General features: G+C 41.1%; 3 protein-coding genes across 4 annotated transcripts; all 3 read right to left on the reverse strand.

The window, feature by feature from the left end:
- Positions 1-13,995: 13,995 nt before the first annotated feature.
- Positions 13,996-15,174, reverse strand: LOC308103047 (E3 ubiquitin-protein ligase TRIM35-like; the record flags this gene model as incomplete). The annotated part of the gene is made up of 1 exon (XM_080452897.1): positions 13,996-15,174. The coding sequence occupies one exon, from the start codon at positions 15,172-15,174 to the stop codon at positions 13,996-13,998; it is 1,179 nt and encodes a 392-aa protein (XP_080309023.1).
- Positions 15,175-27,109: 11,935 nt separating this feature from the next.
- LOC308103701 (CSC1-like protein 1) lies at positions 27,110-71,265 on the reverse strand. 2 transcript variants are annotated; one of them, XM_080453825.1, is made up of 23 exons: positions 71,156-71,265; positions 64,376-64,544; positions 61,470-61,552; positions 59,226-59,304; positions 57,642-57,679; positions 56,696-56,838; positions 53,781-53,832; positions 53,068-53,176; positions 52,350-52,420; positions 51,541-51,621; positions 50,572-50,695; positions 48,627-48,760; positions 46,648-46,806; positions 45,127-45,280; positions 44,544-44,650; positions 44,136-44,222; positions 43,839-43,910; positions 42,965-43,127; positions 42,231-42,336; positions 29,776-29,943; positions 28,842-28,957; positions 28,205-28,246; positions 27,110-27,344 (listed from the first exon to the last, which is right to left on the reverse strand). In XM_080453825.1, the coding sequence occupies exons 2-23, from the start codon at positions 64,535-64,537 to the stop codon at positions 27,201-27,203; spliced, it is 2,394 nt and encodes a 797-aa protein (XP_080309951.1). In that variant the 5' UTR covers positions 64,538-64,544; positions 71,156-71,265; the 3' UTR covers positions 27,110-27,200. The 2 variants fall into 2 exon arrangements, with proteins under 2 accessions (XP_080309951.1, XP_080309950.1); XM_080453824.1 differs by having other exon boundaries at positions 64,376-64,539; positions 71,150-71,265.
- Positions 32,425-40,080, reverse strand: LOC308103882 (uncharacterized protein; the record flags this gene model as incomplete). The annotated part of the gene is made up of 2 exons (XM_080454091.1): positions 32,425-33,813; positions 38,707-40,080. 2 exons carry the CDS (start codon positions 40,078-40,080, stop codon positions 32,425-32,427), a joined length of 2,763 nt encoding a protein of 920 aa, XP_080310217.1.
- Positions 71,266-100,983: the final 29,718 nt, after the last annotated feature.

A 100,983-nucleotide genomic window follows, 5' to 3' on the forward strand; every position in this document is an offset into this window, starting at 1 on the left:
CCGTCCAACGCCGTGAGTAGTCTCCGTTGACTGTAGGAGACCACTCGCACATATGAAGAGCGGAAAAGCACTCCTATTTAGTCCCCACTATACTAATGTCTCGCCCTGCCTAACGCAGCAACCTGGCCCTAAGCCTCCTGTCTATCTTCACTGCCGGCAGCCCTACACAGCATGCGAGCAGCACCCACCCCCCGCAGTGAGTGCAAGCAAAGTTGCTCAGCAGGCTTCGCCTTGAACTTGGACTGAGCTCCGCTCTCCAACACAACCTGTCTCTTCTGAGTCCACACTTTTATAGTCCCCCATCACCCTCAACACAATCATGTCCAGCCGTGATTAATCAGCGTCTGTCAGTCACAATCAGGTGCGTGCCATCAGCCTGTGATTGACACGCGTCATTGTGAACGTCACTCATAGTGCAGGTTCACTACACTCTTCCCCCCCTTAAATGTGACTCGTCCCTGAGTCACCAAAACTCGTAGTCACTGGCCCACCCAGGTAACCTTCTTTGCCGTCCTTGACGAGAGGATGAAAACACACTGCTGTCCCCTCGAGCCTCCCCCGACAACTGGGCTGGGGGTCACTGCATTCTCGTGCGATGTTGATCCCCTACTCCGCCTTTCCCCTTCTCGGGCAGGATGGCCGCTAGTTCCTGGAGTCACCGGCTCTGACTCTGCTGGTGGCTGGTCCCCCACCGGGGCTCCTCCCGTCTGTCTCTCTCTTTCCACCACCGTCCGACTGGGGGCTGCTGCCCTTTCTGGCTGATGGACGTCTGCCCCTGCCGACCTTGCCGTAGAACTCGAGGTTCGCCAACGGGTCCAGCCAGCACCACCCGACACCCCAGGTTGTGTAGGCACAGTCTGCTGCCTCGGTGCACCCTCCTGGTCATTTCTCTCTGGTAAGGGGGAAGGACAGGGTTTGAGTCGGTTGAAATGCAAAACCACTTCGGGTCCTCCCTCAACTAACACAAGCCTATATAACACTTCGGTCACTCTCTCTAGGACCCAATAGATACACACGGAGATAGACGGGAACGCCCAGGAACGCCCATTCGATTTTGTCCCGGGGGAAAACAGAACGATCTGCCTCATAGAGTTACATCATACACGATCGTTTGGATAACTTTCAGAGCTATTTTATGGACGATAGAAACATTGTCAGCTAAGAAAAATCCATCAGAAGGACAGCTGGAACACAATCGTCCACTCGCCCTCGGAAAAGTTGACTTATTATTAAGATATATGTGACTAAAAAGACCAAACATTGACAATCTATGACACCCCATCCGCACTGCCAGCGATGCGACGCGACGCGAGCGGGCGATGAAATGTCATTAAAATACATGTTTTTCAATGAGACCGTCCTGACCTACCGCGAGCGACAACGAACCGTGCAGCGACGTCGTCCACCCCTCCTAATTTCGCTCGCAGGGTCTCTATTTGAGCGAGGTTTCGCGGCTGTGCCCCGCCCCCAAACACTTTTTATTGTTTTTTATTTATTGATTAAATACTTTATTAACAGATTTGTAAACAGTACAGAGGTAGGATTTTACAATGGTTGTTAAAAGGATAACACAAAAAACCCGAACTTGTTTACATTGTGGACCTGGTTGAGATCTGCTCTGCACACTGCTTTGTCATAGAGTGAAAAAAAAATAGTGCTTTGTGCCTGTTCGATATACATCTATAGGCTATTATTTTTTATTGTCAGACGTTTTATAAAGAGTGGAGGAACTTATTATAGTGGACGGACAACACATCAGCTACTGCACATCACTTTGTTCTTCATATTTGAGGATTGTTCTAAACACAGTAGGCTAGGCCTATAGTGAGACCCTCATTACTTCATATTTTATTTATAGCCTATAAAGTTCAAGCGACCACCATCAAACAGTAGGCTACAGTGGGTGAAAAAAGTTCCGCTATTCAGTGGTGGAAGAAGTAGTCAGATATCATATTTTACTTAAGTAAAAGTAGCAAATAATGTGAAGAAATAGGCTACTCTGTTACAACAAGAAAAAGTACAAAAGTATTGGCATCAAAATATACTTAAAGTAGCCTACCTAAAGTAAAAGTACTAAAATGTTTGAAAATAGGTAGCAGATCTACAAGCTCACAAGGCATGGTGATGCATTGTGAGCTTGTAGATCGGCTATGTTTTATAATTTAATAATGTATATCTGCAAAGTAACTAACTAAAGTTTTCAAATTATTGTGTAGTGGAGTAAAAGTTGGAATATTTGCCTCTGAGATGTAGAAGTAAAAGTATTGAAATTTGGAAATACATTACAATTTGTAAAGTAAAAAATAACTCAAAATTGTATTTAAGTACAGTACTACAGTACTTGAGTACATGTACCAGTTACTTTCCAGTACCACCACAGCCGCTATTTATTTATGTATTGCTTCTTCGGGAATTGTCCTGAAAATGTGGGATCTATACGCTACAGAACATGTTTCCTAGCTGTAGAATACAACTCTCGTAGACGTATTTATGATTCTGACGTTTTCAATCTACGAGAGTTGTAGGGTTCACCCCCCATGGACACAGGGACTTTCAGCACTATACCCCGTAGACACTCCAAACCAAGGGCGTACCGTCATAGAGGCCAATGGGGCCATGGCCCGGTCTGGAAAACTTCTCCCCTATTTTTTTATATATATTTTAAAAAATCGTCTTTTTTTTCCTCTACCGGCGCAGTAGCTCCGCAGCCTCCGCCCACCCCACCGTTCCCATTGTCAAGCGGCCCCAGCCAGACATATTATTGAAATGAAGGGTCGCTATGCTGTGTCCCTCGACTCCCTCGTCCTGTGTGCACTAGTCACTGCATGCACTGAATACCAGTGGTGGAAAAAGTACTCACATTTTTTACTTAAACAAAAGTATCAATTCTGCGATGTAAAAATACTCTGTTACAAGTAAAAGTAAGGTATTCAAAATGTACTTGAGTAAAAGTAGAAAAGTTTTGGTATCAAAATGTATTTAAAGTACCAAAAGTAAAAGTAGGCTACTCATTATGCAGAAGGTCCCATTTCACAAGTTTTCAAATGTGAAAAAAAAGTTTTCTAACCCTTGATACTTTTACTTAAAGGGATATTTCACTTTCAAAAAAACTTTTGGTCATTTTATCATGTACTCAGGCCTTTGTGAACCCCCAGACAGTTTTTAAGTTGCTTGATTCATTATTTAGATATTTGATATTCATTTTATCAGACACGCCCCCTTCCTATACAAACCCATTGTAACTTCAAACTTCATTTTAACCATGTTAGATTCATTAAAAACACCCGTCCTTGGTTCTGGTAACTCATCAGGCCCTCCTAATGCGTGAGGGGGCCGTGTTTTTTCAATTACTTTTTTCATTTTTTTTAAATATTTTTTTTGGAAAATGAAAAAAAATTAAATACAATAAAGAATGCAAATAAAATAAATGAAAAAAGTAATCTGAAAAACACGGCCCCCTCACGCATTAGGAGGGCAGGGTGAGTCACCAGAACCAAGGACGGGTGTTTTTGATGAATCTAACATGGTTAAAATGGAGTTTGAAGTTACAATGGGTTTGTATAGGAAGGGGGCGTGTCTGATAAAATTAATATCAAATATCTAAATAATAAATCAAGCAACTTAAAAACTATCTGGGGGGTTCACAAAGCCCTGAGTAGATGATAAAATGACCAAAAGTTATTTTGAAACTATAATAATAATAATAAATATAGCTGCAAGCAGCGATAAGCGGGGCCAGGGAATATAGAGAGAGAGAGAGAGAGAGAGAGAGAGAGAGAGAGAGAGAGAGAGAGAGAGAGAGAGAGAGAGAGAGAGAGAGAGAGAGAGAGCAGGTGTGATTATGGATTGAGAGGGAATGACAGCAGGTGAGGTGGGTAGATCCAATCCATGGGAATAGGCCAGGTGGACTGTTGCTGTTGCTCACTTTCTAAAAGAACATAATTATGAGAAAGAAAGAGAGAGAGAGAGAGAGAGAGAGAGAGAGAGAGAGAGAGGAGAGAGAGAGAGAGAGAGAGAGAGAGAGAGAGAGAGAGAGAGAGACGGAATAGATTGAAGAGAGAGAGAGAGAGAGAGACGGAATAGATTGAAGAGAGAGAGAGATAAACGGAATAGATTGAAGAGAAAGAGAGAGAGAGAGAGAAACGGAATAGATTGAAGAGAAAGAGAGAGAGAGAAACGGAATAGATTGAAGAGAAAGAGAGAGAGAGAGAGAAACGGAATAGATTGAAGAGAAAGAGAGAGAGAGAGAGAATCAGAATAGATTGAAGAGAGAGAGAGAGAGAGAGAGAGAGAGAGAGAGAGAGAGAGAGAGAGAGAGAGAGAAACGGAATAGATTGAAAAGAAAGAGAGAGAGAGACTTGGAAACGGAATAGATTGAAGAGAGAGAGAGACATGGAAACGGAATAGATTGAAGAGAGAGAGAGCGAGAGAGACATGGAAACGGAATAGATTGAAGAGAGAGAGAGAGAGACATGGAAACATATTAGACTGAAGAGAGAGAGAGATGGAAGCAGAACGGATTGAATGGACATCTCAACCTATTGCCATTAACAGGAATCGAACCCTCAACCTTCGGATTGACAGGCTGCAACACTACCTATAGTGCTATAGCTTTGTACAGATTGAGGTTGTCTGTTGAAGATAAAAGTGAACCAGTGAAAGCAGCCGACCTACAAGCTCAGAAACACGTTGCTATCTGAAAAGTTGTGAGATTGTAGATCGGAGAGAGAGAAATGGAAACGGAATAGATTGAAGAGATAAGGATAATTCCTTTAACAGGTCCGTTCATGAAAGTCCTTGCGGTCTTTTTTCCAATGAGGGCCTGTCAGCAATTAGGGGTTAAGAGTCTTGCTCAGGGACAATTCCATTTGCTGGCCTGGCCTGGAATCGTACCTGGGGCAACTAGGGCCTCTGGCTCCCTAGGCTGGCTCACTAACCACTCAGCTATGGCCGCCGCTCAAGAGAGAGAGAGAGAGAGAGAGAGACATGGAAACGGAATAGATTGAAGAGGGAGACATGGAAACAGAATAGATTGAAGAGAGAGAGAGAGATAGAGACATGGAAAAGGAATAGATTGAAGAGAGAGAGACATGGAAACATAATAGATTGAAGAGAGAGAAAGATGGAAGCAGAATGGATTGATTGGACATCTCAACCTATTGCCATTAACAGGAATCGAACCCTCAACCTTCGGATTGACAGGCTGCAACACTACCTATAGTGCTATAGCTTTGACCAGGCTGAGGTTGTCTGTTGAAGATAAATCTGAACCAGTGAAAGCAGCCGATCTACAAGCTCAGAAACACGTTGCTATCTGAAAAGTTTTGAGATTGTAGATCGTCTATTTTCAGAATGAAGTATGTCATACATTGCAAAAACAGACCTTCTCAGATAAGCATTTCATGTTATCTTTATCAATTGCATATGTATTCATTAATACAGTCTTGTTGTTTGCAATGCACTTTAAATGAAGTCTCCACCAAGTGAGGCTTGAACCGGCAACCTTGATGTTGTGAAACATTCACTTAAGCGGGAAGCCATTGGACCAACAGACCTGATACAGTGAAAACGGAGGCCAGACAGATGATACCATTTCACGCAAATAACTGAAAAATCCTGTGTTTAAGTGTTTTTCAAACTGCTCAAAATTGCGGACAATCTAAGGGCGGAGAGAGAGACATGGAAACGGAATAGATTGAAGAGAGAGAGACATGGAAACAATAGATTGAAGAGAGAGAAGGATGGAAGCAGAATGGATTGATTGGACGTGTCAACCTATTGCCATTACCAGGAATCGAACCCTCAAACTTCGGATTGACGGGCTGCAACATTACCTATAGTGTTATAGCTTTGTCCAGGCTGAGGTCGTCTGTTGAAGATAAAAGTGAACCAGTGAAAGCAGCCGATCTACAAGCTCAGAAACACGTTGCTATCTGAAAAGTTTTGAGATTGTAGATCGGCTATTTTTAGAATGAAGTATGTCATACATTACAAAAACATACCCTCTCAAATAAGTATTTCAGGTTATGTTTAACAATTGCACATGTATTCATTGACACAATCATGTTGTGTGCAATGCAACTTTAATGAAGTCCGCATCAAGTGAGGCTTGAACTGGCAAACTTCAGGTTGTGAGGCACACGTTTAAGGGAGAAGCCATTGGACCAACAGACAAGAACCTGTGAAAAAGGAGATCACACAGATGATACAGTTTCACGCAAATAGCTGAAAAATCCTGGGTTTAAGTGTTTTTCAAACTGCTCAAAATTGCGGACAATCTAAGGGCGGAGCTTACTGGTCAACGTGATACATGTGTTCCTCATGAGTCAAGGCACATGTGTAAGCAGGTTTAATGGCTGTCGGCCAAACGAGGCATGACTTTTGCCTGTTTAAAGTTTGCACTTTCAAAAAATCGCTATAGCGCCCCCCTTTGACCAATTGGAGTAAGATTGGTTTCAGTAATATTTGGAATGACCCTCAACATTAACGCAAAGTTTCAAAGAAATGTGAGTCTGCATGTATGTGTTAGGGGCAGATGAATAATTGTCATAAAACTGCAATATTCATTGGCTCATTAAAGCTTAATTTTTTCACTTATGGAAAATCTTTTGCACAGGTTTGTCGGCATAGGTCCAAAGTTCATGTGTAAAACGTTTCGTGCAGATTACTCAAAAATCCCAGGAGGAGATAGGTTTGAACTGTTTTTCATATAATTCAAAATGGTGGGAGATCTAAAGGTCAGAGGTCAAAAGTCAGAGGGTGAAAGTTGTTCAGCATGAAGAGACGCATATGTGTATCCAAGTTTCATGGCTGTAGGTCAAACAGGGCATGAGTTGTACCTGTTCAAAGTTGGCATTTTGCTATAGCGCCACCTTTTGACGAAAGATTGTGAGAATTATTTCTTGATAGTTTTTCATGACCATCTACCATATGGCCAAGTTTCGTAAAAAGCGACAGCACGGTTCAGCCAGAACTGCGAAAAGTGGCAGAAACGGAATACTGCCAATCTTAAAACAGGTCCAGAGCTGAGCTCTGGCCCCGTAATAACGGTGAGCTCAGTAGAATAAAACTCTCCAATTGGAGACCCGACCTAATAATAATAGTGATGTATGCATTTCAATGTCTAAGCACAGATTTGAAAAAAAATATTTGAGAACCAAGGACTTTGTCCTGCTGTCAGTCTGTACGAGACATATGACACTGTCCCGGTTCACTGGCCTAGCGGTCCGGGCACCTAGGCTCAATGTAGCCTGACAGCGTGTCTCGGTTTGAGTCCCATTCCCAACGACCTTTGCTGCGTGTCTCTCCCCATCTCTCTCTCCCTCTTTCCTGTCCATCTTCACTGAAAAAGCCAAAAACAAATGTAAAACTGATCGACCAAAGATTAACTTTGCACGTACGCACTCTCTCTCACTCTCTACAGGTATTGCATGAGAGCATACACAACGGGCTACAGCCTGTAGCCCGTTATGTATGCTCTCACGCAATGCCTGTAGCTACAGCAACAACAACAACACATTCATGCTCAGACACAGTACATCTAGACGAACAGACACTCATACCTCCAGGCTCATTTTATAACACCTCAACGAGTCACCTTTGATAAAAACACATAAACAAGTGGTTCATTACACTAAATTGTCTGTCATTATTAACTTTGGTTTTCTCCTCACAGAGTTGATTATTGCATGGAATACTTGTCCTCTGTGAAGGTAAACTAAGGGGATAAACACTCATTTCAAAGGTATGATGATGGCTTCTTTCTTGTCACATCGTGTGTGAATGTTTAGGCTATTCTTTCAGTATGACTTTTGGGGCTGTTATTGACATGCATTACTAAGACCTTTATTTGACAAGAAATGCAAAGTTAATAAATATAACATCACACAGAGGCTCTGGCTCTTGGCAGTGGTGGATCCCGAACAGGCCTAGTGGGCCCTAAGGATCAGGGGGGGACTTCTAGATCAATGGGCCGACTGTTCCAGAGCCCGACCCTTAATTAAATTAAACCTAAAAGATTTGTTTCTCCCGTGAAAACCGATCAACATGGAAATATGCATTATATATTTGTTACATTGTCTGTTTAGTCAAAAGAAAACCACCTAGGTGGAAAAAGCGGCACTCCAAAATAAAGATTGCAAGACAGTGGCTCAGATGTGGTTTCTCATTTTATTGAGATGTGAACGCTAACGCGTTTCGGCCACAGCCTTCCTCAAAGCAGATTAGATAAAATGTAATCTAATCTGCTCTGAGGAACGCGTTAGCGTTCACATCTCAATAAAATGAGAAACCACATCTGAGCCACTGTCTTACAATCTTTATTTTGGAGTGCCGCTTTTTCCACTTAGGTGGTTTTCTTTTGACTTATATACATAGCTGAGCACCCACTGCCTAAACTAAAAAGGCATCCAGAGGAAGCGCACCGGTTTTCCATTCTTATTATCTGTTTAGTATTCTTTAATTGTGACTGTCTGCTAGTTAATTGTTTTATTGGCTTAAGTATTTTGCCGACAGAGTTACCGTTTTTATTCAGGGTGCTTGGGGCTGGGGCTGATCGGTCTCAGATCTGAGCTCTTGATTAGATGTCTTTATTATCCACAAGGGAAAATCGTTTTGCTCGGGTCAATGCATATACATTCAAGACAAGACAATACATAAATATACACCACAATTAAAACACCAGCAAATTACTTCAATTCTATAAAATGTAACCTAATACTAAATTTAAAAGGGTCTTTAGAAGAAAGCAATGTCCTCTCCACACTTGTGGAACGCCCATAATGATTTCATGTGTGTGTGAATGTATGTATCCATGGAAGGTATTAGCACACAGAGTCCAGCTCATCCAGGCACCTGCCTTTGTGTGTTTGTGTGTGCGTGATTCATGGGGGGGTCCAGTTCCACCAGGTGAGGTGGATCAGGTATTGGGGGGGTTTGTGTTTATTAAGGAGCCTAATGGCAGCCTAATGGACCGCCGTCTTGCAGCGGTTTGGCTACTGAGGTCCCAGATGGAAGTAGGCAACAAGTGTGTGAAACAAGTAGGAAACAAGTGTGTGAAGGAAGCTTCTTTCATCTGGTGGAGTCAGGTTATGAAATAATGGCTATAGCTAAAATCTAAAATGACACACATGCGTTCCCGGATTGAATGGGTAAAGAAGTGTGGACAGGTTTCCAAGACCATTGGTATTCCCTGTGAAGGTGTGACAGTGAGGGACAGGGACGTGCAGAGAATGTTAGAGGGGCAGGGGCTGAGGTTTCCAAAAGGGCACTTTTGGTGAAAATACAGAAAATAGCCGATCTCCAAGCTCACAACGTGTCGCGCTGCGACGCGTTGTTAGCTTTGAGATTGGCTATTTTCGGTGCGTGATGCCGCACTCAACTAAAGCTTTCAAGATTCAAGCCAATACTGGAGATGCAATTCTTTCAACATAAAATGCTTGCATTCAAGTTCAGGAGAGTTTGGAAAAGGCAATTCTCTTGAACGCTGCATTCAGGTACGGCAGGGCTACTCAACTTAAGATGGCTCAGGGGCCACTCAGCAAAATACCAAAAGTCCAAGGGGCCGCAAGCTAAAAATGAGGGTCCTATTTTGGATTTTTCGATTTTGTAACACACACTACACATTGTTATTGTTATAAGAAAATGTACATTTTGACATCATATTCTTTTCACTGTACCTGTTCATTTTGTGTGTATGTCCAGTGCATGGCATCAGTTCAGCAAAAGCTAAGGTATGGCAAGGTTAGGGTTGCCAACTCCCAGAGATTGAAATAAGGGACACCTATCCTAAAAAAATTGGGGGTCAAACCCCCCAAAAAACCCGAAATGCATAGAAAACTATGCATTATACCTGTAACAATTGACGCACCTGTATGTATGTCTGTTTGTTTTTTAAAAAAAATCTAGCAACCCATATATTTGAACGGAAATTTATATTTTTATCCTGTGCTTAAAACAAATAAAAAAAACTTCTTTTTTTTTCTTTCTTTTTTTCAGATGGGTAAAAGGGCAGGGGCTCAAGCCCCCTTTGATAACTATGTGTGCACGTGCCTGGTGAGGGAGCCAAACAGGACAACTTCAAACTTGCCTTCATTCAGCTGTATAAAGGTGTGTGCCATCACTGCCATGCAACACTTGGTGTCCTCAAGGCAGGTCATGAGCCTGACTGCAGTGCAGAGACAGGACTGTCTGTATGGTTTCAGGGGAGATAAAGCTGTAACTCGTATCTTATCATCCAATCAATCATCAGGTATTTGTTTTGACTGTATTGGCATTGCGTGAGAGCATACACAACCTTCAACAACTGCTTTCATGCACAGACACAGTATTGTACATCTAAACAAACAGACACTCATACCTCCAGGCTAATTTCATAACACCTCAATGAGTCCCCTTTGATAGAAACATACATTACGCTAAATTGTACGTCATCGTTCACTTTGTCAACCCACAGAGTTGAAAGGCCTTTATTGCATGGCATACTTGTCCTCTCTGAAGGTAAACTAAGGTGATAAACACCCACTTCAAATCTTGTGTGAATGTTTTTTTGTTTTTTTTGGTTTAGGGTATTCCTTCAGTATGACTTTTGGGGCTGGTATTGCCATGCATTACTAAGCACTTTGACTGTGTGACAAGAAATGCAGAGGCTCTGGCCCAGCAGTGTACAGTAAACACAAAATATAACTATCAATACATTCAGAAAGATTGATTGAATACGATTGAATACTTTATCTAGATGGAAACAGTACATAACAACATGACATGCTGTATAACAACACAGCAAGGCAGAAATGCCTTTATTGGGCCATAGAGTTCACCAGTCTAACAGCCTCCGGGTAGAAGCTGCATCTAAGCCTAACTGTTCTAGCTTTGATGAACAGCAGCCTCTTACCCGAGGGGAGGGGGCGGGGTGAGTGGTGTCCTTCTGGGCGGTTTCACCACAGCGCCAGCAGCAGAGCAGTTCTCATACCAGGTGGTGATGGAGAATGTGAGAGTTCTCTCCACCACACACCTGTAGAAAGCCTCCAGCACTGAGGTATTGAGGCCAGGCTACCTCAGTCTCCTCAGGAAATAAAGGCACGTAATTGTGTCTAATCTGTATGGTATATAACTTATTCAATCTGTATGGTAGAGTATTACAATATAACTTATACAATCTGTATGGTAGAGTATGTTAATACAATATAATTTATATAATCTGTATGGCCTTTTGAAGTGACACACCTATTTATAGGATTTTATTTCGTCATGCGTCCCTCTAGCCAATCGAAGGCATTGGTGTCAACATATTGACACGTGTCACGTGGAGCTTGACCAATGTTAGCTTGGCTAGGGGCCATGCTAACACACGGAGGGACGAAGCGAAAGCATACTCTCCACCTCCGGCGGAGACAATAATAATAATAAATATAGCTGAAAGCAGCGATAACACGGGCCAGGTTTTGCAGAGAGAAAAAAGAAAAAAGAAACTATAAGTAATTTGCAGAATAAGCTATAGAAGCATAGAACACTCAACTTGAGAGAAAAAAAGGCAGGCAGGCAGGCAGGCAGGCAGGAAGTTGTCTGTTGAAGATCATACATTTTTGCCTTCTGTCATGAACCAAGCCCCTGGCTGAAACTGGTGAAAGTAGCTGATCTACAAGCTCAGAAACACGTTGCTATCTGAAAAGTTGTGAGATTGTAGATCGGCTATTTTCACAATGAAGTACGTCATACATTGAAAAAACATACTCTCAAATAAGCATTTCATGTTATCTTTACCGTTTGCACATGTATTCATTGATACAATCATGTTTTTTGCAATTCAACTTAAATGAGTCTGCATCAAGTGAGACTTGAACCGGCAACCTTGCGGTCGTGAGACACTCACTTAAGGGAGAAGCCATTGGACCAACAGACAAAAACCTGTGAAAAAGGAGATCACACAGATGATACAGTTTCACGCAAATAGCTGAAAAATCCTGGGTTTAAGTGTTTTTCAAACTGCTCAAAATTGCGGAGAATCTAAGGGCGGAGCTTACTGGTCAACGTGATACATGTGTTCCTCATGAGTCAAGGCACATGTGTAAGCAGGTTTAATGGCTGTCGGCCAAACGAGGCACGACTTTTGCCTGTTTAAAGTTTGCATTTAAAAAAAATCGCTATAGCGCCCCCAATTGACCAATTGGAGTAAGATTGGTTTCAGTGATATTTGGAATGACCCTCAACATTACCGCAAAGTTTCAAAGAAATGTAAGTCTGCATGTATGTGTTAGGGGCAGATGAATAATTGTCATAAAACTGCAATATTCATTGGCTCATTAAGTGAAGGTGGGGGCCGCCAGTTGCCCATGTATGAGTTCGGGGTTCAGTCGCTGCCACTGCTTTTGTCACGGGGAAATTGTCTGGTGCAGCAGAGACTCTGTGTTCCTCCTGTGTTTACAATAGAGCACCGAAGTCTGACGTCACTGCCGCTAGAGGGCGCTGTCCCCCTGGGTCGTGGCTTTATTTTTTTGTGTTGATATCCCCATAGGGCAGTGGTTTTCAACATTTTTCCTGCCGAGGACCCCTAAATTGATATGCATTTGGCCGCGGACCCCCATCTGATTTTTTTTTGTGCCAGGGACCCACAGAAGCAAATATTTGAGTAAAAAAAAATAGCAGATCTACAAGCTCATAGCGCTATGAGCTTGTAGATCTGCTATTTTTGAATAGCCAAAGCAAAGTGGTTAAAATTATTGTGACGCTATATGTTAACCAATTTTGCTCGGGACCCCCTGGTACCCACCTAAGGACCACTGGTGGTCCCTGGACCATTGGTTGAGAACCACTGCCATAGGGTTTATAGCATAAAAACCGTGTTCCAAACGTAAACACACCACCCCGGCATTTCTGTCAGGGGGGGGGGGGGGGGGGTGGCTCTGCATCGTTTATGATATTCATTCATATTTGATACGGCCTGTTTCTGGCGAAAATGGAATTAATTCTGCCTTAAAAGTCTTTAGAACTACTACTTCCGGGTCTGAAATCACTGTCCCTACAGCAGCCTACAACCTACATGGGAAATGTAGTCTTTGGGTCTTTTGACTCGTTTCTAGCGTTTGTCAGTGGTGTCCACGCGGAGTAGGACGGCGTGTGGGCAGTAATTCTTTCACGCGCGAGGTACAGCGTGCACGTTCTACGGCACCAAACAGGTTTCCTAATTTAAGGTAAAATAAAATGTGCGCGGTGTGCGCGTGACGTCATTAACACATTGAGTGCCAGGGTCTTTTTAAAACAGGGTACAGTCGGTGCCTGGATTTTTAACCATTTTTGAACCCTTTTCAAGTAGTCAAAAAATATTTTCAGTGATCACCGTCCTCAAGGTGACCCCCTCATTACACACAGAGAGGTCTCGTACAATCGGGGGAACATTAGGTAATCCGTTCCATAGTTGCAGCCAGTTGAAAATAGTCGAAAATAGTCAAAAATACATATTTTAGAAAAAAAGTACACAAGAGCCGAGATACAGGCTTTTGAAGTCATAAGTTAACCAGGAAGTGGATTGGAGTCTAAATCTTCAAAAAATGATATCTCCTGGTGCTGGGAAGAATTTTTTTTTTAATTTTTTTTCTTTTTCTATTATATATTTTTTCACCCTGAAACGGTCATAACCGTTTTTGGCACACAACGCATGGCTTCTCAAAAACGGTCCGGACCGTTTTTGGCACTCAATGTGTTAAAGTAATACTAGGTAACGTTTTCAACAAAACTAAAGTTAAATTGTATATCTTTTGTGAGTGGCAAAAGTTTCACAACACCCACTCCATGAATTTCACCCCCGGAAGCCTTTTATTTATATATTTTCTATTGAACGTGGACGGGGGGGACTTTCCCGGGAAATGGACGTTCCTGGCCAACGTCATGACGTCGTGGCCAACGTCCTGGCCGACGTCATGACGTCGGCCAGGAACTACCGCAACGGTTTCCTGTTTGGCCAGGAACTACCGCGCTAATAACAAAAAGGAACCTCACGCTTCACCCTGATGAGGACTCTGCTGCGTATTTACCTTCATCTAACCATATACTCCAGTGTTGACCCCCTCCGTCTCCCTTCCTCTGGTAAGACTCTGCTAACACACCCAGTACCCAGTCTGCATTGTCTCCAACCTCAACATCCCAGCTGTGAGTCCCTGAGTTAAAGCCCTCAGAACCCAGGACAAGGCCAACTTCGTCAAACCTCTCTGGGTTGTCAGGAAGCTGCTGTTTCTCTCCACGTCTCACACTGGTCAAATCATCAGACAGGATGTACACTGGATGGGCGGTGTTGGGGTCCAGAATGACAGGAGTGTAGGAGACAATGTCCTTCATCTTGTTCCAGACTCTGAAGGTCAGGTTGCTCAGGTGTTTGGTCACGTCTATCAGTGCTCCTGAGACCAGCTGTGGGTCCTGCAGTGTGAACTGGACTCTTTCCATTGTGGTCTTGTAGTTCTGCAGGAATGAGATGTGTTCAGCTCTCAGTTCCTCCTCTATGGCTCTGATGTTGTTTGAAAGGGTTAATATGTCTCTGTTCAGACCCTCAATCTTCTCCTTCATCATCTGACTCTTCTGCTGCTCTTCATCCCTCAGTGCAGTGATGCTGGCCTCCTCTTCCTCTTGTAGAAAACGATGAATATTCTTAAACTGTTCCTTCATCTGCTTTTCTGTGTTCTGGGCCTGGGCCTTAATGTGTTTTGCTGTTTGGTCACAGTTTGTTTTGACTTCATTAAAGACCTTCAGTTTCTCCTGTAAAGTCTTCAGTAATTTCTGGACTTCCTCCTTGTGATCCAGAGCAGCTTCATCGATGGGTCTGAAACTGTGGTTGGTGTGTTTTTTAGAATCTCGACACACAACACACACTGGCTGTTGACATTCCAGACAGAACAGTTTGAGTTTCTCAGCATGCAGACTGCAGAGATTCTTAGAGCCTGTTGAAGCTCTCTGTCTCTCCTGTATGAAGGCCTCACACACGTTCTTCAGAGCCAGGTTACGGGGTGGATCCATTGAATGTCTCTTCTTACAAACTGGACATTCCTTTATTATCTTCTCTCTCCACCATTCCTGCAGACAAGCATTACAGAAGCTGTGGCTACATAGAAGAAGAACAGGATCTTTAAAGATGTCACGACACACAGGACAGGAATAATCCTCTTCTGGAAGAGACAACGTGGAAGCCATTTAGTCTCTGAGTGAAGCTACAAACACTCTGCTTAATACAAGAAGTCAGTCAGTAGTGGTAACTCTCTCTCCTCTAGAATGTTCCCTGAAGTTTACTTTCACTGTGAATCGTGGTTGTTGTTAAAGTCCATTCAGCTGACAGAGTCAGCAGCAGGTTCCAGTGGTCTGGGTCAGTATTCCCTCCTGTAGCTGTAGAAACACAGTCTGTCCTCCTCACTCGAAGTTGTGTTTGATCTGAAGGTGATTCTTAATGCCCGTCTCTGTGTGTGTGTGTGTGTGTGTGTGTGTGTGTGTGTGTGTGTGTGTGTGTGAGCATGTTCCGGAGCGGAGTAAGATTAACAACCTCTCGGTTTCCTGTTTTATGTCAGATGAGTCTCACAAGGGGCAGAGCCTTGACAACACCATAAAATAGTTGCAAAGTTCAATTATATTCACCCTTTCATCCACTGAGGGCGGAGGCAGCAATGCAAGTCACCTGCTGCTGCATGCCCGCTCAGCGTGTCTTGTTCAAGGACATTTCTATACGCAGTGTCAGGTAGAGAGCTTTTTAGAGGATATCAAGACATCACAGGAAGACAGGAGAGAGACATGTCATGTGACACGTCTTAAAGAGAGTTTGGAAGTCAACAGACAAAAAAAAGTGCTTTTAAGGATTTGTCCTATCAGTTACACTCCTATTGGTAAATGTTTACCCTGGGAGTTAAATAACACTACAGATTTAGCTGTGAAGGTGTGAAATATGGCAAAACTTTAGGTATGAAGTCAGCAGGGAAGGCCACCAATAAAATGTCAGGGAACAACCACGTAAATATGTTAATGTTGGTGAAGCATCTATCAGAAAGATACCCTGATGAAAGACCTGATCACCAAAGTCCAACCGGTGTGATAGCTGATAAGTAAAATATAGGCCTCCACGAGTACATGCTTTAACTCGTATTATAAGTGATCTCATACAGGGAGATTATGACCTCTGTTCCACTAGCTAATGATTAAATCAAGTTTCATCATGGTGACTTCTCACATACAATAAACTCATTACAGCACCAAACCACAACTGCTGTCGAGTCATTGCCACTGTACCAGTGCCCCAGCGCTTTGACGCCATAATGTACTATTATAAAGATATAAAAGATGTCCAAAAGATGCCAATTACTTTTATATATTTTTAACCCTAACCTCTGATCTGTAGGTAGTTGCACATCGGTGTTCCAACCACTGGACGAGTTCACAACGTATGGTGCTGAGACATGTTGTGAACTTGTAGATTTGCTCATTTCAGTGCATGACACTGGCGTGCATATGTATGAATCAGGTAATTGCAATCCCATCCTGTATATACCCAACCTATAAATGCCTAATCTGATTATTTTCCTAGCTGTAAACCTAACTCTAGAATTATGTTTTAACTATAAAACAAGAGGTGGCATGTTGTGGTAGGGATACAGAAATGTATTGACAGCAGCAGGTTTGAGTTTGAGTGAATGTTTGGGAACTTTTTAGCTTGAAATCCAAAAGAGAATGTGATGTCTCCCCGGGACCCAAACTAGTGAAAATAACAGATCTACAAGCTCACAACGCGTTGTGAGCTTTCTTTCATTCATTTATGAAATTCTCTAGAATAAATAATAATTTGCATTTAAATTATGAAATGAGAATTTTTGGGGGAATTGTTTGAAAATATTTTTGAAATAATTCAAAACATAATGTGGGGAACAATAATAAAAAGCATATTTAATGTATTAGCGACCCATCAAAATGAATCCGCGACCCACAAATGGGTCCTGACCCACTGTTTGGATAACAGTGGTCTAAAGTGTGTGAAAGAAAATGAGAGCTTCCCCACAGAATACAGGTTGTGTTTATCCAGCAGGTGTTTCAACATGAGGTACAACAGACCTGGTATATGTAGTTCCATAGACTGTATAAAAGAGATGGACAAAGCCAGACCGCTGGTTTCTACAGACCTAAAATGAAGCCGATCGTTCAGGAATTTGAAATCCGCCATCTCTAATATAAGCCCAAAAGCACGTCGGTAACAGGAACCGGAAAACAACCCCCAAAGAATGCTATTGGTTGGGTAGCTTGTCAATTAAGAGCGGGGGCGGGGAATGAATGCTATTTGTTGTGTAGCTTGTCAATCAAATCATCCCGACCCTCCTAGAGAATAGCATACTTTATCGTAAATTTTTAAATAAATGGGACCATAATTTAGCAAAACGCATATCCTGATGATTGAAAGGAGACTTAAAAATAGCGACTGGAAGCATATAGAATTTATGACCATTTTTATTAAGGTAAGAAAATCTAGTCTAAAGTTTGTCAAAAAAACATCCGCTTGCGTTAAAATAAATGCTTTCTGACACCGGCAGGGGTAAAACACATAAAACAGTGCCAAACAGGCCATTCGTATGAACTGCCTCACTTCCGTATTGGCCTCATTGTAAATATGCCAGGCTGGCCCCTTGGTATGTACACACCAGGCAGCAAGCATCCGTTTTTCAAATTGAGGCCATATAGGAAGTGACAGTTCATATGAATGGCCACTAGTTTAGCCGTTTCGCCCATGATTCCCCCCTGCTGGCCGCAGAAGCAATAACTCTCTATTCAAGCGAATGGGTTTTTGGCCGGACTTTACACTTGATTTTATTTCCTTAATAAAAAAACAAAAACAGCAACACAAACAGCAGTAATCCTGGTCTCTATACTGCCTCCCACTAGTCAGCCGGGGCGCCTGATGGAGGGGAAAGGATCTGGTTGGAATAACGTGTTTCTTCCACCTGCGACGTCTAACCAGGGAACCTCCCCCTGTCAGGTGATAAGAAGTGGCTTGCTAGCTCTCATGCATTCATTGAAGGAGGCATGAGCTCGGCACTAGGCTCTCCCTGGGCTGGCAGAGGGAGTGTAGCGCTCATGATTACTTAGACAATTGGTACTGGGTGAAAAAATGGGTTACAAAAATCGTGGGATAAAAAAAACTGGGGAAAAACCCCAGCTATTTTTGCCGAAAGTTCTCCCCAGAATAGGCATGCTGGGGTTCAAGTGGTTAAAGATGAATGTATTGATATTCAGAGGATTAAACACAATTCACTTAGAGTATTTTACCTCAAACCTTTTAGATACTGACTGTAGGAGCCAATTGCCATTGTTTTATTTTGGAGTAAATTCATGTTTAAGATTAAGAAAGTTTGTGCTAAAAGGGTAAAAAAGCTTTTGCTGGTAATCTCATTACATTTGATTGTGCTTCATAAGTGTCAGGTGTGTCTACAAAGGTCTAGCTGACCTGACCTGTTAATCTATCTGATGTTTGATTAGGGCCTAGTCTAGTTTGATGCACCTGTGTATAGCTGTGATGATGTCAAACAGTCTTTTAGTTCAGTCAGACACTGAAGAAAGCAACATAGTTTTTTGACCGTACATTTGACCCTGTAACCTTTTTTGTGTTTTCTAAGTAAACCTTTTTTAAAGAAACTTTACTTTGTCTTGTCGTTCGCGTACAAATACTTTTTTGTGTTTTCATGAGGTCTACTCCACCAAGTGGTACATTTTTAGAATAATTAGACGGAGTGCCACTACAAGAGGCTTTAGCAGTTGCTAATGCTTCTGAATGTTCATTAACACCATGTAACCACTACTGTAGGTCAGAGATAATTAGTGAAGTGTAACATATCGTCACTGTTGGACTCTTATTTCCATATTTAATTTATTTTCGTAAATTAATGTCCTATTTGATCACACTACAGCATCAATAGAAGATCCTCAAGCACTAAACTCGGCGCGAAGCAATGCGTTTTGAGCTTGTAGATCTGCTACTTTAGCTATTTTCGAATTTGAATCCTGAAAAAGTAAGTTTTGGACATATGAGGTTTCCACCAACAGAGACGATGAGGAAAGAGTGCCAGCCGCTAAAAACCAGGAAGTACTGAAGTTGTTTCCCCACAATGTCAGGAAATAATGTGACCCTTCATTAGGGCAGTGATCCTATATAATTAATCCAGTACCTGGCCTGTAGACCTGTTCGCAATTTGGTGTTGGGGGAATTTCTCACTTGAATTGAGTCAGTGGGTCCCTAGACATGAATAATCACAGAGGTGCTTGTCCGCCATAGTGCCACGAATGGCGCAATGGCCAAATCAAATATGGCCGCCATCGGCTATGATGAAAATCCAACTTTTTTGTTTTTGAGTGTATAAACACATGTAATAGCTCCATTCCGACTAATTGGGGTGTGTGGAATTTATTTCTGATATCGTCATGACCGTTTGGGGTGATTTTGACCTAGAAAGGTCATGGTCAAGGTCATTTTGCTATTCCGAAGACCTTGGCCATAACCTGGCCATTGTTTGGAGTAAAAACAGTAATTCTGACATTTAGAATTCATTTCTGATATTGTTTTGACCATTAAGGATCTTGTCATTGAAATATCAATGTCATTATTCAATAACCTGATTACAATTTATTTCTTTACTGTCACTTTTTGTTTAATCATTGGTTTTATTTATAACAAAAGACATGCACATGAGAAATATAACTATAAATATAAACACTCCCTTTAACTTTTATTTTAATTGAGTGTTGAAATTAGCAAATAAGACTATGTAGCAATAAAAGTGATATACAAACAACACATACAACACAAAATAATTTCTCTCAAAGTGCACCATATGTGTGCTGAGTGATTTTGATCATGTTAGTATCATGGTCAGTATCATGTCAGTTTCATGGTCAGTATCATGTAAGTTCAAAGAAAAAATAACGTACATCCTCCGTCTCTTGGTGCTGAGCCAAACTGTAAGAACAGAATCATGAAAACAAAGCGGGGGCTCGCAACTTTCTTTTGAATGCTCCAGTTTTTTTTATTTGCGACAAACAGCTGATATCTGCTGTTGCCAAATGCAGATATCGGCTGTTTGTTTGTTCATCAGTTTCATGGTCAGCATCATGTTAGTTTCATGGTCAGTAGTATCATGGTCAGTATCATGTTAGTGTCATGTTAGTATCATGGTCAGTATCATGTTAGTATCATGTTAGTATCATGGTCAGCATCATGTTAGTTTCATGGTCAGTAGTATCATGGTCAGTATCATGTTAGTGTCATGTTAGTATCATGGTCAGTATCATTATGTTAGTATCCTGGTCAGTATCCAGGTCAGTATCCTGGTCAGTATCATGGTCATTATCATGGTCAGTATTATGGTCATTATCATGTCAGTATCGTGTTAGTCATGGCATGGCATGGCACGGCATGTGGCATGGCAATGCATGGCATGTGGCATGGCATGTGGTGTGCCATGGCATGGCATGTGGTATGGTGTGGCATTGCATGGCATGTGGTATGGTGTGGCATTGCATGGCATGTGGTATGGTGTGGCATGGCATGGCATGTGGCATGGCATGTGAAATAACATGGCAAGTGGCATGGCATGCCCTGGCATGTGTCTTGTTAGTATCATGTCAGTATCATGTTTGTATAATGTGAGTATCATGGTCAGTATCATGTTAGTATCAGTATTAGTGGTCAGTACTTAGTATCATGTTAGTATCATGTTAGTGTCATGTCATAACATCTCAGCTTTATATAGCACTTTTACTATTCAAAGTCACTTCATGACTTTGAATACGTAGAGAAACTAATTTACAAAAGATGTGCACTAATAATAAATATTCTAAATGGTTACTTGGAACAGTTAACTGTGGTGGACATTTACAAGTTGATTTTGGGCAGGTACGATAGCTTTACTCCTTATACTATTTTTAGTTGCCATCATAGACATAATGCTTTACATGTGAATGCTCCCCCCTTATATTTGTTCTATGTTGGATCAGAACCCTAGTCCCTACCAGACCCTCTCAAGTGACTTCCTGACGCTCACGGTTATTATGCCTTATGCTCAGACTGTCAGTGCTTCATCTGCTTGGAATGAGCTCCAGACAGGGGCGTGCTGGGACCAAAATTCAGCTCTGGGATTTTTCGAACCGGCCCACACTTTTGTCAACGGGGGGGGGGGGGGGGGGGGGGTTTGTCAACGGAGGGGGGGGGGCTCGTTTTAACCCAGCAACCCTATGTAAATTACGCCACTGCTGAAAAATGTCCCAGCCCAACAGTAACGTAACTAATAATTGGGCCACGCGGAAATTACCGTAATAATCCTAAAACAGGAGCAATTTTGTTTTTTTGCTGCTGCTGCTCCAGAGAAGAGATCTTAACAAGCGTCGGAAAAGCATGGTTGTTTCCAGATATATTCTTCTGAAGTTTTAAACAGAGATACAGAGTTTTATACACAGTGTGCCTTCCGTCCAGGGTTCATCAACATGTCCGTTCACGGACAAACGTCCGTGGTAAGACATGTCTATGTCCGTGGCACATTCTTTATTTAAAAAAAAACTAAACAAATTATAGCCCATATATTTTCTTCATTATAATGTAAAAATGTGGTTGAATAACTTTGGTGACTCGTAAAGTAACATGCTCATTAACATGTTGCAGGAGATCAGGGGTCATCACGTGACGGACATTTTTAATCAATATTAGATTTTTTTCACGGACACACAAAATAATTTGTGAATAATTTTACAGGAAACCCAAATGACTAGCGCTAAATGTAAACTAATGGACTCGTAATGTGCCATAGTGTCTATGACAGTGTGCTACACATTTTGAAACTATTAGACTAGTGTGTGTGTGTGTGTGTGTGTGTGTGTGTGTGTATATTTTCTGAAAAAAATAAAAACAATCTACAAGCTCACAACGAAACACATTTGTCGTGAGTGAGTGCTAATTCAAGAAGGTTAGAACAGAAGGGCCCCCTTTGTGCCCCAACAGTTTCAGTAGGCATGAGATCTTTCACTTCCTTAGTTTATGTATTTTTCTCAGTTCTCTGTCTGCTGGAAATGTCTTGTCAAATGACTTGTGGTTTGTCCGCAAGTGTCTTTCCAACTTCTCTTTCTTCACCATCACGTGCAGTTCTTGCTAATGAGACAAATACTTACAATAGAATAATGATGAGACAGCTCTATCCAGTTCCATGTATGGTACACAAATACATGTGGCTGAGATTTCAGTTCCTTTTTCTCAGTTCTCTGCAGGGACGTGCTGGGAGGGCGCGTTTTAACCCAGCAACCCTATGTAAATTACGCCACTGCTGAAAAACGTCCCAGCCCAACAGTAGCGTAACTAATAATTGGGCCGCGCGACGCGGAAATTACCGTAATAATCCTAAAACGGGAGCAAAAAAAATGTTTTGCGGCCGCGCGGTAAATGGCGCGGCCGTTCTGGAATTTTCCCGAATTTCCCAGTGGCCAGCACGTCCCTGGCTCCAGAAGTCCTTAAAATCAGTCCACCTCCTTTTTTGGAAAGAACATGCCCTGCCATGCCCTGCAACATGCCATGCAATGCCATACCCCTTGCCATGCCATGATACTGACATGATACTGACCATGATACAACTGACCATGCTACTGACATGATTGATACTGACACTGACCATGATACTACTGACCATGCTACTGACATGATACTGACCATGATACTACTGACCATTATAATAACATGATACTGACATGATACTCACCATGATACTGACCATGATACTGATCATGATACTGACCATGATACTGATATGATAGCCTACTGACCATAATACTGACCATGATACTGACATGATACCGACCATGATACTGACATGATACTAACATGATACTGACCATGATACTAACTAACTAACACAATCACTCAGAATCACTCAGCACACATATGTTGCACTTTGAGTGAAGTTGTTATGGTTTTACTTTTACTCACTTTTATTCCTACAGTCTTATTTGTTAATTCCAAGACCCAATTAAAAATTAAAGGGGGATGTTTATAATTGTTATATTTCTCATATACATGTATTTTGTTATAAATGAAACCAATGATAATGAAAAATAAATAAATAAATCGTAATCGGGTTATTAAATTATGACATTGATATTGATATTTCAATGACAAGATGATCCTTAATGGTCAAAACAATATCAGAAATGAATTCTAAATGTCAGAATTAGTTGGATTAGACTTATTGCACCTGCTTTTACTCCGAACAATGGCCAGGTTATGGTCTTCGGAGTAGCAAAATGACCTTGACCATGACCTTTCAAGGTCAAAATCACCCAAAATGGTCATAACAATATCAGAAATGAATTCCACACATCCCAATTAGTCGGAATGGAGGTATTACATGTGTTTATACACTCAAAAACAAAAAAGTTGGATTCTCATCATAGCCGATGGCGGCCATATTTGATTTGGCCATGGCGCCATTCGTGGCACTATGGCGGACAAGCACCTCTGTGATTATTCATGTCTAGGGACCCACTGACTCAATTCAAGTGAGAAATTCCCCCAACACCAAATTGCGAACAGGTCTACAGGCCAGGTACTGGATTAAATACAACAACTCCCTCTTTCCCCCTGTCAGCTGTTAGATGTGCTGTTTAACCATTTTAAGATCGGGAACGCATCTGTGTCATTTTAAGATTTCTTTGGCTATACAAAAATAGCAGATCTACAAGCTCATAGCGCGGTGCTATGAGCTTGTAGATCTGCTATTTATTTATTTTTAATCGTGAAAATGTGTGCAAATCTTTAGTTTGAATATATATATACTTTTTTTTTATTTATTTTTTTATCTTTGCTTCTGGGGATTTTACAAATGTCTTCTAAATCCGGTTTTAGACTTAAACAGTTTTTTTTTCTTAAAGTTTTTTTTGTATTTTTTTTTTAACTTGTGTTGCTATATTATCAATGGTTTTCAAACTTGTCAAGGACCCCCAAAATAATATGTATTTGACCGCGGACCCCCTCCCATCTAAAAAATATTTTGTTCCAGGGACCCCCAGAAGCAAAGATTTGAGTTTAAAATGTATATAAAAGATTTGCACAAATGTTCCAGGATTTTTCAAAAAATAGCAGATCTACAAGCTCATAGATCTGCTATTTTGGAATAGCCAAATAAATCTTAAAATGACACACATGCGTTCCCTTCCCGGCCTTAAAGGGTTAATAGCTTAGCACTTCATTAGCCTTATTTGACAAACGTGCTAATCGCTATAGGCCCTTAAAAACACCCTTTCACGGCTACAGGTTTTTCAGGGGAAAAGGACAGAGCAGGATACACAGTAAAACCCAGTGTTAATGTATCAGTTTCTAACTCTTGACAGGGTCCAAATGGAACCAAATGGACCCCCCATCTGTACACTGTCACAGTTCATAGAAGACCACGGCTCATACCAGTGTCAGCCTGAATTAGAATGAACTCTTCAGTTCAGAAGTGTGTGTGTTCTTCTATTTCACTGCTTAATAATAGAGAACCAGAGGAACCTTTAAGAGAACCTTTTGCAGGACAACAGCATCCCCTACAGACACACACGGAGACGTGCATTACTTCAACACATTTTTTAAATCCATTTACTGTAGGTCAATATTTATTAACACTGAAAATTGTGCCGTCATTACATTAACAACATGTTCATCAATGACAGAAATGTTGGTGCCTTCAAAATGTGTAACAGCTTTTGTAAAGCAATATCAGTTCATAGCAAAGTGAAAATGATTCAACGTCAACTTTTCTCAAATAATTTGGTTGCCTTGTTAAATAATAACTCTCCAAGGTGCAAAACATTATTTAAAAGTACAGTAGAATGTAACCTTTTATCTTTATTTAAATGAATTTACATTCCTTAAAGCTGCAATGTGGAACTTATTCTAATGAATAAAATCACATTTTAACCCGTCTGTATTGTAGCGTATGTCAAAGTTAGATTGGAGCTCTGAACTGCCTGTTGCCTGTACTACTGACAAATTAAATGGAGATACAGTAATAGGTTTCTGCACGACAGCAACATAAATTACAGATTGCAGCTTTAATAATTAACTTTCCTTCCTTTAAACCAGAGCAACGCGTCTTAAAGTAATAATAAGCAAACCAGTGGCTAGACTGTAAACAAATAAAATGTCACCGAGTCTATAGGTATAAAATTCCCACAAATATTGAGATAACAGTTTGTCCAACATGTTTCAACAGGAAGCTCTTGATAACAAACACCAGACAGTTCTCTGTCCGTACGAAACACATAGGATGTGAGGTACAAACAAAGGCACAATGGAGACGTTTAAAAACCCAGGTGATAAACTACACTACCAACATATTACAAACACACACAGTCAGGCAGCATGTTATGTTTTCTATCTACACAGTACAATCCTCCCTGTTCATTTATCCATGTGAAGAAGAGTGTACAAATGTCCATTTGGTTGCATTTGTACAAGTGAAAGGGGGTGTAAGTGATATTTATTTGTACAAATAAGTGTTAAATAGCTCTATATTCCCCTTGCAATCATTGCTATACAGTGTTTGTTCAGTAACAGGATAAAGTGTAACTGGAAGTGATGTGGGGGGGGAAAAAAGAGTCGAACATTTGTATCCCGACCTGAAAATGTATTTCCTGTTTACTAGAGAGCTTGAGAGACACTAGAGACCCCCAGTACCGAACAAACACCAATGAACTAACAGGAGGGGACCAAGTATAGACCCCTGGGGAACCCCGTAGGTAATTTAAGTGTTTAACTGAACAGTGAGGATTGTACTGTGAACCACTATGGCATCTATAGTGGCTTGATTGGTTTGGTCATTGTTGTATGATTGGCTACACAGCGAGTTCATGATCACCATGGATGTTGGCTGTGTGTTCAGGCTGTGTGTTCAGGCTGTGTGTTCAGGCTGTGTGTTCAGGCTGTGTGTTCAGGCTGTGTGTTCAGGCTGTGTGTTCAGGCTGTGTGTTCAGGCTGTGTGTTCAGGCTGTGTGTTCAGGCATGGTATTACAGTCACTGTATGGAGAGTGTGTTCTTATGCTTGTTTTCAAAGGGCACTTTGTGGCTTAACATTCTTTCTTTGGTAAAATTCTTGTCCTCGTGGAGTGTGTGTGTACAGAACTGTGCTTTACAGCAGTGATTCTCAAACATGTTCATATCTAAATGTTTTGTGCCAGCGACGCCCATAAGAAGGGGTCTTATAGGACCCTCCTCGAAAATGTAATGCTGAATCTCAAGGGATTATTCCTACTAAAGAATTTAATTCAAGAGAAGATAATGTGTCGTTATAAATTGTCGAAATTATTCCCCGTTTTCCCACAATATTTTGAATGTAGCCGAAGTACATAAAGGGTTAAAAAACTGTTCCTCATTTTGCTGGGGACCCCCACCAAGGAACCCCCTGGGGGGGTCCGTGGACCCCACTTTGAGAACCACTGCTTTACAGCAGTCCATCTGGAGTGTTAATTTAACACTGAAGAGTGTAAAAAAGGACCCATAAGGGTGATAAACTAACACTCAGCGCTTTGTGGTGTAAAACTTTTGACATATTTGTCCTTCATGGGTTTCTCCACCAATGGCATCTTAAAGAGATGCTTGTTTACAGTTCAGTAACCATGATCCATAACTCAGATGGAATTAACGTCAATTCCTCTTCTTGTTTGCTCTCTTTGCTGTAGAGAGAGAACGCAGTGTTTGACACAGGAACTCACTTTAACCGCCTGTTTCCTCACAGTGTGTTGTTGTTGTTTTTGCAGCTCCAGGCTTTTTTTGGAAGCGAGTCCACTCTCCTCTCTAGCGCCACCTGGAGTTCCCAACGAGGAAGAGAGCGGTGGGGACTGAAGTCAACTCAAAACGCTGACCGTCTGGTCAAATCTGACTTCCAACGCCCTGAAAGATGCTTTAACCACTTTACACCCTGGTGTCCATATTTTGGGCATTATAGGCGAAAACTTTCAAAACATAACTTTTTTTTTCTTTCTCAAAATATAAAAAAATGTATTACGAATTTTGAAAACAGCAAAACGTTGCAGATCTACGAGATGTAGCAGATCTTGTAGACGGGCTATTTTAGCATAAAATAGGGCTAAAGTGGTTAAGGTTAGGAAGAGTCCAAGTCAGCACGCAGGGGTGTGCTCCAACCCCTCTACCTGCCTGGGGGGTGGTGGGGGGGCATGTAGATTCAGGGTTCCAGGGGGTCCTCATCGTCCACAGGACTGGAGCCGTTGGTGGGACTGTTGTGTGTGGAGCCGTAGAACTGTGGAGACCTCTTTGGGTCACCACCGCTGGATGATGACTCAGCTTGCAGAACTTTGGGCAGGTACACCTGTAGACACACCATCTGATCATTATACTACAGCCTTGACAGATACAACTGTCTGGACGATATAAACTCCTCACAAAAAGTTCGGAAACCTAACTTTGGTCCATTATTTCTCCCCTTCCGATCAGTGGCCATTTTCTCCGAATTGTCTCTATATGCTTTCAACTATGCGACCCTGGACTCTGATACATTATAACTCTATGAGAGAATGGCCGCCGATCGGATTAAAATGCAACATACGTGGCCATGGGGTCAGCATTTTATATTTGAAATCTGAACGTTTATGTAGATGTACGGAGAAATGGAGAAAGTGCCAAAACCAGGTTGAAGCTCCGCCATGACTGTCATGATATGACAGTCATGTTTCAGGGCTAAGTGTGTGTATGTTCCAAGCAGTAACACTGCCCCCATGGAAAGATGCCACGTTTGTCCCTTCAGGATAAGGCCTGTGCAACAGGGCGAGTGAAGCTGGTGTTCCTTTACCCAGCAGTGGCAGCATTATTTGGTGTCATTGGACTCTCCAGAATCAGACCTAAAAACATGTTATTTGGTCGGGCTTTAAATTGTGTTCAATGTGACCAAATGGTTGTTGGCAGTTGGAGTGAGAGCAGGGAAATGGAGGTGAGAGACAATGAACACCACCAGACTGATAGAACTACCAACGAGGCTCAACTGGCTTTGAATGGACTGCTGTACTCTAAATGTTAAGAAGACCGGTGAAAAGAACGTTATTACTACTGTACATTACTACTGTACATTACTACTGTACATTACTACTGTACATTACTACTGTACATTACTACTGTACTCTGAATGTGAAGCAGAAGACCAGCCAAAAGAACGTTATTACAACAACAGCTTACCAGGTGGCTGTCTGCAAGTCCATCATTATCCTCCTCCTTCACCTGTAACACAGCATGAGATGAGGAAACAACAGTGTTGATTTCGTCGACTAAAACTATGACGGAAAAATGTTGGTCAAATACCTTTTTTCACTGACGAAAACTAAACAAAAGCTGAAGAAAAACTAAGCTATGATGACTAAAACTAAGACTAAATTATGTTGACAATTTCGTCAACAAATAGAAACTAGACTAAAATGTTAGTGAGGGATCTAGTGGAGAAGAGATCCAGTAGAACTAAAAGACAAGTCATTTTATGTTTGGTTGCGCTCGGGTGTTGCACTCTGAAAAAAGCAGATCTACAAACTCACAACGCGTGAGCTTGTAGATCTGCTATTTTCAGCATGCAACCAAGTGTAAAATCAGCCATTTTGACGCCATCAAGGCACCGCCAAAATACATTTTAGTCGACTAAATCAACAGTAGAATTAGTCAACTAAAACTAGACACAAACAAAAACATTTCAGATGACTAAAATATTACTGAAACTACATTTTATTTTATTTATTTTTGCTGTCAAAATCAGCACTGGGAAACAGCACATATACACATGCACGCATGCACGCGCGCACACACACACACACACACACACACTCACCACATAAGTGAGTGGACTGAGGTACTTGAAGTGTCCAAACAAGGTGTAGCTGAGACCGATGAAGACTGTGATACACAACACCACCAAGGTGAAGAGAGACGTCACAGCCATGAAGCCTGAGAGGTCACACACACACACACACACACACACACACACACACACACACACACACACACACACACACACACACACACACACACACACACACACACACACACACACACACACACACACACACACACACACACACACACACACACACACACACTAGAGGGATTAGAAATACACATCAACATATTGTGTGCAAGGCTATTCATATGCAAGGCATAGCTGGCGGTACCAGGACTCAGGACTCAAACCCAGAACCTTGCGGTCCAAAAGGCGAGTCCGAGCTACCCGGACACTAAACAGTGGGCGGCAGTGGCTCAGGGGTAGAGTGGCCAGTAGAGCGGCCGGATGGAAGCCGTGAGGTTTCCAGTTCGATCCCGGGCTCCTCCAGAGTTAGTGTGGAAGTGTCCTTGAGCAAGACGCTGAATCCCTAATTGCTCCCGATGAGCAGGTTGGTGCCTTGCATGGTTTCCTCCTCCATCGGTGTGTGAATGTAATGCACAATGTGAAGCGCCTTGGATGAAAGCGCTATATAAATGCACCATTTACTAAACGGTCTAATGACGGCATGTCTTCCCTGTGGAACTCTGACATCATGTTGATGATGTCATATATGATGACGTGAGTCTTGCCCATATATAGACGGACAGTGGATCTGAGATTATGAAGTGCAAAACATTTGAAATATATTCCCATATAAATGTACACTGATCCAAACGACAGTTTGCGTCATTAACCACAGACACAACTCTTTTGTGTGTGCGTGTGTGTGTGTGTGTGTGTGTGTGTGTGTGTGTGTGTGTGTGTGTGTGTGTGTGTGTCTCACCTGTCCGGAGCACAGAGAAGAAGTAGAGCCAGATGAGACAGATGATGGGCGCGGCCAGGGCTTGATTGACAGCTCCCAGGTGGACCTGGCGGTCCAGGCGAGCCGGCAGGTAGGCGAAGTACAGGTTGTGTTTATCCACCAGGTGTTTCAACATGAGATATAACAGACCTACACACACACACAGTACAGGTTGTGTTTATCCACCAGGTGTTTCAACATGAGATATAACAGACCTACACACACACACACACACACACACACACACACACACACACACACAGTACAGGTTGTGTTTATCCACCAGGTGTTTCAGCATGAGGTATGTATTATGTACACACCAGGCGGCAAGCATCGTTTTATTTTTAATTGAAGCCATATACAGTAGGAAGTGACAGTTCATATGAATGGCCCCTAGTTTAGCTACAGTATTTCTACTGTATATTATAGTAGGGTATGTTTCTAGGGCTTCTAATGGTTCTACCGAGTGAAGACCCGCCCTCGCTGAGGTTGCAGCCAATAGCAGTTGTTTTCTGTTTTTTTTTCCGGAACCGGTAATTCAAAGATGGCTGATTTGAATTCACCAAAAAAGTGTCTTCAAAACTGTCTGTAGAAACCAATGATGCTCGCTTTGTCCATATTCTTTAACAGTCTATAGTCATAACATATACAGTAGACTTGTTATTTGTTGCAGCTGAACTCAAATCACACAAAATGTGTGGCAGTTTATTTTAATTAATCATAATTCCTTCACATACATTTGTCTTTACAGATCTATATTACTGTAGAACTCATTCATTGTGCAGAATTATTATGTAGAGTGACAGGATATGTCCAAAGTCAATAAATGAAACTAATTCATTTAAACCATTTGTCATTCATCCAAACTCACAAAGGTATTCTATCATTTATGAGGAAGGTGTGTAGGAATAGATTAGAATATAGGATAATACCTTTATAATAAAATACATGCTAATCTTCCTTAATGCTCTCATTATTATGATACACTGCAAAACAAAAACAAAAAAAACTTAAATGTTGAAATATGTGTAATTCACCATGTAGGAAATTATCTTTTCAAATACTAACTAATTACCCACCAGTGTCACTCAAATATGTCATGCCAACACACCCTGCAGTAAGACTGGACTAGAATCACATGCAGTTATGAATCAATGAAAATCTACTACTGTAGCTCACTGTAAAAATAACCATGACTTCAGAATTTTTTTTCTATATTCAGACTTTAATTATGAATGCAGTCACATTAAACATCATAAACACTGTCTCCATATCATTGAGCGACTATACAATATACATTGACAGTTCACTCAAGTTATTTATTTATTCTTTACATTATTTTCTACTGCAGGAAATCAGTACTGTATGTTAATCAGTCATTTTCTTAAGTAGGATTGAAATTTTTAACCACATGTTTGTGTTATTGTTATTTGTAAAATACATGAAAAGAATAGAAAACAAAGTACAGTTTTGGTACATTAGTCTGATACATCATAGTAAGCCTGACCTCGATTAGTTGAATAGTCGACTAATCGATCGAGGGAGTCTGATTCGACTGCCAATCTCTCAGTCAAATCCAATCAAAAGAAATGCATGATTCGACTACCAGTCGACTATAGGCAACATTTGGCCAATCAGATTTGACCATAAACTGAACAGTAGGGGTGATGGTATTGCTAAAGGTCATGCCCTGGCACACATTTAGCTGTACATGAATGAATGTACAGTATGTCTGGTTGTCATGCAACCTGTTAATTATCTTTAATACAGTTTTCAGAAACTGTCAAAGGACTAGATCGCTTGAAGTCCATGTTGGCTTGAAACCCCAAATTGCCACTTTGCAGCTATATTTATAATTATTTTGATAATTTAATGTACACTCTGAACCTCAAATATAATAATAACCATCACTAACTAACAATCATTAACATTACAATTATACACATTACATAACTTTTAGCATTACTATTATTATTGATAATTGACAGTTGATAATAGAAGCATTTATAATTATAATGATTATTCTTTTTAAATATATTTTGTGGGGCTTTTTGGCCTTTAGTTATAGTCACAGTAGAGACAGATAGGAAACAGGGAGAGAGAGATGGGGAGAGACATGCAGCAAAGATCATCGGGATTGGGACTCGAACCCGCGATGTGCTGTCAGGCTACATTGGAGCCTAGGTGCCCGGACCGCTAAGCCAGCGATCCGGGCCATAATTATTGATTATTAAGTAAAAACAGTAGATGTTATTCATAATAACTTAATCATCCCATCATTATGAACATTTTGATGACATCACAGATCAGAGTGTTACTTTAGACACTTGAGTTGATTGTCATCCATAGACCACAACACTATTATATCATCTCTGTCGGGTAGAAACCTCATACTGTACGTCCAAAAGTATTACTTTTTAGGATTCAAATTAAAAAGTATCAAAAGTAGCTTGAAACGCGTCGCGATCTGCTACTTTTGATGTGTTTTTTTAACGCTGTATGATCAAGTAGAGCGTTAATTTACAAAAAAACACAAAGGGTTAAATATAAGAGGTTTCTGCCCGACAGCAACGATATAGATACTATACTACTAGTGATGTTCACCATCAAACAACAACATCATCATGATGTCTAACTATCCACAGTTACTCTGATCTTCCCTGGTAACATCTTCAGAGTATGACTAGTGCTAATGTATGGAAACAGTGTGTCAGTGAAAGTGTGTGTGAAGGTGTGTATGTGTGTGTTAGTATCAGGATCAGAGAATGACAACTTTCCTTCATTCCAGTCCAGCTGGACTCTGATCCTCTGAGGATTCTGCTTCAATGAGAGATCAGTGAATGACCCTGATGAGGAGCGTGCTGCGTATTTACCTTCCTCTAACCATATTCTCCAGCGTTGACCCCCTCCGTCTCCCTTCCTCTGGTGAGACTCTGCTAACACACCCACTACCCAGAGTGTATTGTCTCCAACCTCAACATCCCAGCTGTGAGTCCCTGAGTTAAAGCCCTCAGAACCCAGGACAAAGCCATAGTGGTCAAACCTCTCTGGGTTGTCAGGAAGCTGCTGTCCCTCTCCCCATCTCACACCGGTCAGATCATCAGACAGGACGTAATCTGGATAGGCAGTGTTGGGGTCCAGAATGACAGGAGTGTAGGAGACAATGTCTTTCATCTTGTTCCAGACTCTGAAGGTCAGGTTGCCCAGGTGTTTGGTCACGTCTATCAGTGGTCCCGAGACCGGCTGTGGGTCCTGCAGTGTGAACTGGACTCTTTCCATTGTGGTCTTGTAGTTGTGCAGGAATAAGATGTGTTCAGCTCTCAGCTCCTCCTCTATGGCTCTGATGTTGTTTGAAAGGGTTAATATGTCTCTGTTCAGACCCTCAATCTTCTTCTTCATCATCTGACTCTTCTGCTGCTCTTCATCCCTCAGTGCAGTGATGCTGGCCTCCTCTTCCTCTTGTAGAAAACGATGAATCTTCTTAAACTGTTCCTTCATCTGCTTTTCTGTGTTCTGGGCCTGGACCTTAATGTGTTTTGCTGTTTGGTCACAGTTTGTTTTGACTTCATTAAAGACCTTCAGTTTCTCCTGTAGAGGCTTCAGTGATTTCTGGACTTCCTCCTTGTGATCCAGAGCAGCTTCATCGATGGGTCTGAAACTGTGGTTGGTGTGTTTTTTAGAATCTCGACACACAAGACACACTGGCTGTTGACATTCCAGACAGAACAGTTTGAGTTTCTCAGCATGCAGACTGCAGAGCTCCTCAGACCCTGATGAAGCTCTCTGTTTCTCCTGTATGAAGGCCTCACACACGTTCTTCAGAGCCAGGTTACGGGGTGGATCCATTGAATGTCTCTTCTTACAAACTGGACATTCCTTTATTATCTTCTCTCTCCACCATTCCTGCAGACAAGCTTTACAGAAGCTGTGGCTACATAGAAGAAGAACAGGATCTTTAAAGATGTCATGACACACAGGACAGGAATAATCCTCTTCTGGAAGAGACGACGTGGAAGCCATTTAGTCTCTAAGTGAAGCTACAAACACTCTGCTTAATACAAGAAGTCAGTCAGTAGTGGTAACTCTCTCTCTCCTCTAGAATGTTCCCTGAAGTTTACTTTCACTGTGAATCGTGGTTGTTGTTAAAGTCCATTCAGCTGACAGAGTCAGCAGCAGGTTCCAGTAGTCTGGGTCAGTATTCCCTCCTGTAGCTGTAGAAACACAGTCTGTCCTCCTCACTCGAAGTTGTGTTTGATCTGAAGGTGATTCTTAATGCCGTTTCTCCGTGTGTGTGTGTGTGTGTGTGTGAGCATGTTCCGAGGGGAGTAAGATTAACAACCTCTCTGTTTCCTTTTTTATATCAGATGAGTCTCACAAGGGGCAGAGCCTTAACAACACCATAAAATAGTTGCAAAGTTCAATTATATTCACCCTTTCATCCACTGAGGGCGGAGGCAGCAAGTCACCTGCTGCTGCATGCCCGCTCAACGTGTCTTGTTCAAGGACATTTCTATACGCAGTGCCAGGTAGAGACATATCAAGACATCACAGGCTGACAGGAGAGAGACATGTCATGTGACATGTCTTAAAGAGTTTTGAAGAAAAAAGAAAAAAAGTGCTTTTAAGGATTTGTCCAATCAGTTATACTCCTATTGGTACATTTTTACACTGGAAGTTAAATTAAAACTACAGATTTAGCTGTGAAGGTATGAAATGTGAAATATGGCAAAACTTTAAGTAAGAAGTCAGCAGGAAAGGCCGCCAATAAAATGGCAGGGAACGATGACAAACATGTCAATGTTGGTGAAGCATCTATCAGAACCCTGATGAAAGATAACCTGATCACCAAAGTCCAACCGGTGTGATAGTTAATAAGTAAAATATAGGCGTCCACGAGTACATGCTTTAACTCGTATTATAAGTGATCTCATACAGGGAGATTATGACCTCTGTTCCACTAGCTAATGATTAAATCAAGTTTCATCATGTGACTTCTCACATAAAATAAACTCATTACAGCACCAAACCACAACTGCTGTTGAGTCATTGCCACTGTACCAGTGACCCAGCGCTTTGACGCCATAATGTACTATTAATAAGATATAAAAGATGTCCAAAAGATGCCAATTAATTAACATAAATATTGTTAACCCTAACCTCTGATCTGTGGGTAGTTCCACATCGGTGTTCCAACCACTGGACGAGTTCACAACGTATGGTGCTGAGACATGTTGTGAACTTGTAGATTTGCTCATTTCAGTGCATGACACTGGCGTGCAACTACGTATAAATCAGGTAATTCCAATCACATCCTCTATATACCCAACCTATAAATGCCTAATCTGATTATTTTCCTAGCTGTAAACCTAACTCTAGAATTATGTTTTAACTATAAAACAAGAGGTGGCATGTTGTGGTAGGGATACAGAAATGTATTGACAGCAGCAGGTTTGAGTTTGAGTGAATGTTTGGGAACTTTTTAGCTTGAAATCCAAATGAGAATGTGATGTCTCCCTGGGACCCAAACTAGTGAAAATAACAGATCTACAACGCGTTTGGGGGAATTGTTTGAAAAATATTTTGAAATAATTCAAAACATAATGTGGGGAACAATAATAAAGGCATATTTAATGTACTAGCGACCCATAAAAATGAATCCGCGACCCACAAATGGGTCCTGACCCACTGTTTGGATAACAGTGGTCTAAAGTGTGTGAAAGAAAATGAGAGCTTCCCCACAGAATACAGGTTGTGTTTATCCAGCAGGTGTTTCAACATGAGGTACAACAGACCTGGTATATGTACCATAGACTGTATAAAAGAGATGGACAAAGCCAGACCGCTGGTTTCTACAGACCTAAAATGAAGCCGATTGTTCAGGAATTTGAAATCAGCCATCTCTAATATAAGCCCAAAAGCACGTCGGGAACAGGAACCGGAAAACAACCCCCAAAGAATGCTATTGGTTGGGTAGCTTGTCAATCAAGAGCGGGGGCGGGGAATGAATGCTATTGGTTGTGTAGCTTGTCAATCAAATCATCCCGCCCCTCCTAGAGAATAGCCTACTTTATCGTCAATTTTTAAATAAATGGGACCATAATTTAGCAAAATGCATATCCTGATGATTTAAAGGAGACTTAAAAATAGTGACTGGAAGCATATAGAATTTATGACCATTTTTATTAAGGTACGAAAATCTAGTCTAAAGTTTGTCAAAAAACCCATCCGCTTGCGTTAAAATAAATGCTTTCTGACACCGACAGGGGTAAAACACGTAAAACAGCGCCAAACAGGCCATTCGTATGAACTGTCTCACTTCCGTATTGGCCTCATTGTAAATATGCCAGGCTGGCCCTTTGGTATATGTACACACCAGGCAGCAAGCATCCGTTTTTTAAATTGAGGCCATATAGGAAGTGACAGTTCATATGAATGGCCACTAGTTTAGCCGTTTCGCCCATGATTTTCCCCCCTGCTGGCCGCAGAAGCAATAACTCTCTATTCAAGCGAATGGGTTTTTGGCCGGACTTTACACTTGATTTTATTTCCTTAATAAAAAAACAAAAACAGCAATACAAACAGCAGTAATCCTGGTCTCTATACTGCCTCCCACTAGTCAGCCGGGGCGCCTGATGGAGGGGAAAGGATCTGGTTGGAATAACGTGTTCCTTCCACCTGCGACGTCTAACCAGGGAACCTCCCCCCTGTCAGGTGATAAGAAGTGGCTTGCTAGCTCTCATGCATTCATTGAAGGAGGCATGAGCCAGGCACTAGGCTCTCCCTAGGCTGGCAGAGGGAGTGTAGCGCCCATGATTACTTAGACAATTGGCACTGGGTGAAAAAATGGGTTACAAAAATCGTGGGATAAAAAACAAAAAAATTTTTTTTTGCCGAAAGTTCTCCCCAGAATAGGGATGCTGGGGTTCAAGTGGTTAAAGATAAATGTATTGATATTCAGAGGATTAAACACAATTCACTTATTGTGTATTTTACCTCAAACCTTTTAAATACCGACTCTGCTAACATATAAAATGTCATAACACAGATTTGCTATTTGGTGCAGCTGAACTCAAGTCACACGAAATGTGTGGCAGTTTATTTTAATTAATCATAATTCCTTAACATACAATTTTCTTTACGGATCTATAATGTCATTAGAACTCAATTCATATTGCAGTATTATTTTGTAGAGTGACAAACGGTTTTGATTGAACCCTTTCATGTATTAACTTTTGATACAACCCGTCATTCATCCAAAATCGTCCAGTGATTCTCTAATATATGAGGAAGCTGTGTAGAAATAGATTTGAATATAGTTATGGTAATTTTATATTAACATACATGCCAATCTTCCTTTATGTGCTCATTATGATGATACACTACAACAACAAAAAAACTTTAAATCATTGTAATTCACCATTTAGAAACAAATAATTACCCACCAGTGTTACTCAATTATTTCATGCCAACACACCCTGCAGTAAGACTGGACTATAATCATACATGCAGTTATGAATCATGAAAATCTACTACTGTAGCTCACTGTAAAAACAACCATGACTTCAGATCATGTTTCTATAGTCAGACTTTAACACATTAACTGCCATAAACGTCTTTGGGAATTCAGCTATTGCCTGCCAAAGACGTTTAAAAACGTCCTGAAAAAATAAATAAAAAAAATTAGATTCTCTAATTATTTAGTATTGACACTTTTTCGATATTCCAAACGAATAAGGAGATAACAATTTCCAAAGATTTGCTGCTCCATCCACATCAATGTTAAAATTCAAACGGACAAACAATTCACATTGTTTTTTGGTTTGAAACTACTGGTTTTGAGCTATTTTCAAACATCAAACAACACATGACAACAAGGTCATAATGACCTCGTTGACATTTGTGAAGCCACACCTGAATCTCATCTGGGGATCAATCATACTGGAGAAAAATATTCTGTGGCTATGCGAAAAGGTACCAAAATCGTTCAAAACCCTGGCAGAGGCTACAGACTGTTCTGAAAAAACTCAGTAGCAGTCAATGTGTTAATTATGAATGCAGTCACATTAAACATCATAAAAACTGTCTCCATATCATTGAGTGATTATACAATAAACAGTTAAAGGGATATTTCACTTTCAAATAAAATAAACATAAAAAATAAATATTTTTAAAAAATGAAAAAAGTTATGGCAAAATCACGGCCCCCTAACAAATTAGTAGGACACTCTAATGCATGAGGGGGCCGTGATTTTTCCATTACTTTTTTCATTTCTTTTTAATATATTTTTTAAATGTTTATTTTATTTGAAAGTGAAATATCCCTTTAACAGGACTTTACAGTGAGCATGTAGAACATAGTACAGTTAAAAACAACTACATTTTATTTGAGTGTCTTGTTTTCCCTCCATTTCCATCCTTCTCCTTACCTATCCCTTTGAGTGTCATTTTCTTAAAGGGATAGTTCACCACAAAATGACTTTTTTTCTATTGATTCGTCACCCCATGGAGACTTGAATTCATGGATATTTTTTTGTTTTTGTCTCATTCCTAAGCCAATAATGTCATGACCGGCAGCGGTTCTGGTAGGAGACACAAAGAGTCTCTTATGTGTCTCCTACCGGAACCGCTGCCTACCGGTCCACTGGTCATCAAATTATTGGCTTAGGAATGAGACAAAAACAAAAAAATATCCATGAATTCAAGTCTCCATGGGGTGACTAATCAATAGGAAAAAAATATTTTTTTTGGGTGAAGTATCCCTTTAAGTAGGACCAACATTTTCAACCACAGGTTTGTGTTATTGTTCTTTGTATAATACATGAAAAGAATAGAACACTACAGGGTCTGCATGCTTACTACTAGTAATGTTCCCCTTTAAAGACATCATCATGATGTCTAATTATCCAAAGTTACACTGATCTTCCGTGGTAACATCTTCAGAGGTTGAGTCTGACCAGTGTTAATGAATGGAAAGAGTGTGTCAGTGAACGTGTGTGTGAAGGTGTGTATGTGTGTGTTAGTATCAGGATCAGAGAATGACACCTTTCCTTCATTCCAGTCCAGCTGGACTCTGATCCTCTGAAGATTCTGCTTCAATGAGAGATCAGTGGCTGCCCCTGGTCTGGAGCCTGCTGTGTATTTACCTCCCTGCAGCCCTATTCTCCAGTGATGACCTCCTCTGTCTCCCTTCCTCTGGTAAGGCTCTTCTAACACACCCAGTCGCCATTGGGTATTGTCTCCAACCTCAACATCCCAGCTGTGAGTCCCCGAGTCAAAGCCCTCAGAACCCAGGATGAGGCCATACTGGTCAAACCTCTCTGGGTTGTCAGGAAGCTGCTGCATTTTTCCATGTCTCACACTGGTCAGATCATCAGACAGGGTATATGCTAGATTGGCAGTGTTGGGGTCCAGAATGAAAGGAGTGTAGGAGACAATGTCCTTCATCTTGTTCCAGACTCTGAAGGTCAGGTTGCCCAGGTGTTTGGCCACGTCTATCAGTGCTCCTGAGACCAGCTGAGGGTCCTGCAGTGTGAACTGGACTCTTTCCATTGTGGTCTTGTAGTTCTGCAGGAATGAGATGTGTTCAGCACTCAGCTCCTCCTTTATGGCTCTGATGTTGTTTGAAAGGGTTGACATGTCTCTGTTCAGACCCTCAATCTTCTCCTTCATCATCTGACTCTTCTGCTGCTCTTCATCCCTCAGTGCAGTGATGCGAGCCTCCTCTTCCTCTTGTAGAAACTGATGAAGCTTCTTAAACTGTTCCTTAATCTGCCTCTCTGTAAGCCGGGCCTGGTCCTTAATGTGTCCTGCTATTTGGTCACAGTTTGGCTTAACTTTATTAAACACCTTCAGTTTGTCTCGTAAAGGCTTCAGTGATTTCCGGACTTCCTCCATGTAATCCAGAGCAGCTTCATCGCTGGGTCTGAAACTGTGGTCGGTGTGTGTTTTAGAATCTTGACACACACCACACACTGGCTGTTGACATTCCAGACAGAACAGTTTGAGTTTCTCAGCATGCAGACTGCAGAGATCCTCAGACCCTGATGAAGCTCTCCGTCTCTCCTGTATGAAGGCCTCACACAGGTTCTTCAGAGCCAGGTTATGGGGTGGGTGGCCTGTTGAATGTATTTCCTTACAAACTGGACATTGCTTTATTCCCTTCTGTCTCCACCATTGCAGCAGACAAGCTTTACAAAAGCTGTGGCTACATGACAGTATAACTGGATCTTTAAAAATGTCACAACACACAGGACAGGACAAATCCAAAAGAGACGACTTGTAAGCCATTTAGTCTCCGAGTGAAGCTACAAACACTTCCTTCTCTAGAATGTTCCCTGAAGTTTACTTTCACTGTGAATCGTGGTTGTTGTTAAAGTCCATTCAGCTGACAGAGTCAGCAGCAGGTTCTAGTGGTCTGGGTCAGTATTCCCTCCTGTAGCTGATGTGGAAAGACAGTCTGTCCTCCTCACTGGAAGTTGTGTTTGATCTGAAGGTGAATCGTACTGTCCGTCTCTCTCTATGTGTGTGAGGATGTTGGCAGCGAGGGGAGTAAGATTAACAACCTCTGTTTCCGGTTTTATGTCAGATGAGTCTGGCAAGGGGCGGAGCCTTGACAACCCCATAAAATAGTTATATTCACCCTTTTATTCACTGAGGGCGGCGGCAGCAATGCAAGACACCTGCTGCTGCATGCCCGGTCAGAAGGGGGAGTGGGTTTGGTGTCTTGTTCGAGGACATTTCTAAACGCAGAGTCAGGTTCAGTGTCTTGTTCAAGGACATTTCTAAGCGCAGTGTCTTTAAGAGAGTTTTTTTGAGGATATCAAGACATCACAGGAAGACAGTCATGAGACATCTAAGGATTTGAGTTTATGACAGTTATGTAGTGTTGGTGGACATGGTGACGTGGTCCTCTTACAAAGGTTTCCGTACAAGAAACCACGGCAGTGGAAGAGACTTTAAAGACAAGTTAAATATAGGCATCCACGAGTACATGCTTGAACACATACTATAAGTGGTCTCATACATGGAGATTCTGACCTCTGTCCCAGTAGCTAATAATGAAATCAAGTTTCTTCATGTGACTTCACATTACAGCACCAAACCACAACTGCCTTTTCAGATAGAGATGGATATACATGAAGTACTGATAGAAGAGAGGAGACATGCCCTATATGAGTTAAATTAAGTACTGATAGAAGAGAGGAGACATGCCCTATATGAGTTAAAAACCCAAGAGGCTTTATATATTACTTACAACTTTATATGTCATAGTTTGTGTCATTGGAATACTAGTTAGTGGAAGTATTTTTTATTTTACCTCATATAACAGCAGGACTGGATAAGGCATATCATTTATTCTGTCTTGCTAAGTGTATATATTGGTCCAGGTACCCTCCTTTTTTGAGGATTCAGTCAGATGCGCATGAGTGTATTTATTACGTAATGATTTAATGTTTGCTTTAGTACCCCTATATTGGAACAGACTCTGATCAGATGTGCTTCCCTGTATTCAAGGACTGGTTGGAAGTTGTTTGCATGTACAAGGACAGTGGAAGCTCTCTTACCTACGGACACTATAAATGAGACACTTACGTTGCCCGCTGCATACATCGCGGATGAAGGCTTGACGCCTCAACGCATACGTACGTTGTTCCGTCTGCTCTGCAGTGTACCATGCCAACTTAGATAAAAGTGCCTTAAAGGACAGTTCCATAACTTCCATAATCAGTAATATTGAAACGAGTTGGAGTCGTGCTCGCAACCTTTATTTACTGTACCAGTGACCCAGACAAGCACTTTGATGCCAATTTGACAGATTATGAAAATAAAAAATACATATTACATAATAGCAATACGTTTGCATCACTGTTGCGAAGATATCATTTTAAGATACTAATTACTTTTTTTAAAACACCATAACCTCTGATATGTACGTAGTTGCACACCGGTGACCCAAACTAGTGAAAATAGCAGATCTACAAGCTCACAATGCGTTGTGAGCTTTTAGATTGGCTATTTTCACTACTTCTAAAAAAAAAATTTTTGTTTTTATATTTTTCCAATTTATGACATTTTAGATTTTCTTTCATTCATTTATGAAATTCTCTTGAAAATGTTTTTATTTGTATTTAATGTATTAAGTATTGAGAATTTTTGGGGGGAATTATCTGAACATGTTTTGAAACAATAATTAAAACAAAATGTGGGAAACAAAAAATAAAGGCATACTTACTGTACTAGTGACCCATATAAATGCAATCCATGACCCACACATGGGTTTAGGAAACAGTGGTCTAAAGTGCGTACAAGAAAACGAGAGCTTCCCCACTGAATATGAGTGAGTATGTACATTCTTGGAGATTTACACACACGTGTGCGTGCGTGTGCGTGTGCGTGTGCGTGTGCGTGTGCGTGTGTGTGGGGTAGCAGCCACTCACCAAAAGGCACAATGACAGGACAGGTGATGCTGTAGGCCATGATGACAGTGAACACACACAGAGTCCAGCCGTACATGGCTCCATATTCAAACTCATAGGCCTGGTTCTGGAGAGGGAACATAAACATGCAGAATGTGATCAAGCAGATAAGCAAAGTGTTGACATATTACATATAACTATGTACAGACCATACTAAATATAACTTATAACTAGTGATGTACACAGTTATTCCACCAGAGGGAGCTCCACAGACTTTGTACTTTGGAATGGGTTTCCTGCTAGCCTTACACTCAATGGGCCACAAAAAGCTTTTTGTGTTTGATCCTTTTGACAGATGTACAATATTATGTTCATGTGTACCGTATATGCATTTCTGTCAATAATAACGCCAATTAAACAATCCATTTGATTTTATTTATCTTTTACAATTTGTTATTGTAGAAGAGCAACATTTTTGCGCCACTGTGCTCCGACTTCTCTGGTGCGATATCCTCTTAGATTAATAACATTTATAAAAGGAAAAAAGAACTTTTGACATGTAAGAAACAATAAAAGAGAAAACTCACTCTTGCCACTCTGAGTGCAACCCATTTCCTTTATAAATTATTGTAGAAGAAGACTTTTTTCACATTCCATGTAAAAAATATCTGGGACCTTCCACAGCTACAGTTCTAAGTCAAGGAAAATGTACAAGGCACACACAGTGATATTGGAATGACCACTGGTTTACTGACCTGTTTGACGTACTTCCTCTCGGCAGCAGAGCGAGCCAGCGCCATGCGGATGGTGTAGAGCAGCAGACCTGGCAACCTGAGCAGCTCCATGCCGGAGCCCACCAGGCCCGCCGCGATCACGTAGTTCACGAAGAACGCACCCTGGTCGGGTAGGAACACACACCTGGAAGAGAGTCAGCAGGAGAGGAAAAGACAGTGAGACAACGAGGGAGGGAGGGACACACAGACGGCAAGAAGAAAGAAGATTATGAGCTGTGCGGTTTCACTGTGCAGTGTAAGTCAATGAGGAGACCAGTGTTCATTTTGACAGCAAATTTTTATTTAGTTTTAGTCATAGTATTTTGAATAACATTTTATTTAGTTTCAGTCATATTTTAGTCATCTGAATTGTTTTAGTCTTATTCGACTAAATATCAGATTTTAGACGACTAAAATGTATCTTGGCGGGCCGTGATGGCTGATTTAAGACTTTTGTTGCATGCTGAAAATAGCCGATCTATAAGCTCACAACGCGTCGCGCTGCGACGTGTTGTGAGCTTGTAGATCTGCTATTTTCAGAGCGCAACCCCCGAGTGCAACCAAACATAAAATGACTTAATGTCTTAGTTCATTTTTCACTAGTCCCTCCCTAACATTTTAGTCTAGTTTTTATATATTTAGTCTTAGTTTTAGTCATGATAGCTTAGTTTTTATTTAGTTTTGGTCAGTGAAAAAAGGCAGTCGACGAACATTTTTCGTCATAGTTTTAGTCGACGAAATTAATTGGAGGAGACTATTTCTGGAATATCAATTTCTAATAGAATTGTAATAAAAAGAGAGTGTACTGTACTGTACGTTCTTCATGAGAGAGACAGTAAACATGTGGCTCACTCACTCAAACCTCAGCTTCCCATGACCATCTGACAGGAACTCTGTGTCAAACAACCAGCGGAAGAACACTGCAAGACTGACAGGGAGGGGAGGAAATACGTATATTACAGAAGCAGAATGAAAGAGTCATTCACAGGCCTGATTACAGGCAAGATTCTTTTCAAGTTGATTCGTTGATATGATATATAAATACAATTAGAATACAAAAGAAAACATGCATCGTGATTATTCCATTAATCGAACAATGAATCGATAGAATGATCGCTAAGAAAGGTGCAATCGTGGTGAGTTATAGAGTTACCTGGTGAGTCCCAGTGAAGGCAGGATCAACACCATGAACAACAGGAAGAAGTAGAGTTTATGCATCATGCTCAACTGCTCTGTGGACCTGAACACAACACAACACAACATGTATGATATTATTATACATAGAACTCTACTGAACACAACACACATAATAAGTATGATATTATTATACATAGAACTACATCACTGTGTTCTACTGAACACAACTCATACATATAGAACTACATCAATGTACTCTTCAATCATTAGAATGACAGATTCGATGTGAATTCATAGGGGTGTGTAACGTTTATAAAAACACATATTACAACATAATGTGCGTGCGTGTGTGTGTGTGTGTGTGTGTGTGTGTGTGTGTGTGTGTGTGCGTGTGCGTGTGCGTGTGCGTGTGCGTGTGTAGTACCTGCTCCAGTGTGCCTCTCCCAGGGTAGAATAGTAGACAACCGTAGGCAGCAGGGCGGAGAAAGACCACAGAAGAAGAGTGGGGAAAAACTGACTGACGACAGCACTCTGAAACAAAGTGACATCATAGCATTATTAATGACACTGAAACAAAGTGACATCATAGCATTATTAATGACACTGAAACAAAGTGACATCATAGCATTATTAATGACACTGAAACAAAGTGACATCATAGCATACTGTGTACACTGAATACTTTACATATTCAGCTTAACCAACACCAACTTCTGATTGATACTTGGTTGCACACCATGTCGCGCACCAAAAATAGATGGAAAATGCATTGCGGTGTGGCATGTCGGCAGCTTGTAGATCTGCTATTTTTGGCCCCAGACAACTGTATGTAGCTAACTATAAATGAGGCTCAACTGTGAACAAGACATGGTCTCACATACTGTACATTGAGGTGGAGTTTTCAAATTCTACCCGAACCCGACCCTACCCGACCTGACATTTTCGGGACGGGCCGGGCCCAAAATGCAGGTGGTTTAACATGCATTGAGGTGGGTGCTCTCACTCACATTGAGGTAATAGATGGGCTTGGTGACGTTGAACTTGTCCATGGTGCTGATGATGATGGAGGGCGTGGTGAGGAAGGTGAGCAGGAAGAAGAGGCAGAAGTTGAGCAGGAGGCAACGCACCCACCAGCGAACTCCCTGCACCGACAGGTTGTCCCTGAGACGCACACAGAGAGAGAGAGAGGAATATTAAAATTTTGGCATTGAGCAGGCACTCACTTGTAACTTGCAGAGCAAGTTACAAGTATGAGATAGGAGAAATTAGAGTAAGTATGAACCCTAGTCGATAAACAACAAGGTAAACAGTCACATAAGTAGAGTGCGGAGAGAACATCAATGAAACTGGGATAATAGATAAACAATGAACCTAAAATCTATCTAAATAACATTTTAGCATCTACATAACATTCTGTATATTTGTGGTCAAGAAAAAAACTAATCTATATAACAAAAACATGAGAACAACAAGTAAACAATATAATATCTGAATCTTAAACTGGCATCTATCGATAAAAGGTGAAAAGAGGGATACAAAGAATGCTATGGGGTGAGGTGGAGTCTGAAGAGGAATATTCAGACTACGCTATGGGGGAGAGAGTCTGCAGATCTGACTGCAATGGAGAGTTTATTCAACAGTTTGGGAGCCAAGAGGGCGAAGAGTCTAGGACGTGCTGAGCGTTGTCCAGAGTGTTTTTGGGAATGCTCAAACGGCATTCCTGTGTTAGCTGATCTACTATGTGAGCAGGAAGGGTTGTGGGGATAGATACATAGATTACATTACATGCTGTAGATAGATACTAATACTGGACTAGATGAGATGAAAGGTACTGTTGACCTTTCATCTTAGATTTCAACGCTGACGGGTAGAAACCATGTCCAAATGGTGAATGAAATGTCCAAAACATACTTTTTGGGGAAAAAAAAAAAAAAAACTGTGCACCAATGGATCCACATAAATAAAGCTTTTTAAAAAACACATAAATGTATAGTTTCTGGATTGAAAAAACTGAACCGATAACAATAACACCCAGTGATCATCATCTATAGACATGTGTCACACTGCCACTTTAATATTTTAGTTAAACTGACGTGACATTTGCTACGTTTATGTCTTTAGACAGAAAGAGACTATAAAATGAGTCGCGGTAACAGCAGCAAGGTAGCATTACATCCCACAATCCTGTGTGTTTGGTCAGTGATCCATAACCAGCCCTTTTGCTCCAAGATGTTAAATAGCGGCCCTGGACTTCACTGCAAACCTAGCTTTCCTTGAACCCAGGAATGTGGTTTAACCACAAAACAGTGTCACCCAAAATCTATAAGCTCTCAACGCGTTGCAACGCGACTCGCTCTGAGCTTGTAGATCGGCTATTTTCGACGAAGAGCCTTGGTGTAGAGGAAATTCTAGCGGACCTAGTATAGAGCCCTGAGGGACGCCTGTCAAATAGGGTTGACCTGCTCTTTGAAGGCTTATCAGAACCGGTTCTTTGGGGGGGGGGGGGGGGGGGGGGGGGCAGAACTTACCAGAACACGTTTAAGGGGTGAGGTGCATAGCTGACTCTCCAGCTGTTGACCTTCAGATCTGTACTGTTGGATGAGGGCTGGGGCTTCCTGCGGAGGCAGCAGAGGGCCGACCCGTCGCTGCCGTCGTCTCCCTTCAGAGCGTTGAAGTCTCTCAGAATGCTGCAGGGAGTCAAACCATTCACCCTTTAATAATAGCCAACTGAACCCTACCCTCCCTGTTCAGGTCATGTCATAACAGGCGATCGTTTGGCAAAAATAGCCGATTTACAACACGTTGTGATGTGTTGTAAGCTTGTAGATCGGCTATTTTCAGCAAAGAGATTTTGGTGTACAGGGGGAAAAAGGAGGGAGCCAAGTACAGACCCCTGGTGGACTCCGGTAAACAAAGTATATAGGATTTACAGTATGTGGTTAAGGCCCAGTCCAGGAATAGTTTTGAACATAAAAAATAGGATAATATTCCCATACATTTGTAAAGAGTTTGACTTGTAAATTGTACTGTATTTGTGAACTGATAGAAGTTCAATGATATGGTCAAAAGAACCGGTATATGTCTGTTTTTATTACACACACCACACACACACACACGTTTTTTTGGGCCCTGGTCGAGGAATGACCTACAGACAAGATCAAAACTGGCTTCTTTGATCCCTCTAGTGACTTTTAAGAGGATTGCCATGGGCACACTCTCAAGCCACTGCTCCTGCTTTGACGAGTAGCAAACGCTGTGATCTTAGTTATCTTAGCTTAGTAGCTTCACAATATATTGTTCAAATTAGTCTTTTTTTATTAGTCTGTTATGGGTTAGCTATTTAGACTCTCTCTGAGTGTCCCTGGTAGTAGGTTTTTGGTATTACGGATGTTATATGTTTGTCTTTGTCATGTCCTGTATTTGTTGTTACTGGCAGAGCTGTGTAACATGTATTTGCCTCTTCTCTTGGCCAGTGCACACTCGTAAAAGAGACTATGGTCTCAATGTGATTTTACTGGTTTACTGGTTTACATTTAAAAAAATACCCACACACCCTTCAGGGGTACAAGTAACAGCGTCTTGTATGCGTTTAGATATGTCCTTAGTCATGAGATCAACTATTCTGTTGTGGCGTGCTATGTAAAGCCCTTTATAGGCATAGCAGCCATTCAGAATGTGTGACATGGTTTCTGTAACAAGCCCTGTGGTGTGATGCAGACAATGAGGTACATGGGTAGAGGGAAACCAGAGGCAAAGGTTGAGTCTGGTGGGAAGGATTTGTAACCTGGCTTTTATAGTTACGGTGATAATGTCCTCATTGAGAGCACACACACACACACACACACACACACACACACACACACACACACACACACACACACACACACACACACACACACACACACACACACACACACACACACACACACACACACACACACACACACACACACACACACACACACACACACACACACACACACACAGTGGTGGAAAAAGTACTCAAATTCTTTACTTAAGTAAAAGTATCAATACTGCAATATAAAAATACTCTGTTACAAGTAAAAGGCCTGTGTTCAAAATTTTACTTGAATAAAAGGAAAAAGGTATTGGCATCAAAATATACTTAAAGTACCAAAAGTAAAAGTACTGACATATTTGAAAATAGCAGATCTACAAGCTCACAACGCGTCACGATGAGACACGTTGTGAGCTTGTAGATCTACTATTTTCAAATAGCTTAGGTATAAAATAGGGCTAAAGTGGTTAATGTATGTTTTATAATATAATGATTTATAGCGGCAAAGTAACTAGTAACTAAAGTTTTCAAATAATTGTAGTGGAGTAAACGTACAATATTTGCCTCTGAGATGTAGTGGAGTAGAAGTAAAAGTATTGGAAATTCTCAAGTAAAGTACAAATACCTCAAAATTGTTCTTAAGTAAATGTACTTAGTTACTTTACACCACTGTGCACACACACACAGAGAAACAAGAGCAGAACTCACAAGGTGGCCATGGCCTCAGACTGCAGTGTCACATAGGCCATCCCTAGAGGGCGCTGTGGCACCAGTTCCTTCTGCCTGCTCACCTCCAAGATGAGACTGTTCTCCTGATTGCTGTAATAGTCTATGGCATCAACCTGAGAGAACACACACACACACACACACACACACACACACACACACACACACACACACACACACACACACACACACACACACACACACACACACACACACACACACACACACACACACACACACACACACACACAGGACTTTTAAGACCTTTTCAAATACCTAAAAGAAAAGACCATTACTGCATCAAAAGTCATCAGCAAACTATACTATAAATACTGGTCAAACATTGGCTAAATTGTCTAATAATATAAGAAATAAGACAAGAAAAAATAAGACACAGGATAAAAATAGACATTTCCGTTCAAATATATGGGTTGCTAAACATTTTTTCAAAAACAAACAGACATACAGGTGCGTCAATTGTTACAAGTATAATGCATAGTTTTCTATGCATTTCGGGTTTTTTGGGGGGTTTGACCCCAATTTTTTTTCGGCCGCGCGGCTTTGCCGCGCGCCCAGGGTAGGTGTCCCTTATTTCAATCTCTGGGAGTTGGCAACCCTAACCTTGCCATACCTTAGCTTTTGCTGAACTGATGCCACTGGACATACACACAAAATAAACAGGTACAGTGAAAAGAATATGATGTCAAAATGTACATTTTCTTATAACAATAACAATGTGTAGTGTGTGTTACAAAATCGAAAAATCCCAAATAGGACCGTCATTTTTAGCTTGCGTCCCCTTGGACTTTAGGTATTTTGCTGAGTGGCCCCTGAGCCATCTTAAGTTGAGTAGCCCTGTGCTATATGGAAACGAGTCAAACTAAATGTAATGCCTCAACTCCTACAATTCCAAGTGCTTATCAGGGTGGGGGGTCCCCAGTTAAAATATGGTTAATTTGGGGGGTTGTGGCCAGAAAGCTTTGGGAGCCCTTGCTGTAGATAACACAAAGAAAACAATAGCACACTGCTAGCATAGCAGCAGCAGCATCAGCACAGAGACAGATTGTCATCCATGTGTGACATATTTTGCATGAGCTCCTCATTACCACCACACTCCACTAAAGACCATAGTGTTCCGTCTCTAGTTAGAGCAACGCTGTGTTAATTTAACTCCATGAGGTCTGTTTGGTTCCATTTGTACACTCTGCAGAGTTCAAATTACACCGGGACTTTACTGGGTGGTTGCCAACTGTGGTAGAATGACATGGTGTGTTAAGGTGAATTAAGGTGAATGAAAGTAATGTGTTGAATGAATCAGGGATGGAAACAAGTTAACAACCAATTCAAAGCTATGCAAACAACAACATCTAGATTACTTTTTACACTGTGGCTTCTAGCCATCTATAGTGTTGTTCATTACTTAAATTAATTAGTGCTGGAAGATTTATTTTGGGGCTAAAGCAAACTTAAAGCTCTACGTATATAGTGATAGTAATCATTGCTATAGAGTGTTTGTTCAGTAACAGTCTGTATCTCCAGATCCTTAATAAACAGAAAATGCATGTCCAGGACAAGATTCAAATTTTATCCAATCAGAAGAGAGCGAGAGAGAGAGAGCGCCCATTTCTCAGCTTCAATGTAATAGAGTTCCAGTTTTTGTTTCCATTTTACTTGTTTATCCAGCACCCTGTATTGAGTTCTTTCTCGTAATTGGATGAAAGTGGTATCCTGACCAGAATGTGTATAGGTCTGTCTGTGTGTATGTCTGTTTTTCTAGTAGCTAATCTCACTGAACAGCTGGACCAATCAGCAGTATTTGCGCCGCACACCAAGTAGGACCAACTTAGTACCTACCTCCACACATACTCTATATGTCTCATGTTATAATGCTGTCATTAGGGCCTGTCCTGTTTTTATGGTATCTCACCTCCTCACAGCGCCCGGTGGTGAAACAACACAGGTGGCCACACAGACGTGGGTGGAACATCTCGCGGGTCCCCGTCCTCTCCAGCACGCGCTCGTAGTAGCGCAGGTTTTTTTTAGCTCGTTTCCTGTGAAGAGGAAAAAGGAACAACAAAATATCACCACAAAATAGGGATGCAACTATGGCTTATCTTCTAATCCATTATTCCACTGATAATTGTTTTTGAGAAGCGGTGAAACATTCAAATATTTTTTTAATAATAATCTAAATCAATTAGTCTAACAAACAAGCCCCATACAACCCCACGACCTTAACTTGTTCAACTGAGGGTCACAGTATTTCAGCTTCCTGTCTGAGTCCTGATAATAAGGTTCATATCAGTCCCTCAAGGTCAAAGCATTCATATCAGCCCTTCAAAGTCAAAGCATTCATATCAGCCCTTCAAAGTCAAAGCATTCATATCAGTCCTGAGTGTTCATTTACTGTAGCTCTGAGAGGTGGCAGATGTTAGGCGTTAGTGCCCCCGAGATGTTGCTCAGGGGCATATCGAGGGTCAAACGGTGACCTTCCGATTCCAAAAACAGCCTCTCTACCCACTCACTACGGCCGCCCAAATGTTTGCCTGCATTTGCATAATGTGACCAAACTTAACCACATGAAACCTGGCATCCCTATTCTGGGCTTGTCGTGGTAGGCGGACATTTAGAAAAAAAACAGCTGACCTACAGGCTGAGCTTGTAGGTTGTTTATTTTCAGACCTGGATTATTTGTGCGTGCTTGTCATACAGTGTTAAACGTCCATGTTTAGCTCCTCACTGCTTTTCTGAACAGCCTAGACACAGCCGCAGTAGATGGGGGGAAAAAGGGAAACAAGTCTAGAGCCCTGGAGGACCCCGGTCATAGAAGTATATAGAGTTTAAGTGGTTGAACGTGTTCAGGTAAATGTGTGGTTGTGATTCTGTGCGTTCTTACATCTCCTTATCCAGTTGCATGAGTTTGTCCACATCGTAGGCCAGGTTCACATCGTGCACGTGACACGTTGGATACGCCTCCCTGTACGAAACAAGCAAAAAAGGACAAAACCATTTACATCAGTGGTTCTCAAAGTCTGGGGTCCGGGGAACCCCAGGGGTGCTTGGAGGAGTACCAGGGGGTCCCCAGCAAAATGAGTTAATATAGTGTCACAATCATTTTAACCATATCTCATAGTTTGGCACCGAGTGCTATGAGCTGGAAGATCTGCTATTTTTTTTTATTGTGAAAACTTGTGCAAATCATTGAATATATATATTTTTAAAGCGAACATTTTTAACCCAAATCTTTGCTTCTGGGGGGGGTCCCTGGAACAAAATATTTTGAGACGGGGGTCCGCGACCAAATACATATCATTTTGGGGGTCCTTGACATGAAAAAGGTTCAGAACCACTGATTTACATACTAAAACATGCTGTAAGTGATATTTTTGGTTTAAACCAAAAGTATATATTTAATACATTTATAAAATCTCTATATATTCTAACAGTACTCATAGATACAGTGTGTTTATTCAGTAACAGGGGTCTCCCAGCCTCTCCAGCTCTTTAGTAAACAAAACACTGTTCAGGTGGGTTAGAAACTCATTTTTCTGTTTTTCAATCATCACTTCTAATTTCACTTGCTTATCCTGTATGAGATCTCTCTCTCCTGATTGGATCAAATAGTTATCCCGACCTGTATTTTCTGTTTATGTGTGTGTGTGTCAGTCTGAATATTCATAAACACATGAGCTCTGTTGTACTCACATGAAGTGAGTCTTAACAGCCTCCATAGTGGCTGCTTTAGGGACTGAACAGACGAACAAGGTGTTTCTGGTCTAGAAGGACAAGAAGACACACAACCACCAGACAACGCGTCAACATCAGGACACCATCACACATCACTGTTAATACCTTTGTGTCAACACATGCAGTAGACTCCAGAGAATCTGGGCCACATTTTTGCTACATCATACTGTATCCTAGGCCCTAGTACACTGGAGTAGGAGGGTCATTAGATGCTTGCAATCCTTGTAAACTGAAACATCCGTACTGGTTGATTTATACTCGAGCATCGCATGACTAAAATAACAGATCTACAAGCTAACAATGCATGCATGCAAAAATGAATTCGCACACACACACACACACACACACACACACACACACACACACACACACACACACACACACACACACACACACACACACACACACACACACACACACACACACACACACACACACACACACACACACACACACACACACACACACACACACACACACACACACACACACACACACACACACACACACACACACACACACACACACACCTTTTTATGGCCTGCCACCCTTCGGTGCCAGGCCATAAAAAGGATGATAAAAGTGTGAACACATAATTGTGGATATGGTCTCATAACATCAGCCTTTGATGGCTGGATGTCAGAAGTATCAGTGAAATGACAGCGTTGTGACTCACCGTTTCCCTGTGCATGCCTTTCATCTGAGACGTGTGATGTCTGAGCAGCACCACTGTCAGCACCAAGTACAGCACAGCAAACACTGTGTGTAGCCACAACAAGTTGTTCCTGTAACAAACACAATAATAATATTATTGTCATTATTATCAGTGCTGTAAAGTAACCAAGTACATTTACTCAATTACTGTACTTAAGTGCAATTTTTAGGTAATTTTACTTTACTGGAGTATTTCCAATTGTCTGTACTCTTACTTCTACTCCACTACATCTCAGAGGCAAATATTGTACTTTTACTCCACTACAATTATTTGAAAACTTTAGTTACTAGTTACTTTCGTAGATTATTATTTCAAAACATACATTAACCACTTCAGCCCTATATAGATATATTCCAGCTATTTGAAAATAGCAGATCTACAAGCTCACAATGCGTCGCGATTGTGAGCTTACAGATCTGCTATTTTCAAGAATGTTTGTATACATTTGAAAACTTGTGAAATGGGACATTCTGCATAATGAGAACGTTCTACTTTTGGTACTTTAAGTACATTTTGATGACAATACTTTTGTAATTTGACTCAAGTAAATGTAACAGAGTATTTCTACATTGCAGTATTGATACTTTTACTTAAGCAAAAAATGGGAGTAATTTTTCCACCACTGATTATTATTAGTAGGCCTAGTAGTAGTATTGTAATTATTTATTAATTACCCTCTCTGAAGGTTCCCAAGTGTTGTCCTTCCAAAGTTGTATGGGTCATTTCCTGGAAAAGGATATATATCATGTTGCTTTTAAAACATATCCATTTCAAATACAGTGAAAGACATTTTTGCACAATGCTGGCATACATGAGGTATACACGAATCCACGGAGCGCTGCCCTGTAGGTGGCGCAGCCATTGCTGCGGTGTCAAACTCGGTCAGCTGCTGCTGCGCGGTATCAGTCAGCTGCTGTCACTGACTGCTCACAAACTTTTACTAACACTAACTTTACAAAGATGTACAGTAAATCGGGACGTACTGTACAGTCCAACAGCCAAGCAGGTAAAGAGTAACCAGTAACGTCAACAGACGGACAGAACCGTAGCAGCAGCTGACCCGAGTCTGACACCGCAGCAATGGCGGCGCCACCTACAGGGCAGCGCTCCGTGGATTTGTGTATAGGCCCAGACCATACATGGGCAACTGGCGGCCCGGGGGCCACATGCGGCCCCCACCTTCACTTAATGCGGCCCACCGGTTAATATTCGGAATACTGATATATTATTGATTTCAGCTGTTCCAATTCCAAACATGCAAACATGACCCACTTTAATTACTTCAGTCTATATTATATTAGTAGCTTAATGACTAGTGCTAAAATTCTATTGTCTTTTTTATGTCCAATGTATTTGTATTTAAGTAAAAACAAAATCACATAAGTATAACTAAATGCATTTGAAATTAAATAAAAATGCTAATTTTCAGGATTCGAATTGAAAAATAGCAAAAACAAATCAGGATTTAAATTCAAAAATAGCCGATCTACAAGCTCAAAACGTGCCGCGCTGCGACGCGTTTTGAGCTTGTAGATCGGCTATTTTTGCTACTTAAAATACAGCGATAAGAGGTTTCTGTACAGTATATGCAATGTGGCCCTCTGGAGTGAGTGTGGAAATATAGTGGCCCTCTCCATCATCAAAGTTGCATCACCGCTGGCCCAGACAAAGGGCTGAGAATGGCTTTATTGGAGGAAAAAAACTAAACGTGTTTCAGAACTGATGACAGCTGTGGCATTAGGCCTCCTGCCAGATGTACTAATCTACATAATGAGCAGGTAATCAGTACAGGAAGAGATTTGTAGATCAGTCAAACAATACAGGCACTCATACACACACGCATTATGCCTCTCACTGCGCAATCTTATAAACCCTGGGCCCCCTGACTTCCATCATCACACTGGAAACCGTTAGCCGCAAAATAAAAAACTAATATCTGATTAAAGACCCACTCCACCACAATTCATGTTTGGTTTGTGTGGTTTAAAGGGATAGTTCACCCAAAAAAAATCTTATTTTCTATCAATTACACACCGCATGAAGCCTTGAATTCATGGAGATTGTTTTTGTTTTTGTCGCATTTCTAAGCCAATAATTGACGGCGGAAAGATGCTGATGTCTCCTACAGGAACCGCCGCCGGTCATCAAATTATTAGCCTCGGAAACCCAGGCTTTTTTTTTTGTTACAAAAGAAAAAAAGCCTGGGGGAGCGATGCAGGAACGATGGTCTTGGACCTTGTTATCTCCTAACCAATCAGAGTGCAGAGGGGCGTCGCTCTAAATTTGGTGACGTCAGCGTGCTCCGTGCACAGGCCGAGGGGGGGAGGGGAGGGGAGGCGGGGACATAGATTGGTGAAGCAATAGGAAGCCACGCACAAATCCAGGCGGCTGTGTTTGGGTCCGCCCTTCAAGACCATGGATTGAGCTCGTAGCCTCAGGCTATCAAATTATTGGCTTAGGAATGGAACAAAAACAAAAAAATCTCCATGAATTCAAGTCTCCATGGGGTGAGAAATTGATAGAAAAAAATACATTTTGGGGGTGAACTATCGCTTTAATGTGTTTTTGAAGCTTAACCATGAGAACCACCAATGCCGGCCGTCGGGAGCGCTATGCTCAGGCGCTGGGAAGAGGAACGCACCACTGTGTCTTTACAATAGAAATATAAGACAGACTGGTGCTGCCATCTCAAAAGACACGGCCCCTTAGGGTAAAACACTCATATTAGGGCTGGTAACTTTCCTCAGAAATGATATTTGAATATTGGTCTTAACACATTGAGTGCCATAAACGGTCCAGACCGTTTTTGGCCCATTTTTTTAATATATATTTTTCCCACGTGGGGGGCTCTAACGAAACTTTGGGATCATCCAAGGAGTCTCTCAGAAGGAGAGGCCGGATGTGGATCCATGTCAAAAATCCTTCCGGTCGTCCGCTCCAATGTTAACTCCTTGACTAAAAGCTTAATATCTCCATTTCTTTTTAACGTGGTGGAAGCGAGCCGTTTTCGTTCGGCGATCACTCTGCAATGGAGGATCGTGTTAGAAATATTATTGTTCCAGGCGATAGTCGGCACCCTCCGCCGTCTCGAACACAGGCTTTGTTTACATGCACTTCCGCGTCGGGGCTTCTACAGCACGAAACATATCAACGGAAGATATGCTGGCACTGAACGTACCCTATTTTAATAAACCTCTGGCACACGATGTGTTAAAAAATTGCAGATATTCGAATACTATTATTATTATTATTTAAAAAAAAATCTTTAAAAAAAAAAAAGTATTTATTATTTTATGTTTATTTGACAGGGACAATACAAAAAACAATGTATCAAGTGCTCGGATCCAATAATACATTGTTTTTTATATTGTTCCTGTCAAATAAACATGAAAAAATATATATATATCGAATATTAATTTTCATATTCGAATATACATATTTCCCCCATATTCGAGGAATATTCGAAATTCGAAAATTAATTTACCAGCCCTAGCTCATATTGGCACAGACCTGAAAAATAAAGTACATCTTCTCTGTCCACTGCCCTGTCTATATATAAAGAACTAAAGCACTGATCAGACGGACGCACCCAGCAGGTCACCAGACAGGTTGACGGGCAGGATGATGGACACAGAGGTGACCGTGATGAGCACCAGCAGGACGATCAGATGGCGCTGGAAGGACAGGTAGTAGATGGCATCAATGCCACACTTCTCCTTCACCTTCTCCTCACTGTAGCAGAACACACACACAAAGACACACACACACACACACACACACACACAAAGGACACGCACACACACACACGTCACAGGGAATCAGGGTTGCCAGATCTGCTTACTATAATTTCCCCGCAAGATTTTATTTGAAAATAGCAGATCTACAAGCTCACAACGCGACGCGTTGTGAGCTTGTAGATCTGCTATTTTCAAATAGCTGATGTATATGTTAACATGTTGCTCATGTGGCCCATAGTCGCTTCTTTTGGGCTGGTTTTCCTAGACATGGTTGCTTGTTTCTCTCACAGAATCTGGCAACACTGCAGGGAACCATCACAGGGAAATGATTGGTCTCAATCTATTGGTGAGTTATCTGACTGAACTCTTCCACAATCCCGGAACGCTACAAAGAGTCTGTAACGACGTCTCGCAAAAGCTGCACACAGGAAGCCGTCATCCGTTTGTAATTTCAGTAAATATATTTTTAAATATCTTTAAAACATATTGTTGAATTTCCATTTCATCTAAGCAGCAGAGATAGGCTTCGACTACTTTGGTTTCCAGTACAAGGATGTATTTACTCAACTGCAAAGAACAAACCAGAAGTGGCGGAGGGGACATTCCCTTCATGTTCAAATCATTTTCAGCACTTCCCGTGTACACACACACCGTTAGGCGGAAAGCATTTGAGAATTGTGCGAGTCAACAGTCTGTGGTGAGAGACTATTTGGCTAATGACCGCAAGTCCTGTGTGACTGGAAAAACACATCAACAGCCACAAACAAGATAAGATCTGGTCCGTTTAGATTGACTTACTCCATTCTGATGATGTAAGGCAGCCAGGAGCAGAAGCCCTGCAGAGAAACAGAGGACATGTTAACAGCCGTTCACTCCAACAACCACAACCATGACTATAGATATATATGGTTTTATGCATCATTCTAACTAATACAGTAGGTAAGCTCAGTGGCCTTGTGGTTAAGAGTGTCAGCCGTGAGATTGGGAGATCGGGGGTTTGATTCCTCAGCATCAAGGGTTGGATGTGGGGTTAAGGGGGCGACATACTAGCATGTGTGCTTGTAAATCATGGCTGGTGGATGCACTACTTGTACATTAAGTTAAGCCGCCTCAGGCTACAGAAGTAGGAGATAGGCTCCTATGGGCCACATGCCTCTGCAAGGCTTACTTACTAACTAACTAAGGTGGATGGCTGAGACCACAACACAACTAAATCATAACAACTACTACACTGTTCAGTGGTGAACCATGTCGTTGAGATCACTTTCAGAGTGATTTGATGGAACGATCCGAAACACTGACCGCCAATGAAAATCCATCTGAATTAATACAACACATCACTCCTGTTGAACACGTTTAGAGAACGTTATCGTTCATCAGTGTGGAAATTCTTCACATCATTGTCATTATAGTTATCATTCTGTGTGGACGTTTTTTTTTTTTATCACTTCCACCTGGATTCCCCATTTTGGAAATATATATTTTTCGTCAATACAGGCTAAAAGTCATTTTTGTTTTCTGAACATTATTTAGAACATGAGTATGAATCAGGCTTAAGACACAGGACCAAATGGCATCTTGTGACTAAAAACTGTGTTTTTTTTAAAGTCTGTCACGTCACAGAAACCACAAGGCAAACAGGAAGTGGTTTTAGCGTTTTTCTAAGAGAGCAGTTTTGTCACAGTTTATGCATATGATCGCACCAGTGATTGTGATCAGTTCTGCTGTTCTTAGAAGTTTTATGGGGATACAGTCAGTGACACATGGCCGTCCTAATATGTGATTTGTGAAAAGAGTGTGAAAGGAGACCCCCCCCCCCCCCCCCACAGCCAACCACTTGAAGAAATTGCAGATTGAGGCTTTAACGTTTGCCGTTACGAAAAACGGCAAACGGGGGGGAGGGCTTTTTCTACCTTTATTGATAAATGAAAAGTAGACTGACAGGAAATGGGGAGAGAGATGGGGGAGGGGGGGACACGCAGCAAAGGTCGTCGGGATCGGGACTCGAACACCACGACACCACGCTGACAGTCAGGCCTAGGTGCCCAGACGGCTACGCCAGCCGCCCGGGCCTTCAAATACTCTTTTAATCATAAAATAACTAATAACCAAAAATAGGCGATCTACAAGCTTACAACACGGCGCGCTGTGACGTGTTGTAAGGCTTGTAGATCGCCTATTTTCGGTTATTAGTTATGACACACTTCCATAGAAGAATCCAAATGACTGAGATCAGTCGTGGAGACTGAGAACGTTACTCCATGCACGTGTGTGTGTGTGTGTGTGTGTGTGTGTGTGTGTGTGTGTGTGTGTGTGTGTGTGTGTGTGTGTGTGTGTGTGTGTGTGTGTGTGTGTGTGTGTGTGTGTGTGTGTGTTCCGTACCAGCTCATTCTCCTGCTCCTCTGAATACGACACATAGGACGACATGCGTCCGTAGCGGCGGTGTGACGTCTCATCGAACCTGGTGCAGAAAAAAACAAATGACAAAACCACTGAATAAAACACCTTAATGAACCACATGAATCCTAGCATCCCTATTCTGGGGGGGGGGGTGAACATTCTGTGAAAATAGCAGTTCTTCAAGCTCACATTGCATTTGCGTTGTGATGCATTGTGAGCGTGTAGAGCGGCCGTTTTCGGCGAAGAGATTTGGTGTAGAGGCAAACAGGAGGGAACCCAATATAGACCCTAGGGGACCCTGGTCAACAAATGATGTATGGTTTTAAGTGATTAATTCATCGTAATTGCTTTGTTCATCACCTACAATTTCAATTTGGGCATTTAGCTGACGCTCTTATCCAGGGCGACTTCATCATCATCATCATAACCTTTATTTCAACTCGGAATACAGTTAAGGGGCAGGCCCTCATTTTCAATGTAGCCGAGATACAACAATAACATCAACAGAGATACATTTATATACATCAATATTAATGTATTAAATAATCAGAAGACAGGGAATACTCAAAAATGTTTTCAAGAACTAAAAAGATACATCAGAAAATGTATTGAAGCGGTTACAGTCTGGAACAAAAGTGTTGGAAACCATTGCCCTATATTGGCCCAAGGAAGGCAGCGATCTAATTTTTAGGGACTTCTGGAGCTCATTCCAAGCAGATGGAGCACTAATAGAAAATGCTGCCTTGCCTAGCTCTGTATGAGCAAATGGAACCTTGAGCGTCAGGACCCGCTCACTAGAGCGGGTCTGGTAAGACAAGTACGAGATCGTAATAAGCAGAGCAAAGGCTGCAGCACACTCCATCTGACCCCGACATGTGTTCACCTTCAGTAGGTCAATAAGAACAAAATGACATCATAAGACCTTTGGCCTTTCTGTTGTTCATTTCGGCTGTTTTTGCACCTCCAAGATTTTCCAACTATCCGAATACGTCCGCTGGATGAACGTCATGTGTGATGGGTCAGACATTCAATGAGCATATGTTTTTTTTTCTCCGCAATCTGTCAGCAACGCATCAAGGTCAGTTTGGAAGAAGTAAGGAGGTACAAACCTCTGTACTCCCTCTCTGAGCGACTACAGACAACCAGAAAGCAGTTAATGAATGGAGAGAGGTAGCACACACTTTGCCCACTGTGTCTGTCGCCATAAAAAGGCGATGGATGTAAGCAAACGGTTTAGGACCGTATTAAAATAGTAGGCACAGGGTTTGATTATTCATGCCTGAGAGAGGGTGCAGACTGACTGATGACATATTGGGTGTCACGTGCGACAGACAGTGTTGTTATTCTGGCGGACTGCGGTGTATTAAAATAAACGAAGGCGCTCCAAAGAGTAAATGAGTTCTGTTTCTTGTCCTAATAGTGTCTAAAGCAGCTCTACACCTTGGCTTGGACGATACAAAATCACTGTTCCAGCAGTGTACAGTATACAGTGAGCCATTCTACCATTCAGAACTCAGAGTGGAGAGTATAAAACACGCTCGTCCTCGCCAAACTTTCTTCGGTTTCCGGAAGCCATGCCCTCGCCAGAAGGTTTACCGTCGGTTGGAATATGCTGCAGCCTTTAGCATGAACTCTAGTCCATTGGTTTTCAAAGTGGGGTCCGGGGACCCCCAGGGGTACTTGAGGGGGTTCCAGGGGGTCCCCAGCTAAATGATGGATAGGAACCAAATGGAACCTTATGCGTCTGTACAAATGGAACCAAATGGACCCTAACGGGTCCATTTGGTTCCATTTGTACACTCTCAGAGTTAAATTAACAATATAAATTGGGGTCCCATGGATAGAAATGCCATTAAATGGGGGTCCGTAGCCTAATGCATGTCAAACTGCGGGTCCTTGAAATAATTTTTTTACGGCTAGAGACGTAAAAATCTTCTCTTATGGGGGTCCCTGGCTTATCTTTTTTAATGGGGGTCCGCGGGCTAATAAGTGTCAATTTGGGGGTCCTTGACATGAAAAAGTTTGAGAACCACTGCTCTAGTCAACTAACAACAGGTTAATAGTCATATAGAGTGCAGATAGAGAGAACAATGTAGTGTCTCAAATAACGTGGGATACCGGGTATTCAGGTAAACAATGAACCTAACATAACCCATTCATACAAACAGAAAAGGTAACATTTCACATTGACCTCCATCTTGTGGGTGTGATATACTGTAAACTGACCCTTCATTGTTGTCTGAGACGAGAGCCAGGCGCCCATAGTCCCACATCTTCTTCCTGATAACAGTGAAGAGGGTCAGCAGCACCTGTGATTGACACGACACACAACCAATACAATGTCACTTTACTGGTGACCACTGACCAGTCAACAAGGCTTACAACAGTATGAGATGCTTTGCAATGCACTCGTTTTGTTCATTGCCCACACGTTAGTTCTAAGCAGTGGTGTAAAGTAACTAAGTACATTTACTCAAGATACTGTACTTAAGTACAATTGTGAGATACTTTTACTTTACTGGAGTATTTCCAATCGTCTATACTTTTACTTCTACTCCACTACATCTCAGAGGCAAATATTGTACTTTTACTCCACTAAAATTATTTGAAAACTTTAGTTACTAGTTACTTTGCAGATATAAATTATTACATTATAAAACATACATTATCCACTTTAGCCCTATTTTATATACATAGGCTATTTGAAAATAGCCGATCTACAAGCTCACAACGCGTCGCATTGTGAGCTTGTAGATCTGCTATTTTCAAAAAACTGTGTACTTTTACTTTTGGTTTTTTTTTTTGTACTTTTACTCAAGTAAATTTTGAATTCTGGACTTTTACTTATAACGGAGTATTTCTAAATTGCAGTATTGATACTTTTACTTAAGTAAAATATTTGAGTACTTTTTCCACCACTGGTTCTAAGCGGCAATAATAATGAATGGCATGAATGAGAGCATTTCTCACGCTCTCTAAGCTCATGAGATGTCGGATCCATTTCAAAGAAGCAATTAAAGAGGCGTAGAAGAGGCCTTTTGGTCAGGAGTGTGTCTTAGCCGACCAGAACGGCTAAGACACATGTGAGTGACAGAGAAAAGAGCAGGAATAGATCAAAGTTAGCATGCTTGTTCCACTTTCAACTAGTATGAATGTCAGTTATTATAAGGATAGCTAAACACACACAAGTCCCATTTACAATTGTCATTTATTGCATCTCAACTGGTTCACGTTCCATTTACACCTGGCCACTAAGAGTTTGATTCCTGTGCTATTTTCGCCACATGAGTCACGACCGCACTGTCTAGACCGCACTCTCACATCATCCCTATCACTGCATGTAGTGTTGTGAGCTTGTAGTTCGGCCATTTTCACTATTTTGCATGACATTGTTGTATGACAAAGAATACATGGGCCCTATGCATACAAGCAAAGAAACATCTGCCCTCGCAAATACAAATATGAAGTCTTTCTTCCTATGTTCCTATGTTCCTATGTGAAAGAGGAGTGTTACGTTACTTCCTTCACATGTTGGTACCTCTGATATTAGTTATAAGTTGTGTTCCATTCCAGTCAAACACAGTGGCTCTCTGGAAAGACTCTGCTACACTAAATGGAACAGAACCTTAAAGGGGTATTTCACTTTCAAATAAAATAAACATAAAAAATATATATATAAAATAAATGAAAAAAAGTAGTGGAAAAATCATGGCTCCCTCAGGCATTAGAATGTCCTTTTAATGCGTGAGGGGGCCATGATTTTTCCATAACTTTTTTCATTTATGTTTTATATTTGTTTTTAATGTTTATTTTATTTGAAAGTGAAATATCCCTTTAATTAGTAATATCATTGGTAAAACCTTTGAATGAAGTAACATTGCACTCTTATTTCATGCCAATGTAGCACTTGCTGGAATGCCCTACCCAAAGGAGTAAAGGAGTGTAAAACCCTACTCACTTTCAAAACTGCCCTAAAGAATCACCTTCAGGAGGCTGCAATTCCAAACTGGCCCCTGACAAAGTCTTAACCTAACCCCCCCCCCTCCTAAAACTGTTTATTGTACATATTTATTGTTTTTCATACCAGTAACATGTAAGCTGATTGTATGACGTTCTGCATAGTAGTGTATATTTGTATGTCTTAAATGTCATCATGATTTGAGTGCGTGGGGATCTCATTTTAAATAAGCCACTGTGCTTTCATGAGCGATCCAGTTTAGAGGACCTTGTATTGTGAATTGTACTTCCATGTACTTTTACATGTCTTTCTAAATAAAGTATTCAATCAATCAATCAATGCATAGGGCCCATTAGCAATAATTCATGAAAACAAAACATAAAAAGATTAAATCTGGACAAAAAAGGTTTCTGCCGGACAGCGACGATTTGCATGTTCACACATGAGACATGACACACTTAATGTAAACCAGGGGTCTTAAACAGGGGTCCCGGACCCCTCGGGGTCCTCAGAGTTACTACAATGGGGCCCCCAAATCTTGAACCCTAGCATTCCTATTCTGAGGGGAACATTAGCCGAATATAGCCGATCTACAACTGGGCTTGTAGATCTGCTATTTTCGGCCAAAGTGGTTTGGTGTAGAGTGAAAAAGAGCAAACCAGGTACAAGTTTATAAGTGGCTAAATGTCTGAAAATATACATTGAACATGAATCCAACACAACACAACACAATGACAGTGCTGTCAAAACAAGCCTATGAAGCCATCTATGAAATGTATGAAAAGGTTTAAAGGAGTAGTTCACCTAAAAAAATTACTTATTTTCTATCAATTACACATGAATTAAAACAGTTGTATACAGGCTATTTATTATATTATGACTCTGGTAGGAGACTCAATTGACCTGCATATTAAGTCGCCTACCGGAGACTCTACCGGTCATCAGATTATTGGCTTAGGAATGCGACAAAAACTAAAATAATCTCTGTGAAGTCAAAGCTTCATGGGGTGTGTAATTGATAGAAAATAAGTACATTTTTTGGGTGAACTACTCCTTTAATCTGCAACACAGTTTTATACAATATGTAGTGGGGGGTGAGTGGGTGGGGGTCCCTGCTTCATCTCTCTCTCGGCTAAGGGGTCCTTGGACTGCTGTAAACAATGACCCAACCCACCAGGAAGACGGTGAAGTCCAGCAGCAGGACGATGGGGACCCCTCCAAAGCTGACCCCCTTCAGCACGGTGCTCTGAGCCGAGCTGAAGCAGCTGCTGTTGTCCGCCGGCGTAGTGCCGTTAGCCGCCAGCAGGGCCTGCTCCTCCCACCACATGGAAGACATCACTGGACTCTGTTATAGCGGAGGGGGAGAAGAAGAAGATCATTATAAAAATACAGAACTAAATAGATTCAAGAGGTTTCATTTGTCATTTTTGTTGTAAGCATTTCTGCTCCATCTGTGGTTCCCCAGCCATACCCACGGTATGGCTGCTTCCCCAAAGTCATGCTAATATCAGTGAGCTGAAACACAGCTGCACTGCTCAATTCAAAACAAAGCTCATCTGACTGGAATAAACTTCCTCTTTTTCAGATATTTATTTGCCTGCTTCTGCTGCTGCAAGAGACTACCTTATTTTGAAAACAACCTTTTTGTGCATTTAAATAAAAAATCACACCCTGTGTGAAGTGGGCGGTGTCTTGCTAGCTAATCACAATACTGAATGGAGTCAACCAATCATGTACAAAAGATAAATACATTTATTGAAACACTCTTTATGATGGACGAAACCATAACTTTACAAAAACAAATTTATGGTTTTTGTAAAGTTATGGTTGCTTATATAGGGCTATGCACATGTGTCATGTGACACTGGCCAATCACAGTCCTGAATAGATTGTGATTGGCCAATCACAGCGCAGGATAATTGTACAAACTTTTAGGGCCGGTTTCACTGCCCAAGAAAAAGTACATTTTTCCAAATCTCACTTATAGGGGCGGTTTCACCGCCCAAAAAGGTAATATTATTTCGTATCCCATTTTTCTATTTTCTAGCACAGAGGTCTTCAACAGGGGGTCCGCCAAATCTTTGTGTGATTTTTTACACTTCAATCAAGCATCCCTATTCTGAGGAGAACTTTAGCCAAATCTACAAGCGCTGCGAGGCGTTGTGCGCTTGTAGATCTGCTATTTTCGGCAAAGTGGTTTAATATAGGGGGGAAAAAGAGCAGGCTAAGTACAGTAGAGTGAAAGGTCAGGTATACTAAGTATTGTTTAACTCATTCAGTGCCAAAAATATTTCTGGCTATATCACCCCTGTGCCAAGGCCAAAAATACATTGTAAAAAAAAAGTGCTTAGGAGCCGAGATACAGCCTTTTTCAGTAAGAAGTTAAACAAGAAGTGAATGGAGCAGCAAATCTTCAAATCATCATATCTTGGGTTCTGAACCTTTTTTTTCCAAAAATAATTAAAAAAAATAAAATAAAGAAATTTAAAAAAAATATATATATCTTTTTTTCTTTTTTTCATGACGTCGGAGACGTCATTGGCACTCTGGGCTTATGAAAAACGTGACGTCGGCGACGTCATTGGCACTGAATGAGTTGTTAAGTGCATGGTTAAATGTCTAGAAATACACATCAACATGAATCCAACATGATAGTGCTGTGAAACAAGTCTATGAAGCTGCCTATGAAATCTATGAAAAAATTAAAATTCTATACAATACATAATGGGGGTCCCTGCTTTTATCTCGCTCTCAGCCAAGGGGTCCTTGGCCTGAAAACCTTGAAGACCCCTGTTGAGAGCTGGAGGGGGGGGTGGGAGAGCAAGCTCTCTGTATGTTTGTGTGTTTGTAGTGTAGGCAATTAGAACCCGGCCCATGCCAAACTCTGGGGTCCCAAAGGTATAATAAAAAAAGCTATAATACAAACTTAGGTTATCGTTGCTGTTGGATGGAAACCTTGTATGTCCAAAACTGTGCGTAAAAAATATTTAAAACTAGTGAAAATAGCAGATCTACAAGCTCACAACGTATCGTGACACGTTGTAAGCTTGCAGATCTGCTATTTTCACTACTTTTGTGCAACATTCTTGTACGATGATGAAGCAATGGAATATAATACAAGGGTGCTAAAGCAGTAATAAGTATTAAAGTGTGACAAACTTAAATAGCCTTACAAAAGAAACCCAGTATAGATATACAGAGACAAATTAGATTTGGAATTGCATCTCCCCTGGGTTACTGGGGTCGGATATATATATCGTCTGTCGGGTTTGGAAACCTCATTTGTCCAAAACTGTTAATTTTTTCAGGATTCAAATTCAAAAGCATCAAAAGTAGCAGATCTACAAGCTCGAAACGTGTCGCTTGGCGCAGCGTTTCGAGCTTGCTACTTTTGATGCTTTAGTGTGACGCTGTGGTATGATCAAATAGGACGTTAATTTACGAAAAAACAACACAAAAAGTTTAAATATGGAAATAAAAGGTTTCTGCCCGACAGCAACGATATTACTAAATGTTGCAGCCAGAAGAAAATATGAAGGCAATACCAGCCTTTCTCATGATATGGACCAGTGGCGTACCCACTGTAGAGGCAGGGCCCAACTAAGATCTCGCCTCCCCTAAAAAAAACTAAATAACCCGAAAAGGTGTCATTGTGTGCTTAATGTCCTCAAAGTAACGCATCCAACAGGCTTTGAACTGAGCAGATTGGACCTAACGTTCCTGAGATAATGGCCAAAACATCTGAAAAACGGCCACTTTCGCCGGTTTTTCGATCGCCGATTTTCTATTGAGTTGAAATTTCTTTTTTGGGGGTAATAGAGGGGGGGGGGGGGGGAGAATCTCGCCTGCCCTAAATGTAAATCCTGGGAATTACATTTACTTTTTCCTTTCCTAGAAATGTAGTCGAGTCAAAAGTACAATATTTGTCCAAAGAAAAATACTCAAGTAAAGAGTACAGATACTGAAAAAAAAAAATAAACAAATGAAATGTATAGGGTTTCAGTTTAAAAGTTAACTGTTCCCGGGATATGATCTGTTTCTGGTAATAAGAGCAGAGATATGTTTTCATATGGATGGACAAGAGGCCATATTATTTCACACTGACATTGTGGGAGGTTAAACATGGCTGTCTGCTGGGTAACGGTGGATGAAAGGATAATGAGCCACATAATCACTATGTCCTCTGTTCAACTCCAGCTGGACGTCTGTGTATGGATGTACACCTTCCTGCTCTAAAATGTCTGTCTCTCTCTAAAACCAGTTGAGGTTCTCAAAGTGGGATCCGGGGACCCCCAGGGATCCTTGAGGGGGTTCCAGGGGGTCCCAAGCAAAACAAGGAACAGTAGGAACTAGTGATGTGCGGGTCGGGTTTTTTCATGACCCGCCCCGCCCCAACCCGCGACGGAACGCGACCCGCCTCAACCCGCCCCGCGAACCCATATATAAATCTATGGCTCAACCCGCCCCGCGACCCGCGGTGGGAATATATATATATATTATATAGCGCTCTTTTAAGTACCCAAAGTCCCTTTAAATGTCTACAGTAGCACAACATTGTCATGGGCTGAATAAACAAGCATGTTGGTCAAAATAGGGTTTTTTTTTTTTTTTTTCGTGGAGAGCGGCTGACCCGCTCACCCTCAGCCCGCATAATTTTCTCTGAAATCCTGACTCGACCTACCCGCGCCGCGGGTTGACCCGCGGGTCCCGCGGGTTACGGGTCGACCCGCTCATCACTAGTAGGAACACCTAAAGCCCTTTTTTATTTTTGGGTTATTTGAAAATAGACTATTCTACACAACGCTGTGAGCTTGTAGACCTCTGCTATTGTCAACAAAGATGTTGACAAATCTCTTATGGGGGGTCCCTGCTGGCACAATATCATATCAAATTGCGGCCAAATACACATCAATGTGGGGGTCCTTGACATGAAAATGGCTGAGAAGAGAACTACAGCTGCTGTATCACGTTTACACATCATGTTTACACGTGTTTACAACGAGAAAAAAAAAACGCAAAAAAAAACGGAAGTCTCGCTAGACGAGATTGAAATCTCGAGATTTCAATCTCGTCTAGCGAGGCTTCCGTTTTTTTTTTTGGCATAGTGTTCTGTCACTATGAACGTCAGATTTCACCAAAACAAAACAAAACAAAACAAAAAAGCTATTAAAATACGCGATCTAACGCAAGGCCTATTGGGGCACGTTTTAAGCTGTGGCGGACCCCGGGATGGAGTTATGACATGTTTCTACTGTACCATTCATCCTAAGATATATCATGGAAAGGGTAAGAAAACTGTGGTCCAAAATTCACCTTTAACCCTTAAAGGTTTCATGACGTTCAGTTTTACCACACATTAAAAGTCTTTGTCATGGTCCTTCAAACGTGTATAGAAAGTTTTAACAAAACATTCCACTGCATTGATCCATGGCAGGTGTTTTTCTCTCACATTTCTAAAGCCTTTTTAAAAAAAAGAAATCTTTGCCTGCGGGTGTCGCTGGTGAGGGATTTTGCCTGTCAATCATCGCCTCTGCTCCGCCCCCCCCCCCAAAGGAAAGGATAGGGGAGGGGAGGGGCGAGGAGGAGAGTGGGCGGGATTAATGGGCTGTGACCTCACTGCCGAAGGGCCAAGCTCAGATTACTTTTCAGCCTAATTATTCAGAAAACCCCAGACCACAGACAATCCACTGAATGTTCAAAGTTCAGATTTTATGGGTGTAATTGAGGTCATAAAACCCCCCAAAAAACATAAAAAATAGACCTGAGGCCGATTCTAAAAATGTTTTCTAAATCCCAACAGTTTTTTTAAAGAAAAAAAGAAATCCACAAGCTCGTAGTGCGGCACCGAGTGCCGCGCTACGAGCTTGTATATCTGCTATTTTTGAATAGCCAAAGAAATCTTAAAAATGACACAGATGCGTTTCAGGTCTTAATGGGTTAAGAATACACAACTTTAACCCATTAAAACCAGGAAAGCATCTGTTGCCATTTTAGATTTTTAGCGTTGGCCGTTCAAAAATAGCAGATGTACAAGCTCACAGCGAGCTCCGAGCTTGTACAATCTGCTATTTTTGAAATTTCTCAAAAAAGTGTGAGAACTGCTGATTTAGAAGGCATTTGTAGAATGGGCCTCAGTCAGGTCTTAACAAATTACGTATTTTCTATCAATTACACACCCCATGATGGCTTGATTTCACAGGATTTATTTTTGTTTTTGTGGCATTCATAAGACAATAATTTGATGACCGTGTGTATTTCCGGTAGGAGACACAAATCATCTACTTTGTGTCTCCTACCGGCTACATTAGCCGGTAGGAGACGGGAATCAAATTATTAGCTTAGGAATGCCACAAAAACAAAAAACAAATCCATGGATTCAAGGCTTCATTACTATTTTTACTCAAATCTATATATTTGAGTCTACATTATTTATTTATTTTTAACTCAAGCAATTTTTTGTCCTGCAACAAAATATTTTGAGATGGGGGTCTGCGGCCAAATACATATCATTTTGGGGGTCCTTGACGTGAAAACGTTTCTACAAATTCTACGATTCTACAAAATGTCTTCTAAATCCTAACAGTGTTTTTGAAAAAAACTTACGTTGCTTTATATCAGTGGTTCTCAAACCTTTTCATCATTTTTCACGATTTTCAAAAAGAAAATCATGATTTTTTCAAAAATAGCAGATCTACAAGCTCATGTGAGCTATGAGCATGTAGATCTGCTATTTTTTAATAGCCAAAGAAATCTAGAAAATGACACAGACGCGTTGCCAGATTGAGAGGGTTAATGTGTAACAATGTTGACTAAGTCATTTCACATTGATCACAAGGCACAGCAGTGTGTTTTACAGTGAAGACAGTAAGACAGAACACTTCAACTTTGAACAGTTCAAAGGAGTCCATGATGTATAAATGCACATGGTCACAAGTCTCTAGTGATGTGATGATGTGCCCCACCTTGGTGGGAATAGGATTAACCCCGCTTCAAGAGAGTCATGCATGTCAACAACAGTGTTGCCACATTCCGCGAGAGAAACAAGCAACCGGGTCTAAGAAAACACACACCAAATTAAGCAACTATTACAGGCTACATCACATGAGCACATTCAAACCTATATATATATATACGTCAGCTATGACAACACGTTAAAAAAAACCTGAGGGGAAAAAAGTGTGCACACAAATCTGGTACGGGGGTCCCTGACACAAATTATCATTTCAGATTGGGGGGGGGGTCTGTGGACAAATGCACATTCATTTGGGTGTCCTTGACATGAACATATTTGAGAACCACTGGTTTAAACAACATAATGAAGGAAGCCGAAATAAGCACTACACTTTAGAAACCCCCCCCCCAAGAAAAAAACTTTTATAAAAAGGTTTACAGAAAAACAAGCCCAAGTGGCTTATAATAAGCAGACATGGCAACACTGGTCAACACAGTGACTTGTGCTGTAAACACATAATCCTCTGGTTGCTGCCAAAGCCACAATAACTATTACTAAACTCATACTTTATTATGTATCTGTATATGTTGTTCTCTTGCATCATGGACACTCACTTACATATGAATTTATTACACAAGACAATCTCTTTGTGTAATAATGATTTCCTGTAGAAAGTGACAGCTGATCTGCATTGCTTCACTAACAGCTGTTTGTTACTTAGACAGATAAGATAATAACACAGAACTATAGTGGTCACACCCAGAGATGGTTAAACCAGCACAGATAGTATTAATCATTAATCATTTAGTTCATTGCACGTTGTCGTTAATTAATTAAAACATCAGTGTGTAAACCTGTCCAAAGACCACTGTGTTTGGACACAAACTGATAATAATGCCTCATAGCTAACCTAAAGCTAATAAAAGCTAAATCATCTGGCTATTATTTATAACTCCTGGGAGCTATAGTGATCTATAGAACATGTGGAAGGTGAACACATACCTGTATAGTGTGTGTTGTGTCAGTTATTTCCTCAGATGATGTGGTAACAGCATGTCCACACAGTGCAGAGCAGTGGGCTGTGAGCTCTGTGGTTTAATGGTTAATGTGTGGCTGGCTTCCTCTCCTCTCTTCAGCGTTTCATATCCGTGTCTGCGCACACACACACACAGACCTGAACCATGACCGTCATAACGTTACAGTCATGGCGGAACTTCAACCTGGTTGGCATTTCTTTCATTTACGGCCCGTACATCTACATAAACGTTCAAATTACAAATATAAAGCGCTTAACCCACGGCCACGGATGTTACAAGTTGAAACGCCTGGGTCTAAGTACCCGTATTCTCTGTATCGTTCAATAAAAAAACATTTAAATCTGATTGATGGCCATTTCACCTTTCGCTTTTCATTACGTGACCCCATCGGTTGGGAGGGAGTATTGCACTCTGATACATTATAACTCTATGATAAAATGGCCACCAATCGGGTTAAAAGGCTTTTTATTTAATAATACGGAAAATACGGGTACTTAGACCCACCCGTTTTAACTTGTTACATATGTGGCCGTGGGGTAAGCGTTTTATATTTGACATTTGAACGTTTATGTAGATGTGCTGGTTGTAAATTAATAAAGTGCCAAAAACCAGGTTGAAGTTCCACCATGACGCTCGTGACAGACGAGCGTCGTGTGAACCATGCCTAGCGCACACACTCCTCCTGCGCTCTGTGTGCGCAGTGTGGGGCGCGTCATGTGCGCAAGTGTGTGCCCCATATGTGCTCCCCCAGAGTAAGTTTACATTTATTTATTTATTTGTTAATTCCTGCAACAAAAATAAAAACAATTGTTCAGTCCTGCTCCTGCTGGTAGGAGAATGTTGTCCTTGTGAAGCTCATGGAAAAGATGTAGCTGTAGAATACAACTCTCGTAGACGTATTTATGATTCTGACGTTTTCAATCTACGAGAGTTGTAGGGTTCACCCCGCATGGACACAGGGACTTTTAGCCCTATACCCCGTAGACACTCTAAACATGTACCTACAAATTGAAAATAAAGGTGCTTACTCCCACGCCCCAAATGTTAACTCTCGCTACGGGGTAGTAGTTTAATGTAATAATCCATATCTTTCAATAAAGAAGTGTTTTAATGCCGTCTGTGGCCGATTCTGTCGGAAGTTCTCAATTGGTGGTAGTGGTAGTTACGCGCCCATCTGGTGAAACCCGGAATTACACTCAATGTAAACAGGAAGTAAACGAGGGTGAAAAAATGGCATTCGGCCACAGACGGCATTAAAACACTTCTTTATTGAAAGATATGGATTATTACATTAAACTACTACCCCGTAGCGAGAGTTAACATTTGGGGCGTGGGAGTAAGCCCCTTTATTTTCAATTTGTACATGTTTAGAGTGTCTACGGGGTATAGTGATGAAAGTCCCTGTGTCCATGGGGGGTGAACCCTACAACTCTCGTAGATTGAAAACGTCAGAATCATAAATACGTCTACGAGAGTTGTATTCTACTACAGCTAGATATGAACAACAAATGGAACCAAATGGACCCTTTCAGAGTTATGGAGTCCGTGAAAAATTACAGTTTGAGAACCACTGTGCTACACTAAGGAACAGAGCCTTAATTAGTAGTATAAGTGGTAAGACCTGTGCAGGAAATAAGAGGCCCAATTTCTTTCCAATATGGCTGTTGTGTGCATAGAGTCTATTATTGGGTGAGTAGAGTGTACACACACAGTGCTTTAAGTGCTACATGATGTAATATCACAGATATTCTAGGGCTGTGGTGCTGTTTATCAAGCCGTGTTCTAAAATAAATAAATAGATAAATAAGTAATGAATTCTTAAGACAAAGATACATATACAGATTTGCACAGGCACCACTTGAAGTGTGTGGCCCAGTTCCCTCCAGTGCCCACTTCATACAAATGCCCAGTTCACCAGTAGGCTACCTACCTATACTTCATTAAAGTGCCCAGTTCTCTCTATAGTGGCCACTTTTATAAAGTGGCCACTATAGAGAGAACTGGGCCCATTTCACCTGTATCAGAGGGTAAAGGACTTGTACTGTAACATTCACTCATAAATGTGCTGTTTGTATGGTTACATTGGACTGGGCAGTTCAGAGTTGGAATTTAGACATATTTGATCCCACTGGGGGGAAGCTTTCAGCTTTCCAGCTGATTTGTGAGTGCTATATTCCCGTGCTTCTTGTCCGGGGTCCCCCAGGGGTCTATACTCGGCCCCATCATTCTTTCCAATTGCTATTTTTGCTGAAGGTTTTCCTATTATTATGATGTGGTTAAAGCAGCACTATATGCAACTTTTTTTAATGAATAAAATGTTATCCACTCTGGGGTGCTCCTTCCATTCCGACATCTCACCACTCCGACTAGTGGCTTCCGCGTGCGGTTATGGTTAGGGTTAGGGTTAGGTATAGGGTTCGTCAACGTCGGAAAGGCGACATGTCGGAAAGGAGAAATGCACCCATCCACTCTGTATGGTAGAGTATGTTCATACAAATTGTATTTACATACTCTTACTCTACCATACAGATTGTATAAGTTATATTGTATTATACAATATAACTTATACAATCTGTATGGTAGAGTATGTTAAAGGAGGAGTTCACCCAAAAAATTACTTATTTTCTATCAATTGCACACCCTATGAAGCCTTGAATCCATGGATTCTTTTTAGTTTTTGTCGCATTCCTAAGCTAATAATTTGATTCCCGTCTCCTACCGGCTAATGTATCCGATAGGAGACACAAAGTAGATTATTTGTGTCTCCTACCGGAAATACACACGGTCATCAAATTATTGTCTAAGGAATGCCACAAAAACAAAAATAAATCCATGAAATCAAGGCTTCATGGGGTGTGTAATTGATAGAAAATAAGTAATTTTTTGGGTGAACTCCTCCTTTAATACAATATAACTTATTATATAATTGGGGTGGTTGTATTTTGTCTCCCTGCTCTTCTATTGAGACATTTAGATGGTGTCAAAGGTCATGTCTCACCCAGGCACAGGAATCTTGACCTGATTCCTCGATTCAATTTATCCCCTGAGCAAGCAGGCAGGCTCTATTAGCTAAATGGTAAACATTGAAGCACTTGCGCAGGAAACCGGGTTCAAATCCGGGGTAGAAGAGGAAAGTTAGGCTACATAGTGCAGCTTTAATTGATGAAAATGTCCATTGTTGTTGACATTCATTCAATCAATGTGATCAAACGTCCTTCATCTCTAATGCTAATGGTCTCTCCTCCAGTGTGTGGTGAAGGTACCGACGGTGAAGGAGGGCTGACAGCTTGTCTGGTTTGGGGACCCTCACCCTGGGCTCTCCTGCTTGAACGTTCCTCCTGCCCCAGACCCCTCCTTCCTCTTCCTCCCTTCATGAAGAGTACTGTGTCAGCATGGGAGAGGTGAGTAATTGGACCAGTAATCTGTCCTGACACACACACACACAACTGTAATAATAGCAATTCTTGTGAAAACGACCTCTCCTTAAAATGCGGTGCATCATGCGCTTCCTCATGTTGATTAGTCACATCGTCACAGAATATCGGGATCTGAAATATAATACAGGAAATTAATTATAATAACAATTAGGCTACTAAACAAAAGCATTCTAACACTCTACTCGTGTTGAGGTTAAAGGCATAGTTCACCCCCAAAATGACTTATTTTCCATCGATTACACACCCCATGGAGACTTGAATTCATGGAGATTTGTTTGTTTTTGTCACATTCCTAAGCCAATAATTTGATGACTGGCGACGGCTCCGGTAGGAGACACAAAGAGTCAACTTTGAGTCTCCTACCGGAGACATTAGCATATGGTCCGCTGGTCATCAATTATTGGCTTAGGAATGAGACAAAAACCAAAAAAAATCTCCAAGAATTCAAGGCTTCATGGGGTGTGTAACTGATAGAAAATGAGTATTTTTTTAGGTGAACTATCCCTTTAACCCTCCCTAACCCTCAAATGAAATGACATGCCATTATTGCACCAAACGCCACTCTAACATCTAAATCACAGTTGAAATATTCAGCCTCAGAGAAGTCAGACTGACTTCACATGATGTTCTGTTCTGACAAATGTCAAATGTAAACGGTCGTATTTACTACTGTTACACTTCACACCGGTCATTTCTGTGTGAATACTAAATTGTCATATTTACCGTGAATTTTAAATGGTCAGATTTCTGTTTGAATAGTATTATTATGTGTTTAGTGGAGACATTTCAAGCTCTGATGATCACTAACGGTTTTATTTACTTTATCGCACGCTACAGTTGAATTGGTGTTGTTGGATTATTCGCTCGTATCTCTATGTCGTCTCTCTTACTTCAAACACCTTCAAACGCATTATTTTTCAATGCATAATATACACTGTCCAATCATGTTGTTTTGCTATACATCACCTGCTGCGTCAACCTCCATTAACCCATTCAATCCACGAACGCATCTGTGTCATTTTTTATTTCTTTGGGCTATTCAAAAATAGCAGATATACGAGCTTGTAGATCTGTTTATATGCTATTTATTCAAATCGTGAAAATGTGTGCAAATCTTTGAATATATATATTTTTTAAAGCGAACATTTGTAACTCAAATCTTTGCTTCTGGGGGGGTCCCTGGAACAAAATATTTAGAGATGGGGGGTCTGCGGCCAAATACATATCATTTTGGTGGTCCTTGACATGAAAAATGTTCTACAAATTCTACAAATCTCTTCTAAATCCTAACAGTTTTGTTTTTTTAAACGTATGTTGCTATATATTAGTGGTTCTCAAACATTTTCACGATTGAAAAAAAATAGCAGATATACAAGCTCATAGCGCGGCACTCGGTGCCGCACTATGAGCTTGTATATCTGCTATTTTTTGAATAGCCAAAGAAATCTAAAATTAATGACACAGATGCGTTCCCGGATTGAAAGGGTTAAAAAACCCACACAAGAAACCATAGTCAAGTCACACAGCCACAAACCACCATATCGTCACATATCAGAGGAATTGTTCTATTTATTCTTCTGCCTGTAACTTTAATTGACACAAAGCGTATGTAAGTAAAACACACTTCACTTTGAAGTAGCAGTGCACTGTACACATTACAAATCAAAAGAAGGTATGCATACAGAATGAGCTGTATAGGGGCCAGTGAACCCCTACCTCTCTGCTTTAATATTTATGAACTGCCTTCCTGTGAATAAAGAACTCCCAATACTGTACTGCACGTGCAATTTTACGCATTGATAGTTTTGTGAATATTTAATTCAGTGTAACTCTGATATGGTGCGATGAAGTATAAGATGTTTGCTACCGATGCCCCTCCACCATAATGTAACAACAACATGGCTAATCTAATGTCTATAAGGCTATTTACACTGTTAGTATATTTTATCAGGCAGTCTGAGGAATATAATTCAACGTTTTTACATTTATAGCCTTGCATGTGTTGTACAACAAATCCTGAGTGACAGGCTGGTCTTTAGCGATGTATTTATTTCTGATTCCTTGTTGCAGCTGTAGTCTTTTAATTAAAGACACCTTTCTTTCTTTCTTTCTTTCTTTCTTTCGGCACCAAATCATCAATATAATTAAACATAATCATACAAAGGTATTGTGAAATAATCATAAAACAAAGGTATGTAAAGGAAGTAAAACAATTATAGATGTACTATACAGCCTATCTACATGTGAGGCTGTGGATCGTCTATATCTGACTATATTTGGCTATATTCGACTGTTTGGCTATATTCGGTTATTTTTGGCTATATTCTGCAATGTTTTGAAATTTCCATCTATGTTTGGCAATCAGGTTAACAAAGTGGCTGCTAATTCTTAGGTGATGGTAAGCCCCCCCCCCCTGTCTTGCCTGTCATCAGAGGTTACCACTCAGAAATATCCACAGCGGTTGCTAGGCAACTCCACCTGGAGACCATGCACCCCTCTGGTAGAAAAACTTAAGACTTAAGCAAAGCTGCTAAAGTCTGTGGGATGACAGTTTGTTATTAATATCTGAATCTGCATTCATGCAGTGCTCTGCACTGGGATCGCTTTTTGCAATAAATTAATGTCACTCGATGGTAATCCTGGCCTTACAGCTCAGTGTCATTCTAAGACTCATGTTCTCTGTTATACTTTCTCAACACTTTATCTAACTTATTTCTTCATTCCTTATAGATGAGTTATTGTTCTACCTTCTGTTGTCCTGAGCGTTGTTGTGAGCACAGTACACACTAGACCTGTAACAACTATGACATGATCGAGCATGATTGCAACTATTTGAGGTTTTATCGTGCATGATATCACATGATCGTTAGAATGGTTTCCATTCATTTGCATCAGTGGTTCTCGGGCCCACTGGTGGGTCGTGAAGACATTGCAAGTTGGGCCCCCAAATAATTGGCAAAACGAAGTTTCTATTGATAATATAACAACAACAACAAAAATATGTCATGGTATGTTTTGTTTTTTTAAACCTTGAAAGTGTGTTTTCATTGTGATAAATAGGAACTTAAATTACTCAAAGAACATAATGGTCCCTGTTGGGTGGAAACCTTCTATGTCCAAAGCCATTACTTTTCAGGACATGGAAAAAAATAAATATACATTATTTAATTACATTATTTAGTCCAGGGGTCTTCAACAAGGGGTCCGGGACCCCTAGGGGGTCCTCAGAGCTACTATAGGGGGTCCGCCAAATCTTTGTGTGATAGGATTTCGTTTTTTTACATTAACCACTTGAACCCTAAAATTCCTTTTCTGAGGGGAACATTAGCCGAAAATAGCAGGCGTTGAGAGCTTGTAGATCGACCTGAAAACGTTGAAGACCCCTGATTTAGTCACAAGCTCTTGCTAATACTTTTTATTGGTTAAATAGTTATAGTACTAAGGTCAGTGTGACCTCACAGAACATGTTCAGTAAATTCCTTCAAAGTCTCCATTCACTACATATAATAGCACACATTCACAGAAGTAAACAGCTACTGATAGGCGGAGGCATTCAACCACAATCCGGTATTTCTGGTTTTATACACAATGTGGAGGAGAACTCGATCCCCAGGTAGAATTTCAGTTCCTGCAATGTAGTGACACCATGCCTATAAACCCCTTACCTGGTTTTATAGAGTCAATCAATAACATCAGCGAGATCTGTCTGTATTTTTATTATTTTTTATGACTGAGCCACTGAATGAAGACTTTACCACCGTAATCTCAAACCTTTTCCATGTCGAGGACCCCGAAATGTATATATATTTGGCTGCGGACCCCCATCTGAAAATGTTTTGTGCCAGGGACTCCCAGAAGAGAAGATTTGTGTTAAAAAAAATCTAAATTATTCAAAAATAGCAGATGTACTGTAAGCTCACAGTGCGGCACGAATTGACGCGCTGTGAGCTTTTTTTTTTCTGCTTTTTTTGAATAGCCAACGTATAAAATATGGATAAAGGGGTTAAAATCTGTGAACAAAATTAGCTGGGGAACCCCCCCAAGGACCCCTGGGTGGGGTCCCCGGACCCCACTTTGAGAACCAATGCTTTACGAAGCTTAATAACAAGGCATGAGAAGTTAACGAGGTGTTTTATACGTGCCATGATAGATGAAGACAGTAATTATGAAGGTGGTTTGGTTCACACTGTAACGTTGATGCATAACAGAATGTGATCATCAAAGAAATACAAGCCTGGAGATCTTCTTTACATGAAGAAGACATGTGATAAAAATGTGATTATGCGATCGCATAATTTACCGCATAATCAGCAAAATGGCGCATAATTATGCGGGGGTTGTGTTTTTTCAAAAAGGCCGCATCGCATAATATGCGCATCGTATAATATGCGCTTCGCATCGCATATTTCCGCATATTTCGCAACTTTTCACATATTTCGAATTTTTTGCAACTTTTCACATTTTTCACATATTCGCATATTGCCGCATATTTCGCAACTTCCCGCATATTTCACCTTATAAAATTGCAAAAAATCCCGCATATTTCATCGCAAAATCAAGGATTTTAGCCTGCATGATCAAGAGTTTTAGCCCGCATGATCAAGAGTTTTAGCCCGCGTTTTTCTGGAGGGTCTAGACAACGTGCTCCGTCATTCTGAATATTCACTAGGTCTTGCTACATGACTTCTAGTAATAAAACTCATAAAATAATTATCCACATTGAAGCTTCATAGTATCATGTGATAATAATAACGATGTGTAAGTTGATTGATGTGGCCGGGAGGGAGGGAGGGAGGGAGGGTGTACTTCTGTTCCTCATGTGATGTAGTTTAAAAAGAAAACCGTTAGGATTTAGAAGACATTTGTAGGATCCCCACAAGCAAAGATTTGAGTTACAAATGTTCGCTTAAAAAAGAAAAAAATATGTATATATATTCAAAGATTTGCACAAAATAATGTTCATGATTTTTCCCCAAAATTGCAGATCCACAAGCTTATGAGCTTGTAGATCTGTTATGTTTGAATAGCCCAACGACATCTAAAATGACACAGATGCGTTCCCGGATTGAATGGAGAAAACTCAAGGCTATATCATCCGAAAGAAAATAATTGTATATTTAATAGGGGTGCTAAGTGATATTTTATTGTTACAGAAAAGTTTTTTCATGGCTTTTAGAGCAGGGGTTCTTCAACCTTCAATCTTCTTTTTGTCAGAATGCCAATTTGATCCAATCAGGAGAGAGAACCCTGCAACAAGAATTCATCAGCTTCATTCATTTTGAATTTTGTTCCGGTTCCACACATTAGTCTGCTGATATGTTTGTTTGTTTGTTTGTTTGTTTCATTACTTCCAATTTCACTTGTTTGTTCTGTATCCTGTATGAGTGCTCTCTCCTGATTGGATGAAATTGCAGTCCTGTCCTGAAAATGTATTTTCTGTTTACCAATGAGTTGGAGAGACGGGAAGAAGACCTAACCCCAAAATAAATTTCTTTCAATGTTTTTGTTTTTGTCACATTCCTAAGCCAATAATTTGATCATCAAATTATTGGCTTAGGAGTGCGACAAAAACACCCATGAAAATTAATTCAAGTCTCCATGGATAGATTTTTTTTGGGGGGGGGGGCTTGAACCTTTAACCTTTAACCTTTATGAAAAGCAGAAACATACTTCATTGTCTGGCATGCTAACACCTGGCACACTTCCTCGTTTTGGCATACTTACAACTGGCATACTTGGCACAACTGACACACTTCCTCGTTTTGGCATACCACGTATAGTACACATACCAGTGGAATGACTACTGACTCCTCATTACGTAGTTTGCTTAACCTCACAAGATAAGACAATCATGTGAGGCACGTGCGTGAGAGAGAGAGAGAGAGCAACATAAAAAGGGAGAAGGACCATGACAGAACGAAAAAGAAGCACACACACCAAAATCCTCAGTGTTCATTTAACCATGTGTACACTCTCAAAGTGTTAGGCCAACATTAACGGAGGATTATGCTGTGCAAGGGGGGAAAAAAGCATGTGACAGAAAAATGTGCTGCAGATAATTGTCACCAGGGATATTGGGGGAATTTCCTCTTCTTGATACTGTAAACACCTCCTCTCAGCGCTGCAGCGCTGCAACGCTTCTAGCATCACACTTCGAACATGACATACATTTGACCACTTTAACCCTAAATATACTTAATTGACCGGGATCCTCCAGGGCTCTATACTAGATTTGTCAATTAGTTATTTCATCATAATGTAATATCAAGGACAAGGAGTGCTGTAAAGTCCATGCATGAAATCCATGAAGTCGCATGCATGGAATAACTGATGAAGGTCTCCCTATAGATGGGTTTCCTGTTTGTAAACATGAGAGGATGATGCGCGCGCAGTGGAGGGTTGAGCAGTAGAGGGCGCTATTACCCGCAGCAGCTCTAGTCAAATGTACATTCATAAAAGAAATGGTCTTCACCGGGTTTAATGAAAGTAGATTAAATGATGCAGTTTGTAATATCTTCTTTACTCAATAAAAATGATTTGTCAGAAGTTGGATCTGTTTGTATATCTCTGCTGTTCGGCCGGAACCAGCTAAATCCAAAATGGTAATTGTTCAGGAAATGAAAAACAAAATATAAATTTTTCAGAAAATGAAGAAAACCTTATATTTTTAAAACCAAGCAATACTGCCTCATCAAACTTGGTATTGTGACTTTATATATTATCAGATACTTGCATGTGTCATTATATTATCACCACTTTACCCAAATCCAGTGCAAGTGGAGTTAGGAGGTTTTGTCCATCATTGATAAGAACAGCTGGCAATGGATCTCAAAGCTCACAACACATCACAACGCATTGTGAGCTTGGAGATCAGCTATTTATGGTGAGCGCCATCCTCATATACTATAGATCAAGCTGAATTCTGTACTTAAACAACTTTTATTTTAACATGCATTGTAAACAACCATGGATCTAACTGTTACCACTGTTGTTCTTCTACAGTTGAGTGCAACAAACAATTCTGCCTCAATACTCAATCATGTATTTAACAAAAGCGATCATGGCACACCAACAATAAATAAATGGCATATAAATACAAAATACATTCATGAAAAATAGAATCTGTCAAATCTGTAGCCTACTGCACTAACAATAACAACCACAGTTGAATTTACCTATCATATATCAACATTTTATTATCACACTGTTGTGTGTTGTGTGTTGCGTGTGTGTGGTGGGTGTTTCTTAGTGCTTTAGATTGTCATAAAAGCTGTGAAAGTCTTTTGGCATGATCTCCTTGAGCTCTTGGAGATGTTTGAAACAAACTCCTGCACACACTCATTCTCTGTCCATTAACATTTAAAAAGAAAACACGAGCAGATGACCTTTGTGAAGACACCCTTCTCCTCTTTACTGGGGTGACATCTATCAAACCTTGCACATACATTCTCTTCTCTTCCCAGTTCTCCCAAAAGCATTGAAAAATCTTCTCCCTGTCTGCCTCATACAGAGCAGAGCTTCTCGAGAGCCTGAGAGGAGGGGGGAGTTGTTTGTTTTTGACGGACAGTTTGAGGGTCCAATGGAGTTAGGAGTTTTCGTCAGAGGCGCTTTTTAATACTTTTCATATGTTATTATTAAAAAAAATATTATAGATATTACATCAATAGCGTTGATTTATGAAAATGGAGTTAGCTGGTCCCGGCTGGACACTGACGATATAATAGCAGCATTATGCCTATTATGCCTATAATAGCAGCATTATGCCTATCTAAATCCCGAAAATAACAACAGAGTGAAGGGCGCTTCCGGTTCGTTCTACCCCACGCATGCGCAGATTGCGCACTCTGCTCTGTGATGACGTCGCGCGGAAACCCATCTATACATTAGAAGGACAATATTAGTCACCAGAAGTGTGTTTTCAATGAGTGGAACATGGAGTTTGAATTTGAATGGGCTTATATGGGGGGGGGGGGGTCTAATCAAATGAATATAAATATTGAATCAAGGGACTTTAAAACTGTCTGGGGTGCACACACAAAAGCCAGATGCAAAAATGACCCCCAGAAATTGTTCAACAGTGAGATTCCACTTCGAAATAGAGCGTGTCATTGCTTTCCTGCTCCAATACAGGGGTCATCAATGTGTCCGTGGCAAGACTTGGCCTTGTCCGTGGGAAAATTTAGATTTTTATTTATTTATTATAATGTTCTTATTTTGATCATAAGACCCAATTACTGAATGTCTCAGTCTCCAGGTTTTCTTCAGAATATATGACATTGATTCAATATAACACTATGGCACATTAGGAGTCCAGGACAGCGGTTTTCAAACTTTTCTTTATTTTCAAGGACACCCATAACTCTGAGAGTGTACCAATGGAACCAAATGGACCCGTTAGGTCCATTTGGTTCCATGTGTACACTCTCAGAGTTACAGACCTGTAAAATACCTCCAAAAAGTTAGTGACACCCACAGTCACAAAACTAGAGGGAGCGTAAACAACAATCTGGTACCACCCACCCATAAAACAAACATGGGCAAATTCTCCTTCTCCAGCACGGCCACCAAGGTATGGAATAGTCTAACCCCATCCCTCAAAAAATGCAGTTCGCTGGGCTCATTTAAAACAGCCCTAAAAACTCATCTTTCTGGAGGCCATAAGAGGAGGTAGTACCAGTTTCTCCCCTTTTTTTTTTTTTTTCATGCTTTTTTTTGTACATAGTGGTATTTTTTCTCTGTGTTTTTATGTTGATTTTTGAACTGTTTGGTTGCTACTATATATGTCTATGAAATTAATTCAAGGACCCCAACGAAAACAAGTCCGCAAGGACTTTTTTGGTCGGACCTTTTAGACAAAAGTATTATAAATGTAACTGTTGTTTTACATTCTTTTGCCTAATAAAAATGTCAATCAATCAATCAATCAATCAATCAATCAATAAAGGTCATTTAAGACTATAACTCTTTGTGTGTTTCTGGTAATATAATTTTCCACTCATTTTTGTGTCCATGGCAAAAATAGAATTTTGACAAGAATGTCCACCACAAGCCAGCATAGCGATGACCCCTGCTCCAATACCACGCCTGTGAAGGGAAGGTCACCAGAGCTGTGCTGCATGATGGGGTGGGAGGGCCTTTCTCTGAGTCCACTATAGTTTTGCGTTTGACCAGTCAGCTGCTAAGCTTCAGGCCTGAATTGGCATGTGATCAGTGGAGTGAAGTAACTAAATATACATTTACTCAAGTACTGTACTTGAGTAGAGTTGTGAGGTATTTTTTACTTTACTGGAGTATTTCCAATTTTCAGTACTCTACTAATATTATATTTCATTCCACTACAGTCATTTGAAGACTTTAGTTACTAGTTACTTTGTAGATTTTGATTATTGTTACAAAATGTACAGTAACCGATTCAGCCCTATATACATTTCGGCCATTTGAAAATAGCAGATCTGCAAGCTCACAATGCGTTGCGATGCGACACGTTGTGAGCTTGTAGATCTGCTATTTAGAAAAGATTTGTTATGCATGACGAACTTGTGAAATGGGACATATATACTGCATAATGAGTACTTTTACTTTTCGTACTTTAGGTATATTTTGATGCCAATACTTTTGTACTCTAACTCAAGTCAATTTTGAACACCAGACTTTTACTTGTAACAGAGTATTTCTACATTTCTGTATTGATACTTTTACTTAAGTAAAAACATTTCAGTACTTCCACCACTGTAAGCTTCAGGCCTGAATTGGCATGTGATCAGTGATCAGGCGTAGCAGGGAGAATTAGGATGTTTCCACATGTGAGGAGACACAGGCAGTGGTGTAAAGAAACTAAGTACATTTACTCAAGTACTGTACTCAAGTAATATTTTGAGGTATTTGCACTTTACTTAGTATTTCCAATCTCCAATACTTTTACTTCTACTCCACTACATCTCAGAGGCAAATATTGTACTTTTACTCCACTACAATTGTTTGAAAACTTGAGTTATTAGTTACTTTGCAGATATACATTATTATATTATAAAACATACATTAACCACTTTAGCCCTATTTTATACCTAGGCTATTTGAAAATAGCCGATCTACAAGCTCACAACCCGTCGCATCGCGACGCGTTGTGAGCTTGTAGATGTGCTATTTTCAAACATTTTAGTACTTTTGCTTTTGGTACTTTAAGTACATTTTGATACCAATACTTTTGTACTTTTACGCAAGCACATTTTGATTTCCAGACTTTTACTTGTAACAGAGTACTTCTACATTGCAGTATTGATACTTTTACTTAAAGTAAAGCATTTGAGTACTTTTTCCACCACTGGACACAGGCACTGGGCCGTGGACGTTTGTAGGACGCAGCGTTGCTAACCGATGTCAGGGGGGGGGGGGGGGGGGACACATCAACAAGTCCAATGCAATTAGTCATTCCACTTACTGTGGGATTCTGTGGCTGCATTTTGTGCATCTCTCTCTCTCTCTCTCTCTCTCTCTCTCTCTCTCTCTCTCTCTCTCTCTCTCTCTCTCTCTCTCTCTCTCTCTCTCTCTCTCTCTCTCTCTCTCTGTTTTTTCCTTTCTTTCCTTTCTCTCTGTCATCTGTAACTCTCTCTCTCAGGAATCCAATGCAATTAGTAGCCTAGTTCAGGGGTCTTCAACAGGGGGTCCGGGACCCCTAGGGGGTCCTCAGAGTTACTACAGGGGGTCCGCCAAATCTTTGCGTGAGATGTTTTTTTTTTTTTTTTACATTAACCACTTGAATCCCTTTTCTGAGGAGAACTTAGGTGTAGAGGGAAAAAAGAGCAGCAAAAGCTGATCTGAAACACAATTTTATACAATATAGAGGGGGGTCCCTGCTTCATCTCTCTCTCAGCTAGGGGGTCCTTGGCCTGAAAACGTTGAAGACCCCTGGCCTACTTCAATTGACCGTGGGATTCCGTGGCTGCATTGTGCATTTTGTTTTCATCTCTCACTCTTTGACTGTGTCCGATATCACTCCCTATACTTCACTTTATCAGTGAGTAAAGTGACCGCCATTTGAAGATATTTCATTCCAGTGATCTACAAGTTCACAACGTGCTGCGAAAAGTCTCAAGTCTCAAAGTGTTTTCAACGGTTCCTTATTTTGCTGGGGACCCCTGGGATGTCCCTGCTTTTTAGTTTGGTGTGGTGCTAATTATTGTGCACTATATATAGCCTAGTGGACTTGTCTTATCTCATGATGTATATGTACAACCAGTGGTCATGCATTGTGCTGAAAAAAGCCAACGCCTTCATCTCCTGATTCGATTACATTGGTATCCCAACCTGAAAATGCATTTTTTTTCTTTTATAGTAGAGACAGGGAGACCCCTGTTGCTGAACAAACACTATAGCAATGATTACCATCAGAATATAGAGCTTTAAAGATGTATTATATGACTTTGTTTTGGTGAATACATTTTTATTTTGTCCAATCTGTATGATAGAGTATGCTAATACGATATAATCTGTGTGGTAGAGTAGGCCTATGCTAAATTAATACGATGTAATCTGTATGATAGAGTATGTTACATATTGTGGTGGTTGTATTTGGTCTCACTGCTCTTCTATTGAGACATTTAGATCCTGTCTGCTTTGACATGGATTTTGACCTTTTTTTTTTTTTTTTTAAACAAACATATCACTTAATGTACACCACTTTAACTACTTAATTAAGCACTATGTCATATTACAAATAGCAAACACTAAGCTTCCAATAAGTTGTGATGCAACACATTGGGAGCTTATAGATCAGCTATTTTGGCAATTTGGTTACTTTAGTTTAGAAGAAAGAAAAAAAAAGATTTTTGTAATGTAATGTTAATCAGGTTAATCAGGTTAACCACTGTAGTCTTAGATAACTGGACTTGAGCTTTGCCAAAAATAGCAGATCTACAAGCTCACAATGCGTCGCATTGTGAGCTTGTAGATCTGCTATTTCTGGCTAATGTTCCTCCAAGAATATGGACGCTGCCTGCATGGGGTTCAAGTGGTTCAAGTCTTTTTGCCCTGCACTTTAGAACATAAAACTATAATGTCATTATTCCACCACCAGAGGGTGCTACAGCTCAACAATGGTCAATAAGGTTGCCTTCAAGTTGACTTCATTCATAATCACGCCCCTGGGGTCCCAGGGAGAGATGGCACATTTCTCTTGTGTTTGGGTCTTGAGCTAAAGTGTTTGGTTTAAAGAACCAGATATGGGTGTACACCACATAGATAAGGTTATATAGTCCTTCTCACAGTTTGAATACAGCACTTTGCTGAATGTCATCACCCTCTTCACCGCACTGTAAAATAATCGCTTTTTTTTTTGTGTTCTTTATTTACCCAGGGTAGTAGCTGAGCACAAGTGCTCATTTTCAGCAACGCCCTGCACATAGAAACACACAGACAGACAGACAGACAGACAGACAGACAGACAGACAGACAGACAGACAGACAGACAGACACATTAAAGCCTGGGAGCTGACTAGTACAACCACAGTCTTATGCTGTTGACCACTAAGCAGCTCCACTGGAGCAGTTGGGGTTCAGTGCCTTGCTCAAGGGCACTTCAGCGGTGTTGGGGAAAGCGGTGACCATTCACATCCCCACCCAGATTTTTCCTGCCGGTCCGGGGATTCGAACCGGCAACGAGGGCGCTCCTCTAACCGTATACTTTAGTACCCGAATCCCACCACAGCCCAAATATCATACTGAGACCGAGACTAGCGAAACCGAGACACCCGATACAACCAATGACGAAACAATCCCTCTTGAACTTCCTCTCCTCAGTCTTTTCCAAAGACTTTTTATCGTGAAGCTCGACGTGTCGTTCTGCTTGGTTTGTTTTGACTTCTTTAAAGACCTTGGGTGATTCATGGGCTTCTTCCTCCTTGCGATCCACTCCCCGGTGTCTCTCCTGTATGAAGGCCTCACACAGGTTCTTCAGAGCCAGGTTACGGGGTGAACAACCAGCCTTCCTCTCCTTCTTACAAACTGGACAATTCTCTTTTTCTTTAATCCGCACACAGTCATTACAGAAGCTGTGGCCACATGACAGGAGAACGGGATCTGTAAAGACGTCACGACACACAGGACAGGAGAAATGATTCTCTCTAAATGACACCCGGGAGGTGATTTTGTCTCTTTTTAGAGAAGCTACAAACACTTTGCTCAGCGTCTTCAGAGCCAGGTTACGGGGTAGCTGAGACGTTGAATTCCTTTCTTTCCTACAAACTGGACAGCCTTTTATTTTCCTCCGTCTCCACCATGTATGCACACAAGCATTACAGAAGCTGTGGCTACATGACAGCATAACAGGATCTTTAAAGATGTCAAAACACACCGCACAGGACAGATCCTCTTCTGAAAGAGACAACGTGGAAGCCATTTAGTCTCTGAGTGAAGCTACAAACACACTGCTCAATACAGGAAGTCAGTGAGACGTGGAAACACTCTCTCCTCTAGGTGTTTACTTTCACGGTGAATCCTGGGTTCTTGTTACAGCTCCACTCAGGTGACAGTCTGCAGCAGATTCATGTTGCCTGGATGAATACTGACTCATGTAGTAGCCATGGGAAAAAACAAAGACAGTGTTGTATTTGGTTCCAGTTTCTCTACAAATATCAATTTGACGGTGACGTCGCGGTGATGTCAGACCATGCATGCATAGTGATGTGGGTCAGGCCATGTCTGCTGACTCTTTAGTTTCTATCTACTATATAAAGTTGAAGTGGTTCATCGTGTCTGTCTTGTCTGTGTCTGTGGTGGCCGCACTTGCCCATATATGGACTGGATATTTGCAATGTGTTGTCGATGCAATAACCCCCGACAACGATATCCGTACCCATACCACCGTATGTGGAGATCTCTGACATCAGCGCCAATCCATGTTGAACAGTGTTGATTTTGACAGAACATTCTGATATAGTTTTAGTCATAGTCTTTTGAAAGAAATTCCATTTAGTTTTAGTCATTATAGTCATCTGAATTATTTTAGTTTTTGTCTAGTTTTAGTTGCCTAAATATCATAAGATTATAGTTGACCAGATCTACAATTGATTTAGTCGACTAACATTTTTTTTGTCAGTGCCTTGATGGCGTCGTGATGGCGCGTTGTGAGCTTGTAGATCTGCTATTTTCAGAGCGCAACCAAACATAAAATGACTTGTCTTTTAGTTCTACTGGATCTCTTCTCCACTAAGTCCCTCACTAACATTTTAGTCTAGTCTAGTCATAGCTTCGTTTTTATTTAGTTTTTGTCTAGTTTTATTCAGTGAGAAAAAAGCACATTTTTCGTCATAGTTTTAGTCGACGAAATCAACACTGCTTGGAAACCCTATGGGTCGCCGAACCCCATGTTGAGAACCGATGCCACACCATCCATGACAATACAGGACACATTATGTACTCTTACTTTATGTGTGCTTCTGTATCTTTTCGTTTAACCAGTTTTGTAGTTAACGCCTCTTAACTTTGGCAGCTGAAGTTTGTTACCATGTGTTGTTGTGAATAACAGATAAAATGAGTTGAGTAGCTTTTGACCATGTGAGGAAGATTTGATATGTGGCTCAGTATATGAACAGTAGTCAAACCTGACATGCGTGCGTTGGGTCAGACAGGACGTTCCGTTGCATTATATTGGACGTGTATAAGTCTGTCTCCGTACTCGAGTACTAAATCTCTCATACTTTGAAATCTGAATTGTTGACTCTTCCTTATGTTGTGTCAGCCATGTCCAAATTTGGGCACGGGTTCCAATAGATGACGTTGGGTCAAATTGGTGTTTTTTATCACTGTGACATGGTGTGAGAATAATAATAGCGTAATTTGTGTCAAAGAACATTATCAGCTGATCACAACGTTTCTTTACTCTGAAGGTATATTGAAGTATGGGAACAAACCCCCAGACATTGTAAATATCAGTTTTTCCGCAGATGGATGTTTTCTTCTTCTTCCTTTTTGTTATCAAGAAAATAGCCAGGTTGAAGTGAAAGAGTAAATGTCAAAATGACATTAGCTGACTACATTACCCACAGCAACCCCAATATTCAATTAGAATGATGTTATAAATATGGATCTATACCTATTATTATTATTATTAGATTATATATATTCTCTGTTCATTGTTACCAGGTGAGAAAGTAGACAGGTTGTCAAGTCAGAGCGGCGGTTGTCCAGAAATATCTATAAATCCACAAATCTCTGCATCTATCTATCTGTCTGTTGTGACTTTATGCCCTTATATGGAGATCACCGATGTCAACAATATGACGTCATAGCACTGATGTCATAGACTGGCCTCTCTGTATGATAATGTGTACTGCATGGCACTAAGCACTCGGACAACAGGTGCAACAATACTCTGCCAACGCGGTACAATGGATATCGCATAACGTTCCTTAAGGGCAGATATACAAGCTCATAGCGAGGCACCGAGTGCCGCGCTATGAGCTTGTAGATCTGCTATTTTTTTGAAAAACCTTGAAAAAGTGTGCATATCTTTGAATATTTATATTTTTTAAAGCCAAAAATTAACTCATATCTTTGCTTCTGGGGGTCCCTGGCACAAAACATTTTCAATCGGGGGTCCGCGGCCAATAGTGGGGCGGCGTCGCACGAGAAATCAGCCTAATCGTTCAATTTTACGAAGAAAGCGCCAAATTTGGCAGAAGTGTTGATTGATATATTGGGAACAAAACTGGATATTGGGACATCACAAATTCTCACCCTGGTGGGCGTGGCAGCCATTTTTCAAAATGGCCACCAGCAGTTGATCAAATCTTCCTAGTTTTTGTCCTAGTAGGCTGAAATGTTGCTCAAGTATGTGAATATGAAGGTGTGTGGGTGTGCTCATGCTAATTGCCTAAAAGGGGGCGTTGCAATGGGAGTGGCCTAGTTAACAGCAATATTTTGGGAGAATTGTTCAAATGGTGATACAAGCGAGAAATTTGGTACAAATCATCTTTGGAGATCACACTTCGATTTAGGACACCGGGCCAGTCATAAATCAAAGATGGCAGCCACTTTTTTTTCAAGATGGCTGCCAAAATTTGACTGTTTTTGCATTTCTGCATAATTTTGACCATAATTCTTTGAGGTAAATTACCAAATCACCAAAAAGCACTCCCATAGTATGTTTTGAACATTTTCAAATAGGAGTTACCATTTACGGTGAAGGTGCCAACTCAGCATATCGAGTAGCATGGCTTGAGTCCTGTGGTAGGTACTGGGAGCTGATGTTAGGTGTGAAGATGAAGAAAGAACAATGCGCTGTGGAGCTCAGGGAGGAGATAAGAAAGGCAGCCAGAGAGATGAAGAAAGTAGGGAGGAGTACAAAGGGATAAGGGGTAAGGCGGAGAAAAAAGTGGTGAGGGTTAAGGAAAAGAGTATGAGAAGTTGTATGAAAGGTTGGACACCAAGGAGGGAGAAAGGGACCTGCACCGATTGGCTAGACAGGTACTGAGATGGGAAGGATGAGCAAGAGGTTAAGGTGATGAAGGATGGTTGGAAATGTTCTGGCAACCGAAGACAGTGTGTTGAGAAAATGGAAGGAGTACTTTGAGGGAACGGATGGAGGACAGTGTCGGTGTTATTCTATGCATAGTGGCTCATAGGAATAGACTATGTGACAACCAGGAATAGTTTGGTGACCACTGGAGAGACGGTTGACAGCCGGAATGTAGACAGCATCCGGGAGCAATATGGGTTAGCGCCCTAGCCTGTGTCTTCCGTGAGGAAGAAGCCCAACAAATCCACGGTGAGGCCTTTAAGGAGGGCTATTCAAGCAAGCTGCAAGTGGAGCCTGTAGTACCACCACGGCCCAAGAAACCATCACGCCAGAATGAAATGTTTGGAACAGGGGAGTCTGGTGCAACGCTCAGGTCCTGGACCTGGTGAGACGAAGGAGGAGCCCGGCCAGGAGGCCATCGACAGAGCCTAGTCCCTCCACGTGCCAGATCCTCCGCTCTCCCCCAGTCCTGGCAGAGTAGCCTCGGATAAGCGGCCTGAGAGGCCCTGTCTTGCCATAAGAGGACTGACTGACCGTGGGTAGCTACTGGGATGTAAGTCGGGCGCTTGACAAACCCCAGCCCGGGTCACCTCGGCGAGGTTGTTGCGTACCCGAACCCATGTTGAGACCCGAAACACCCATCGACCCCAGGCTACAACACTGATATGTCCCAGGTGCATCCATGTGATTTTTTTCTGTATGCAGGAGTTATTTGTAACAGAAGGATACCAGTGAGAGGGAAGATGTATAGGACGGTAGGGGGACCAGCCATGATGCTGTACGGCTTGGAAACGGTGGCACTGACGAAAGGCCAAATGCCAAAGCGGCGGTTTAAGGATGCGGTGAGAGACGACATGCAGGTGGCTGGAGTCACAGAGGAAGACACAGAACTAGATGGGAAAACATTTATACATGTTAAGAAGTCATGAGATTTTGTCCTTGAGTTTGACTGTGAGCACAGTTGTATGGCGTGTTTTTGAAATGTTTTAATTTAGATGGTTATAAATGGTAACTCCTGTTTGAAAATGTTCAAAAACATACTATGGGAGTGCTATTTTGGTGAATAATTAAAAGATATGCAGAAATGCAAAAACAGTGTTGGCGGCCATCTTGGAAAAAAAACGGCTGCCATCTTTGATTTAGGAGTGGCCCGGTTTTCTAAATCGGAGCGTGATCTCCAAAGATGATTTGTACCAAATTTCCAACTTGTATCACTATTTGAACAATTCTCCCCAAATATTGCTGCTAACTAGGCCACTCCCATTGCAACGCCCCTTTTAGGTAATTAGCATGAACACACCCACACACCTTCATACTCACATACTGTACATCACGCAACATTTTAGCCTACTAGGAAAAAAATTAAGAGGATTTGATCAACCGCTGGTGGCCATTTTGAAAAATGGCTGCCACGCCCACCAGGGTGAGAATTTGTGATGTCCCAATATCCAGTTTTGTTTCCAATATGTCAATCAACACTTCTGCCAAATTTGGCGCTTTCTTCACAAAATTGAACGATTCTCGTGCGACGCCGCCCCACTACAAATGTATATCAATTTAGGGGTCCTTGGCATGAAAAAGGTTGAAAACCACTGGGCTATAACATAAATGAATTGAACATAAATCATCGACATTAATCATGACCTATTCTCAAAGGCAAAACAATAACACAATAATAGGAATAATGGATGCGCCCCAAAGCATGCTGGGAAGTCTCTCCTGCAGCCTCTGTAACTGCAGTGTAATGTAACCTTAATGTACTGTCACAATGTATGGTCTTAATGTACTGTCACAATGTATGGTCTTAATGTACTGTCACAATGTATGGTCTTAATGTACTGTCACAATGTATGCTCTTAATGTACTGTCACAATGTATGCTCTTAATGTACTGTCACAATGTATGCTCTTAATGTACTGTCACAATGTATGGTCTTAATGTACTGTCACAATGTATGCTCTTAATGTACTGTCACAATGTATGCTCTTAATGTACTGTCACAATGTATGCTCTTAATGTACTGTCACAATGTATGGTCTTAATGTACTGTCACAATGTATGGTCTTAATGTACTGTCACAATGTATGGTCTTAATGTACTGTCACAATGTATGCTCTTATTTGTCACAATGTATGGTCTTAATGTACTGTCACAATGTATGCTCTTAATGTACTGTCACAATGTATGGTCTTATTTGTCACAATGTTTTCTTGTTTATGTGGTGACATTGTGTCCTTTTTGTGGCATCTCTCATGTCATTCATGTCAACATATTTTTTCTGACATTTCTCAAGCATAGATTTTGTTTACGGTTCTTGTATGTGTGTGTGTGTGTGTGTGTGTGTGTGTGTGTGTGTGTGTGTGTGTGTGTGTGTGTGTGTGTGTGTGTGTGTGTGTGTGTGTGTGTGTGTGTGTTCTCTTGTTCTCTCGACACTGTGGACGCACACCCCCACATCGACACATGTGCTCTCCTGCTTGTTTGTGTGTACACACACATCGACATCAATCAATGTATGTTTGCCTCTGTGTGTGCGCGTGTGTGTGTGTGTGTGTGTGTGTGTGTGTGTGTGTGTGTGTGTGTGTGTGTGTGTGTGTGTGTGTGTGTGTGTGTGTGTGTGTGTCTGTGTGTGCGTGTGCGACTGTTCATGCCTCACTGTGGGACACGTTGATTAGCGCTCGCCGCGGCTCAGCTCCCAGCTGTCCTTGCGGCCGGCCCCGCTGATTGAAACCAATCAGGCTGGCGATGGCCCCATCGCGGTGACCCCTCACCCCTCCCACCCCCGGCCTAATCACCTGCTGATTGGCCCACGCGGGGCCCCCTCCCGGTGGCACGGAAGGTTAATTTGAGCGGCGGATGGAGGCGCCGGGGAGGGAATAGGAACGTGCGCTAGGCGATATTGCATGGATATAGCCCTCCTGTCAATCACTGCCACTTAAAGGCGAGCCGGGCGGGAGGGAGGGAGAGAGAGAGGGAGAGAGAGAGAGAGAGAGAGGGATGCTGGGGCAGCCAGGATGCAGAGGATACTGGGTCTTAATGTAAGGTGCAGGGACCACCTAGGGGTCCAGATGGGGCCCTTACCCCAGTGGTTCTCAAAGTTTTTCATGTCAAGGACCCCCAAAAGGAGATGTATTTGGCTCTGGACCCCCCCATCTCAAAAATATTTTCACAGACCACCAGAGTTGAAAATGTTCACTTTATATTATATTATCAATATTCAAATTTTCACAAAAAAATTATAATATTAGATCTACAAGATCATAGTGCTCAAGCTCAAGTGACGCGCTATGCTATTTCTGAATAGCCAAAGTATATAAAATATGGGTAAAACTTTTGCTACATGGGGACCCCCTTTGGAACCCCTCCTCCCCCGGCCCCAACTTTGAGAACCAATGTCTTACGGGGTCTGTAACTCTGAGAGCCAACAAATGGAACCATTTGGACCCTTTTGTATGTACGCTCTCTGAGTTAAATTAACACTGAGCATTTTACAGTGTAGATTGGGGTCCCAAAAAAAACTGGGTGTCTGTGGGGTAATGCATATCAAACTAGGGGGTCCTTGAAATGATAAAAGGTTGAGAACCTCTACTGTAGGCCTACTGTACTGTATGTAAACAGGGAGTGTTCCTCTGTTCTGGAAGCAGGCTTGTTTTCAACTGGTGGTCCATGGACCACTGGTGGTCAGTGAAGGTATTGCATGTGATGACCCCTGTCCATGCATTCAGTAATGTAGTTAGTGGTTCTCAAACCTTTTCATGCCAAGGACCCCCAAATGGATATGTATCTGGCCGTGGACCCCCATGTGAAAATATGTTGTGCCAGGGACCTCCAGAAGAGATATATGTTAAGAAAATTCAAAAGAATAAAAACAAATAGCAGATGTACAAGCTCGCGAGCTTGTAGATCTGCTATTTTTGAATAGCCAACATATAAAGGGATAGAGTGGTTAAAATGATTGTGATGCTATATTAACACATTTTCCTGCGGACCCCCTGGAACCTCCCCAAGGACCCCACATTTGAGAACCAATGATGGAGTGTAGTGTCATGTATCCATTTGTCTTCAAATGTTTCAATGCCTTAGCATCGTAATGTTTGAAGACAAAAATGAATACATTCTCATATTTAAATTCTATTCATGTCTTCCCTATTTCCTTATCTGCTCTGTTGTACTACCGTTCGACCAGAGGGTGGCAGTGTTTGCATTCACTGTGGGTCAATACACTGTACTGGAAGCTCAGGAATATCCATTGTGGGAAGTAGCCTACATTTACTCAAGTACTACTCAAGTACAACTTTACTTTACTTGAGTATATGTCAATTTTCCCAATACATTTTATACTACTACTCACATCATCTCAGATGCTTACCTTTTCTCCACTACAATTATTTGAAACCTTTGGTTACTTACTTTGTAGATCCTGATTATTAATACAAAACATACATTAGGGGCGGCGATGGCCTAGTGGTTAAGGCGCATAGACCGCCGAAGTCTGACGTCATTTACACATCCTTTGTTTGTCTACCTGGTTCGCAGTTTTCCACCCCCGTTCTGAATCCCATAGACGTATTTAATATCGCGTCAAATAAGAACTGTGTTCCAAAAATAAACAAATGACCACGGCGGGTTGACTCTTATGGATATGAAGCATCAACTGACGGTGAGAAAACGCTAATGTTACTTCCGCCGAATTAGTTACATTTTCGCCAGAAACAGACTGTATCAAATATAAGTGACTGACTATCATAAACGATACAGAACCTCCTCCCTGACAATAACGCCGACACGCGGTGTTTATTTTTGGACCACAATTCTTATATGAGACGATTCTAAGATGACCCAATGTTATTCTCCATAGAGAAATTACTTCCGCAAACCTGGGGATGAACGAGTGACGTCAGGACTTCGGTGCTCTATACCACTTATAGGTTCTGTTGCAGCCTGTCAGCGAGTACCGGGTTCAATTCCCGAGCCCAGTGGACCCTTGCTGTGTGTCACTCCTAGTCTCTCTATTTTCTGAAAACTTGAAATTTGTATTAAAAAATGTATTCGTTGGCTATGGCTAAAACATTGCAGATATACAAGCTCACAGCACGTCACTTCGCGCTGTGAGCTTTTACATCTGCTATTTTTGAAAAAGTCTCAACAGTGTTTGGAAGATTTTGAGCATTTATGCTTTTTCTTTTTTACATAAATCTTCTCTTCTGGGGTTTTCAGATTTTCAGATGGGGGTCCATGCACGAGCAAATATATATCAATGTGGGGGTCCTTGAAAAAAAAAAGAATGACGCATATATGCTTTCCCGGATTGAAGGTTATAAGAGCGTAAGGCAAGGTAATTTTTTCCACCAATGTCTGGAAATAGCGATTGGCCAAGTTTTGATTTCATCAGTTTGATTCAAGCTGCTTTCAAATTGACTTTTGACTTGCTTTGGGTTTGAAAATAAAAAGAAAGAAAAACAAAGTGCTCTGTGTGTAACATATACTGCTGTTTTAACCACGACATCACCTACCATACAAAACACAAGTGTTGAACCCATTCATCAGCTTCAATTGCATTAGTGTTCTATTCCAATCTTGCCGGCTTATTTACCATTTATTCTTTGGATGAAATTGGCATCCTGACTTGAACATGTATTTTTCTTTTTGCTTTATTTAAGAGCTGGAGAAAAAAACACTCCATAGCAATGATTACTATCAGAATAGAGAGCTATTTAACGCTTAATTTTAACACAAATATATCACTTACACACTGCCTTTGTTGCTGGATGTTATGGTGTTATTGATAGCTGACATGCTGATGTAAGCATCAACACAGCTTACAATCAAAGACAAGCATAAACATTGTGACAGGTGATAGCACACACCAGATTACCTCTCATTCACACACTGTGTGTGTGTGTGTGTGTGTGTGTGTGTGTGTGTGTGTGTGTGTGTGTGTGTGTGTGTGTGTGTGTGTGTGTGTGTGTGTGTGTGTGTGTGTGTGTGTGTGTGTGTGTGTGTGTGTGTGTGTGTGTGTGTGTGTGTGTGTTGAACCTTGTGGTCGGTTCCTCTCCCTCCCCAGTCTCTGGTGGGTAGAATAATGTTGCCAGATTACCATATCATTACCATATCATTACCATATCATTTCCATGTCATTATCACACCGCTGCCTGCAATAGTATACGTGTATGTGTGTGTGTGTGTGTGTGTGTGTGGACTCGGCATCTGATCATCAACTGACTCTCTTTCTCTTTTCCTCTGACACGCACACGCACACGCGCACACACACGCACACACACGCACACACACGCACACACAATCCCCTGACGGGTAGATATTTCCCCCTGACGTGCTCCACTGTCACAGTCTATCTCTCTATCTTTGTCACACGTCCATGTAAGCACATCATAATTCTCAATAATCTGCCATTCATAATCCTTGTTTGTTAATTAACAATGCCAATTAAAGTCAACCTCTTGGTGTAGTGGCCAACAGTAACGAGCGTTTCTCTTTGGAGAGAGTGATGGATATCGTATGAACCCTTAGATCAATCTATCGCCTTTTTTTTTCTTTTTCTAAATTTTTATCCCACGATTTTTGTAACCCATTTTTTTCACCCAGTGCCAATTGCCTAAGTATGTAATCCTGGGCGCTACTCTCCCTCTGCCAGCCTGGGGAGAACCCCGAACTGAGCTCATGCTTCCTTCAATGCAGTCGTCTTTTGTTCGGAAAAAGAAAACTTCTTACTGCTTGTACTGTAACGTCATCCGTGTTAAACGAGGTGCACACGATATGTATTTGTTCAAATAAGTGTTAAATAGCTCTATATTCCCGTAGTAATCATTGCTATAGATCGCTTGTTCACTAACAGGGGTCTCCCCTTTCTAGAGCTCATTAGTGAAACAGAAAATACATGTTCAGGTTGGGATACAACATCTTATCCAATCAGGAGAGGATAAACAAGTGAAAGTGGGAGTGATGAGACAAACAAACAAACACACACACACACACATTAGCATACACAATTGGAATTTGGAACACTATAAAAACTTTAAGCTGATGAATGAGTTCTCTCTCCTGATTGGATGAAATTGGTGTCCCAACATGTAAAAAAATATTTTATGTTTAAATCAAGAGCTGGACACTCAAGAGAGACAGTGTTACTGAACAAACACACATTATTACTGTCAGAATATAAAGCTTTAACTTTTTAACAAAACAACTTTTAGTTTTAACCAAATAATGATCACTTACAGTACCTTAATGGTAGGGTAAGTGATATTTTTTGGTTAAAACAAAAAGTATTTTGTTAAAAGGTTAAAGCACTATATTCTGATAGTAATCATTATAGAGTGTTTGTTCAGTAACAGATGTCTCCATGTCTCTCCAGCTCTTTAATAAACAGAAAATACATTTTCCGGTAGGTGTCAAAATCTCAGCCAATCAGGAGAAAGTACCCATTTTTAAGCTTCATTTTTATAGTGTTCCAGTTCCAATTTTGTCTGCTCATTTCTTAGTGTCATCACTTCCAATTTCACTTGTTTAATCTGTATCCTGATTGAGTTCTCTGTCCTGGTTGGATAAAATTGGAAATGAAACTGAAACTGAAACGAAAATGCATTTTCTGTTTTATAAAGAGCTGGAGAGACAAGGAGACTCCTGTTACTGAACAAACACTCTATAGCAATGAGTACTATCAGAATATAGAGCTATTTAACACTTATTTTAACCAAAGAAAATCACTTACCCCACCTTTAACTGTCAGTGTACCAATATAATACCCTTTCCCAGCTATATATAATATAGGGGATCCATTCTGTTATCCAGTTTGGGAGCAGCATTGATATATCGTTGCTGTCGGCCAGAAACCTCTTATCTCCATTTTTTTCCTGGATCCTGGAAGGATCCCTGCATGGCTAATAAGCCAAATATGCAATAATACATTATAATTGCCCTCTATAACTAAAATAAAACATTTAAAACACCTTAAATATTTTATTTATTTAATAAACGGTCAATCTTTTACTCAAAGAGGGGCAATGTCTGTCGCAGGTTGATGATGTCATGTGTGGTCTAGTCCTGTGAAATGTATGGAATGCACGAGCAAAAAAACAGCATATTTAGAATATTGATTTGATGCTCATATGAACCACAAGATGTATTAAGTTGTTTTTTAAAGGTATAGTAGGCAACATTAAGCCTATATTTGAAAAATACCTCTATATATATATTTTGCATTTTTTCCCCTCTATCAGCCACTATATAATGATGCTGGGGTGTTTTCCTGCATTGAAAAACACTCCTCTTTCTGAAATCCGTATTTTCCCTACTATTTAGGTTACACATCCGGGTATCCGGTGCGTAAATTCACGCACGCATCCGTGCGCGTCCGTGTCCGTGTGGACTTTTTACTTTCGGTTTTAAAATGCTCTCAAACTCCGTTTTTGAGGCACATAATTTACTTTTCAGACAGCGTTTGGATAGAATTTAGTTGTTTAACTTCATATATGTGGTCAATTTGTCATGAAAGAGCCTATTTAAAAATAAAAATTCAGAGAACCGGCAGGGGCGGGCAGTTCCGCGAATTGTATCCGAATAAAGTAACCTATATTCGGCATGGACGGTTTAGAAGTCTCCTTAACTCTATGGAAGTCCTCCGTGCGTCACCCCCTGGTGGTCGGGGAAACGAACTGCTGGATTTTTTTCTTTGTTTATCTCTGAATCGCCTACAATCCCTTTAAGGCTTATTAGCCAGGGATCCTTTTAAAACCTTTTTGTGTTTTTTCCATAAATGAACGCCGTACTTGATCATACTACAAGCGTCACACAAAAGCATCAAAAATAGCAGATCTACAAGCTCGAAACGCGGCGCGAAGCGACACGTTTTGAGCTTGTAGATCTGCTACTTTTGATGCTTTTGAATTTGAATCATGAAAAGCGTTAGTTTTGGACATGCGAGGTTTCCACCCGACAGAGACCATATCATGAGCCCAACGTAAAACCCAGCCGTAGGAGCACAGCTGCAGACTGATGAACCACTTAACCACATGAACCCTATATAGCATGCCTGCTCTGGCTGGATATTTGGTGGAAAACAGGCTAATCTACAAGCTCACAGCTGAGCTTTATTATGGCTGTTCATGGTGAAGATATTTAGTGCCGCGCGAAAACAGGAGGGGCCCTGTATGGAGCCTTGAGGGACTCCGGTCCACTATAAGCGTTACAGTATATAGGTTTTAAGTGGTGGAAGTGTCAGTGATTGTCATTTCCGTGATGATCCATCATGTCACTTAGCACCAGACTCTGGCAGGGTTTGGGACCCCTACGGCATTGGTTCTCAAAGTGGGGTCCGGGGACCCCAGGGGTCCTTGAGGGAGTTCCAGGGGGTCCCCAGCTAAATGATGGATAGTTAGGAACCAAATGGACCCTTATGGGTCTGTAACTCTAAGAGTGTACAAATGGAACCAAATGGACCCTTATGGGTCTGTAACTCTGAGAGTGTACACATACATTTGTATACTCTCAGAGTTAAATGAACATTGATTTTACAATATGAATTGGGGTCCCAGAGATAGAAATGCCATAACATAGGGGTCCGTAGCCTTATGCATGCCAAACTGGGGGTCCTTCAATTAAAATGGTTGAGAATTGACAGCTAGAGCTGTAAAAATCATCTCTTGTGGGGGGGGTCCGTGGCATATCTTTTCAAATGGGGGTCCGCGGACCCCCATTTGAAAAGATATGCCACGGACCTAATAAGTGTCAATTTGGGGGTCCTTGACATGACAAATTTTGAGAACCACCTCAGAGATACTGCAGGGGAGGGCCGCCAGATCATTGTGTGATAGGGACTATAGGGACTTT

The sequence above is a fragment of the Gymnoscopelus braueri genome (genome assembly GCF_963280865.1).
Source record: "Gymnoscopelus braueri genome assembly, chromosome: 16".
NCBI classification, from domain to species: domain Eukaryota; kingdom Metazoa; phylum Chordata; class Actinopteri; order Myctophiformes; family Myctophidae; genus Gymnoscopelus; species Gymnoscopelus braueri.

Bases quoted from the DNA above. Each gene is read 5' to 3' on its own strand.
- LOC308103701 (XM_080453824.1), bottom strand. The intron at 50,696-51,540 runs GTAAGAACGCAC...TCCTCTTCACAG, and splicing joins ATGCAACTGGATAAGGAGAT to GAAACGAGCTAAAAAAAACC. The intron at 29,944-42,230 runs GTGAGTGGCTGC...GTGTGTGTGTAG, and splicing joins TCCTGTCATTGTGCCTTTTG to GTCTGTTATATCTCATGTTG.